Raw genomic sequence first — 141,795 nt, forward strand, 5'->3', positions numbered from 1 at the left:
CATCTGTTCATTGAAGTTACAATGTTCTCAATTTCTGTTACTGATCCTCCAGAGTGGACCCCAACAAGTGTCCCCCTGCCCAGTGTCATTGGAGCCAACAGATCGAGACTGAGTTTGGTTCAGAAGCAAAGGAAACTTTATATTTTGATCAGAGAATGCAGAGGTGAGAGCATGTGCTACCCCGTGGGCTGTGGGCTGGGCTGCTGTGTAGAGATCCTGTCAGAGTCAGTGGGAGGGAGGGGGCGGAGCTCTCGAGGGCCCGGTTGGCTGCAGCTCAGGCTCTATATCACGGAGTCTGCACTGTGCTCCAGGAGCTGAAGTGTCGACCCAGCCATTCTGCACTAGGAAATCTGGTCTGAAGTGCCGGCTGTTGAACCTCTGTATGCGGGACCCTAGGAGCACGTGAAATTAGACAAAGCACAAAGGATAAAAAAGGTTAGACTTTATTTTATTGCCCAGATTCTATTTTTATCTCCCAGGGATTTTTAAGGGGCTTTGCCTGGGACAAACCCCTCTTCTGCATTTTGTCCCCTTCCTCATTCTTAGAGTGCTGAGGGTGCAGACCCTTCATCTGTAACTGCTGAGTGCTGAGTTAGGAGCCCTCATACCTGTGGGAGAGGGTCTGAACTTCTCCCCAGCAGCCTCCAGGTGACGTTGATTGTCCGCAGGCCTCCTGCCTCCCTGCTCGTCCGCCTGAGCACAAGTATTGGTAGTGTTATAGATTCTAATGACCTTTAAGGGTCCAGGAAGGAGATGTGCAGTGACGCTGTGAGGTCCAGTTTCACCCCGCCGCACATTTGTTCAGCCACCGTAGGCTGACCGTTTCTGCCAGCCTAGATGCTCTGACCAGTAGTCTGTGCTTTCTTCAGTTAGGCCCCTGAATTAACGTAAAAACAGCACCAGGTGTCAGCACCCTGACTGCTCAACTCCCAGACAGTCCAGGGTCAGTGGTGATGAAGGACCATGATGGCCACTGAGTTAACAGCCTTTTGAAGTAAACAGGAGTCCAGCCGGTCTTATTGGCCACCATCATCACAGTGTCTGTAGGCTTTTCTATGGTGACAGCGTGATATACGGTTCCCCTGCCAAGATTATTACCTCCCCTCTGGGTGCAGTTAGTCCTGCAAGCAGTAGTCTACTCTTTTGGGACACACTCTTGTTGTTTTATGAGAGAAACTCCAGGTCAAGTGATGGTCATATGAGTCGTCATGGTGCCCCGTTGCTCCCGGTTATCTCTCTGGAGGTTGGAGTTGGAGGACCTCCTCACTCAAGGTCAGTGTGCCCACGGAGCAAACCCTGCAACTTCAGGGCATGGTTGGGGGTTAGGATCACCACGTGGGGTCCTTTTCCCTTAGGAGGGAGGTGGCCTTTTGGGCTGCTGATTTCCAGGTTTTCAGATACTGCCAGTATCTTGGCCAGATGTGGCGGTGGGCCAAGCCCCTTGGTGACCGTAGTTTATCCTACCTGGATGGCATTCTTGCATTGTTCCATTTCAAGTGGTCCCAGGTTTTGCACTAATACTCCAATGGCCATTCAAATTTCACTAGGAATGTAAAGGTCAAAGGGTTTAGCTAAATTAGGGAGTTCCAGGGCAAGGGTCTGAATTGACTGCTCTTTCCATTCTTGAAAGGCCACTTCTGGATTCTATTCAAAAGGATCATCATCTTTTTCTTTCAGTGTTTCATATAGAGGCCCAGCTAGTAGACTGTAGTTAGGGATCCAGAAGCAGCAAACCCTGGCCTCCCCAGGGACCCCTAAGCTGTCTTCTAGTTTTAGAAATGGGTAAGGCTGTAAATCGTTTCTTCCCTTTCCTGGGATGGGCTTCTCCGACCTTCTGTGAGAATGCAGCCCACGCAGGTCACCATAGTCTGTGATATTTGAGCTTTTTCTTGGACAACTTGTATCCTTTATTGGCTTGGTAGTTCAGAGGTCTCCTTAGTAGGGCTGGCGATCAGAATGTCGTCTGCATATTGAAGGAGTGTTTCCTTTTCCAGAGGTAGAACTTTTAGGTCTTTAGCTGAGCTTTCCCCAAAGATGGTGTGGGAATTTTTGAACCCTTGGGGCAAGACGGCCCGGAAGTATTGTTTTAGTTGTATGTTGAGTCCTGCCACTCACAAGCCAAAATTTCTTGTGACTCTGGGACTAATAGAATACAAAAGAAGGCTTCATTGAAGACTAATACAGAATACCATGTCCTGGTGGTTAGTAGAATGACCAGCAGGGTGTAGGGTTTAGGAACTACTGGAGGTATATCCTCGGTGGCTTCACTGACTGTCCTGACATCTTTTACCAGGACTCCAGCAGCCCATGGGGCTCTCAAGGTCAGGCCAATCCCAGGATATGGAGCTCACCTGGGCAGGTACCCCACCCCCACCCCAGCCCACGGGGCTCTCGTGTTCAGGCCCCTCCCAGGATATGGGGCTCCCTGGGCAGGTTCCCCTGCAGCCCATGGGGCTCTCGTGGTCAGGCCCCTCCCAGGATACAGAGCTACCCTTTCAGGTACCGTGGCAGGGCTGGGCACACAGGAGCCATGCACATCGCCCTCATTGCAGAGCACTCCCAGCTCACCTGTCACTCAGATCTGACACAGAGCACCTCAGAGCAGGACTTGAACTAACAAACAGCAGCTCCGACAGGTCTGTGACCCTGGGCATCACTCTGTGTGGCCTCCCTCCACCTGGTCTTCCAGAGATTTCCACTGCACCCGGGGCACCAGGCCTCTGTCTCCACCCACCACCCACCCCTGCTCTCCCTGACTCCTGGGTACTTCTCATTAGGAGATGGTTTTCTTGAAGTTGTCTCCCACTCATGGGCCAGATAATATAATTAGAAAACAAGCCAGAGCTGCAGCCCCTTGTCTATCCTGACTCTCAGGAGCCCACACCTGTTCCTTGGACCTGGCCGATTCAGCAAGTTCCAGTTTCTGCAACTGTGAGCCCCTGAGGGGTGATTATTGGCTGGCCTGGGAAGCCTGACCGTGCCGGCCATCCCTCCCCAGGTGTGCCTGAGTTGAGATCAATATAAACACCGCTCCAGGCAGCAAGAGCACCTGCAGCTGTGCCTGACGCCATTTTCTGCCCTGTCAGCAGTCTCGGGGCTGGACTGGTGGGAGGGAGTGAGAGGCCACGGCTTTGTGGGTTGCTCAGTGTGAGTGGGGCTCTGCTGGACTTTCTGCAGCAGTTGCCAAGATGCCACCTGCTAAAGAAGAGGATGTGCCACCCATACCTGCCGCTGGAATTTCTCCCTGGGCAGAGGTGAGTAAGGAAGAAAGCAGTGGGGGCCGGGACAGGAGGGGTATCTCAGGCAGGGAAATGGAAAGCTTCTAGAAGAGCACCCAGGGCCAGGACCATCCTGTCTGGCCTGCAGGCACCAAGTCGGCTGGCATGCTGTCGCTCATGTGGCTCCATGGCCCTTCCTCTAGGCTTTCAAGTCCTTGTACATATTCAGGTGTTTTACCTGGGAAGGGTGGGAACATTTCAGCAGCAGCTGGCCTGGGGCTCGGCCCACGTTTACTCACAGATGCCTCGGCACGGGCCCCCAGCTTTGCAATGAGGACGCTTGTTGTGTGGGGCATGCTGGCTGAATGGGAGATGATTCCCCACCACTGACCAACTTCAGAATTGTTTACAACTGGAGCAAGGGCCCTGATACAGTTTTCCTCTGTGTAACTGGTGGGTTCTGTTTTTTTTTCTTTTTTTCGTTTTTGGTTCAAGGTAGATTTTATTCCTCTTTTTTGTATTTACAGATATAAGCATGGAAATAATTTATTCATATAAATACATGTATATGAAGGGAAGAATATTTTTTCTGTTTTACTTTTTGTAATTTTGAATTTTATTTTATTTTTTTATACAGCAGGTTCTTTTTGGTTACCTATTTTATACATAGAAATGTATATATGTGAATCCCAATCTCTCAACTCCCACCACCACCCCCCTAACAGCTTTCCCCCCTTGGTGTCCATACGTTTGTTGTCTACATCTGTTGCTCTATTTCTGCCTTGCAAAACGCTTCATCTGTACAACTTTTCTAGGTTCCACATATATGCATTTATATACAGGATTTGTTTTTCTCTTTCTGACTTACTTCACTCTGTATGACAGTCTCTAGATCCATCAACGTCTCTACAAATGACCCAATTTCATTCCTTTTTATGGCTTAGTAATATTCCATTTTATATATGTACCTCATCTTTATGCATTCGTCTGTCTGTGGGCATTTAGGTTGCTTCCATTACCTGGATATTGTAAATAGTGATGCAATGAACATTGCGGTGAATGTCTCTTTTCGTTTTATGGTTTTGTCTGGGTATATGCCCAGTAGTGGGATTGCTGTATTATATGGTAATTCTATTCTTAGTTTTATAAGAAACTCCATAATGTTCTCCACAGTGACTGCATCAATTTACATTCCCAACAATAGTGGAAGAGGTTTCCTTATCTCCGCACCCTTTCCAGCATTTGTTGTTTGTAGATTTTCTGATGATGCCCATTCTAACAGGTGTGAGGTGATACACCATGGATTAGTCTATTTCGTTGAGCAAAGAGTAGGTCTTGTCTATTACATATTTGGCTTATGGAACGGTATGTGTGCTCATTTCAATCTCTGGTTTTATACAGCACCCCAACTCAACTTTCCCCTTAAGCAAGCATAAGTTTTTATCTAAATGTGAGACTCTGCTCGGTTTTGTAATTCAGTTTATGTGTAGCCAAGTTTACACTCCCTCTATTTGTGATATCTTATGATAATTATGTTTCTCTGTGTGACATATTTCTCTTAGAATCATCATACTTAAATCCACTCAATTTGCTGCTACAGGCCTGATGACATTGATTTCATTGCTGAGTGATATTTCGTTGTACGTAAGTAGGACAACTCCTTTATCCATTTTTTTCTTTCTGGGATATTTAATTTGTACTGGACTCAAGGTTCTTGTAAACACAGCAGCCCTGGATATTGTGTTGGCTGTGTCTTGTTGATTTTAATTTTCCTAAGCTATAGGGCCAAAAGTGGAAGTGCCCTAGGCTCTGTAGCTTTGTTTTTTAGATGTTTCAGCATACACTATAAACATCACCAGAGTGTCTGTTGGCAATTTACATCCCGTCCATCAGCATAACAAGGCTCCCTGTTCTCCATGGCCTGTCCTGTGTTTCTGGGTTTTACACTTTTTTCAGATGGCTCTTTTGACGAATGGGAAATGAGAGTTCATTGTAGTGCGGATTTCCATTGCTCGAATTCTTGGTTGGCCACAAAGGGCATATGCGTTTTTTCCTGAATATATTCAGGAAAAAATGTATACGCACTTTTTGTCCAAGTGCATCACTGTCAAAGATCTGCCGCTTTTCACATGCTTTAAATGCAATTCCAATCTACCTCCTGAAATATGATTCCTGCAATTCTGCCTCGTTTTCAAGTCCTCTGTGCAGACTTACTTCAATATATTTTTGCCAATAGCTGTCATTTATAACTCTGCAGGTTTGTGAATTACAGTGCCTGTGATTTCCTTTCTTAACTCGTTTCCTTGAAAGCTGGCCACAGAACCGCAGGTTTGCTTCAGGCCGTAATCAGGGTCCTGCACGGCACTCTGAGCCTTTGGTTAATTCCTCTTCCTGGTGGGAAATTAGAGTTAAATGTGCCCCTCCAGACACCTGCCTCACTCCCAGCCCCTTGGTGATGTGTGTCCTCTGGTTTGAGGCCACATGTGCTGGGTTCCTCACCTTTCGCAGATGTGGCCCCACTGGTGTGCGGACACTCCTGCCTGGTTCCCATCCCCTTGGTGATGTGAGCCCTCCAGTGAGAGTCTGATCCTGGTTGGGCTCCTCACACTTCTGTGAGGTGGGCCCTCTTCTCTGAGGTCACTCCTGCCTGGCTGACACACCCCGCCTTGGCGACGTCGGCCCTCTGGTGGCAGTTGGAGCCCGCTGGGAGCCTCCTCCCCTCAGTGATGAGGCCCTCTGGCATCAGGCCCTAACTGCTGGTTACCCACATTTTCTGATACGTGCTAAGTGGTGTGAGGGCACTCCTGCCAGGTTCCCATCCCCATGTGCCTTCTGCTCTATGGTCCCAACACCTGTGTTGTTCACAGTTTCAGGATGTTGGCTCTCTGGTGTTAGTTCACTCAGGCCTAGATCCCATAGACTCTGTGCTCTGAGCCGCCTGCTGGGAGGTTCCTACTGCTGGATTCCTTACCATTTTTATTCTTTGGGTCCTGTGTTTTCATGCTCCTCCTTCCTGACTCACTCCCAGCCCCTTTGTGATGTGGGTCCTCTGGTTTGAGGCCACATGTGCCGGTTTCCTCACCTTTATTGATGTGGCCCCACTGGTGTGAGGACACTCCTGCCTGGTTCCCATCCCCTTGGTGATGGGGGTCCTCTGGTGAGAGTCTGATCCTGGCTGGATTCCTCACCCTTCTGGGAGGTGGGCCCTCTGCTGTGAGGTCACTCCTGCCTGGCTGGCACACATCACCTTGGCGATGTGGGTCCTCAGTTGGGAGTTGGTGCCTGCTGGGAGTCTCCTCCCCTCGGTAATGAGGGCCCTCTGGCGTCAGGCCCTAACTCATGGGCTCCCAAAATTTTCTGATATGTGCCCTGTCGTGCGAGTACACTCCTGCCACGTTCCCATCCCCATGGGGATGTGGGCCTTCTGCTCTGAGGTCCCACCAGCTGGATTGCTCACAGTGTCATGATGTGAGCCCTCTGCTGTGAGTTCACTGTGGCCTGGATCCCATAGACTCCGTACTCTGGGCCACCTGCTGGGGGGTTCCAACTGCTGGATTCCTCACATTTTTTATACTGTGGGCCCTGTGCTGTTAGGCTACTCCTGCCTGCCTCACTCGGAGCACCTTGGAAATGTGGGTCCTCTGGTTTAGGCCACATGTGCTGGGTTCGTCACCTTTCTATAATGTGGCCACACTGGTGTGAGGACACTCCTGCCTTGTTCTGGTCACCTTGGTGATGTGGGCTCTCTGGTGAGAGTCTTATCCTGGCTGGTTTCCTCACCCTTCTGTGAGGTAGGCCCTCTGCTGTGAGGTCACTCCTGCCTGACTGGCACACGTCACCTTGGCGACGTGGGCCCTCAGGTGGGAGTTGGTGCCTGCTGGGAGTCTCCTTCCCTCGGTAATGAGGGCCCTCTGGCGTCAGGCTCTAACTCCTGGGCTCCCAAAATTTTCTGATGTGCGCCCTGTGGTGTGAGTACACTCCTGCCAGGTTTCCAACCCCATGGGAATATGGGCCTTCTGCTCTGAGGTCCCAACGGTGGGTGGCTCAGTTTCATGATGAGGGCCCTCTGGTGTGAGTTCACTCCGGCCTGGATCCCATAGCCTCGCTGCTCCTGACCGCCTGCGGGGAGGTTCCAACTGCGGGATTCCTCACCTTTTTTCTTCTATGAGCCCTCTGTTTGGAGACTCCTCCTGCCTGACTCACTCCCAGCCCCTTGGTGATGTGTGTCCTCTGGTTTGAGGCCACGTGTGCTGGGTCCCTCACCTTTCGATGATGTGGCCCCGCTGGTGTGAGGACACTCCTGCCTGGTTTCTATCCCCTTGGTGATGTGGGCCCTCTGGTGAGAGTCTGATCCTGGCTGGGTTCCTCACCCTTCTGTGAGGTGGGCCCTCTGCTGTGAGGTCACTACTGACTGGCTGGCACACCCCGCCTTGGCGACATCGGCCCTCTTGTGGCAGTTGGAGCCTGCTGGGAGCCACCTCCCCTCGGTGATGAGGGCTCTCTAGCGTCAGGCCGTAACTGCTGGGTACCCACTTTTTCTGATACGTGCTAAGTGGTGCGAGGACACTCTTGCCATGTTCCCAAACCCATGGGGATGTGGGCCTTCTGCTGTGAGGTCCCAATGGCTGGGTTGCTCACAGTTTCATGATATGGGCCCTCTGCTGTGAGTTCACTGCAGCCTGGATCGCATAGACTCGGTGCTCTGGGCCGCCTGCTGGGAGGTTCCCACTGCAGGATTCCTCAGCTTTTTTATTCTATGGGCCCTGTGTTGTGAGGCTACTCCTGCATGCCTCACTCCGAGCCCCTTGGAGATGTGGGTCTTCTGGTTTAGGCCACATGTGCTGGGTTCCTCACCTTTCTATGATGTGGTCACCCTGGTGTGAAGACAGTCCTGCCTGGTTCTGATCCTCTTGGTGATGTGGGCCCTCTGGTGAGAGTCTAATCCTCTTTGGGTTCCTCACACTTTTTTGAGGTTGGCCCTCTGCTCTGAGGTCACTCCTGCCTGGCTGGCACACCTCGCATTGGCGACGTTGGCCCTCTTGTAGCAGTTGGAGCCTGCTGGGAGCCTCCTCTCCTCGGTGATGAGGGCCCTCTGGCGTCAGGCTCTAACTGCTGGGCTCCCCACATTTTCTGATGTGTGCCCACTGGTGCGATGACACTCCTGCTTGGTTCGCTTCCCCATGGGGATGTGGGCCTTGTGCTTGAGGTCACAATGGCTAGGTTGCTCACAGTTTCATGATGAGGGCCCTCTGTTGTAAGTTCATCATTGCCTGGATCCCATAGCCTCGGTGCTCTGGGCCGCCTGCTGGGATGTTCCAACTGCTGGATTCCTCACCTTTTTTATACAATGGGCCACGTGTTTTGAGGTTCATCCTGCCTGCCTCGCTCCGAGACCCATGGAGATGTGGGTCCTCTGGTTTGAGGCCACATGTGCTGGGTACCTCAACTTGCGATGATGTGGCCCTACCGGTGTGAAGACACTCCTGCCTGGTTCCCAGCCCCTTGCTGATGTGGGCCCTCTGGTGAGAGTCTGATAATGGCTGGGTCCCTTACCCTTCTGTGAGGTGGGCCCTCTGATGTGAGGTCACTCCTGCCTGGCTGGCTCACGTCACCTTGGCGATGTGGGCCCTCTGTTGGCCACTGAAGCATGCTGGGTGCCCCCTACCCTCTTTAAGGAGGGCCTTGGAAAAAACGCATATGCACTTTTTGAACAAGTGCATCATTGTCGAGGTTCTGCCTCTTCTCCTATGCTTTCAGTGCACTTCCCGTCTACCTCCTGAAATCGTTTTCCTGGAATTCTGCCCCGCTTTCAAGTCCTCTTCGCAGCCTTCCTTCAATATATTTTTGGACGATAGCTGTCATTTATAACTCTGCAGGTTTGTGAATTACAGTGCCCCTGAGCTCCTTTGTTCAACTCGCTATCTTGTGAGCTGCCTGCACACCCGCAGTATTGCTTCAGGCCCTAATCTGGTTCCGGCACGGCATTCTGAGCCTTTGGTTAATTCCACTTCCTGGTGAGAAATGAGCATTAAATTGCCCGTGCAGACACCTACAGCTAGTCTCTCATTGGTTCTCCCTATTCCTGTTCATCTTGTGCAGAAATTGCAAACTGTGACAAACAGGAGGTTAAAGGCACTGACTCTCCAAGTGGGGAGAGTGTTAGTTAAGCGTCTGGAATGGTGAACCCGAGTATAAAGGGACGAAAACTGAGATGCATTTGAAAACGTTTCCCAATCACATGGTGGACCATACTCTGGGTTTCCCATACATGATGTAGCGGAAGGAAGAATCCCTTAAACCTGGAGAGTTGGGACCCTTGGAATGGGTACCATGCAGTATGACTTCAAAGGGTCTGCAATTGCTCACCGAACCTCAACAATGCTATCAGGGCGAAGTGTCCGGCCTTATGTCTCCCCAGCACTGGGTGTACATGTGGTAAATCCAGGTTGCATCAGAAGCCCTGAGTGAATTATTTAAGAATTGCTCTCTATTTCACTGTCATTGTGTTTTGTTTTTGAAATTTATTTTGATAATGTGATTTATCAGATTTTCACTGTTGCCTTTAGGCCACTGAACACACGCTGGATTCTCTTTTGGACACATATAAATCCATGGGTTTTAAGATTCTTGCTAGGCAGGTATATTTCTAGGCGTTGAATATGGGGTGTTGAGCCCATTTCGTTGAGCAAGCAGTAGGTCTTGTCTATTACATATTTGGCTTATGGAACTGTATCAGTGCGAATTTCAATCTCTGTTTTTATGCAGCACCCGAACTCACCTTTCCCAAAAAGCAAGCATAAGTTGGTTTTCTAAATTTGAGACACTGTTCTGTTTTGTAATTCAGTTCATGTGTAGCCAAGATTACATTCCGTGTATTAGTGATACCTTATGATGTTTCTTTTTCTGTGTGACCTATTGCACGTAGAATCATCGTACCTGAATCCACTCATTATGCCGCTACGGGCCTGATGACATAGATTTCATTGCTGAGTGGTATTCCATTGTACGTAAGAACCACAACTTCTTTATCCATTTTTCGCCCTGTGGGATATTTAACTTGTACCGTAGACGAGGTTCTTGTAAACAGAGCCGTTCCAAACTTTGGGGTGCCTGTGTGGTTTTGATTTTAATTTCCCTAAGCTATAGGACCATAAGTGGAAGTGCCATAGGCTGTGTTGCTTTGTTTCTTATGTGTTTCAGGAAATACCATACACTTCTCCAGAGTGGCTGTTGGCAATTCACATCCCGCCCATCAGGATAACAATGCTCCCTCTTCTCCATGGCCTGTCCTGCCTTTCTGGATTTTACACTTTTTTCAGATGGCCCTTTTGACCGGGGGGCAGAGAGACTTCATTGTAGTGCAGATTTCTTTACACGCTTGCTTGGTTGGCCAAAAAGGGCGTATGCGTTTTTTCCTGATTATATTCAGGAAAAAACGCATACACCCTTTTTGGCCAAGTGCATCATTGTCGCCGTTCTCCGTCTTTTCCTAGGCGTTAAGTGCAATTCCAGTCTACCCCCGAAATCGTTTTCCTGAATTTCTGCCCAAATTCTAAGTCCTCTTCCCAGACATACTTCAATATATTTTGGACGATAGCTGTCATTTATAACTCTGCAGGTTTGTGAATTACAGTGCCCCTGAGCTCCTTTCTTCAACACGCTTTCCTGTGAGTTGGCCGCAAAACCACAGGATTGCTTCAAGCCCTAATCTGGTTCCGGCAGGGCATGCTGGGCCTTTGGTTATTTCCTCTTCCTGGTGGGAAATGAGCGTTCCATTTGCCCGTGCAGACACCTACAGCTAGTCTCTCATTGGTTCTCCCTATTCCTGTTCATCTTGTGCAGAAATTGCAAACTGTGACCAACAGGAGGTTAAAGGCACCTACTCTCCAAGTGGTGAGAGTGTTAGTAAAGGGTCTGGAATGGTGAACCCAAGTAAAATGGTACAAAAACTGAGATGCATTTGAAAACGTTTGTCGGTCACACGGTGCACCATACTGTGGGTTTCCCATGCATGTTTTAGCTGAAGGAAGAATCCATTAAACCTGGAGAGTTGGGACTCATGGAATGGGTACCATGCAGTATGACTTCAAAGGGTCTGCATTTGCTCATTGAACCTCACCAATGCTATCAGCCCGAAGTGCCCAACCTTATGTCTCACTCAGCTCTGGGTGTAGATGTGGTAAATCCAGGTTGCATCACAAGCCCTGAATGAACTATTTAAGAATTGGTCTCTATTTCACTGTCCTTGGGTTTTGTTTTTGTAATTCATTTTGATAATGGGATTTATCGGATTTTCTCTGCTGCCTTCATGCAGCTGTACACACGCTTGATTCTCTTATGGAGACATATAAATCCATGGGTTTGAAGATTCTTACTAGTCAGGTGTATTCCTAGGCGTTGAATATGGGGTGTTTAGTCCATTTCGTTGAGCAAGGGGTAGGTCTTGACTATTACATATTTGACTTATGGAAAGGTATCTGTGCTAATTTCTATCTCTGGTTTTATGCAGCACCCCAACTCACCTTTCCCCTTAAGCAAGCATAAGTTGGTTTTCTAAATTTGAGACCCTGTTCTGTTTTGTAATTCAGTTCATGTGTAGCCAAGATTACATTCCGTGTATTAGAGATATCTTATGATGTTTCATTTTCTGTGTGACTTATTTCACTTAGAATCATCGTACCTGAATCCACTCATTATGCCGCGACGGGCCTGATGACATAGATTTCATTGCTGAGTGATATTCCATTGTACGTACGTACCACAAATTCTTTATCCATTTTTCACATTCTGGGATATTTAACTTGTACCGTAGACGAGGTTCTTGTAAACAGAGCCGTCCGACACTTTGGGGTGGCTGTGTGTTTTTGATTTTAATTTCCCTAAGCTATAGGACCATAAGTGGAAGTGCCGTAGGCTCCGTTGCTTTGTTTTTTAGGTGTTTCAGGAAACACCATACACTTCTCCAGAGTGGCTGTTGGCAATTTACATCCCGCCCATCAGCATAACAAGGCTCCCTGTTCTCCATGGCCTGTGCTGCCTTTCTGGATTTTACATTTTTTCAGATGGCCCTTTTGACCGGGGGGCAGTGAGACTTCATTGTAGTGCAGATTTCTTTAACATGCTTGCTTGGTTGGCCAAAAAGGGCGTATGCGTTTTTTCATGAATATATTCAGGAGAAAACGCATACGCCCTTTTTGGCCAAGAGCATCATTATCGACGTTCTGCCTCTTTTCCTGTGCTTTAAATGCAATTCCCGTCTACCCCCTGAAATCGTTTTCCTGCAATTCTGCCCCGCTTACAAGTCGTCTTCGCAGCCTTCCTTCAATATATTTTTGGACGATAGCTGTCATTTATAGGTCTGCAGGTTTGTGAGTTACAGTGCCCCTGAGCTCGTTTCTTCAACTCGCTATCTTGTGAGCTGCCCGCAAACCCGCTGCATTGCTTCAGGCCTTAATCTGGTTCCAGCACGGCATGCTGAGCCTTTGGTTAATTCCTCTTCCTGGTGCGAAATGAGCGTTAAATTTCCCCGTGCAGATACCTAGAGCTAGTATCTCATTCGTTCTCCCTATTCCTTTTCATCTTGTGCAGAAATTGCAAACTCTGCCCAACAGGAGGTTAAAGGCACTGACACTCCAAGTGGGGAGAGTGTTCGTAAAGGGTCTGGAATGGTGAACCCGAGTAAAAGGGGACGAAAACTGAGATGCATTTGAAAACGTTTGCCAGTCACACGGTGCACCATACTGTGGGTTTCCCATGCATGTTGTAGCTGAAGGAAGAATCCCTTAAACTTGGAGAGTTGGGACCCATGGAATGGGTACCATGCTGTATGACTTCAAAGGGTCTGCATTTGCTCATCGAACCTCACCAATGCTATCAGCCCGAAGTGCCCAACCTTATGTCTCACTCAGCTCTGGGTGTAGATGTGGTAAATCCAGGTTGCATCACAAGCCCTGAATGAATTATTTAAGAATTGCTCTCTATTTCACTGTCCTTGGGTTTTGTTTGTGTAATTCATTTTGATAATGGGATTTATCGGATTTTCTCTGCTGCATTCATGCCGCTGTACACACGCTTCATTCTCTTACGGAGACATATAAATCCATGGGTTTGAAGATTCTTACTAGTCAGGTGTATTCCTAGGCGTTGAATATGGGGTGTTTAGTCCATTTCGTTGAGCAAGGGGTAGGTCTTGACTATTACATATTTGGCTTATGGAAAGGTATCTGTGCTAATTTCTATCTCTGGTTTTATGCAGCACCCCAACTCACCTTTCCCCTTAAGCAAGCATAAGTTGGTTTTCTAAATTTGAGACCCTGTTCTGTTTTGTAATTCAGTTCATGTGTAGCAAGTTTACATTCCGTGTAGTAGTGATATCTTATGATGTTTCATTTTCTGTGTGACTTATTTCACTTAGAATCATCGTACCTGAATTCACTCATTATGCCGCGACGGGCCTGATGACATAGATTTCATTGCTGAGTGATATTCCATTGTTCGTACGTACCACAACTTCTTTATCCATTTTTCACATTCTGGGATATATAACTTGTACCGTAGACGAGGTTCTTGTAAACAGAGCCGTCCGACACTTTGGGGTGGCTGTGTGTTTTTGATTTTAATTTCCCTAAGCTATAGGACCATAAGTGGAAGTGCCGTAGGCTCCGTAGCTTTGTTTTTTCGGTGTTCCGGGAAACACCATACACTTCTCCAGAGTGGCTGTTGGCAATTTACATCCCGCCCATCAGCATAACAAGGCTCCCTGTTCTCCATGGCCTGTGTTGCCTTTTTGGATTTTACACTTTTTTCAGATGGCCCTTTTGACCGGGGGGCAGTGAGACTTCATTGTAGTGCAGATTTCTTTAACATGCTTGCTTGGTTGGCCAAAAAGGGCGTATGCGTTTTTTCCTGAATATATTCAGGAAAAAACGCATACGCCCTTTTTGGCCAAGAGCATCATTGTCGACGTTCTGCCTCTTTTCCTATGCTTTAAATGCAATTCCCGTCTACCCCCTGAAATCGTTTTCCTGCAAATCTGTCCCGCTTACAAGTCGTCTTCGCAGCCTTCCTTCAATATATTTTTGGACGATAGCTGCCATTCATAACTCTGCAGGTTTTTGAATTACAGTGCCCCTGAGCTCCTTTCTTCAACTCGCTTTTTGTGAGCTGGCCGCAAAACCGCACGATTGCTTCAGGCCCTAATCTGTTTCCGGAAGGGCACGCTGAGCCTTTGGTTAATTCCTCTTCCTGGTGGGAAATGAGCATCCCATTTGCCCGTGCAGGCACCTACAGCTAGTCTCTCAATGGTTCTCCCTATTCCTGTTCATCTTGCGCAGAAATTGCAAACTGTGCCCAACAGGAGGTTAAAGGCACTGACTCTCCAAGTGGGGAGAGTGTTAGTAAAGCGTCTGAAATGGTGAAACCGAGTACCTGGGGATGAAACATGAGATTCATTTTAAAACGTTTCCTGGTCACATGTTGGACCATACTCTGGGTTACCCATGCATATTTTAGATGAAAGAAGAATCCTTTAAACCTGGAGAGTTGCGATCATTCGAATGGGTACCATGCAGTATGACTTCAAAGTGTCTGCATTTGCTCAACGAACCTCACCAATGCTATCAGCCCGAAGTGTCCAGCCTTATGTCTCACCCAGCTCTGGGTGTAGATGTGGTAAATCCAGGTTGCATCACAAGCCCTGAATGAATTATTTAAGAATTGCTCTCTATTTCACTGTCATTGTGTTTTGTTTTTGAAATTTATTTTGATAATGGGATATATCTTATTTTCACTGCTGCATTCATGCCATTGTACACACACTTGATTCTCTTATGAAGACATATAAATCCATGGGTTTTAATATTCTTACTAGTCAGGTATATTCCTAGGCGTTGAATATGGGGTTCTGAGTCCATTTTGTTGAGCAAGCAGTAGATCTTGACTATTACATATTTGGCTTATGGAACAGTATCTGTGCTAATTTCAATCTCTGGTTTTATGCAGCACCCCAACTCACCTTTATCCTTAAGCAAGAATAAGTTGGTTTTCTATATTTGAGACCCTGTTCTGTTTTGTAATTCAGTTCATGTGTAGCCAAGCTTACATTCCATGTATTAGTGATATAGTATGTCTTTTTCTTTTTGAATTCTGTGACTTTGAATGATCATACGTAACTCCTCTGGAGTTGTTACAAGTGGCCATATTGCATTGATTTCCAGGCTGAGTCATATTCCACTCTACATAAGCACCACATCTGTATCCATTTTTTCCCTCCAGAGACATTTAAGTTATATCCTGGTCGAGGATCTTTTAAACAATTAGGCGGTATACATTGGGGTGCCTGTGTCCTCTCGATTTTTCTTTTTCCCAAGATATACGTCCATGAGTGCAAGTGCCCTGTGCTCTGTAGCTCATTTTTCAGATGCTTTATTAAACACAATACACTTCTCCAGAGTGACCGTTGGCAATATACATTTCCACTATAAGCCTCACAGGGCTCCCTTTTCTCCTTGCCCTGTCCTGCATTTCTGGTGTTTACACTTTATGAGGAAGGCTCTTCTGACTGATGCGAAGTGATATGTTTTGTAGTATTGATTTCCAGTGCCCACCTGTTTGGTTGGCTAAAAAAGTGTATGCCCTTTTCTTGAATATATACAGAAAAAGACGCATACACCCTCTTTGGCCAACTGCAATGTTGGCAATGTTCAGCCCCTTTTCTTGTGCTTAATGGCGAGTCCTTTCTACCTCTTCCAATCCCTTTCCTGCCATTCTCCGTTGCTTACAAGTCCTTTTCTCTGACTTTCCTCAAGACATTTTCAGTGATAGATATTTTCAACTCTGCAGTTTCGTGAATTTTAGTGCCACTGAGCTCCATTTTTCAACTTGTGTTTATGGGAACTGGCCACAAAGCAGCGGGATTTCCTCAAGCCCTATTCTGTTTCCATGGGCAACCCTAGCCTTTGGTCAATTCGTCTTCCTGATTGGAAATTAGAGTGACATGTGCCTGTCCGAACACCTAGGACTTGTCTCTCATTGTTCCTCCTCCTTCTGCTTCATCCTCTGGACAAATTCCAAACTGTATGCAACAGGATGTTGACAGTGCTGACATCTCCAAGTGGGGAGACTGTTAGTAAAGACGCTGGAAGGGTGAACCCGAGCACCAGGAAATGAGGAGATGAGATGCCTTTTCCAAACTCTTCCCGATCAGACGGTATACCATCCTCTGGGTGTGACAGGCATGCTTTAGCTGTAGGAAGGGTCCCATTCATGTGAGGAGAACACCAGGGCTTTTTCAAAATCACTGTCTCTCCGCAACCCAAACTGGGGAATTTTTTAAGCTACGGCTACACATATGTTCATTAAGGACCTTGGGAAGTAGACAGAGTCCAAACTTTAGATGATTGAAGTCTTCCTGGTCAGAAGCACTCACCACCGGCTTCCCTTAGGTTCCATTTTAACTGTCATTGAAAGATGATGTCAATAAAAATATCTATTCTTTTTCAGATTATTTCCCCTTATAGGTTATTGCAAAATATTGAGTGTAGTTCCCTGTGCTATACAGCAGTTCCTTGTTGATGATCGATTTTATACATAGCAGTGTGTATGTGTTAATCCCAAACTGTTAATTTATCCCTCCTCTCACCTTTCCCCTTTGGTAATAATAAATTATAAGACTTTATACTTCTCAGAAATGGGGGAGCTGAAAGAGAGGTATCATTTTCAATGGAAAAGCATTTAAAACAAGATTGAAGCCTTAACCAAGATTATTAGATGTACATCCTTGGAAAGAAATCACTTCATTTCTCTAATATTGACCTGACAAATAAGACAAACCTTTTCACTGAACTTGCTTATAATAAAGTGATGGAAATATCAAATGGAAGTGTTAGAAACATCTTATTTTACCCGAGCCTTATACACTGTTCTATGTTAATTACAGTTTGGCTCACACATCTGTTCATTGAAGTTACAATGTTCTCAATTTCTGTTATTGATCCTCCAGAGTGGACCCCAACAAGTGTCCCCCTGCCCAGTGTCATTGGAGCCAACAGATCGAGTCTGAGTTTGGTTCAGAAGCAAAGGAAACTTTATATTTTGATCAGAGAATGCAGAGGTGAGAGCATGTGCTACCCCGTGGGCTGTGGGCTGGGCTGCTGTGTAGAGATCCTGTCAGAGTCAGTCAGAGGGAGGGGGCGGAGCTCTTGAGGGCCCGGTTGGCTGCAGCTCAGGCTCTATATCACGGAGTGTGCACTGTGCCCCAGGAGCTGAGGTGTCGACCCAGCCATTCTGCACTAGAAAATCTGGTCTGAAGTGCCGGGTGTGGAACCTCTGTATGCGGGACCCTAGGAGCACGTGAAATTAGACAAAGCACAAAGGATAAAAAAGGTTAGACTTTATTTTATTGCCCAGATTCTATTTTTATCTCCCAGGGATTTTTAAGGGGCTTTGCCTGGGACAAGCCCCTCTTCTGCCTTTTGTCCCCTTCCTCATTCTTGGACTGCTGGGGGTGCAGACCCTTCTTCTGTAACTGCTGAGTGCTGAGTTAGGAGCCCTCATACCCGTGGGCGAGGGTCAGAACTTCTCCCCAGCAGCCTCCAGGTGACGTTGATTGTCCCCAGGCCTCCTGCCTTCCTGCTAGTCTGCCTGAGCACCAGTATTGGAAGTGTTATAGATTCTAATGACCTTTAAGGGTCCAGGAAGGAGATGTGCAGTGATGCTGTGAGGTCCAGTTTCACCCCGCCCCGCATTTGTTCGGCCACCTTAGGCTGACCGTTTCTGCCAGCCTAGATGCTCTGACCAGTAGTCTGCACTTTCTTCAATTAGGCCCCTGAATTAACGTAAAAAGAGCACCAGGTGTCAGGACCCTGTCCGCTCAACTCCCAGACAGTCCAGGGTCATGGGTGATGAAGGACCATGATGGCCACTGAGTCAACAGCCTTTTGAAGTAAACAGGAGTCCAGCCGGTCTTATTGGCCAACATTATCACAGTGTCTGTAGGCTTTTCTATGGTGACAGCGTGATATACGGTTCCCCCGCCAGGATTATTAGGTCCGCTCTGGGGGCAGTAAGTCCTGCAAGCAGTAGTCTACTCTTTTGGGACACACTCTTGTTGTTTTATGAGAGAAACTCCAGGTCAAGTGATGGTCACTTGAGTCGTCATGGTGCCCCGTTGCCCCCGGTTATCTCTCTGGAGTTTGGAGTTGGAAGGCCTCCTCACTCGAGGTCAGTGTGCCCACAGAGCAAACCCTGCAACTTCAGGGCATCATTGGGTGTTAGGAACACCACTTGGGGTCCTTTTCCCTTAGGAGGGAGGTGGCCTTTTGGGCTGCTGATTTCCAGGATTTTAGATACCGCCAGTATCTTGGCCAGATGTGGCAGTGGGCCAAGCCCCTTGGTGACCGTAGTTTATCCTACCTGGATGGCATTCTTGCATTGTTCCATTTCAAGTGGTCCCAGTTTTTGCACTAATACTCCAATGGCGATTCACCGTTCACCAGGAATGTAAAGGTCAAAGGGTTTAGCTAAATTAGGGAGTTCCAGGGCAAGGGTCTGAATTGACTGCTCTTTCCATTCTTGAAAGGCCACTTCTGGATTCTATTCAAAAGGATCATCATCTTTTCCTTTCAGTGTTTCATAAAGAGGCCCAGCTAGTAGACTGTAGTTAGGGATCCAGAAGCAGCAAACCGTGGCCTCCCCAGGAACCCCTAAGCTGTCTTCTAGTTTTAGAAAGGGGTAAGGCTGTAAATTGTTTCTTCCCTTTCCTGGGATGGGCTTCTCCGACCTTCTGTGAGAATGAAGCCCAGGCAGGTCACCGTAGTCTGTGATATTTGAGCTTTTTCTTGGACAACTTGTATCCTTTATTGGCTTGGTAGTTCAGAGGTCTCCTTAGTAGGGCTGGTGTTCAGAATGTCGTCTGCATATTGAAGGAGTGTTTCTTTTTCCAGTGGTAGGACTTTTAGGTCTTTAGCTGAGCTTTCCCCAAAGATGGTGTGGGAATTTTTGAACCCTTGGGGCAAGACGGCCCAGAAGTATTGTTTTAGTTGTATGTTGAGACCTGCCACTCACAAGCCAAAATTTCTTGTGACTCTGACACTAATGGAATACAAAAGAAGGCATCATTGAAGACTAATACAGAATACCATGTCCTGGTGGTTGGTAGAATGACCAGCAGGGTGTAGGATTTAGGAACTACTGGAGGTCTATCCTCGGTGGCTTCACTGACTGTCCTGACATCTTTTACCAGGATTCCAGCAGCCCATGGGGCTCTCGATATCAGGCCAATCCCAGGATATGGAGATCACCTGAGCAGGGAACCTATCCCCCACTCCAGACCACGGGGCTCTCGTGGTCAGGCCACTCTCAGGATACAGAGCTACCCTTGCAGTTACCGTGGCAGGGCTGGGCACACAGGAACCGTGCACATCGCCCTCATTGCAGAGCACTCCCAGTTCACCTGTCACTCAGATCTGACACAGAGCACCTCAGAGCAGGACTTGAACTAACAAACAGCAGCTCTGACAGGTCTGTGACCCTGGGCATCACTCTGTGTGGCCTCCCTCCACCTGGTCTTCCAGAGACTTCCACTGCACCCGGGGCACCAGGCCTCTGTCTCCACCCACCACACACCCCTCCTCTCCCTGACTCCTGGGTTCCTCTCATTAGGAGAGGGTTTTCTTGAAGTTGTCTCCCACTCATGGGCCAGATAATATAATTAGAAAACAAGCCAGAGCTGCAGTCCCTTGTCTATCCTGACTCTCAGGAGCCCACACCTGTTCCTTGGACCTGGCCGATTCAGCAAGTTCCAGTTTCTGCAACTGTGAGCCCCTGAGGGGTGATTATTGGCTGGCCTGGGAAGCCTGACCGTGCCGGCCAGTCCTCCCCAGGTGTGCCTGGGTTGAGATCAATATAAACACCGCTCCAGGCAGCAAGAGCCCCTGCAGCTGTGCCTGACGCCATTTTCTCTGCCCAGTCAGCAGTCTCGGGGCTGGGCTGGTGGGAGGGAGTGAGAGGCCACGGCTTTGTGGGTGGCCCAGTGTGAGTGGGGCTCTGCTGGACTTTCTGCAGCAGTTGCCAAGATGCCACCTGCTAAAGAAGAGGATGTGTCACCCATACCTGCTGCTGGAATTTCTCCCTGGGCAGAGGTGAGGAAGGAAGAAATCAGTGGGGGCCGGGACAGCAGGGGTATCTCAGGCAGGGAAATGGAAAGCTTCCAGAAGAGTACCCAGGGCCAGGACCATCCTGGCTGGCCTGCAGGCACCAAGTCGGCTGGCATGCTGTCGCTCATGTGGCTCCATGGCCCTTCCTCTAGGCTTTCAAATCCTTGTACATATTCAGGTGTTTTACCTGTGAAAGGTGGGAACATTTCTGCAGCAGCTGGCCTGGGGCTCGGCCCACGTTTACTCACAGATGCCTCGGCACGGTCCCCCAACTTTGCAATGAGGATGCTTGTTGCGTGGGGCCTGCTGGCTGAATGGGAGATGATTCCCCACCACTGACCAACTTCAGAATTGTTTACAACTGGAGCAAGTGCCCTGATACGGTTTTCCTCTGTGTAACTTGTGGGTTCTGTATTTTTTTTCTTTTTTTCATTTTTGGTTCAAGGTAGATTTTATTCCTCTTTTTTGTATTTACAGATATAAGCATGGAAATAATTTATTCATATAAATACATGTATGTGAAGGGAAGAATATTTTTTCTGTTTTACTTTTTTTAATTTTGAATTTTATTTTAATTTTTTATACAGCAGGTTCTTGTTGGTTATCTATTTTATACATAGAAATGTATACATGCCAATCCCAATCTCTCAACTCCTCCCACCACCACCCCCTAACAGCTTTCCCCCCTTGGTGTCCATACGTTTGTTGTCTACATCTGTTGCTCTATTTCTGCCTTGCAAAACGGTTCATCTGTACAATTTTTCTAGGTTCCACATATATGCATTAATATACAAGATTTGTTTTTCCATTTCTGACTTACTTCACTCTGTATGACAGTCTCTAGATCCATCAACGTCTCTACAAATGACCCAATTTCATTCCTTTTTATGGCTTAGTAATATTCCATTTTATATATGTACCTCATCTTTATGCATTCGTCTGTCTGTGGGCATTTAGGTTGCTTCCATTACCTGGATATTGTAAATAGTGATGCAATGAACATTGCAGTGAATGTCTCTTTTTGATTTATGGTTTTGTCTGGGTATATGCCCAGTAGTGGGATTGCTGTATCATATGGTAATTCTATTCTTAGTTTTATAAGAAACTCCATAATGTTCTCCACAGTGACTGTATCAATTTACATTCCCAACAATAGTGGAAGAGGGTTCCTTATCTCCACACCCTTTCCAGCATTTGTTGTTTGTAGATTTTCTGATGATGCCCATTCTAACAGGTGTGAGGTGATACATCTTGGATGAGTCTATTTCATTGAGCAAAGAGTAGGTCTTGTCTATTACATATTTGACTTATGGAACGGTATGTGTGCTCATTTCAATCTCTGGTTTTATACAGCACCCCAACTTAACTTTCCCCTTAAGCAAGCATAAGTTTTTATCTAAATGTGAGACTCTGTTCGGTTTTGTAATTCAGTTTATGTGTAGCCAAGTTTACACTCTCTCTATTAGTGATATCTTATGATAATTATCTTACTCTGTGTGACATATTTCTCTTAGAATCATCATACTTAAATCCACTCAATTTGCTGCTACAGTCCTGATGACATTGATTTCATTGCTGAGTGATATTCCGTTGTACGTAAGTAGTACAACTCCTTTATCCATTTTTTTCTTTCTGGGATATTTAATTTGTACTGGACTCAAGGTTCTTGTATACACAGCAGCCCTAAATTTTGTGTTGGCTGTGTCTTCTTGATTTTAATTTTCCAAAGCTATAGGGCCAAAAGTGGAAGTGCCCTAGGGTCTGTAGCTTTGTTTGTCAGATGTTCCAGGATACACCATAAACATCTCCAGAGTGTCTGTTGGCAATTTACATCCCACCCATCAGCATAACAAGGCTCCCTTTATTCCATGGCCTGTCCTGTGTTTCTGGTTTTTACACTTTTTTCAGATGGCCCTTTTGACGAATGGGAAATAAGACTTCATTGTAGTGCGGATTTCCATTGCTCGAGTGCTTGGTTGGCCAAAAAGGGCATATGCGTTTTTTCCTGAATATATTCAGGAAAAAATGTATATGCACTTTTGTCCAAGTGCATCATTGTCGAAGATCTGCCGCATTTCACATGCTTTAAATGCAATTCCAATCTACCTCCTGAAATATGATTCCTGCAATTCTGCCTCGTTTTCAAGTCCTCTTTGAAGACTTACTTCAATATATTTTTGCCAATAGCTGTCATTTATACCTCTGCAGGTTTGTGAATTACAGTGCCCGTGATTTCCTTTCTTAACTCGTTTCCTTGAAAGCTGGCCACAGAACCGCAGGTTTGCTTCAGGCCATAATCAGGGTCCGGCACGGCACTCTGAGCCTTTGGTTAATTCCTCTCCCTGGTGGGAAATTAGACTTAAATGTGCCCCTCCAGACACCTGCCTCACTCCCAGCCCCTTGGTGATGTGTGTCCTCTGGTTTGAGGCCACATGTGCTGGGTTCCTCATCTTTGGCTGATGTGGCCCCACTGGTGTGAGGACACTCCTGCTTGGTTCCCATCTCCTTGGTGATGTGGGCCCTCCGGTGAGAGTCTGATCCTGGTTGTGTTACTCACACTTCTGTGAGGTAGGCCCTCTTCTCTGAGGTCAGTCCTGCCTAGCTGGCACACCCCGCCTTGGTGACGTTGGCCATCTGGTGGGAGTTGGTGCCTGCTGGGAGTCTCCTCCCCTTGGTAATGAGGGCCCTCTGGCATCAGGCCCTAACTCCTGGGCTCCCAAAATTTTCTGATGTGCGCCCTGTGGTGCGAGTACATTCCTGCCAAGTTCACAACCCCATGGGAATGTGGGCCTTCTGCTCTGAGGTCCCAACGGTGGGTTGCTCAGTTTCATGATGAGGGCCCTCTGGTGTGAGTTCACTCCGGCCTGGATCCCATATCCATGCTGCTCCTGGCCACCTGCTGGGACGTTACAACTGCGGGATTCCTCACCTTTTTTCTTCTATGGGCCCTCTTTTTTGAGACTCCTCCTGCCTGCCTCACTCCCAGCCCATTGGTGATGTGTGTCCTCTGGTTTGAGGCCACGTGTGCTGGGTCCCTCACCTTTTGATGATGTGGCCCCAATGGTGTGAGGACACTCCTGCCTGGTTCCTATCCCCTTGATGATGTGGGCCCTCTGGTGAGAGTCTGATCCTGTTTGGGTTCCTCACCCTTCTGTGAGGTGGGTCCTCTGCTGTGAGGTCACTCCTGCCTGGTTGGCATACCCCGCCTGGGCAACATCGGCCCTCTTGTGGCAGTTGTAGCCTGCTGGGAGCTTCCTCCCCTCGGTGATGAGGGCCCTCTTGCGTCAGGCCCTAACTGCTGGGTACCCACATTTTCTGATACGTGCTAAGTGGTGCGAGGGCACTCCTGCGAGGTTCCCATCCCCATGGGGATGTGGGCCTTCTGCTGTGAGGTCCCAATGGCTGGGTTGCTCACAGTTTCATGATGTGGGCCCTCTGCTGTGAGTTCACTGCAGCCTGGATCGCATAGACTTGGTGCTCTGGGCCGCCTGCTGGGAGGTTCACACTGCAACTTTCCTCAGCTTTTTTATCCTATGGTCCCTGTGTTGTGAGGCTCCTCCTGCCTGCCTCACTCCGAGCCCCTTGGAGATGTGGGTCCTCTGGTTTAGGCCACATGTGCTGGGTTCCTCACCTTTCTATGATGTGGCCACACTGGTGTGAAGACAGTCCTGCCTGTTTCTGATCCCATTGGTGATGTGGGCCCTCTGGTGAGAGTCTTATCCTGGCTGGGTTCCTCACCCTTCTGTGAGGTAGGCCCTCTGCTGTGAGGTCACTCCTGCCTGGCTGTCACACGTCACCTTGGCGACATGGGCCCTCAGTTGGGAGTTGGTGCCTGCTTGGAGTCTCCTCCCCTTGGTAATGAGGGCCCTCTGGCGTCAGGCCCTAACTTCTGGGCTTCCAAAATTCTCTGATGTGTGCCCTGTGGTGCGAGTACACTTATGCCATGTTCCCAGCCACATGGGAATGTGGGCCTTCTGCTCTGAGGTCCCAACGGCTGGGTTGCTCACAGTTTCATGATGAGGGCACTCTGTTTTGAGTTCAGTCAGGTCTGGATCCCATAGCCTCGCTGCTCCTGGCCGCCTGCTAGGAGGTTCCAACTGCGGGATACCTCACCATTTTTATTCTATGGTCCCTATGTTTTGAGGCTCCTCCTGCCTGCCTCACTCCCAGCCCCTTGGTGATATGTGTCCTCTGGTTTGAAGCCACGTGTGCTGGGTCACTCACATTTCGGTGATGAGGCCCCACTGGTGTGAGGACACTCCAGCCTGGTTCCCATTCCCTTGGTGATGTGGGCCCTGTGGTGAGAGTCTGATCCTCTTTGGGTTCCTCACACTTTTGTGTGGTGGGCCCTCTGCTCTGAGGTCACTCCTGCCTGGCTGGCACATCCCGCATTGGCGATGGCGGCCCTCTGGTAGCAGTTGGAGCCTGCTGTGAGCCTCCTCTCCTCGGTGATGAGAGCCCTCTGGCGTCAGGCCCTAACTGCTGGGCTCCCCACATTTTCTGATGTGTGCCCACTGGTGTGATGACACTCCTGCTTGGTTCCCTTCCCCATGGGGATGTGGGCCTTGTGCTCTGAGGTCACAACGGCTGGTTTCCTCACAGTTTCATGATGAGGGACCTCTGTTGTGAGTTCATCACTGCCTGGATCCCATAGCCCTGGTGCTCTGGGACGCCTGCTGGGATGTTCCAACTGCTGGATTCCTCACCTTTTTTATACAATGGGCCATGTGTTGTGAGGTTAATCCTGCCTGCCTCGCTCTGAGACCCATGGTGATGTGGGTCCTCTGGTTTGAGGCCACATTTCCTGGGTAGCTCAACCTTTGATGATGTGGCCCCATGGGTGTGATGACACTCCTGTCTGGTTCACAGCCCCTTGCTGATGTGGGCACTCTGGTGAGAGTCTGATCCTGGCTGGGTTCCTTACCCTTCTGTGAGGTGGGCCCTCTGATGTGAGGTCACTCCTGCCTGGCTGGCTCACATCGCCTTGGCGATGTGGGCCCTCTGTTGGCCACGAAAGCATGCTGGGAGCCCCCTACCCTCTTTAATGAGGGCCCTGAAAAAACTCATATGCACTTTTTGACCAAGTGCATCATTGTCGAGAATCTGCCTCTTCTCCTATGCTTTCAGAGCACTTCCCGTCTACCTCCTGAAATCATATTACTGGAATTCTGCCCCACTTTCAAGTCCTCTTCGCAGCCTTACTTCAATATATTTTTGTTTGATACCTGCCATTTATAACTCTGCAGGTTTGTTAATTACAGTGTCCCTGAGCTCCTTTCTTCAACTAGCTTTCTTGTGAGCTGGCCGCAAAACCGCAGGATTGCTTCAGGCCCTAATCTGGTTTCCGCACAGCATGCTGAGCGTTTGGAAAATTCCTTTTTCTGGTGGGAAATGAGCGTTAAATTTGCCCGTGCAGACAACTACAGCTAGTCTCTCATTGGTTCTCCCTATTCCTGTTCATCTTGCGCAGATATTGCAAACTGTGCCCAACAGGAGGTTAAAGGCACTGACTCTCCAAGTGGGGAGAGAGTTAGTAAAGCGTCTGGAATGGTGAACCTGAGTACCAAAGGACGAAACCTGAGAGGCATTTAAAATCGCTTCCCAGTCACATGGTGGACCATACTCTGCGATTCAGGTGCATGATTTAGGTGAAGGAAGAATCCTGTAAACCTGGAAAGTTGGGACCCATGGAATGGGTACCATGCAGTATGACTTCAAAGGGTCTGTGTTTGCTCATCGAACCTCACCAATGCTATCAGCACGAAGTGTCCAACCTTATGTCTCACTCAGATCTGGGTGTAGATGTGGTAAATCCAGGGTGCATTACAAGCCCTGAATGAATTATTTAAGAATTGCTCTCTATTTCAGTGTCATTGTGTTTTGTTTTTGTAATTCATTTTGATAATGGGATTTATCGGATTTTCTCTGCTGCATTCGTGCAGTTGTACACACGCTTGATTCTCTTATGCAGACATATAAATCCATGGGTTTGAAGATTCTTACTAGTCAGGTGTATTCCTAGGCGTTGAATATGGGGTGTTTAGTCCATTTCGTTGAGCAAGGTGTAGGTTTTGACTATGACATATTTGGCTTATGGAAAGGTATCTGTGCTAATTTCTATCTCTGGTTTGATGCACCACCCCAACTCACCTTTCCCCTTAAGCAAGCATAAGTTGGTTTTCTAAATTTGAGACCCTGTTCTGTTTTGTAATTCAGTTCATGTGTAGCCAAGTTTACATTCCGTGTATTAGTGATATCTTATGATGTTTCATTTTCTGTGTGACTTATTTCACTTAGAATCATCGTACCTGAATCCACTCATTATGCCGCGACGGGCCTGAAGACATAGATTTCATTGCTGTGTGATATTCCATTGTACGTTCGTAGCACAACTTCTTTATCCATTTTCCGCTTTCTGGGATATTTAACTTGTACCATAGATGAGTATATTGTAAACAGAGCCATTCGAAAATTTGGGGTGGCTGCGTCTTTTTTATTTTAATTTCCCTAAACTATAGGACCATAAGTGGAAGTGCCGTAGGCTCCATTGCTTTTTTTTTTAGGTGTTTGAGGAAACACCATACACTTCTCCAGAGTGGCTGTTGGCAATTTACATCCCGCCCATCAGCATAAGAAGGCTTCCTGTTCTCCATGGCCTGTGCTGCCTTTCTGGATTTTACACTTTTTTCAGATGGCCCTTTTGACCATGGGGGAGATGAGACTTCATTGTAGTGCAGATTACTTTAACATGCTTGCTTGGTTGGCCAAAAAGGGCGTATGCGTTTTTTCCTGAATATATTCAGGAAAAAACGCACACGCTCTTTTTGCCCAAGAGCATCATTGTCGACGTCCTGCCTCTTTTCCTATGCTTTAAATGCAATTCCAGTCTACCCCCTGAAATCGTTTTCCTGCAATTCTGCCCCGCTTTCAAGTATCTTCGCAGCCTAACTTCAATATATTTTTGGACGATAGCTGTCAATTATAAGTCTGCAGGTTTGTGAATTATAGTGTCCCTGAGCTCCTTTCTTCAACTCGCTTTCTTGTGAGCTGGCCACAAACCCGGAGGATTGCTTCAGGCCCTAATCTGATTCCGGAACGGCATGCTGAGCCTTTGGTTAATTCCTCTTCCTGGTGGGAAATGAGCGTTAAATTTGCCCCTGCAGACACCTACAGCTAGTCTCTCATTGGTTCTCCCTATTCCTGTACATCTTGCGCAGAAATTGCAAACTGTGCCAAACAGGAGGTTAAAGGCACTGACTCTCCAAGTGGGGAGAGTGTTCGTAAAGGGTCTGGAATGGTGAACCCGAGTAAAAGGGGACGAAAACTGAGATTCATTTGAAAACGTTTTCCGGTCACACGGTGCACCATACTGTGGGTTTCCCATGCATGTTTTAGCTGAAGGAAGAATCCCTTAAACCTGGAGAGTTGGGACCCATGGAATGGGTACTATGCAGTATGACTACAAACGGTCTGCATTTGCTCATCGAACCTCATCCATGCTGTCAGCCCGAAGTCTCCAACCTTATGTCTCACTCAGCTCTGGGTGTAGATGAGGTAAATCCAGGTTGCATCACAAGCCCTGAATGAATTATTTAAGAATTGCTCTCTATTTCACTGTCATTTTTTTTGTTTTTGAAATTTATTTTGATAATGGGATTTAGCTGATTTTCACTGCTGCGTTTTTGTCACTGTACACACGCTTGATTCTCTTATGGAGACATATAAATCCATAGGTATTAAGACTCTTACTCATCCTGTATATTCCTAGGCACTGAATATGGGGTGTTGAGTCCATTTCGTTGACCAGGAAGTAGGTTTTTTCTATTACATATTTGGCTTATGGAACGGTATCTGTGCTAATTTCAATCTCTGGTTTTATGCAGCACCCCAACTCTCCTTGATCCTTAAGCAAGCATAAGTTGGTTTTCTAAATTTGAGACCCCGTTCTCTTTTGTAATTCAGTTCATTTGTAGCCACGTTTACATTCCATGTATTAGTAATATCGTATGTCTTTGTCTTTTTGAATTATGTGACTTCAAATGATCATACGTAACTCCTCTGGGGTTGTTACAACTGGCCATGTTTCATTGATTTTCAGGCTGAGTAATATTCCACTCTACATAAGTGCCACACCTCTGTCCATTTTTTCCCTCCAGAGACATATAAATTATATCCTAATCGAGGATATATTAAACAGAGAGGCGGTAAACATTGGGGTGCCTGTGTCCTCTCGATTTTTCTTTTTCCCAAGATATACGTCCATGAGTGCAAGTGCCCTGTGCTCTGTAGCTCATTTTTTAGATGCTTTAGTAATCACAATACACTTTTCCAGAGTGACCGTTGGCAATATACATTTCCACTATAAGCCTCACAGGGCTCCCTTTTCTCCTTGCCCTGTCCTGCATTTCTGGTGTTTACACTTTATGAGGAAGGCTCTTCTGACTGATGCGAAGTGATATGTTTTGTAGTATTGATTTCCAGTGCCCACCTGTTTGGTTGGCTAAAAAAGTGTATGCCCTTTTCTTGAATATATACAGAAAAAGACGCATACACCCTCTTTGGCCAACTGCAATGTTGGCAATGTTCAGCCCCTTTTCTTGTGCTTAATGGCGAGTCCTTTCTACCTCTTCCAATCCCTTTCCTGCCATTCTCCGTTGCTTACAAGTCCTTTTCTCTGACTTTCCTCAAGACATTTTCAGTGATAGATATTTTCAACTCTGCAGTTTCGTGAATTTTAGTGCCACTGAGCTCCATTTTTCAACTTGTGTTTATGGGAACTGGCCACAAAGCAGCGGGATTTCCTCAAGCCCTATTCTGTTTCCATGGGCAACCCTAGCCTTTGGTCAATTCGTCTTCCTGATTGGAAATTAGAGTGACATGTGCCTGTCCGAACACCTAGGACTTGTCTCTCATTGTTCCTCCTCCTTCTGCTTCATCCTCTGGACAAATTCCAAACTGTATGCAACAGGATGTTGACAGTGCTGACATCTCCAAGTGGGGAGACTGTTAGTAAAGACGCTGGAAGGGTGAACCCGAGCACCAGGAAATGAGGAGATGAGATGCCTTTTCCAAACTCTTCCCGATCAGACGGTATACCATCCTCTGGGTGTGACAGGCATGCTTTAGCTGTAGGAAGGGTCCCATTCATGTGAGGAGAACACCAGGGCTTTTTCAAAATCACTGTCTCTCCGCAACCCAAACTGGGGAATTTTTTAAGCTACGGCTACACATATGTTCATTAAGGACCTTGGGAAGTAGACAGAGTCCAAACTTTAGATGATTGAAGTCTTCCTGGTCAGAAGCACTCACCACCGGCTTCCCTTAGGTTCCATTTTAACTGTCATTGAAAGATGATGTCAATAAAAATATCTATTCTTTTTCAGATTATTTCCCCTTATAGGTTATTGCAAAATATTGAGTGTAGTTCCCTGTGCTATACAGCAGTTCCTTGTTGATGATCGATTTTATACATAGCAGTGTGTATGTGTTAATCCCAAACTGTTAATTTATCCCTCCTCTCACCTTTCCCCTTTGGTAATAATAAATTATAAGACTTTATACTTCTCAGAAATGGGGGAGCTGAAAGAGAGGTATCATTTTCAATGGAAAAGCATTTAAAACAAGATTGAAGCCTTAACCAAGATTATTAGATGTACATCCTTGGAAAGAAATCACTTCATTTCTCTAATATTGACCTGACAAATAAGACAAACCTTTTCACTGAACTTGCTTATAATAAAGTGATGGAAATATCAAATGGAAGTGTTAGAAACATCTTATTTTACCCGAGCCTTATACACTGTTCTATGTTAATTACAGTTTGGCTCACACATCTGTTCATTGAAGTTACAATGTTCTCAATTTCTGTTATTGATCCTCCAGAGTGGACCCCAACAAGTGTCCCCCTGCCCAGTGTCATTGGAGCCAACAGATCGAGTCTGAGTTTGGTTCAGAAGCAAAGGAAACTTTATATTTTGATCAGAGAATGCAGAGGTGAGAGCATGTGCTACCCCGTGGGCTGTGGGCTGGGCTGCTGTGTAGAGATCCTGTCAGAGTCAGTCAGAGGGAGGGGGCGGAGCTCTTGAGGGCCCGGTTGGCTGCAGCTCAGGCTCTATATCACGGAGTGTGCACTGTGCCCCAGGAGCTGAGGTGTCGACCCAGCCATTCTGCACTAGAAAATCTGGTCTGAAGTGCCGGGTGTGGAACCTCTGTATGCGGGACCCTAGGAGCACGTGAAATTAGACAAAGCACAAAGGATAAAAAAGGTTAGACTTTATTTTATTGCCCAGATTCTATTTTTATCTCCCAGGGATTTTTAAGGGGCTTTGCCTGGGACAAGCCCCTCTTCTGCCTTTTGTCCCCTTCCTCATTCTTGGACTGCTGGGGGTGCAGACCCTTCTTCTGTAACTGCTGAGTGCTGAGTTAGGAGCCCTCATACCCGTGGGCGAGGGTCAGAACTTCTCCCCAGCAGCCTCCAGGTGACGTTGATTGTCCCCAGGCCTCCTGCCTTCCTGCTAGTCTGCCTGAGCACCAGTATTGGAAGTGTTATAGATTCTAATGACCTTTAAGGGTCCAGGAAGGAGATGTGCAGTGATGCTGTGAGGTCCAGTTTCACCCCGCCCCGCATTTGTTCGGCCACCTTAGGCTGACCGTTTCTGCCAGCCTAGATGCTCTGACCAGTAGTCTGCACTTTCTTCAATTAGGCCCCTGAATTAACGTAAAAAGAGCACCAGGTGTCAGGACCCTGTCCGCTCAACTCCCAGACAGTCCAGGGTCATGGGTGATGAAGGACCATGATGGCCACTGAGTCAACAGCCTTTTGAAGTAAACAGGAGTCCAGCCGGTCTTATTGGCCAACATTATCACAGTGTCTGTAGGCTTTTCTATGGTGACAGCGTGATATACGGTTCCCCCGCCAGGATTATTAGGTCCGCTCTGGGGGCAGTAAGTCCTGCAAGCAGTAGTCTACTCTTTTGGGACACACTCTTGTTGTTTTATGAGAGAAACTCCAGGTCAAGTGATGGTCACTTGAGTCGTCATGGTGCCCCGTTGCCCCCGGTTATCTCTCTGGAGTTTGGAGTTGGAAGGCCTCCTCACTCGAGGTCAGTGTGCCCACAGAGCAAACCCTGCAACTTCAGGGCATCATTGGGTGTTAGGAACACCACTTGGGGTCCTTTTCCCTTAGGAGGGAGGTGGCCTTTTGGGCTGCTGATTTCCAGGATTTTAGATACCGCCAGTATCTTGGCCAGATGTGGCAGTGGGCCAAGCCCCTTGGTGACCGTAGTTTATCCTACCTGGATGGCATTCTTGCATTGTTCCATTTCAAGTGGTCCCAGTTTTTGCACTAATACTCCAATGGCGATTCACCGTTCACCAGGAATGTAAAGGTCAAAGGGTTTAGCTAAATTAGGGAGTTCCAGGGCAAGGGTCTGAATTGACTGCTCTTTCCATTCTTGAAAGGCCACTTCTGGATTCTATTCAAAAGGATCATCATCTTTTCCTTTCAGTGTTTCATAAAGAGGCCCAGCTAGTAGACTGTAGTTAGGGATCCAGAAGCAGCAAACCCTGGCCTCCCCAGGAACCCCTAAGCTGTCTTCTAGTTTTAGAAAGGGGTAAGGCTGTAAATTGTTTCTTCCCTTTCCTGGGATGGGCTTCTCCGACCTTCTGTGAGAATGAAGCCCAGGCAGGTCACCGTAGTCTGTGATATTTGAGCTTTTTCTTGGACAACTTGTATCCTTTATTGGCTTGGTAGTTCAGAGGTCTCCTTAGTAGGGCTGGTGTTCAGAATGTCGTCTGCATATTGAAGGAGTGTTTCTTTTTCCAGTGGTAGGACTTTTAGGTCTTTAGCTGAGCTTTCCCCAAAGATGGTGTGGGAATTTTTGAACCCTTGGGGCAAGACGGCCCAGAAGTATTGTTTTAGTTGTATGTTGAGACCTGCCACTCACAAGCCAAAATTTCTTGTGACTCTGACACTAATGGAATACAAAAGAAGGCATCATTGAAGACTAATACAGAATACCATGTCCTGGTGGTTGGTAGAATGACCAGCAGGGTGTAGGATTTAGGAACTACTGGAGGTCTATCCTCGGTGGCTTCACTGACTGTCCTGACATCTTTTACCAGGATTCCAGCAGCCCATGGGGCTCTCGATATCAGGCCAATCCCAGGATATGGAGATCACCTGAGCAGGGAACCTATCCCCCACTCCAGACCACGGGGCTCTCGTGGTCAGGCCACTCTCAGGATACAGAGCTACCCTTGCAGTTACCGTGGCAGGGCTGGGCACACAGGAACCGTGCACATCGCCCTCATTGCAGAGCACTCCCAGTTCACCTGTCACTCAGATCTGACACAGAGCACCTCAGAGCAGGACTTGAACTAACAAACAGCAGCTCTGACAGGTCTGTGACCCTGGGCATCACTCTGTGTGGCCTCCCTCCACCTGGTCTTCCAGAGACTTCCACTGCACCCGGGGCACCAGGCCTCTGTCTCCACCCACCACACACCCCTCCTCTCCCTGACTCCTGGGTTCCTCTCATTAGGAGAGGGTTTTCTTGAAGTTGTCTCCCACTCATGGGCCAGATAATATAATTAGAAAACAAGCCAGAGCTGCAGTCCCTTGTCTATCCTGACTCTCAGGAGCCCACACCTGTTCCTTGGACCTGGCCGATTCAGCAAGTTCCAGTTTCTGCAACTGTGAGCCCCTGAGGGGTGATTATTGGCTGGCCTGGGAAGCCTGACCGTGCCGGCCAGTCCTCCCCAGGTGTGCCTGGGTTGAGATCAATATAAACACCGCTCCAGGCAGCAAGAGCCCCTGCAGCTGTGCCTGACGCCATTTTCTCTGCCCAGTCAGCAGTCTCGGGGCTGGGCTGGTGGGAGGGAGTGAGAGGCCACGGCTTTGTGGGTGGCCCAGTGTGAGTGGGGCTCTGCTGGACTTTCTGCAGCAGTTGCCAAGATGCCACCTGCTAAAGAAGAGGATGTGTCACCCATACCTGCTGCTGGAATTTCTCCCTGGGCAGAGGTGAGGAAGGAAGAAATCAGTGGGGGCCGGGACAGCAGGGGTATCTCAGGCAGGGAAATGGAAAGCTTCCAGAAGAGTACCCAGGGCCAGGACCATCCTGGCTGGCCTGCAGGCACCAAGTCGGCTGGCATGCTGTCGCTCATGTGGCTCCATGGCCCTTCCTCTAGGCTTTCAAATCCTTGTACATATTCAGGTGTTTTACCTGTGAAAGGTGGGAACATTTCTGCAGCAGCTGGCCTGGGGCTCGGCCCACGTTTACTCACAGATGCCTCGGCACGGTCCCCCAACTTTGCAATGAGGATGCTTGTTGCGTGGGGCCTGCTGGCTGAATGGGAGATGATTCCCCACCACTGACCAACTTCAGAATTGTTTACAACTGGAGCAAGTGCCCTGATACGGTTTTCCTCTGTGTAACTTGTGGGTTCTGTATTTTTTTTCTTTTTTTCATTTTTGGTTCAAGGTAGATTTTATTCCTCTTTTTTGTATTTACAGATATAAGCATGGAAATAATTTATTCATATAAATACATGTATGTGAAGGGAAGAATATTTTTTCTGTTTTACTTTTTTTAATTTTGAATTTTATTTTAATTTTTTATACAGCAGGTTCTTGTTGGTTATCTATTTTATACATAGAAATGTATACATGCCAATCCCAATCTCTCAACTCCTCCCACCACCACCCCCTAACAGCTTTCCCCCCTTGGTGTCCATACGTTTGTTGTCTACATCTGTTGCTCTATTTCTGCCTTGCAAAACGGTTCATCTGTACAATTTTTCTAGGTTCCACATATATGCATTAATATACAAGATTTGTTTTTCCATTTCTGACTTACTTCACTCTGTATGACAGTCTCTAGATCCATCAACGTCTCTACAAATGACCCAATTTCATTCCTTTTTATGGCTTAGTAATATTCCATTTTATATATGTACCTCATCTTTATGCATTCGTCTGTCTGTGGGCATTTAGGTTGCTTCCATTACCTGGATATTGTAAATAGTGATGCAATGAACATTGCAGTGAATGTCTCTTTTTGATTTATGGTTTTGTCTGGGTATATGCCCAGTAGTGGGATTGCTGTATCATATGGTAATTCTATTCTTAGTTTTATAAGAAACTCCATAATGTTCTCCACAGTGACTGTATCAATTTACATTCCCAACAATAGTGGAAGAGGGTTCCTTATCTCCACACCCTTTCCAGCATTTGTTGTTTGTAGATTTTCTGATGATGCCCATTCTAACAGGTGTGAGGTGATACATCTTGGATGAGTCTATTTCATTGAGCAAAGAGTAGGTCTTGTCTATTACATATTTGACTTATGGAACGGTATGTGTGCTCATTTCAATCTCTGGTTTTATACAGCACCCCAACTTAACTTTCCCCTTAAGCAAGCATAAGTTTTTATCTAAATGTGAGACTCTGTTCGGTTTTGTAATTCAGTTTATGTGTAGCCAAGTTTACACTCTCTCTATTAGTGATATCTTATGATAATTATCTTACTCTGTGTGACATATTTCTCTTAGAATCATCATACTTAAATCCACTCAATTTGCTGCTACAGTCCTGATGACATTGATTTCATTGCTGAGTGATATTCCGTTGTACGTAAGTAGTACAACTCCTTTATCCATTTTTTTCTTTCTGGGATATTTAATTTGTACTGGACTCAAGGTTCTTGTATACACAGCAGCCCTAAATTTTGTGTTGGCTGTGTCTTCTTGATTTTAATTTTCCAAAGCTATAGGGCCAAAAGTGGAAGTGCCCTAGGGTCTGTAGCTTTGTTTGTCAGATGTTCCAGGATACACCATAAACATCTCCAGAGTGTCTGTTGGCAATTTACATCCCACCCATCAGCATAACAAGGCTCCCTTTATTCCATGGCCTGTCCTGTGTTTCTGGTTTTTACACTTTTTTCAGATGGCCCTTTTGACGAATGGGAAATAAGACTTCATTGTAGTGCGGATTTCCATTGCTCGAGTGCTTGGTTGGCCAAAAAGGGCATATGCGTTTTTTCCTGAATATATTCAGGAAAAAATGTATATGCACTTTTGTCCAAGTGCATCATTGTCGAAGATCTGCCGCATTTCACATGCTTTAAATGCAATTCCAATCTACCTCCTGAAATATGATTCCTGCAATTCTGCCTCGTTTTCAAGTCCTCTTTGAAGACTTACTTCAATATATTTTTGCCAATAGCTGTCATTTATACCTCTGCAGGTTTGTGAATTACAGTGCCCGTGATTTCCTTTCTTAACTCGTTTCCTTGAAAGCTGGCCACAGAACCGCAGGTTTGCTTCAGGCCATAATCAGGGTCCGGCACGGCACTCTGAGCCTTTGGTTAATTCCTCTCCCTGGTGGGAAATTAGACTTAAATGTGCCCCTCCAGACACCTGCCTCACTCCCAGCCCCTTGGTGATGTGTGTCCTCTGGTTTGAGGCCACATGTGCTGGGTTCCTCATCTTTGGCTGATGTGGCCCCACTGGTGTGAGGACACTCCTGCTTGGTTCCCATCTCCTTGGTGATGTGGGCCCTCCGGTGAGAGTCTGATCCTGGTTGTGTTACTCACACTTCTGTGAGGTAGGCCCTCTTCTCTGAGGTCAGTCCTGCCTAGCTGGCACACCCCGCCTTGGTGACGTTGGCCATCTGGTGGGAGTTGGTGCCTGCTGGGAGTCTCCTCCCCTTGGTAATGAGGGCCCTCTGGCATCAGGCCCTAACTCCTGGGCTCCCAAAATTTTCTGATGTGCGCCCTGTGGTGCGAGTACATTCCTGCCAAGTTCACAACCCCATGGGAATGTGGGCCTTCTGCTCTGAGGTCCCAACGGTGGGTTGCTCAGTTTCATGATGAGGGCCCTCTGGTGTGAGTTCACTCCGGCCTGGATCCCATAGCCATGCTGCTCCTGGCCACCTGCTGGGACGTTACAACTGCGGGATTCCTCACCTTTTTTCTTCTATGGGCCCTCTTTTTTGAGACTCCTCCTGCCTGCCTCACTCCCAGCCCATTGGTGATGTGTGTCCTCTGGTTTGAGGCCACGTGTGCTGGGTCCCTCACCTTTTGATGATGTGGCCCCAATGGTGTGAGGACACTCCTGCCTGGTTCCTATCCCCTTGATGATGTGGGCCCTCTGGTGAGAGTCTGATCCTGTTTGGGTTCCTCACCCTTCTGTGAGGTGGGTCCTCTGCTGTGAGGTCACTCCTGCCTGGTTGGCATACCCCGCCTGGGCAACATCGGCCCTCTTGTGGCAGTTGTAGCCTGCTGGGAGCTTCCTCCCCTCGGTGATGAGGGCCCTCTTGCGTCAGGCCCTAACTGCTGGGTACCCACATTTTCTGATACGTGCTAAGTGGTGCGAGGGCACTCCTGCGAGGTTCCCATCCCCATGGGGATGTGGGCCTTCTGCTGTGAGGTCCCAATGGCTGGGTTGCTCACAGTTTCATGATGTGGGCCCTCTGCTGTGAGTTCACTGCAGCCTGGATCGCATAGACTTGGTGCTCTGGGCCGCCTGCTGGGAGGTTCACACTGCAACTTTCCTCAGCTTTTTTATCCTATGGTCCCTGTGTTGTGAGGCTCCTCCTGCCTGCCTCACTCCGAGCCCCTTGGAGATGTGGGTCCTCTGGTTTAGGCCACATGTGCTGGGTTCCTCACCTTTCTATGATGTGGCCACACTGGTGTGAAGACAGTCCTGCCTGTTTCTGATCCCATTGGTGATGTGGGCCCTCTGGTGAGAGTCTTATCCTGGCTGGGTTCCTCACCCTTCTGTGAGGTAGGCCCTCTGCTGTGAGGTCACTCCTGCCTGGCTGTCACACGTCACCTTGGCGACATGGGCCCTCAGTTGGGAGTTGGTGCCTGCTTGGAGTCTCCTCCCCTTGGTAATGAGGGCCCTCTGGCGTCAGGCCCTAACTTCTGGGCTTCCAAAATTCTCTGATGTGTGCCCTGTGGTGCGAGTACACTTATGCCATGTTCCCAGCCACATGGGAATGTGGGCCTTCTGCTCTGAGGTCCCAACGGCTGGGTTGCTCACAGTTTCATGATGAGGGCACTCTGTTTTGAGTTCAGTCAGGTCTGGATCCCATAGCCTCGCTGCTCCTGGCCGCCTGCTAGGAGGTTCCAACTGCGGGATACCTCACCATTTTTATTCTATGGTCCCTATGTTTTGAGGCTCCTCCTGCCTGCCTCACTCCCAGCCCCTTGGTGATATGTGTCCTCTGGTTTGAAGCCACGTGTGCTGGGTCACTCACATTTCGGTGATGAGGCCCCACTGGTGTGAGGACACTCCAGCCTGGTTCCCATTCCCTTGGTGATGTGGGCCCTGTGGTGAGAGTCTGATCCTCTTTGGGTTCCTCACACTTTTGTGTGGTGGGCCCTCTGCTCTGAGGTCACTCCTGCCTGGCTGGCACATCCCGCATTGGCGATGGCGGCCCTCTGGTAGCAGTTGGAGCCTGCTGTGAGCCTCCTCTCCTCGGTGATGAGAGCCCTCTGGCGTCAGGCCCTAACTGCTGGGCTCCCCACATTTTCTGATGTGTGCCCACTGGTGTGATGACACTCCTGCTTGGTTCCCTTCCCCATGGGGATGTGGGCCTTGTGCTCTGAGGTCACAACGGCTGGTTTCCTCACAGTTTCATGATGAGGGACCTCTGTTGTGAGTTCATCACTGCCTGGATCCCATAGCCCTGGTGCTCTGGGACGCCTGCTGGGATGTTCCAACTGCTGGATTCCTCACCTTTTTTATACAATGGGCCATGTGTTGTGAGGTTAATCCTGCCTGCCTCGCTCTGAGACCCATGGTGATGTGGGTCCTCTGGTTTGAGGCCACATTTCCTGGGTACCTCAACCTTTGATGATGTGGCCCCATGGGTGTGATGACACTCCTGTCTGGTTCACAGCCCCTTGCTGATGTGGGCACTCTGGTGAGAGTCTGATCCTGGCTGGGTTCCTTACCCTTCTGTGAGGTGGGCCCTCTGATGTGAGGTCACTCCTGCCTGGCTGGCTCACATCGCCTTGGCGATGTGGGCCCTCTGTTGGCCACGAAAGCATGCTGGGAGCCCCCTACCCTCTTTAATGAGGGCCCTGAAAAAACTCATATGCACTTTTTGACCAAGTGCATCATTGTCGAGAATCTGCCTCTTCTCCTATGCTTTCAGAGCACTTCCCGTCTACCTCCTGAAATCATATTACTGGAATTCTGCCCCACTTTCAAGTCCTCTTCGCAGCCTTACTTCAATATATTTTTGTTTGATACCTGCCATTTATAACTCTGCAGGTTTGTTAATTACAGTGTCCCTGAGCTCCTTTCTTCAACTAGCTTTCTTGTGAGCTGGCCGCAAAACCGCAGGATTGCTTCAGGCCCTAATCTGGTTTCCGCACAGCATGCTGAGCGTTTGGAAAATTCCTTTTTCTGGTGGGAAATGAGCGTTAAATTTGCCCGTGCAGACAACTACAGCTAGTCTCTCATTGGTTCTCCCTATTCCTGTTCATCTTGCGCAGATATTGCAAACTGTGCCCAACAGGAGGTTAAAGGCACTGACTCTCCAAGTGGGGAGAGAGTTAGTAAAGCGTCTGGAATGGTGAACCTGAGTACCAAAGGACGAAACCTGAGAGGCATTTAAAATCGCTTCCCAGTCACATGGTGGACCATACTCTGCGATTCAGGTGCATGATTTAGGTGAAGGAAGAATCCTGTAAACCTGGAAAGTTGGGACCCATGGAATGGGTACCATGCAGTATGACTTCAAAGGGTCTGTGTTTGCTCATCGAACCTCACCAATGCTATCAGCACGAAGTGTCCAACCTTATGTCTCACTCAGATCTGGGTGTAGATGTGGTAAATCCAGGGTGCATTACAAGCCCTGAATGAATTATTTAAGAATTGCTCTCTATTTCAGTGTCATTGTGTTTTGTTTTTGTAATTCATTTTGATAATGGGATTTATCGGATTTTCTCTGCTGCATTCGTGCAGTTGTACACACGCTTGATTCTCTTATGCAGACATATAAATCCATGGGTTTGAAGATTCTTACTAGTCAGGTGTATTCCTAGGCGTTGAATATGGGGTGTTTAGTCCATTTCGTTGAGCAAGGTGTAGGTTTTGACTATGACATATTTGGCTTATGGAAAGGTATCTGTGCTAATTTCTATCTCTGGTTTGATGCACCACCCCAACTCACCTTTCCCCTTAAGCAAGCATAAGTTGGTTTTCTAAATTTGAGACCCTGTTCTGTTTTGTAATTCAGTTCATGTGTAGCCAAGTTTACATTCCGTGTATTAGTGATATCTTATGATGTTTCATTTTCTGTGTGACTTATTTCACTTAGAATCATCGTACCTGAATCCACTCATTATGCCGCGACGGGCCTGAAGACATAGATTTCATTGCTGTGTGATATTCCATTGTACGTTCGTAGCACAACTTCTTTATCCATTTTCCGCTTTCTGGGATATTTAACTTGTACCATAGATGAGTATATTGTAAACAGAGCCATTCGAAAATTTGGGGTGGCTGCGTCTTTTTTATTTTAATTTCCCTAAACTATAGGACCATAAGTGGAAGTGCCGTAGGCTCCGTTGCTTTTTTTTTTAGGTGTTTGAGGAAACACCATACACTTCTCCAGAGTGGCTGTTGGCAATTTACATCCCGCCCATCAGCATAAGAAGGCTTCCTGTTCTCCATGGCCTGTGCTGCCTTTCTGGATTTTACACTTTTTTCAGATGGCCCTTTTGACCATGGGGGAGATGAGACTTCATTGTAGTGCAGATTACTTTAACATGCTTGCTTGGTTGGCCAAAAAGGGCGTATGCGTTTTTTCCTGAATATATTCAGGAAAAAACGCACACGCTCTTTTTGCCCAAGAGCATCATTGTCGACGTCCTGCCTCTTTTCCTATGCTTTAAATGCAATTCCAGTCTACCCCCTGAAATCGTTTTCCTGCAATTCTGCCCCGCTTTCAAGTATCTTCGCAGCCTAACTTCAATATATTTTTGGACGATAGCTGTCAATTATAAGTCTGCAGGTTTGTGAATTATAGTGTCCCTGAGCTCCTTTCTTCAACTCGCTTTCTTGTGAGCTGGCCACAAACCCGGAGGATTGCTTCAGGCCCTAATCTGATTCCGGAACGGCATGCTGAGCCTTTGGTTAATTCCTCTTCCTGGTGGGAAATGAGCGTTAAATTTGCCCCTGCAGACACCTACAGCTAGTCTCTCATTGGTTCTCCCTATTCCTGTACATCTTGCGCAGAAATTGCAAACTGTGCCAAACAGGAGGTTAAAGGCACTGACTCTCCAAGTGGGGAGAGTGTTCGTAAAGGGTCTGGAATGGTGAACCCGAGTAAAAGGGGACGAAAACTGAGATTCATTTGAAAACGTTTTCCGGTCACACGGTGCACCATACTGTGGGTTTCCCATGCATGTTTTAGCTGAAGGAAGAATCCCTTAAACCTGGAGAGTTGGGACCCATGGAATGGGTACTATGCAGTATGACTACAAACGGTCTGCATTTGCTCATCGAACCTCATCCATGCTGTCAGCCCGAAGTCTCCAACCTTATGTCTCACTCAGCTCTGGGTGTAGATGAGGTAAATCCAGGTTGCATCACAAGCCCTGAATGAATTATTTAAGAATTGCTCTCTATTTCACTGTCATTTTTTTTGTTTTTGAAATTTATTTTGATAATGGGATTTAGCTGATTTTCACTGCTGCGTTTTTGTCACTGTACACACGCTTGATTCTCTTATGGAGACATATAAATCCATAGGTATTAAGACTCTTACTCATCCTGTATATTCCTAGGCACTGAATATGGGGTGTTGAGTCCATTTCGTTGACCAGGAAGTAGGTTTTTTCTATTACATATTTGGCTTATGGAACGGTATCTGTGCTAATTTCAATCTCTGGTTTTATGCAGCACCCCAACTCTCCTTGATCCTTAAGCAAGCATAAGTTGGTTTTCTAAATTTGAGACCCCGTTCTCTTTTGTAATTCAGTTCATTTGTAGCCACGTTTACATTCCATGTATTAGTAATATCGTATGTCTTTGTCTTTTTGAATTATGTGACTTCAAATGATCATACGTAACTCCTCTGGGGTTGTTACAACTGGCCATGTTTCATTGATTTTCAGGCTGAGTAATATTCCACTCTACATAAGTGCCACACCTCTGTCCATTTTTTCCCTCCAGAGACATATAAATTATATCCTAATCGAGGATATATTAAACAGAGAGGCGGTAAACATTGGGGTGCCTGTGTCCTCTCGATTTTTCTTTTTCCCAAGATATACGTCCATGAGTGCAAGTGCCCTGTGCTCTGTAGCTCATTTTTTAGATGCTTTAGTAATCACAATACACTTTTCCAGAGTGACCGTTGGCAATATACATTTCCACTATAAGCCTCACAGGGCTCCCTTTTCTCCTTGCCCTGTCCTGCATTTCTGGTGTTTACACTTTATGAGGAAGGCTCTTCTGACTGATGCGAAGTGATATGTTTTGTAGTATTGATTTCCAGTGCCCACCTGTTTGGTTGGCTAAAAAAGTGTATGCCCTTTTCTTGAATATATACAGAAAAAGATGCATACACCCTTTTTGGCCAACTGCAATGTTGGCAATGTTCAGCCCCTTTTCTTGTGCTTAATGGCGAGTCCTTTCTACCTCATCCAATCCCTTTCCTGCCATTCTCCGTTGCTTACAAGTCCTTTTCTCTGACTTTCCTCAAGACATTTTTCAGTGATAGATATTTTCAACTCTGCAGTTTCGTGAATTTTAGTGTCCCTGAGTTCCATTTTTCAACTTGTGTTTATGGGAACTGGCCACAAAGCAGCGGGATTTCCTCAAGCCCTATTCTGTTTCCATGGGCAACCCTAGCCTTTGGTCAATTCGTCTTCCTGATTGGAAATTAGAGTGACATATGTCTGTCCGAAAACCTAGGACTTGTCTCTCATTGTTCCTCCTCCTTCTGCTTCATCCTTGGACAAATTCCAAACTGTGTGCAACAGGATGTTGACAGTGCTGACATCTCCAAGTGGGGAGACTGTTAGTAAAGACGCCGGAGTGGTGAACCCGAGCACCAGGAGATGAGGAGATGAGATGCCTTTTCCAAACTCTTCCCGATCAGACGATATACCATCCTCTGGGTGTGACAGGCATGTTTTAGCTGTAGGAAGTGTCCCGTTCATGTGAGGAGAACACCAGGGCTTTTTCAAAATCAGTGTCTCTCCGCTACACAAACTGGGGAATTTTTTAAGCTACGGCTACACATATGTTCATTAAGGGCCTTGGGAAGTAGGCAGAGTCCAAACTTTAGATGATTGAAGTCTTCAGGGTCAGAAGCACTGACCACCGGCTTCCCTTAGGTTCCATTTTAACTGTCATTGATAGATGATGTCAATAAAAATATCTATTCTTTTTCAGATTATTTCCCCTTATAGGTTATTGCAAAATATTGAGTGTAGTTCCCTGTGCTATAGAGTAGTTCCTTGTTGACGATCTATTTTATACATAGCAGTGTGTATGTGTTAATCCCAAACTGTTAATTTATCCCTCCTCCCACCTTTCCACTTTGGTAATAATAAATTATAAGATTTTATACTTCTCAGAAATGGGGGAGCTGAATGAGAGGTATCATTTTCAATGGAAAAGCATTTAAAACAAGATTGAAGCTTTAACCAAGATTATTAGATGTACATCCTTGGAAAGAAATCACTTCGCTTCTCTAATATTGACCTGACAAATAAGACAAACCTTTTCACTGAACTTGCTTATAATAAAGTGATGGAAATATCAAATGGAAGTGTTAGAAACATCTTATTTTACCCGAGCCTTATACACTGTTCTATGTTAATTATAGTTTGGCTCACACATCTGTTCATTGAAGTTACAACGTTCTCAATTTCTGTTACTGATCCTCCAGAGTGGACCCCAACAAGTGTCCCCATGCCCAGTGTCATTGGAGCCAACAGATCGAGACTGAGTTTGGTTCAGAAGCAAAGGAAACTTTATATTTTGATCAGAGAATGGAGAGGTGAGAGCATGTGCTACCCCGTGGGCTGTGGGCTGGGCTGCTGTGTAGAGATCCTGTCAGATTCAGTGGGAGGGAGGGGGCAGAGCTCTCGAGGGCCCTGTTGGCTGCAGCTCAGGCTCTATATCGCGGAGTCTGCACTGGGCCCCAGGACCTGATGTGTCGACCCAGCCATTCTGTACTAGGAAATCTGGTCTGAAGTGCCGGGTGTGGAACCTCTGTATGCGGGACCCTAGGAGCACATGAAATTAGACAAAGCACAAAGGATAAAAAAGGTTAGACTTTATTTTATTGCCCAGATTCTATTTTTATCTCCCAGGGATTTTTAATGGGCTTTGCCTGGGACAAACCCCTCTTCTGCCTTTTGTCCTCTTCCTCATTCTTGGAGTGCTGAGGGTGCAGACCCTTCTTCTGTAACTGCTGAGTGCTGAGTTAGGAGCCCTTATACCCGTGGGCGAGGTTCAGAACTTCTCCCCAGCAGCCTCTAGGTGACGTTGATTGTCCCCAGGCCTCCAGCCTCCCTGTTCCTCTGCCTGAGCATGAGCATTGGAAGTGTTATAGATTCTAATGACCTTTAAGGGTCCGGGAAGGAAATGCGCAGTGACGCTGTGAGGTCCACTTTCACCCCGCCACACATTTGTTCAGAAACTTTAGGCTGACCGTTTCTGCCAGCCTAGATGCTCTGACTAGTAGTCTGCACTTTCTTCAATTAGGCCTCTGAATTAACGTAAAAACAGCACCAGGTGTCAGGACCCTGCCTGCTCAACTCCCGGACAGTCCAGGGTCAGTTGTGATGAAGGACCATGATGGCCACTGAGTCAACAGCCTTTTGAAGTAAACAGGAGTCCAGCCGGTCTTACTGGTCACCATCATCACGGTGTCTGTAGGCTTTTCTATGGTGACAGCGTGATATACGGTTCCCCTGCCAAGATTATTACCTCCCCTCTGGGTGCAGTAAGTCCTGCAAGCAGTAGTCTACTCTTTTGGGACACACTCTTGTTGTTTTATGAGAGAAACTCCAGGTCAAGTGATGGTCACATGTGTCGTCATGGTGCCCCGTTGCCCCCGGATATCTCTCTGGATGTTGGAGTAGGAGGGCTTCCTCACTGGAGGTCAGTGTGCCCACGGAGCAAACCCTGCAACTTCAGGGCATGGTTGGGGGTTAGGAACACCACGTGGGGTCCTTTTCCCTTAGGAGGGAGGTGGCCTTTTGAGCTGCTGATTTCCAGGTTTTTAGATACCGCCAGTATGTTGGCCAGATGTTGCAGTGGGCCAAGCCCCTTGGTGACTATAGTTTATCCTACCTGGATGGCATTCTTGCATTGTTCCATTTCAAGTGGTCCCAGGTTTTGCACTAATACTCCAATGGCAATTCACCTTTCACCAGGAATGTAAAGGTCAAAGGGTTTAGCTAAATTAGGGAGTTCCAGGGCAAGGGTCTGAATTGACTGCTCTTTCCATTCTTGAAAGGCCACTTCTGGATTCTATTCAAAAGGATCATCATCTTTTCCTTTCAGTGTTTCATATAGAGGCCCAGCTAGTAGACTGTAGTTAGGGATCCAGAAGCAGCAAACTCTGGCCTCCCCAGGAACCCCTAAGCTGTCTTCTAGTTTTAGAAAGGGGTAAGGCTGTAAATTGTTTCTTCCCTTTCCTGGGATGAGCTTCTCCGTCCTTCTGTGGGAATGAAGCCCAGGCAGGTCACCGTAGTCTGTGATATTTGAGCTTTTTCTTGGACAACTTCTATCCTTTATTGGCTTGGTAGTTCAGAGGCCTCCTTAGTAGGGCTGGTGATCAGAATGTCGTCAGCATATTGAAGGAGTGTTTCCTTTTCCAGAGGTAGAACTTTTACGTCTTTAGCTAAGCTTTCCCCAAAGATGGTGTGGGAATTTTTGAACACTTGGGGCAAGACGGCCTGGATGTATTGTTTTAGTTGTATGTTGAGTCCTGCCACTTACAAGCCAAAATTTCTTGTGACTCTGGGACTAATGGCATACAAAAGAAGGCATCATTGAAGACTAATACAGAATACCGTCTCCTGGTGGTTGGTAGAATGACCAGCAGGGTGTAGGAATTAGGAACTACTGGAGGTATATACTCGGTGGCTTCACTGACGATCCTGACATCTTTACCAGGCCCCTGGCAGCCCATGGGGCTCTCGTGGTCAGGCCAATCTCAGGATATGGAGCTCACCTGGGCAGGTACCCCACCTCCACACCAGCCCATGGGGCTCTCATGGTCAGGCCCATCCCAGGATATGGGGTTCCCTGGGCAGGTCCCCTGCAGCCCATGGGGCTCTCGTGGTCAGCTCCCTCCCAGGATACAGAGCTACACTTGCAGGTACTGTGGCAGGGCAGGGCACACAGGAACCGTGCACATTGCCCTCATTGCAGAGCACTCTCAGCTCACCTGTCACTCAGATCTGACACAGAGCACCTCAGAGCAGGACTTGAACTAACAAATAGCAACTCCGACAGGTCTGTGACCCTGGGCATCACTCTGTACGGCCTGCCACCACCTGGTCTTCCAGAGACTTCCACTGCACCCGGGGCACCAGGCCTCTGTCTCCACCCACCACCCACCACCCACCCCTCCTCTCCCTGACTCCTGGGGTCCTCTTATTAGGCCAGGGTTTTCTTGAAGCTGTCTCCCACTCATGGGCCAGATAAAATGATTAGAATACAAGCCAGAGCTGCAGCCCATTGTCTATCCTGACTCTCAAGAGCCCACACCTGTTCCTTGGACCTGGCCGATTCAGCAAGTTCCATTTTCTGCAACTGTGAGACCCTGAGGGGTGATGATTGGCTGACCTGGGCAGCCTGACCATGCCGGCCAGCCCTCCCCAGGTGTGCCTGTTTTGAGATCAATATAAACACCGCTCCAGGCAGCAAGAACCCCTGCAGCTGTGCCTGACGCCATTTTCTCTGCCCTGTCAGCAGTCTCGGGGCTGGGCTGGTGGGAGGGAGTGACAGGTCACGGCGTTGTGGGTGGCCCAGTGTGAGTGGGGCTCTGCTGGACTTTCTGCAGCAGTTGTCAAGATGACACCTGCTAAAGAAGAGGATGTGTCACCCATACCTGGCGCTGGAATTTCTCCCTGGGCAGACGTGAGGAAGGAAGAAATCAGTGGGGGCCGGGACAGGAGGGGTATCTCAGGCAGGGAAATGGAAAGCTTCCAGAAGAGCACCCAGGGCCAGGACCATCCTGGCTGGCCTGCAGGCACCAAGTTGGCTGGCATGCAATCACTCGTGTGGCTCCATTGCCCTTCCTCTAGGCTTTCAAGTCCTTGAACATATTCAGGTGTTTTATCTGGGAAGGGTGGGAACATTTCAGCAGCAGCTGGCCTGGGGCTCGGACCACGTTTACTCACAGATGCCTCAGCACGGTCCCCCAGCTTTGCAATGAGGACGCTTGTTGCGTGGGGCCTGCTGGCTGTATGGGAGATGATTCCCCACCACTGACCAACTTCAGAATTGTTTACAACTGGAGCAAGTGTCCTGATACGGTTTTCCTCTGTGTAACTTGTGGATTCTGTTTGTTTTTTCTATTTTTCGTTTTTGGTTCAAGGTAGATTTCATTCCTCTTTTTTGCATTTACAAATATAAGCATAGAAATAATTTATTCATATAAATACATGTATGTGGAGGGAAGAATATTTTTTCTGTTTTACTTTTTAATTTTATTTTTTTTAATTTTTAATCTTATTTTTTATACAGCAGGTTCTTATTGGTTATCTATTTTATACATATAAATGTATACATGTCAATCCCAATCTCTCAACTCTTCACACCACCATCCCCCCAACAGCTTTCTGCCCTTGGTGCAGATTTCCTTTACAGGCTTGCTTGGTTGGCCATCAAGGGTGTATGCGTTTTTTCCTGAATATATTCAGGAAAAAATGCATACGCCCTTTTTGGCAAAGTGCATCATTGTCGACATTCTGCCTCATTTCCTATGCTTTAAGTGCAATTCTAGTCTACCCCCTGAAATAGTTTTCCTCAAATGCTGCCCCCCTTTCCAGTCCTCTTCGCAGACTTACTTCAATATATTTTTGGACGATAGCTGTCATTCATAACTCTGCAGTTTTGTGAATTAGAGTGCCCCTGAGCTCCTTTCTTCAACTCGCTTTCTTGTGAGCTGGCCGAAAACCGCAGGAATGCTTCAGGCGCTAATCTGTTTCTGGCAGGGCACGCTGACCCTTTGGTTAATTCCTCTTCCTGGTGGGAAATGGCCGTTACACTTGCCCGTGCAGGCACCTACAGCTAGTCTCTCATTGGTTCTCCCTATTCCTGTTCATCTTGCTCAGAAATTGCAAACTGTGCTGAACAGGATGTTAAAGGCATTGACTCTCCAAGTGGGGAGAGTGTTAGTAAAGCGTCTGGAATGGTGAACCCGAGTACCAGGGCACAAAAACAGATGCATTTGAAAACGTTTCGCAATCATATGGTGGAATATACTCTGCGTTTCTCATGCATGTTTTATCTGAAGGAAGAATCGCTTAAACCTGGAGAGTAAGGACCCATGGAATGGGTACCATGCACTATGACTTCAAATGGTCTGCATTTCCTCATCGAACCTCACCAACGCTATCAGCCCGAAGTATCCAACCTTATGTCTCACTCAGCTCTGGGTGTAGATGAGGTAAATCCAGGTTGCATCACAAGACCTGAATGAATTATTTAAGAATTGCTCTCTATTTCACTGTCATTGTGTTTTGTTTTTGTAATTCATTTTGATAATGGGATTTATCGGATTTTCTCTGCTGCCTTCATGCAGCTGTACACACGCTTGATTCTCTTATGGAGACATATAAATCCATGGGTTTGAAGATTCTTACTAGTCAGGTGTATTCCTAGGCGTTGAATATAGGGTGTTTAGCCCATTTCGTTGAGCAAGGGGTAGGTCTTGACTATTACATATTTGACGTATGGAATGGTATCTGTGCTAATTTCTATCTCTGGTTTTATGCAGCACCCCAACTCACCTTTCCCCTTAAGCAAACATAAGTTGGTTTTCTAAATTTGAGACCCTGTTCTGTTTTGTAATTCAGTTCATGTGTAGCCAAGATTACATTCGGTGTATTAGAGATAACTTATGATGTTTCATTTTCTGTGTGACTTATTTCTCTTAGAATCATCGTACCTGAATCCACTCATTATGCCACGACGGGCCAGATGACATAGATTTCATTGGTGAGTGATATTCCATTGTACGTACGTACCACAACTTCTTTATCCATTTTTCGCTTTCTGGGATATTTAACTTGTACCGTAGACGAGGTTCTTGTAAACAGCGCCATCTGAAACTTTGGGGTGGCTGTGTGTTTTTGATTTTAATTTCCCTAAGCTATAGGACCATAAGTGGAAGTGCCGTAGGCTCCGTTGCTTTGTTTTTTAGGTGTTTCAGGAAACACAATACACTTCTCCAGAGTGGCTCTTGGCAATTTACATCCCACCCATGAGCATAACAAGGCTCCCTGTTCTCCATGGCCTGTGCTGCCTTTCTGGATTTTACACTTTTTTCAGATGGCCCTTTTGACAGGGGGGCAGTGAGACTTCATTGTAGTGCAGATTTCTTTAACATGCTTGCTTGGTTGGCCAAAAAGGGCGTATGCGTTTTTTCCTGAATATATTCAGAAAAAAACGCATACGCCCTTTTTGGCCAAGTGCAACATTATCGACGTTCTGCCTCTTTTCCTATGCTTTAAATGCAATTCCAGTCTACCCCCTGAAATCGTTTTCCTGCAATTTTGCCCCGCTTTCAAGTCCTCTTCCCAGCCTTCTTTCAATATATTTTTGGACGATAGCTGTCATTTATAACTCTGCAGGTTTGTGAATTACAGTGCCCCTGAGTTCCTTTCTTCAAATCGCTTTCTTTTGAGCTGGCCGCAAACCCGCAGGATTGCTTCAGGCCCTAATCTGGTTCCGGCACGGCATGCTGAGCGTTTGGTTAATTCCTCTTCCTGGATGGAAATGAGCATTAAATTTGCCTGTGCAGACACCTACAGCTAGTCTCTCATTGGTTCTCCCTATTCCTGTTCATCTTGCGCAGAAATTGCAAACTGTGCCAAACAGCAGGTTAAAGGCACTGACTCTCCAAGTGGGGAGAGTGTTAGTAAAGGGTCTGGAATTGTGAACCCGAGTAAAAGGGGACGAAAACTGAGATGCATTTGAAAACGTTTCCCGGTCACACGGTGCACCATACTGTGGGTTTCCCATGCATGTTTTAGCTGAAGGAAGAATCGCTTAAACCTGGAGAGTTGGGACCCATGGAATGGGTACCATGCAGTATGACTTCAAATGGTCTGCATTTGCTCTTCGAACCTCACCAATGCTATCAGCCCGAAGTGTCCAACGTTATGTCTCACTCAGCTCTGGGTGTAGATGAGGTAAATCCAGGTTGCATCACAAGCCCTGAATGAATTATTTAAGAATTGCTCTCTATTTCACTCTCATTGTGTTTTGTTTTTGTAATTCATTTTGATAATAGGATTTATCGGATTTTCTCTGCTACCTTCATGCAGCTGTACACACGCTTGATTCTCTTATGGAGACATATAAATCCATGGGTTTTAAGATTCTTACTAGTCAGGTGTATTCCTAGGCGTTGAATATAGGGTGTTTAGTCCATCTCGTTGAGCAAGGGGTTGGTCTTGACTATTACATATTTGACTTATGGAATGGTATCTGTGCTAATTTCTATCTCTGGTTTTATGCAGCACCCCAACTCACCTTTCCCCTTAAGCAAACATAAATTGGTTTTCTAAATTTGAGACCCTGTTCTGTTTTGTAATTCAGTTCATGTGTAGCCAAGATTACATTCCGTGTATTAGTGATATCTCATGATGTTTCATTTTCTGTGTGACTTATTTCCCTTAGAATCATCATACCTGAATCCACTCATTATGCCACGACGGGCCTGATGACATAGATTTCATTGGTGAATGATATTGCTTTGTACGTATGTACCACAACTTCTTTATCCATTTTTCGCTTTCTGGGATATTTAACTTGTACCGTAGACGAGGTTCTTGTGAAGAGAGCCGTCTGAAATTTTGGGGTGGCTGTGTGTTTTTGATTTTAATTTCCCTAATCTATAGGACCAAAAGTGGAAGTGCCGTAGGCTCCGTTGCTTTGTTTTTTAGGTGTTTCAGGAAACACCATACACTTCTCCAGAGTGGCTGTTTGCAATTTACATCCCAACCATCAGCATAACAAGGTTCCCTGTTCTCCATGGCCTGTGCTGCCTTTCTGGATTTTACACTTTTTTCAGATGGCCCTTTTGACCGGGGGGCCGTGAGACTTCATTGTAGTACAGATTTCTTTAACATGCTTGCTTGGTTGTCCAAAAAGCGTGTATGAGTTTTTTCCTGAATATATTCAGGAAAAAACGCATATGCCCTTTTTGGCCAAGTGCATCATTGTCGACGTTCTGCCTCTTTTCCTATGCTTTAAATGCAATTCCAGTCTACCCCCTGAAATCGTTTTCCTGCAATTCTGCCCCGCTTTCAAGTCCTCTTCGCAGCCTTCCTTCAATATATTATTGGACGATAGCTGTCATTTATAACTCTGCAGGTTTGTGAATTACAGTGCCCCTGAGCTCCTTTCTTCAAATCGCTTTCTTGAGAGCTGGCCGCAAACGCGCAGGGTTGCTTCAGGCCCTAATCTGTTTCTGGCACGGCATGGTGAGCGTTTGGTTAATTCCTCTTCCTGGTGGGAAATGATCGTTAAATTTGCCCGTGCAGACACCTACAGCTAGTCTCTCATTGGTTCTCCTTATTCCTGTTCATCTTGCCCAGAAATTGCAAACTGTGCGAAACAGCAGGTTAAAGGCACTGACTACCCAAGTGGGGAGAGTTTTAGTAAAGTGTCTGGAATTGTGAACCCGAGTAAAAGGGGATGGAAACTGAGATGCATTTGAAAACGTTTCCCAGTCACACGGCGCACCATACTGTGGATTTCCCATGCATGTTTTAGCTGAAGGAAGAATCCCTTAAACCTGGAGAGTTGGGACCCATGGAATGGGTCCCATGCAGTATGAATTCAAAGGGTCTGCATTTTCTCATCGAACCTCACCAATGCTATCAGCCCGGAGTGTCCAACCTTATGTGTCATTCAGCTTTGGGTGTAGATGAGGTAAATCCAGGTTGCATCACAAGCCCTGAATGAATTCTTTAAGAATTGCTCTCTATTTCACTGTCATTGTGTTTTGTTTTTGTAATTCATTTTTATAATCGGATTTATCGGATTTTCTCTGCTGCCTTCATGCAGCTGTACACACGCTTGATTCTCTTATGGAGACATATAAATCCATGGGTTTGAAGATCCTTACTAGTCAGGTGTATTCCTAGGCGTTGAATATAGTGTGTTTAGCCCATTTCGTTGAGCAAGGGGTAGGTCTTGACTATTACGTATTTGACTTATGGAATGGTATCTGTGCTAATTTCTAACTCTGGTTTTATGCAGCACCCCAACTCACCTTTCCCCTTAAGCAAACATAAGTTGGTTTTCTAAATATGAGTCACTGTTCTGTTTTGTAATTCAGTTCATGTGTAGCCAAGATTACAATCCGTGTATTAGTGATATCTTATGTTGTTTCATTTTCTGTGTGAGTTATTTCACTGAGAATCATCGTACCTGAATCCACTCATTATGCCACGACGGGCCTGATGACATGGATTTCATTGGTGAGTGATATTCCATTATACGTACGTACCACAAGTTCTTTATCCATTTTTCGCTTTCTGGGATATTTAACTTGTACCGTAGACGAGGTTCTTGTAAACAGAGCCGTCTGAAACTTTGGGGTGGATGTGTGTGTTTTTGATTTTAATTTCCCTAAGCTCTAGGACCATAAGTGGAAGTGCCGTAGGCTCCGTTGCTTTGTTTTTTAGGTGTTTCAGGAAACACCATACACTTCTCCAGAGTGGCTGTTGGCAATTTACATCCCACAAATCAGCATAACCAGGCTCCCTGTTCTCCATGGCCTGTGCTGCCTTTCTGGATTTTACACTTTTTTCAGATGGCCCTTTTGACCGGGGGGCAGTGAGACTTCATTGTAGTGCAGATTTCTTTAACATGCTTGCTTGGTTGGCCAAAAAGTGCGTATGCGTTTTTTCCTGAATATATTCAGGAAAAAACGCATACGCCCTTTTTGGCCAAGTGCATCATTGTCGACGTTCTGCCTCTTTTCCTATGCTTTTAATGCAATTCCAGTCTACCCCCTGAAATCGTTTTCCTGCAATTCTGCCCCGCTTTCAAGTCCTCTTCGCAGCCTTCCTTCAATATATTTTTGGACGATAGCTGTCATTTATAACTCTGCAGGTTTGTGAATTACAGTGCCCCTGAGCTCCTTTCTTCAAATCGCTTTCTTCTGAGCTGGCCGGAAACCCGCATGATTGCTTCAGGCCCTAATCTGGTTCCGGCACGGCATGCTGAGCGTTTGGTTAATTCCTCTTCCTGGTTGGAAATGAGCGTTAAATTTGCCCCTGCAGACACCTACAGCTAGTCTCTCATTGGTTCTCCCTATTCCTGTTCATCTTGCGCAGAAATTGCAAACTGTGCCAAACAGCAGGTTAAAGGCACTGACTCTCCAAGTGGGGAGAGTTTTAGTAAAGGGTCTGGAATTGTGAACCCGAGTAAAAGGGGACAAAAACTGAGATGCATTTGAAAATGTTTCCCGGTCACACGGTGCACCATACTGTGGGTTTCCCATGCATGCTTTAGCTGAAGGAAGAATGGCTTAAACCTGGAGAGTTGGGAACCATGGAATGGGTACCATGTAGTATGACTTCAAATGGTCTGCATTTTCTCATCGAACCTCACCAATGCTATCAGCCCGAAGTGTCCAACTTTATGTCTCACTCAGTTCTGGGTGTAGATGAGGTAAATCCAGGTTGCATCACAAGCCCTGAATGAATTATTTAAGAATTGCTCTCTATTTCACTGTCATTGTGTTTTGTTTTTGTAATTCATTTTGATAAGGGGATTTATCGGATTTTCTCTGCTGCCTTCACGCAGCTGTACACACGCTTGATTCTCTTATGGAGACATATAAATCCATGGGTTTGAAGATTCTTACTAGTCAGGTGTATTCCTAGGCGTTGAATATAGGGTGTTTAGCCCATTTCGTTGAGCAAGGTGTAGTTCTTGACTATTACATATTTGACGTATGGAATGGTATCTGTGCTAATTTCTATCTCTGGTTTTATGCAGCAGCCCAACTCACCTTTCCCCTTAAGCAAACATAAGTTGGTTTTCTAAATTTGAGACCCTGTTCTGTTTTGTAATTCAGTTCATGTGTAGCCAAGATTACATTCGGTGTATTAGAGATATCTTATGATGTTTCATTTTCTGTGTGACTTATTTCTCTTAGAATCATCGTACCTGAATCCACTCATTATGCCACGACGGGCCAGATGACATAGATTACATTGGTGAGTGATATTCCATTGTACGTACGTACCACAACTTCTTTATCCATTTTTCGCTTTCTGGGATATTTAACTTGTACCGTAGACGAGGTTCTTGTAAACAGAGCCGTCTGAAACTTTGGGGTGGCTGTGTGTTTTTGAGTTTAATTTCCCTAAGCCATAGGACCATAAGTGGAAGTGCTATAGGCTCCGTTGCTTTGTTTTTTAGGTGTTTCAGGAAACACCACACATTTCTCCAGAGTGGCTGTTGGCAATTTACATCCCACCCATCAGCATAACAAGGCTCCCTACTCTGCATGGCCTGTGCTGCCTTTCTGGATTTTACAATTTTTTCAGATGGCTCTTTTGACCACGGGGCAGTGAGACTTCATTGTAGTGCAGATATCTTTAATAGGCTTGCTTGGTTGGCCAAAAAGGGCGTATGCGTTTTTTCCTGAATATATTCAGGAAAAAACGCATACGCCCTTTTTGGCCAAGTGCATCATTTTCGACGTTCTGCCTCTTTTCCTATGCTTTAAATGCAATTCCAGTCTACCCCCTGAAATCGTTTTCCTGCAATTCTGCCCCGCTTTCAAGTCCTCTTCGCAGCCTTCCTTCAATATATTTTTGGACGATAGCTGTCATTTATAACTCTGCAGGTTTGTGAATTACAGTGCCCCTGAGCTCCTTTCTTCAAATCGCTTTCTTGTTAGCTGGCCGCAAACCCGGAGGATTGCTTCAGGCCCTAATCTGGTTCCGGCATGGCATGATGAGCGTTTGGTTAATTCCTCTTCCTGGTTGGAAATGAGCGTTAAATTTGCCCGTGCAGACACCTACAGCTACTCTCTTATTGGTTCTCCCTATTCCTGTTCATCTTGCGCAGAAATTGCAAACTGTGCCAAACAGCAGGTTAAAGGCACTGACTCTCCAAGTGGGGAGAGTGTTAGTAAAGGCTCTGGAATTGTGAACCCGAGTAAAAGGGTACGAGATCTGAGATGCATTTGAAAACGTTTCCCGGTCACACGGTGCACCATACTCTGGGTTCCCCATGCATGTTTTAGCTGAAGGAAGAATCCCTTAAACCTGGAGAGTTGGGACCCATGGAATGGGTCCCATGCAGTATGACTTCAAAGCGTCTCTATTTGCTCATCGAACCTCACCAATGCTATCAGCCCGAAGTGTCCAACGTTATGTCTCACTCAGCTCTGGGTGTAGATGAGGTAAATGCAGGTTGCATCACAAGCCCTGAATGAATTATTTAAGAATTGCTCTCTATTTCACTCTCATTGTGTTTTGTTTTTGTAATTCATTTTGATAAGGGGATTTATCGGATTTATTCTGCTGAATACATGCAGCTGTACACACGCTTGATTCTCTTATGGAGACATATAAATCCATGGGTTTGAAGATTCTTACTAGTCAGGTGTATTCCTAGGCGTTGAATATAGGGTGTTTAGTCCATCTCGTTGAGCAAGGGGTTGGTCTTGACTATTACATATTAGACTTATGGAATGGTATCTGTGCTAATTTCTATCTCTGATTTTATGCAGCACCCCAACTCACCTTTCCCCTTAACTAAACATAAATTGGTTGTCTAAATTTGAGACCCTGTTCTGTTTTGTAATTCAGTTCATGTGTAGCCAAGATTACATTCCGTGTATTAGTGATATCTCATGATGTTTCATTTTCTGTGTGACGTATTTCACTTAGAATCATCGTACCTGAATCCACTCATTATGCCACGACGGGCTAGATGACATAGATTTCATTGGTGACTGATATTCCATTGTACGTACCTACCACAACTTCTTTATCCATTTTTCGCTTTCTGGGATATTTAACTTGTACCGTAGACGAGGTTCTTGTAAACAGAGCCGTCTGAAACTTTGCGGTGGCTGTGTGTTTTTGATTTTAATTTCCCTAAGCTATAGGACCATAAGTGGAAGTGCCGTAGGCTCCGTTGCTTTGTTTTTTATGTGTTTCAGGAAACACCATACACTTCTCCAGAGTGGCTGTTGGCAATTTACATCCCACCCATCAGCATAACAAGGCTCCCTGTTCTCCATGGCCTGTGCTGCATTTCTGGATTTTACACTTTTTTCAGATGGCCCTTTTGACCGGGGGGCAGTGAGACTTCATTGTAGTGCAGATTTCTTTAACATGCTTGCTTGGTTGGCCAAAAAGGGCGTATGCGTTTTTTCCTGAATATATTCAGGAAAAAACGCATACGCCCTTTTTGGCCAAGTGCATCATTGTCGACGTTCTGCCTCTTTTCCTATGCTTTTAATGCAATTCCAGTCTACCCCCTGAAATCGTTTTCCTGCAATTCTGCCCCGCTTTCAAGTCCTCTTCGCAGCCTTCCTTCAATATATTTTTGGACGATAGCTGTCGTTTATAACTCTGCAGGTTTGTGAATTACAGTGCCCCTGAGCTCCTTTCTTCAAATCGCTTTCTTCTGAGCTGGCTGCAAACCCGTAGGATTGCTTCAGGCCCTAATCTGGTTCCGGTACGGCATGCTGAGCCTTTGGTTAATTCCTCTTCCTGGTGGGAAATGAGCATTAAATTTGCCCCTGCAGACACCTACACCAATCTCTCATTGGTTCTCCCTATTCCTGTTCATCTTGCACAGAAATTGCAAACTGTGCCAAACAGGAGGTTAAAGGCACTGACTCTCCAAGTGGGGAGAGTGTTAATAAATGGTCTGGAATTGTGAACCCGAGTAAAATGGGACAAACCCTGAGATGCATTTGAAAAGGTTTCCCGGTCACACGGTGCACCATACTGTGGGTTTCCCATGCATGTTTTAGCTGAAGGAAGAATCGCTTAAACCTGGAGAGTTGGGACCCATGGAATGGGTACCATGTAGTATGACTTCAAATGGTCTGCATTTGCTCATCGAACCTCACCAATGCTATTAGCCCGAAGTGTCCAACCTTATGTCTCACTCAGCTCTGGGTTTAGATGAGGTAAATCCAGGTTGCATCACAAGCCCTGAATGAATTATTTAAGAATTGCTCTCTATTTCACTGGCATTGTGTTTTGTTTTTGTAATTCATTTTGATAATAGGATTTATCGGATTCTCTCTGCTGCCTTCATGCAGCTGTACACACGCTTGATTCTCTTATGGAGACATATAAATCCATGGGTTTGAAGATTCTTTCTAGTCAGGTGTATTCCTAGGCGTTGAATATAGGGTGTTTAGCCCATTTCGTTGAGCAAGGGGTAGGTCTTGACTATTACATATTTGACGTATGGAATGGTATCTGTGCTAATTTCTATCTCTGGTTTTATGCAGCACCCCAACTCACCTTTCCCCTTAAGCAAACATAAGTTGGTTTTCTAAATTTGAGACCCTGTTCTGTTTTGTAGTTCAGTTCATGTGTAGCCAAGATTACATTCGGTGTATTAGTGATATCTTATGATGTTTCATTTTCTGTGTGACTTATTTCTCTTAGAATCATCGTATCTGAATCCACTCATTATGCCACGACGGGCCAGATGACATAGATTTCATTGGTGAGTGATATTCCATTGTACGTACGTACCACAACTTCTTTATCCATTTTTCGCTTTCTGGGATATTTAACTTGTACCGTAGACGAGGTTCTTGTTAACAGAGCCGTCTGAAACATTGGGGTGGCTGTGTGTTTTTGATTTTAATTTCCCTACGCTATAGGACCATAAGTGGAAGTGCCGTAGGCTCCGTTGCTTTGTTTTTTAGGTGTTTCAGGAAACACAATACACTTCTCCAGAGTGGCTGTTGGCAATTTACATCCCACCCATCAGCATAACAAGGCTACCTGTCCTCCATGGCCTGTGCTGCATTTCTGGATTTTACACTATTTTCAGATGGCCCTTTTGACCGGGGGGCAGTGAGACTTCATTGTAGCGCAGATTTCTTTAACATGCTTGCTTGGTTGGCCAAAAAGGGCGTATGCGTTTTTTCCTCAATATATTCAGGAAAAAACGCATACGCCCTTTTTGGCCAAGTGCATCATTGTCGACGTTCTGCCTCTTTTCCTATGCTTTAAATGCAATTCCAGTCTACCCCCTGAAATCGTTTTCCTGCAATTCTGCCCCGCTTTCAAGTCCTCTTCGCAGCCTTCCTTCAATATATTTTTGGACGATAGCTGTCATTTATAACTCTGCAGGTTTGTGAATTACAGTGCCCCTGAGCTCCTTTCTTCAAATCGCTTTCTTCTGAGCTGGCCGCAAACCCGCATGATTGGTTCAGGCCCTAATCTGAATCCGGCACGGCATGCTGAGCGTTTGGTTAATTCCTCTTCCTGGTTGGAAATGAGCGTTAAATTTGCCCGTGCAGACACCTACAGCTAGTCTCTCATTGGTTCTCCCTATTCCTGTTCATCTTGCGCAGAAATTGCAAACTGTGCCAAACAGCAGGTTAAAGGCACTGACTCTCCAAGTGGGGAGAGTGTTAGTAAAGGGTCTGGAATTGTGAACCCGAGTAAAAGGGGGCGAAAACTGAGATGCATTTGAAAAAGGTTCCCGGTCACACAGTGCACCATACTGTGGGTTTCCCATGCATGTTTTAGCTGAAGGAAGAATCGCTTAAACCTGGAGAGTTGGGACCCATGGAATGGGTACCATGCAGTATGACTTCAAATGGTCTGCATTTGCTCATCGAACCTCACCAATGCTATCAGCCCGAAGTGTCAAACCTTATGTCTCACTCAGCTCTGGGTGTAGATGAGGTAAATCCAGGTTGCATCACAAGCCCTGAATGAATTATTTAAGAATTGCTCTCTCTTTCACTGTCATTGTGTTTTGTTTTTGTAATTCATTTTGATAATGGGATTTATCGGATTTTCTCTCTTGCCTTCATGCAGCTGTACACACGCTTGATTCTCTTATGGAGACATATAAATCCATGGGTTTGAAGATTCTTACTAGTCAGGTGTATTCCTAGGCGTTGAATATAGGGTGTTTAGCCCATTTCGTTGAGCAAGGTGTAGGTCTTGACTATTACGTATTTGACTTATGGAATGGTATCTGTGCTAATTTCTAACTCTGGTTTTATGCAGCACCCCAACTCACCTTTCCCCTTACGCAAACATAAGTTGGTTTTCTAAATTTGAGACCCTGTTCTGTTTTGTAATTCAGTTCATGTGTAGCCAAGATTACATTCGGTGTAATAGTGATATCTTATACTGTTTCATTTTCTGTGTGACTTATTTCACTTAGAATCATCGTACCTGAATCCACTCATTATGCCACGACGGGCCAGATGACATAGATTTCATTGGTGAGTGATATTCCATTGTACGTACCTAGCACATCTTCTTTATCCATTTTTCGCTTTCTGGGACATTTAAGTTGTACCTTAGACGAGTTTCTTGTAAACAGAGCCGTCTGAAACTTTGGGGTGGCTGTGTGTTTTTGATTTTAATTTCCCCAAGCTATAGGACCATATGTGGAAGTGCCGGAGGCTGCATTGCTTTGTTTTTTAGGTGTTTCAGGAAACACCATACACTTCTCCAGAGTGGCTGTTGGCAATTTACATCCCACCCATCAGCATAACAAGGCTCCCTGTTCTCCATGGCCTGTGCTGCATTTCTGGATTTTACACTTTTTTCAGATGGCCCTTTTGATCGGGGGGCAGTGAGACTTCATTGTAGTGCAGATTTCTTTAACATGCTTGCTTGGTTGGCCAAAAAGGGCGTATGCGTTTTTTCCTGAATATATTCAGGAAAAAACGCATACGCCCTTTTTGGCCAAGTGCATCATTGTCGACGTTCTGCCTCTTTTCCTATGCTTTAAATGCAATTCCAGTCCACCACCTGAAATCGTTTTCCTGCAATTCTGCCCCGCTTTCAAGTCCTCTTCGCAGCCTTCCTTCAATATATTTTTGGACGATAGCTGTCATTTATAACTCTGCAGGTTTGTGAATTACAGTGCCCCTGAGCTCCTTTCTTCAAATCGCTTTCTTTTGAGCTGTCCACGAACCCGAAGGATTGCTTCAGGCCCTAATCTGGTTCCGGCATGGCATGCTGAGCCTTTGGTTAATTCCTCTTCCTGGTGGGAAGTGAGCGTTAAATTTGCCCGTGCAGACACCTACAGCTAGTCTCTCATTGGTTCTCACTATTCCTGTTCATCTTGCGCAGAAATTGCAAACTGTGCCAAACAGCAGGTTAAAGGCACTGACTCTCCAAGTGGGGAGAGTGTTAGTAAAGTGTCTGGAATTGTGAACCTGAGTAAAAGGGGACAAAAACTGAGATGCATTTGAAAATGTTTCCCGGTCACACGGTGCACCATACTGTGGGTTTCCCATGCATGCTTTAGCTGAAGGAAGAATCGCTTAAACCTGGAGAGTTGGGACCCATGGAATGGTTACCATGTAGTATGACTTCAAATGGTCTGCATTTGCTCATCGAACCTCACCAATGCTATCAGCCCGAAGTGTCCAACCTTATGTCTCACTCAGCTCTGGGTTTAGATGAGGTAAATCCAGGTTGTATCACAAGCCCTGAATGAATTATTTAAGAATTGCTCTCTATTTCACTGTCATTCTTTTTTGTTTTTGTAATTCATTTTGATAATAGGATTTATCGGATTTTCTCTGCTGCCTTCATGCAGCTGTACACACGCTTGATTCTCTTATGGAGACATATAAATCCATGGGTTTGAAGATTCTTACTAGTCAGGTGTATTCCTAGGCGTTGAATATAGGGTGTTTAGCCCATTTCGTTGAGTAAGGGGTAGGTCTTGACTATTACATATTTGACTTATGGAATGGTATCTGTGCTAATTTCTGTCTCTGGTTTTATGCAGCACCACAACTCACCTTTCCCCTTAAGCAAACATAAGTTGGTTTTCTAAATTTGAGACCCTGTTCTGTTTTGTAATTCAGTTCATGTGTAGCCAAGATTACATTCGGTGTATTAGTGATATCTTATGATGTTTCATTTTCTGTGTGACTTATTTCACTTAGAATCATCGTACCTGAATCCACTCATTATGCCACGACGGGCCAGATGACATAGATTTCATTGGTGAGTGATATTCCATTGTACGTACGTACCACAACTTCTTTATCCATTTTTCGCTTTCTGGGATATTTAACTTGTACCGTAGACGAGGTTCTTGTAAACAGAGCCGTCTGAAACTTTGGGGTGGCTGTGTGTTTTTGATTTTAATTTCCCTAAGCTATAGGACCATAAGTGGAAGTGCCGTAGGCTCCGTTGCTTTGTTTTTTAGGTGTTTCAGGAAACACAATACACTTCTCCAGAGTGGCTGTTGGCAATTTACATACCAGCCATCAGCATAACAAGGCTCCCTGTTCTCCATGGCCTGTGCTGCCTTTCTGGATTTTACACTTTTTTCAGATGGCCCTTTTGACCAGGGGGCAGTGAGACTTCATTGTAGTGCAGATTTCTTTAACAGGGGACTGGGACCGTTTAGAGTACAGGTTAGCATACGACAACGTTTTAGGGAGAGCGTACGTGTTAGGATACTGGTTAGTGTTATCGTACGGGTTAGGATTAGGGGACGGGCTAGGGTAAGGCTTCGGGTAAGGGTTAGGGTTAGGGTTGGTGTTAGGGTTAGGGTTAGGTAACGGGGACGTTTTAGGGTACAGCTTAGGTTACAACAACTGTTTACGGTGAGCCTACGTGTTAGGGTACGTGTTAGTGTTAGCGTACGGGTTAGGTTTAGGGGACGTGTTAGGGTAATTCTTCGGGTAAGGGTTAGGGTTAGGGTTAGTGTTAGGGGACGTGGATGGTTTAGGGTAAAGGTTAGGGTACGACAACGGTTTAGCGTGAGCATACGTGTTAGGGTACAGGTTAGTTTTAGCGTACGTTTTAGGATAAGGGGACGGGTTAGGGTAAGGCTTCGGGTAAATTTTAAGGTTAGGGTTAGTGGTAGGGTTAGGGTTAGGGTACGGGGATGGTTTAGGGTACAGGTTAGGGTACGACAATGGTTTAGCTAGAGCGTACGTGTTATGGTACCTGTTGGTGTTAGCGTACGGGTTAGGATTAGAAGACCAGTTAGGGTAAGGCTTCGGGTAAGGGTTAGGTTTAGGGTTAGGGATAGGGTTAGGGGATGGGAACGGTTTAGGGTACAGGTTAGTGTACGACAATGGTTTAGGGTGAGCGTACATGTTAGGGTACAGGTTAGTGTTAGCATACGGTTTAGGATTAGGGGAAGGTTAGGGTAAGGCTTCGGGTAAAGTTTAGGGTTAAGGTTAGTGTTAGGGTTAGGGTTAGAGGACGGGGACGGTTTGGGGTGCAGGTTAGGCTATGACAACTGCTTAGGGTGAGCGTACGTGTTAGGGTAGGTGTTAGTGTTTGCGTAAGGGTTAGGATTAAGGTACGGGTTAGTGTAAGGCTTCAGGTAAGGGATAGGTTTAGGGTTAGGGTTAGGGGACGGGCACGGGGACGGGGACAGTTTAGGGTACTGGTTAGGGTACGACAACTGTTTAGGGTGAGCATACGTGTTAGGGTACGGGTTAGTGGTAGCATACGTGTTAGGATTATAGGATGTATTAGTGTAAGGCTTCGGGTAACGGTTAGGGTTAGGGTTAGGGTTAGGGGACGTGGATGGGGACGGGGATGGTTTAGGGTACAGGTTAGTGTACGACAATGGTTTAGGGTGAGCGTACGTGTTAGGGTACGTGTTAGTGTTAGCGTACGGGTTAGGATTAAGGGACGGGTTAGTGTAAGGCTTCGGGTAAGGGTTAGGGTTAAGGTTAGGGTTAGGGGACGGGGACGGTTTAGGGTACAGATTAGTGTACGACAACGTTTTAGGGTGAGCGTATGTGTTAGGGTACAGGTTAGTGTTAGCGTACGGTTTAGGATTAGGGGACGGATTAGGGTAAGGCTTCGGCTAAGGGTTAGGGTTAGGATTAGGGTTAGGGTTAGGGTTAGGGTTAGTTGACGGCGACGGTTTAGGGTACAGGTTAGGGTACGACAACGGTTTAGGGAGAGCGTACGTGTTAGGGTATGGGTTACTGTTAGCGTACGGGTTAGGATTAGTGGATGGGTTAGGGTAAGGCTTCGGGTAAGGGTTAGGGTTAGGGTTAGGGTTAGGGGACGGGGAAGGGGACGGGGACGGTTTAGGTTACAGGTAAGTGTACAAGAACGGTTTAGGGTGAGCGTACGTGTTAAGGTACAGGTTAGTGTTAGTGTACGGGTTAGGATTAGGGGACGGGTTAAGGTAAGGCTTCGGGTAAGGGTTAGGGTTAGGGTTAGGGTTAGGGGACGTTTGAGTGTACAGGTAAGTGTATGACAACGGTTTAGGGTGAGTGTACGTTTTAGAGTACAGGTTAATGTTAGCGTACGGGTTAGGATTAGGGGACAGGTTAGGGTAAGGCTTCGAGTAAGGGTTAGGGTTAGGGTTAGGGTTAGGGGACGGGCACGGGGACGGGGACTGTTTAGGGTACATGTTAGGTACGACAACGGTTTAGGGTGAACGTACGTGTTAGGGTAAGTGTTCGTGTTAGCGTGCAGTTTAGGATTAGGGGAAGGGTTAGGGTAAGGCTTTGGGTAAGGGTTAGGGTTAGGGTTACGGTTAGGGTTAGGGTCAGGGGACGGGTATGGGGACGGTATAGGGTACAGTTTAGCGTACGACAATGGTTTAGGGTGAGCGTACGTGTTAGGGTACGTGTTAGTGTTAGCGTACGGGTTAGGATTGGGGGACGGGTTAGGGTAAGGCTTCGGGTAAGGGTTAGGGTTAGGGTTAGGTTAAGGGGACGGGGACGGTTTAGGGTACAGGTTAGGGTACGACAACGGTTTAGGGTGAGCGTATGTGTTAGGGTACAGGTTAGTGTTAGGGTACGGGTTAGGATTAGGGGACGGGTTACGGTAAGGCTTCAGGTAAGGGTTAGGGTTAGGGTTAGTGTTAGAGTTAGGGTTAGGGGACATGGACGGTTTAGGGTACAGGTTAGGGTACGACAACTGTTTAGGGAGAGCGTACGTGTTAGGGTACGGGTTAGTGTTAGCGTACGGGTTAGGATTGGGGACGGGTGAGGGTAAGGCTTCAGGTAAGGGTTAGGGTTAGGGTTAGGGTTAGGGATAGGGGACGGGGACGGTTTAGCGTACAGATTAGTGTACGACAACGGTTTAGGGTGAGCGTACGTGTTAGGGTACGGGTTAGTGTTTGCGTACGGGTTAGGATTAGGGGAAGGGTGAGGGTAAGGCTTCGGGTAAGGGTGAGGGTTAGGGTTAGGCTTAGGGTTAGGGGTTGGGCACGGGGACCGTTTATACTACAGGTTAGTGTACGACAACGGTTTAGGGTGAGCGTACGTGTTAGGGTACGCGTTAGTGTTAGCGTACGTGTTAGGATTAGGGGACGGGTGAGGGTAAGGCTTCGGGTAAGGATTAGGGTTAGTGTTAGGGTTAGGGTTAGGGGACGGGGACGGTTTAGGGTACAGGTTAGGGTATGACAACGGTTTAGGGTGAGCGTACGTGTTAGGGTACGGGTTAGTGTTAGTGTACGGGTTAGGATAAGGGGACGGGTGAGGGTAAGGCTTCGGGTAAGGGTTAGGGTTAGGGTTATGGTTAGGGTTACGGTTAGGGGACGGGGACGGTTTAGGGTACAGGTTAGGGTACGACAACGGTTTAGGGTGAGCGTACGTGTTACGGTACGGGTTAGTGTTAGCGTACGGGTTAGGATTAGGTGACGGATGAGGTTAAGGCTTCGGGAAAGGGTTAGGTTTAGGGTTAGGGGACGGGGACGGTTTAGGGAACAGGTTAGGGTACGACAACGGTTTAGGGTGAGCGTACGTGTTAGGGTACGGGTTAGTGTTAGCTTACGGGTTAGGATTAGGGGACGGGTGAGGGTAAGGGTTAGGGTTAGGGTTAGGTTTAGGGTTAGGGTTAGGGGACGGGGACGGTTTAGGGTACAGGTTATGGTACGAAAAAGGTTTAGGGTGAGCGTACGTGTTAGGGTACGGGTTAGTGTTAGCGTACGCGTGAGGATTATGGGACGGGTGAGTGTAAGGCTTCGGGTAAGGGTTAGGGTTAGGGTTAGGGTTAGGGTTAGGGCACGGGGACGGTTTAGGGTGCAGGTTAGGGTACGACAACGGTTTAGGGTGAGCGTACGTGTTAGGGTACGGGTTAGTGTTAGCGTACGGGTTAGGATTAGGGGACGGGTGAGGGTAAGGCTTCGGGTAAAGATTAGGGTTAGGGTTAGGGGACGGGGACGGGGACGGTTTAGGGTACAGATAAGGGTACGACAACGGTTTAGGGTGAGCGTACGTGTTAGGGTACGGTTTAGTGTTGGGGTACGGGTTAGGATTAGGGGACGGGTGAGGGTAAGGCTTCGGGTAAGGGTTAGGGTTAAGGTTAGGGGACGGGGACGGGGACGGGGACGGTTTAGGGTACAGGTTAGGGTACAACAACGGTTTAGGGTGAGCTTACGTGTTAGGGTACGGTTAGTGTTTGCGTACAGGTTAGGATTAGGGGACGGGTGAGGGTAAGGGTTAGGGTTAGGGTTAGGGTTAGGGTTAGGGGACGGGGACAGTTTAGGGTACAGGTTAGGGTACGACAACGATTTAGGGTGACCGTACGTGTTAGGGTACGGGTTAGTGTTAGCGTAAGGGTTAGGATTAGGGGACGGGTGAGGGTAAGGCTTCGGGTAAGGGTTAGGGTTAGGTTTAGGGCACGGGGAAGGGGACGGGGACGCTTTAGGGTACAGGTTAGTGTACGACAACGGTTTAGGGTGAGCGTACGTGTTAGGGTACGGGTTAGTGTTAGCGTACGGGTTAGGATTAGGGGACGGGTGAGGGTAAGGCTTCGGGTAAGGGTTAGGGTTAGGGTTAGGGTTAGGGTTAGGGGACGGGGATGGTTTAGGGTACAGGTGAGGCTACGACAACGGTTTAGGGTGAGCGTACGTGTTAGGGTACGGGTTAGTTTTAGCGTACGGGTTAGGATTAGGGGACGGGTGAGGGTAAGGCTTCGGGTAAGGGTTAAGGTTAGGGTTAGGGTTAGGGTTAGGGTTAGGGGACGGGGACAGGGACGGTTTAGGGTACAGGTTAGGGTACGACAACGGTTTAGGGTGACCGTACATGTTAGGGTATGGGTTAGTGTTAGCGTACGGGTTAGGATTAGAGGACGGGTGAGGGTAAGGCTTCGGGTAAGGGTTAGGTTTAGGGTTAGGGGACGTGGACGGGGACAGGGACGGTTTAGGGTACAGGTTAGGGTACGACAACAGTTTAGGGTGAGCGTACGTGTTAGGGTACGGGTTAGTGTTAGCGTACGGGTTAGGATTAGGGGACGGGTGAGGGTAAGGCTTCGGGTAAAGGTTAGGGTTAGGGTTTGGGTTAGGGGACGGGTACGGGGACGGTTTAGGGTACAGATTAGGGTACGACAACGTTTTAGGGTGAGCGTACGTGTTAGGGTACGGTTTAGTGTTGGGGTACGGGTTAGGATTAGGGGACGGGTGAGGGTAAGGCTTCGGGTAAGGGTTAGGGTTAGGGTTAGGGGACGGGGACGGGGACGGTTTAGGGTACAGGTTAGGGTACAACAACGGTTTAGGGTGAGCTTACGTGTTAGGGTACGGGTTAGTGTTGGCGTACAGGTTAGGATTAGGGGACGGGTGAGGGTAAGGGTTAGGGTTAGGGTTAGGGTTAGGGTTAGGGGACGGGGACAGTTTAGGGTACAGGTTAGGGTACGACAACGGTTTAGGGTGAGCGTAGGTGTTAGGGTACGGGTTAGTGTTAGCGTAAGGGTTAGGATTAGGGGACGGGTAGGGTAAGGCTTCGGGTAAGGGTTAGGGTTAGGTTTAGGGGACGGGGAAGGGGACGGGGACGGTTTAGGGTACAGGTTAGTGTACGACAACGGTTTAGGGTGAGCGTACGTGTTAGGGTACGGGTTAGTGTTAGCGTACGGGTTAGGATTAGGGGACGGGTGAGGGTAAGGCTTCGGGTAAGGGTTAGGGATAGGGTTAGGGTTAGGGTTAGGGGACGGGGATGGTTTAGGGTACAGGTTAGGGTACGACAATGGTTTAGGGTGAGAGTACGTGTTAGGGTACGGGTTAGTGTTAGCATACGGGTTAGGGTTAGGAGACGGGTTAGGGTAAGGCTTCAGGTAAGGGTTAAGGTTAGGGTTAGTGTTAGGGTTAGGGTTAGGGGACGGGGACGGGGACGGTTTAGGGTACAGGTTAGGGTACGACAGCGGTTTAGGGTGACCGTACATGTTAGGGTATGGGTTAGTGTTAGCGTACGGGTTAGGATTAGAGGACGGGTGAGGGTAAGGCTTCGGGTAAGGGTTAGGTTTAGGGTTAGGGGACGTGGACGGGGACGGGGACGGTTTAGGGTACAGGTTAGGGTACGACAAAGGTTTAGGGTGAGCGTACGTGTTAGGGTACGGGTTAGTGTTAGCGTACGGGTTAGGATTAGGGGACGGGTGAGGGTAAGGCTTCGGGTAAAGGTTAGGGTTAGGGTTTGGGTTAGGGGACGGGGACGGGGACGGTTTAGGGTACAGATTAGGGTACGACAACGGTTTAGGGTGAGCGTACGTGTTAGGGTACGGTTTAGTGTTGGGGTACGGGTTAGGATTAGGGGACGGGTGAGGGTAAGGCTTCGGGTCAGGGTTAGGGTTAGGGTTAGGGGACGGGGACGGGGACGGGGACGGTTTAGGGTACAGGTTAGGGTACAACAACGGTTTAGGGTGAGCTTACGTGTTAGGGTACGGGTTAGTGTTAGCGTACAGGTTAGGATTAGGGGACGGGTGAGGGTAAGGGTTAGTGTTAGGGTTAGGGTTAGGGTTAGGGTTAGGGTTTGGGGACGGGGACGGTTTAGGGTACAGGTTAAGGTACGACAACGGTTTAGGGTGAGCGTACGTGTTAGGGTATGGGTTAGTGTTAGCGTACGGTTGAGGATTAGGGGACGGGTGAGTGTAAGGCTTCGGGTAAGGGTTAGGGTTAGGGTTAGGTTAGGGTTAGGGTTAGGGAACGGGGACGGTTTAGGGTACAGGTTAGGGTACGACAACGGTTTAGGGTGAGCGTACGTGTTAAGGTACGGGTTAGTGTTAGCGTACGGGTTAGGATTAGGGGACGGGTGAGGGTAAGGCTTCGGGTAAGGGTTAGGTTTAGGGTTAGGGTTAGGGTTAGGGGACGGGGACGGTTTAGGATACAGGTTAGGGTACGACAACGGTTTAGGATGAGCGTACGTGTTAGGGTACGGGTTAGTGTTAGCGTACGGGTTAGGATAAGGGGACGGGTGAGGGTAAGGCTTCGGGTAAGGGTTAGGGATAGGGTTAGGGTTAGGGTTAGGGGACGGGGATGGTTTAGGGTACAGGTTAGGGTAGGACAACAGTTTAGGGTGAGCGTACGTGTTAGGGTACGGGTTAGTGTTAGCGTACGGGTTAGGATTAGGGGACGGGTGAGGGTAAGGCTTCGGGTAAGTGTTAGGGTTAGGGTTAGGGTTAGGGTTAGGGTACGGGGACGGTTTAGGGTACAGGTTAGGGTACGACAATGATTTAGGGTGAGCGTACCTGTAAGGGTACGGGTTAGTGTTAGCGTACGGGTTAGGATTAGGGGACGGGTGAGGGTAAGGCTTCGGGTAAGGGTTAGGGTTAGGGTTAGGGTTAGGCGACGGGGACGGTTTAGGGTACAGGTTAGGCTACGACAACGGTTTAGGGTGAGCGTACGTGTTAGGGTAGGTGTTAGTGTTAGCGTACGGGTTAGGATTAGCGTACGGGTGAGGGTAACGCTTCGGGTAAGGGTTAGGGTTAGGGTTAGGGTTAGGGTTAGGGGACGGGGACAGGGACGGTTTAGGGTACAGGTTAGGGTACGACAACGGTTTAGCGTGAGCGTACATGTTAGGGTATGGGTTAGTGTTAGCGTACGGTTTAGTATTAGGGGACGGGTGAGGGTAAGGCTTCGGGTAAGGGTTAGGGTTAGGGGACGGGGACGGGGACGGGGACGGGGACTGTTTAGGGTACAGGTTAGGGTACGACAACGTTTTAGGGTGAGCGTACGTGTTAGGGTACGGGTTAGTGTTAGCGTACGGGTTAGGATTAGGGGACGGGTGAGGGTAAGGCTTCGGGTAAAGGTTAGGGTTAGGGTTAGGGTTAGGGTTGGGGATGGGGACGTGGACGGTTTAGGGTACTTGTTAGGGTACGACAACAGTTTAGGGTGAGCGTACGTGTTAGGGTACGGGTTAGTTTTAGCTTACGGGTTAGGATTAGGGGACGGGTGAGTGTAAGGCTTCGGGTAAGGGTTAGGGTTAGGGTTAGGGTTAGGGTTAGGGGACGGGGACGGTTTAGGGTACAGGTTAGTGTACGTCAACGGTTTAGGGTGAGCGTACGTGTTAGGGTACGGGTTAGTGTTAGCGTACGGGTTAGGATTAGGGGACGGGTGAGGGTAAGGCTTCGGGTAAGGGTTAGGGTTAGGGTTAGGGTTAGGGTTAGGGGACGGGGACGGTTTAGGGTACAGGTTAGGGTACGACAACGGTTTAGGGTGAGCGTACGTGTTAGGTTACTGGTTACTGTTAGCGATCGGGTGAGGATTATGGGACGGGTGAGTGTAAGGCTTCGGGTAAGGGTTAGGGTTAGGGTTAGGGTTAGGGTTAGGGAACGGGGACGGTTTAGGGTACAGGTTAGGGTACGACAACGGTTTAGGGTGAGCGTACGTGTTAGGGTACGGGTTAGTGTTAGCGTATGGTTTAGGATTAGGGGACGGGTGAGGGTAAGGCTTCGGGTAAGGGTTAGGGTTAGGGTTAGGGTTAGGGGACGGGGACGGTTTAGGGTACAGGTTAGGGTACGACAACGGTTTAGGGTGAGCGTACGTGTTAGGGTACGGGTTAGGATTAGGGGACGGGTGAGGGTAAGGCTTCGGGTAAGTGTTAGGGTTAGGGTTAAGGTTAGGGTACGGGGACAGTTTAGGGTACAGTTTAGAGTACGACAATGATTTAGGGTGAGTGTACGTGTTAGGGTACGGGTTAGTGTTAGCGTACGGGTTAGGATTAGGGGACGGGTGAGGGTAAGGCTTCGGGTAAGGGTTAGGTTTAGGGTCAGGGTTAGGGTTAGGGGACGGGGATGGTTTAGGGTACAGGTTAGGCTACGACAGCGGTTCAGGGTGAGCGTACGTTTTAGGGTACGGGTTAGTGTTAGCGTACGGGTTAGGATTAGGGGACGGGTGAGGGTAAGGCTTCGGGTAAGGGTTAGGGTTAGGGTTAGGGTTAGGGTTAGGGTTAGGGGAAGGGGATAGGGACGGGGACGGGGACGGGGACGGTTTAGGGTCCAGGTTAGGGTACGACAAGGGTTTAGGGTGAGCGTACGTGTTAGGGTACGGGTTAGTGTTAGCGTACGGGTTAGGATTAGGGGACGGGTGAGGGTAAAGCTTCGGGTAAAGGTTAGGGTTAGGGCTTGGGTTAGGGGACGGGGACGGGGACGGTTTAGGGTACAGGTTAGGGTACGACAATGGTTTAGGGTGAGCGTACGTGTTAGGATACGTGTTAGTGTTAGTGTACGGGTTAGGATTAGGGGACGGGTGAGTGTAAGGCTTCGGGTAAGGGTTAGGGTTAGGGTTAGGGTTAGGGGACGGGGACTGTTTAGGGTACAGGTTAGGGTACGACAACGGTTTAGGGTGACCGTACGTGTTAGGGTACGGGTTAGTGTTAGCGTACGGGTGAGGATTAGGTGACGGGTGAGTGTAAGGCTTCGGGTAAGGGTTAGGGTTAGGGTTAGGTTAGGGTTAGGGTTAGGGAACGGGGCCGGTTTAGGATACAGGTTAGGGTACGACAACGGTTTAGGGTGAGCGTACGTGTTAGGGTACGGGTTAGTGTTAGCGTATGGGTTAGGATTAGGTGACGGGTGAGGGTAAGGCTTCGGGTAAGGGTTAGGTTTAGGGTTAGGGTTAGGGTTAGGGACGGGGACGGTTTAGGGTACAGGTTAGGGTACGACAACGGTTTAGGGTGAGCGTACGTGTTACGGTACGGGTTAGTGTTAGCGTACGGATTAGGATATGGGGACGGGTGAGGGTAAGGCTTCGGGTAAGGGTTAGGGATAGGGTTAGGGTTAGGGTTAGGGGACGGGGACGGTTTAGGGTACAGGTTAAGGTACGACAACGGTTTTGGGTGAGCGTACGTGTTAGGGTACGGGTTAGTGTTAGCGTACGGGTTAGGATTAGGGGACGGGTGAGGGTAAGGCTTCGGGTAAGGGTTAGGGTTAGGGTTAGGGTTACGGTTAGGGTTAGGGGACGGGGACAGGGACGGTTTAGGGTACAGGTTAGGGTAGGACAACGGTTTAGCGTGAGCGTACATGTTAGGGTATGGGTTAGTGTTAGCGTACGGGTTAGTATTAGGGGACGTGTGAGGGTAAGGCCTCGGATAAGGGTTAGGGTTAGGGTTAGGGTTAGGGTTAGGGGACGGGGACGGGGACGGTTTAGGGTACAGGTTAGGGTACGACAACGGTTTAGGGTGAGCGTACATGTTAGGGTACGGGTTAGTGTTAGCGTACGGGTTAGGATTAGGGGACGGGTGAGGGTAAGGCTTCGGGTAAAGGTTAGGGTTAGGTTTAGGGTTAGGGTTGGGGACGGGGACGTGGACGGTTTAGGATACAGGTTAGGGTACGACAACAGTTTAGGGTGAGCGTACGTGTTAGGGTACGTGTTAGTGTTAGTTTAAGCGTTAGGATTAGTGGACGGGTGAGTGTAAGACTTCCGGTAAGGGTTAGGGTTAGGGTTAGGGTTAGGGTTAGGGTTAGGGGACGAGGACGGTTTAGGGTACAGGTTAGTGTACGTCAACGGTTTAGGGTGAGCGTACGTGTTAGGGTACGGGTTAGTGTTAGCGTACGGGTCAGGATTAGGGGACGGGTGAGGGTAAGGCTTCGGGAAAGGGTTAGGGTTAGGGTTAGGGTTAGGGAATGGGGACGGTTTAGGGTACAGGTTAGGGTACGACAACGGTTTAGGGTGAGCATACGTGTTAGGGTATGGTTTAGTGTTAGCGTACGGGTGAGGATTAGGGGACGGCTGAGTGTAAGGCTTCGGGTAAGGGTTAGGGTTAGGGTTAGGGTTAGGGTTAGGGGACGGGGACGGTTTAGGGTACAGTTTAGGGTACGACAACGGTTTAGGGTGAGCGTACGTGTTAGGGTACTGGTTAGTGTTAGCGTACGGGTTAGGATTAGGGGACGGGTGAGGGTAAGGCTTCGGGTAAGGGTTAGTGTTAGGGTTAGGGTTAGGGTTAGTTGACGGGGACGGTTTTGGGTACAGGTTAGGGTACGACAACGGTTTAGGGTGAGCGTAAGTGTTAGGGTACGGGTTAGTGTTAGCGTACGGGTTAGGATGAGGGGACGGGAGAGGGTAAGGTTTCGGGTAAGTGTTAGGGTTAGGGTTAAGGTTAGGGTTAGGGTTAGGGTACGGGGACGGTTTAGGGTACAGGTTAGGGTACGACAACGATTTAGGGTGAGCGTACGTGTTAGGGTACGGGTTAGTGTTAGCGTACGGGTTAGGATTAGGGGACGGGTGAGGGTAAGGCTTCGGGTAAGGGTTAGGGTTAGTGTTAGGGTTAGGGTTAGGGGACGGGGATGGTTTAGGGAACAGGTTAGGCTACGACAACGGTTTAGGGTGAGCGTACGTGTTAGGGTACGGGTTAGTGTTAGCGTACGGGTTAGGATTAGGGGACGGGTGAGGGTAAGGCTTCAGGTAAGGGTTAGGGTTAGGGTTAGTGGACGGGGATGGGGACGGGGACGGGGACGGTTTAGGGTACAGGTGAGGGTACGACAACGATTTAGGGTAAGCGTACGTGTTAGGGTACGGGTTAGTGTTAGCGTACGGGTTAGGATTAGGGGACGGGTGAGGGTAAGGCTTCGGGTAAATGTTAGGGTTAGGGTTAGGGTTAGGGTTAGGGGACGGTGACGGGGACGGTTTAGGGTACAGGTTAGGGTACGACAACAGTTTAGGGTGAGCGTTCGTGTTAGGGTACGTGTTAGTGTTAGCGTACGGGTTAGGATTAGGGGACGGGTGAGCGTAAGGCTTCGGGTAAGGGTTAGGGTTAAGGTTAGGGGACGGGGACGGGGACGGGGACGGTTTAGGGTACAGGTTAGGGTACGACAACAGTTTAGGGTGAGCGTTCGTGTTAGGGTACGTGTTAGTGTTAGCGTACGGGTTAGGATTAGGGGACGGGTGAGCGTAAGGCTTCGGGTAAGGGTTAGGGTTAGGGTTAGGGGACGGGGACGGTTTAGGGTGCAGGTTAGGGTACGACAACGGTTTAGGGTGAGCGTACGTGTTAGGGTACGGGTTAGTGTTAGCGTACGGGTTAGGATTAGGGGACGGGTGAGGGTAAGGCTTCGGGTAAAGATTAGGGTTAGGGTTAGGGGACGGGGACGGTTTAGGGTACAGATAAGGGTACGACAACGGTTTAGGGTGAGCGTACGTGTTAGGGTACGGTTTAGTGTTGGGGTACGGGTTAGGATTAGGGGACGGGTGAGGGTAAGGCTTCGGGTAAGGGTTAGGGTTAAGGTTAGGGGACGGGGACGGGGACGGGGACGGTTTAGGGTACAGGTTAGGGTACAACAACGGTTTAGGGTGAGCTTACGTGTTAGGGTACGGTTAGTGTTTGCGTACAGGTTAGGATTAGGGGACGGGTGAGGGTAAGGGTTAGGGTTAGGGTTAGGGTTAGGGTTAGGGGACGGGGACAGTTTAGGTTACAGGTTAGGGTACGACAACGATTTAGGGTGACCGTACGTGTTAGGGTACGGGTTAGTGTTAGCGTAAGGGTTAGGATTAGGGGACGGGTGAGGGTAAGGCTTCGGGTAACGGTTAGGGTTAGGTTTAGGGCACGGGGAAGGGGACGGGGACGCTTTAGGGTACAGGTTAGTGTACGACAACGGTTTAGGGTGAGCGTACGTGTTAGGGTACGGGTTAGTGTTAGCGTACGGGTTAGGATTAGGGGACGGGTGAGGGTAAGGCTTCGGGTAAGGGTTAGGGTTAGGGTTAGGGTTAGGGTTAGGGGACGGGGATGGTTTAGGGTACAGGTGAGGCTACGACAACGGTTTAGGGTGAGCGTACGTGTTAGGGTACGGGTTAGTGTTAGCGTACGGGTTAGGATTAGGGGACGGGTGAGGGTAAGGCTTCGGGTAAGGGTTAAGGTTAGGGTTAGGGTTAGGGTTAGGGTTAGGGGACGGGGACAGGGACGGTTTAGGGTACAGGTTAGGGTACGACAACGGTTTAGGGTGACCGTACATGTTAGGGTATGGGTTAGTGTTAGCGTATGGGTTAGGATTAGAGGACGGGTGAGGGTAAGGCTTCGGGTAAGGGTTAGGTTTAGGGTTAGGGGACGTGGACGGGGACGGGGACGGTTTAGGGTACAGGTTAGGGTACGACAACAGTTTAGGGTGAGCGTACGTGTTAGGGTACGGGTTAGTGTTAGTGTACGGGTTAGGATTAGGGGACGGGTGAGGGTAAGGCTTCGGGTAAAGGTTAGGGTTAGGGTTTGGGTTAGGGGACGGGTACGGGGACGGTTTAGGGTACAGATTAGGGTACGACAACGTTTTAGGGTGAGCGTACGTGTTAGGGTACGGTTTAGTGTTGGGGTACGGGTTAGGATTAGGGGACGGGTGAGGGTAAGGCTTCGGGTAAGGGTTAGGGTTAGGGTTAGGGGACGGGGACGGGGACGGTTTAGGGTACAGGTTAGGGTACAACAACGGTTTAGGGTGAGCTTACGTGTTAGGGTACGGGTTAGTGTTAGCGTACAGGTTAGGATTAGGGGACGGGTGAGGGTAAGGGTTAGTGTTAGGGTTAGGGTTAGGGTTAGGGTTAGGGTTTGGGGACGGGGACGGTTTAGGGTACAGGTTAAGGTACGACAACGGTTTAGGGTGAGCGTACGTGTTAGGGTATGGGTTAGTGTTAGCGTACGGTTGAGGATTAGGGGACGGGTGAGTGTAAGGCTTCGGGTAAGGGTTAGGGTTAGGGTTAGGTTAGGGTTAGGGTTAGGGAACGGGGACGGTTTAGGGTACAGGTTAGGGTACGACAACGGTTTAGGGTGAGCGTACGTGTTAGGGTACGGGTTAGTGTTAGCGTACGGGTTAGGATTAGGGGACGGGTGAGGGTAAGGCTTCGGGTAAGGGTTAGGTTTAGGGTTAGGGTTAGGGTTAGGGGACGGGGACGGTTTAGGATACAGGTTAGGGTACGACAACGGTTTAGGGTGAGCGTACGTGTTAGGGTACGGGTTAGTGTTAGCGTACGGGTTAGGATAAGGGGACGGGTGAGGGTAAGGCTTCGGGTAAGGGTTAGGGATAGGGTTAGGGTTAGGGTTAGGGGACGGGGATGGTTTAGGGTACAGGTTAGGGTAGGACAACAGTTTAGGGTGAGCGTACGTGTTAGGGTACGGGTTAGTGTTAGCGTACGGGTTAGGATTAGGGGACGGGTGAGGGTAAGGCTTCGGGTAAGTGTTAGGGTTAGGGTTAGGGTTAGGGTTAGGGTACGGGGACGGTTTAGGGTACAGGTTAGGGTACGACAATGATTTAGGGTGAGCGTACCTGTAAGGGTACGGGTTAGTGTTAGCGTACGGGTTAGGATTAGGGGACGGGTGAGGGTAAGGCTTCGGGTAAGGGTTAGGGTTAGGGTTAGGGTTAGGCGACGGGGACGGTTTAGGGTACAGGTTAGGCTACGACAACGGTTTAGGGTGAGCGTACGTGTTAGGGTAGGTGTTAGTGTTAGCGTACGGGTTAGGATTAGCGGACGGGTGAGGGTAACGCTTCGGGTAAGGGTTAGGGTTAGGGTTAGGGTTAGGGTTAGGGGACGGGGACAGGGACGGTTTAGGGTACAGGTTAGGGTACGACAACGGTTTAGCGTGAGCGTACATGTTAGGGTATGGGTTAGTGTTAGCGTACGGTTTAGTATTAGGGGACGGGTGAGGGTAAGGCTTCGGGTAAGGGTTAGGGTTAGGGGACGGGGACGGGGACGGGGACGGGGACTGTTTAGGGTACAGGTTAGGGTACGACAACGGTTTAGGGTGAGCGTACGTGTTAGGGTACGGGTTAGTGTTAGCGTACGGGTTAGGATTAGGGGACGGGTGAGGGTAAGGCTTCGGGTAAAGGTTAGGGTTAGGGTTAGGGTTAGGGTTGGGGATGGGGACGTGGACGGTTTAGGGTACTTGTTAGGGTACGACAACAGTTTAGGGTGAGCGTACGTGTTAGGGTACGGGTTAGTTTTAGCTTACGGGTTAGGATTAGGGGACGGGTGAGTGTAAGGCTTCGGGTAAGGGTTAGGGTTAGGGTTAGGGTTAGGGTTAGGGGACGGGGACGGTTTAGGGTACAGGTTAGTGTACGTCAACGGTTTAGGGTGAGCGTACGTGTTAGGGTACGGGTTAGTGTTAGCGTACGGGTTAGGATTAGGGGACGGGTGAGGGTAAGGCTTCGGGTAAGGGTTAGGGTTAGGGTTAGGGTTAGGGTTAGGGGACGGGGACGGTTTAGGGTACAGTTTAGGGTACGACAACGGTTTAGGGTGAGCGTACGTGTTAGGGTAAGGGTTAGTGTTAGCGTACGGTTTAGGATTAGGGGACGGGTGAGGGTAAGGCTTCGGGTAAGGGTTAGGGTTAGGGTTAGTGTTAGGGGACGGGGACGGGGACGGTTTAGGGTACAGGTTAGGGTACGACAACAGTTTAGGGTGAGCGTACATGTTAGGGTACGGGTTAGTGTTAGCGTACGGGTTAGGATTAGTGGACGGGTGAGGGTAAGGCTTCGGGTAAGGGTTAGGGTTAGGGTTAGGGTTAGGGTTAGGGGACGGGGACGATTTAGGGTACAGGTTAGGGTACGACAACGGTTTAGGGTGAGCGTACGTGTTAGGGTACGGGCTAGTGTTAGCGTACAGGTTAGGATTAGGGGAAGTGTGAGGGTAAGGCTTCGGGTAAGGGTTAGGGTTAGGGTTAGGGTTAGGGGACGGGCACGGGGACGGTTTAGGGTACAGTTTAGGGTATGACAACGGTTTAGGGTGAGCGTATGTGTTAGGGTACGGGTTAGTGTTAGCGTACGGGTTAGGATTAGGGGACGGGTGAGGGTAAGGCTTCGGGTAAGGGTTAGGGTTAGGGTTAGGTTTAGGGTTAGGGGATGGGGACGGTTTAGGGTACAGGTTAGGGTACGACAACGGTTTAGGGTGAGCGTACGTGTTAGGTTACTGGTTACTGTTAGCGATCGGGTGAGGATTATGGGACGGGTGAGTGTAAGGCTTCGGGTAAGGGTTAGGGTTAGGGTTAGGGTTAGGGTTAGGGAACGGGGACGGTTTAGGGTACAGGTTAGGGTACGACAACGGTTTAGGGTGAGCGTACGTGTTAGGGTACGGGTTATTGTTAGCGTATGGTTTAGGATTAGGGGACGGGTGAGGGTAAGGCTTCGGGTAAGGGTTAGGGTTAGGGTTAGGGTTAGGGGACGGGGACGGTTTAGGGTAGAGGTTAGGGTACGACAACGGTTTAGGGTGAGCGTACGTGTTAGGGTACGGGTTAGGATTAGGGGACGGGTGAGGGTAAGGCTTCGGGTAAGTGTTAGGGTTAGGGTTAAGGTTAGGGTACGGGGACAGTTTAGGGTACAGTTTAGAGTACGACAATGATTTAGGGTGAGTGTACGTGTTAGGGTACGGGTTAGTGTTAGCGTACGGGTTAGGATTAGGGGACGGGTGAGGGTAAGGCTTCGGGTAAGGGTTAGGTTTAGGGTCAGGTTTAGGGTTAGGGGACGGGGATGGTTTAGGGTACAGGTTAGGCTACGACAGCGGTTCAGGGTGAGCGTACGTTTTAGGGTACGGGTTAGTGTTAGCGTACGGGTTAGGATTAGGGGACGGGTGAGGGTAAGGCTTCGGGTAAGGGTTAGGGTTAGGGTTAGGGTTAGGGTTAGGGTTAGGGGAAGGGGATAGGGACGGGGACGGGGACGGGGACGGTTTAGGGTCCAGGTTAGGGTACGACAAGGGTTTAGGGTGAGCGTACGTGTTAGGGTACGGGTTAGTGTTAGCGTACGGGTTACGATTAGGGGACGGGTGAGGGTAAAGCTTCGGGTAAAGGTTAGGGTTAGGGCTTGGGTTAGGGGACGGGGACGGGGACGGTTTAGGGTACAGGTTAGGGTACGACAATGGTTTAGGGTGAGCGTAAGTGTTAGGATACGGGTTAGTGTTAGGGTACGGGTTAGGATTAGGGGACGGGTGAGTGTAAGGCTTCGGGTAAGGGTTAGGGTTAGGGTTAGGGTTAGGATTAGGGTTAGGGGACGGGGACGGTTTAGGGTACAGTTTAGGGTACGTCAACGGTTTAGGGTGAGCGTACGTGTTAGGGTACGGGTTAGTGTTAGTGTACGGGTTAGGATTAGGGGACGTGTGAGGGTAAGGCTTCGGGTAAGGGTTAGGGTTAGGGTTAGGGTTAGGGGACTGGGACTGTTTAGGGTACAGGTTAGGGTACGACAACGGTTTAGGGTGACCGTACGTGTTAGGGTACGGGTTAGTGTTAGCGTACGGGTGAGGATTAGGTGACGGGTGAGTGTAAGGCTTCGGGTAAGGGTTAGGGTTAGGGTTAGGTTAGGGTTAGGGTTAGGGAACGGGGCCGGTTTAGGATACAGGTTAGGGTACGACAACGGTTTAGGGTGAGCGTACGTGTTAGGGTACGGGTTAGTGTTAGCGTATGGGTTAGGATTAGGGGACGGGTGAGGGTAAGGCTTCGGGTAAGGGTTAGGTTTAGGGTTAGGGTTAGGGTTAGGGACGGGGACGGTTTAGGGTACAGGTTAGGGTACGACAACGGTTTAGGGTGAGCGTACGTGTTACGGTACGGGTTAGTGTTAGCGTACGGATTAGGATATGGGGACGGGTGAGGGTAAGGCTTCGGGTAAGGGTTAGGGATAGGGTTAGGGTTAGGGTTAGGGGACGGGGACGGTTTAGGGTACAGGTTAAGGTACGACAACGGTTTTGGGTGAGCGTACGTGTTAGGGTACGGGTTAGTGTTAGCGTACGGGTTAGGATTAGGGGACGGGTGAGGGTAAGGCTTCGGGTAAGGGTTAGGGTTAGGGTTAGGGTTACGGTTAGGGTTAGGGGACGGGGACAGGGACGGTTTAGGGTACAGGTTAGGGTAGGACAACGGTTTAGCGTGAGCGTACATGTTAGGGTATGGGTTAGTGTTAGCGTACGGGTTAGTATTAGGGGACGTGTGAGGGTAAGGCCTCGGATAAGGGTTAGGGTTAGGGTTAGGGTTAGGGTTAGGGGACGGGGACGGGGACGGTTTAGGGTACAGGTTAGGGTACGACAACGGTTTAGGGTGAGCGTACATGTTAGGGTACGGGTTAGTGTTAGCGTACGGGTTAGGATTAGGGGACGGGTGAGGGTAAGGCTTCGGGTAAAGGTTAGGGTTAGGGTTAGGGTTAGGGTTGGGGACGGGGACGTGGACGGTTTAGGATACAGGTTAGGGTACGACAACAGTTTAGGGTGAGCGTACGTGTTAGGGTACGTGTTAGTGTTAGCTTACGCGTTAGGATTAGTGGACGGGTGAGTGTAAGACTTCGGGTAAGTGTTAGGGTTAGGGTTAGGGTTAGGGTTAGGGTTAGGGGACGAGGACGGTTTAGGGTACAGGTTAGTGTACGTCAACGGTTTAGGGTGAGCGTACGTGTTAGGGTACGGGTTAGTGTTAGCGTACGGGTCAGGATTAGGGGACGGGTGAGGGTAAGGCTTCGGGAAAGGGTTAGGGTTAGGGTTAGGGTTAGGGAATGGGGACGGTTTAGGGTACAGGTTAGGGTACGACAACGGTTTAGGGTGAGCATACGTGTTAGGGTATGGTTTAGTGTTAGCGTACGGGTGAGGATTAGGGGACGGCTGAGTGTAAGGCTTCGGGTAAGTGTTAGGGTTAGGGTTAGGGTTAGGGTTAGGGGACGGGGACGGTTTAGGGTACAGTTTAGGGTACGACAACGGTTTAGGGTGAGCGTACGTGTTAGGGTACTGGTTAGTGTTAGCGTACGGGTTAGGATTAGGGGACGGGTGAGGGTAAGGCTTCGGGTAAGGGTTAGTGTTAGGGTTAGGGTTAGGGTTAGTTGACGGGGACGGTTTTGGGTACAGGTTAGGGTACGACAACGGTTTAGGGTGAGCGTAAGTGTTAGGGTACGGGTTAGTGTTAGCGTACGGGTTAGGATGAGGGGACGGGAGAGGGTAAGGTTTCGGGTAAGTGTTAGGGTTAGGGTTAAGGTTAGGGTTAGGGTTAGGGTACGGGGACGGTTTAGGGTACAGGTTAGGGTACGACAACGATTTAGGGTGAGCGTACGTGTTAGGGTACGGGTTAGTGTTAGCGTACGGGTTAGGATTAAGGGACGGGTGAGGGTAAGGCTTCCGGTAAGGGTTAGGGTTAGTGTTAGGATTAGGGTTAGGGGACGGGGACGGTTTAGGGTACAGGTTAGGCTACGACAACGGTTTAGGGTGAGCGTACGTGTTAGGTTACGGGTTAGTGTTAGCGTACGGGTTAGGATTAGGGGACGGGTGAGGGTAAGGCTTCGGGTAAGTGTTAGGGTTAGGGTTAGGGTTAGGGTACGGGGACGGTTTAGGGTACAGGTTAGGGTACGACAACGATTTAGGGTGAGCGTACGTGTTAGGGTACGGGTTAGTGTTAGCGTACGGGTTAGGATTAGGGGACGGGTGAGGGTAAGGCTTCGGGTAAGGGTTAGGGTTAGTGTTAGGGTTAGGGTTAGGGGACGGGGATGGTTTAGGGTACAGGTTAGGCTACGACAACGGTTTAGGGTGAGCGTACGTGTTAGGGTACGGGTTAGTGTTAGCGTACGGGTTAGGATTAGGGGACGGGTGAGGGTAAGGCTTCAGGTAAGGGTTAGGGTTAGGGTTAGTGGACGGGGATGGGGACGGGGACGGGGACGGTTTAGGGTACAGGTGAGGGTACGACAACGATTTAGGGTAAGCGTACGTGTTAGGGTACGGGTAAGTGTTAGCGTACGGGTTAGGATTAGGGGACGGGTGAGGGTAAGGCTTCGGGTAAATGTTAGGGTTAGGGTTAGGGTTAGGGTTAGGGGACGGTGACGGGGACGGTTTAGGGTACAGGTTAGGGTACGTCAACAGTTTAGGGTGAGCGTTCGTGTTAGGGTACGTGTTAGTGTTAGCGTACGGGTTAGGATTAGGGGACGGGTGAGCGTAAGGCTTCGGGTAAGGGTTAGGGTTAAGGTTAGGGGACGGGGACGGGGACGGGGACGGTTTAGGGTACAGGTTAGGGTACGACAACAGTTTAGGGTGAGCGTTCGTGTTAGGGTACGTGTTAGTGTTAGCGTACGGGTTAGGATTAGGGGACGGGTGAGCGTAAGGCTTCGGGTAAGGGTTAGGGTTAGGGTTAGGGGATGGGGACGGTTTAGGGTACAGGTTAGGGTACGACAACGGTTTAGGGTGAGCGTACGTGTTAGGGTACGGGTTAGTGTTATCGTACGGGTGAGGATTAGGGGACGGGTGAGGGTAAGGCTTCGGGTAAGGGTTAGGGTTAGGGTTAGGGTTAGGGGACGGGGATGGTTTAGGGTACAGGTTAGGGTACGACAACGGTTTAGGGTGAGCGTACGTGTTAGGGTATGGGTTAGTGTTAGCGTACGGGTTAGGATTAGGGGACGGGTGAGGGTAAGGCTTCGGGTAAGTGTTAGGGTTAGGGTTAGGGTTAGGGTTAGGGTTAGGGTACGGGGACGGTTTAGGGTACAGGTTAGTGTACGACAACGATTTAGGGTGAGAGTACGTGTTAGGGTACGGGTTAGTGTTAGCGTACGGGTTAGGATTAGGGGACGGGTGAGGGTAAGGCTTCGGGTCAGGGATAGGGTTAGGGTTAGGGTTAGGGGACGGGGACGGTTTAGGGTACAGGTTAGGGTATGACAACGGTTTAGGGTGAGCGTACGTGTTAGCGTACGCGTTAGTGTTAGCGTACGGTTTAGGATTAGGGGACGGGTAAGAGTAAGGCTTCGGGTAAGGGTTAGGGTTAGGGTTAGGGTTAGGGGATGGGGACGGTTTAGGGTACAGGTTAGTGTACGACAACGGTTTAGGGTGAGCGTACGTGTTAGGGTATGGGTTAGTGTTGGCGTACGGGTTAGGATTATGGGACGGGTGAGGGTAAGGCTTCTGGTAAGGGTTAGGGTTAGGGTTAGGGGACAGGGACGGTTTAGGGTACAGGTTAGGGTACGACAACAGTTTAGGGTGAGCGTACGTGTTAGGGTACGGGTTAGTGTTAGCGTACGGGTTAGGATTAGGGGACGGGTGAGGGTAAGGCTTCGGGTAAGGGTTAGGGTTAGGGTTAGGGTTAGGGGACGGGGACGGGGACGGCGCCGGTTTAGGGTACAGGTTAGTGTACGACAACAGTTTAGGGTGAGCGTACGTGTTAGGGTACGGGTTAGTGTTAGCGTACGGGTTAGGATTAGGGGACGGGTGAGGGTAAGGCTTCGGGTAAGCGTTAGGGTTAGGGTTAGGGTTAGGGTTAGGGTTAGGGAACGGGGACGGTTTAGGGTACAGGTTAGGGTAAGACAACGGTTTAGGGTGAGCGTACGTTTTAGGGTACGGGTTAGTGTTAGCGTACGGGTAAGGATTAGGGGACGGGTGAGGGTAAGGCTTCTGGTAAGGGTAAGGGTTAGGGTTAGGGTTAGGGGACGGGGACGGTTTAGGGTACAAGTTAGGGTACGACAACGGTTTAGGGTGAGCGTACGTGTTAGGTTACGGGTTAGTGTTAGCGTACGGGTTAGGATTAGGGAACGGGTGAGGGTAAGGCTTCGGGTAAGGGTTAGGGTTAGGGTTAGGGGACGGGGACGGTTTAGGGTACAGGTTAGGGTACGACAACGGTTTAGGGTGAGCGTACGTCTTAGGGTACGGTATAGTGTTAGCGTACGGGTTAGAATTATGGGACGGGTGAGGGTAAGGCTTCGGGTAAGGGTTAGGGTTAGGGTTAGGGTTAGGGTTAGGGGACGCGGACGGTTTAGGGTACAGGTTAGGGTACGACAAAGGTTTAGGGTGAGCGTACGTGTTAGGGTACAGGTTAGTGTTAGCGTACGGGTTAGGATTAGGGGACGGGTGAGGGTAAGGCTTCGGGTAAGGGTTAGGGTTAGGGTTAGGGTTAGGGTTAGGGGATGGGGACGGTTTAGGGTACAGGTTAGGGTACGAAAACGGTTTAGGGTGAGCGTACGTGTTAGGGTACGAGTTAGTGTTACCGTACGGGTTCGGATTAGGGGACGGGTGAGGGTAAGGCTTCGGGTAAGTGTTAGGGTTAGGGTTAGGGTTAGGGTTAGGGTTAGGGTACGGGGACGGTTTAGGGTACAGGTTAGGGTACGACAACGATTTAGGGTGAGCGTACGTGTTAGGGTACGGGTTAGTGTTAGCGTACGGGTTAGGATTAGGGGACGGGTGAGGGTAAGACTTCGGGTAAGGGTTAGGGTTAGGGTTACGGTTAGGGGACGGGACGGTTTAGGGTACAGGTTAGGCTACGACAACGGTTTAGGGTGAGCGTACGTGTTAGGTTACGGGTTAGTGTTAGCGTACGGGTTAGGATTAGGAGACGGGTGAGGGTAAGGCTTCGGGTAAGGGTTAGGGTTAGGATTAGGGTTAGGTTTAGGGGACGGGGACGGTTTAGGGTACACGTTAGGGTACGACAACGGTTTAGGGTGAGCGTACGTGTTAGGGTACGGGTTAGTGTTAGCGTACGGGTTAGGATTAGGGGACGGGTGAGGGTAAGTCTTCGGGTAAGTGTTAGGGTTAGGGTTAGGGTTAGGGTTAGTGTTCGGGGACGGTTTAGGGTACAGGTTAGGGTACGAAAACGATTTAGTGTGAGCGTACGTGTTAGGGTACGGGTTAGTGTTAGCGTACGAGTTAGGATTAGGGGACGGGTGAGGGTAAGGCTTCGGGTATGGGTTAGGGATAGGGTTAGGGTTAGGGTTAGGGGACGGGGATGGTTTAGGGTACAGGTTAGGCTGCGACAACGTTTTAGGGTGAGCGTACGTGTTAGGGTACGGGTTAGTGTTAGCGTACGGTTTAGGATTAGGGGACGGGTGAGGGTAAGGCTTTGGGTAAGGGTTAGGGTTAGGGTTAGGGCTAGGGTTAGGGTTAGGGGACGGGGACAGGGACGGTTTAGGGTACAGGTTAGGGTATGGGTTAGTGTTAGCGTACGGGTTAGGATTAGGGGACGGGTGAGGGTAAGGCTTCGGGTAAGGGTTAGGGTTAGGGTTAGGGGACGGGGACGGGGACGGGGACGGGTTAGGGTTAGGGTTAGGGTTAGGGGACGGGGACGGGGACGGTTTAGGGTCCAGGTTAGGGTACGACAACGGTTTAGGGTGAGCGTACGTGTTAGGGTACGGGTTAGTGTTAGCGTACGGGTTAGGATTAGGGGACGGGTGAGGGTAAGGCTTCGGGTAAGGGTTAGGGTTAGGGTTAGGGGACGGGGACGGGTACTGGGACGGTTTAGGGTACAGGTTAGGGTACAACAACGGTTTAGGGTGAGCTTACGTGTTAGGGTACGGGTTAGTGTTAGCGTACAGGTTAGGATTAGGGGACGGGTGAGGGTAAGGGTTAGGGTTGGGGTTAGGGTTAGGGTTAGGGTTAGGGTTAAGGGACGGGGACGGTTTAGGGTACAGGTTAGGGTACGACAACGGTTTAGGGTGAGCGTACGTGTTAGGGTACGGGTTAGTGTTAGCGTACGGGTTAGGATTAGGGGACGGGTGAGGGTAAGGCTTCGGGTAAGGGTTAGGGTTAGGGTTAGGGTTAGGTTTAGGGGACGGGGACGGGGACGGGGACGGTTTTGGGTACAGGTTAGTGTAGGACTACGGTTTAGGGTGAGCGTACGTGTTAGGGTACGGGTTAGTGTTAGCGTACGGGTTAGGATTAGGGGACGGGTGAGGGTAAGGCTTCGGGTAAGGGTTAGGGTTAGGGTTAGGTTTAGGGGACGGGGACGGGGACGGGGATGGTTTAGGGTACAGGTTAGTGTATGACAACGGTTTAGGGTGAGCGTACGTGCTAGGGTACGGGTTAGTGTTAGCGTACGGGTTAGGATTAGGGGACGGGTGAGGGTAAGGCTTCGGGTAAGCGTTAGGGTTAGGGTTAGGGGCGGGGACGGTTTAGGGTACAGGTTAGGGTACGACAACGGTTTAGGGTGAGCGTACGTGTTAGGGTACGCGTTAGTGTTAGCGTACGGGTTAGGATTAGGGGACGGGTGAGGGTAAGGCTTCGGGTAAGGGTTAGGGTTAGGGTTAGGGTTAGGGTTAGGGGACGGGGACGGTTTAGGGTACAGGTTAGGGTACGACAACGGTTTAGGGTGAGCGTACGTGTTAGGGTACAGGCTAGTGTTAGCGTACGGGTTAGGATTAGTGGACGGGTGAGGGTAAGGCTTCGGGTAAGGGTTAGGGTTAGGGTTAGGGTTAGGGTTAGGGTTAGGGGACGGGGACGGTTTAGGGTACAGGTTAGGGTACGACAACGATTTAGGGTGAGCGTACGTGTTAGGGTACAGGCTAGTGTTAGCGTACGGGTTAGGATTAGGGGACGGGTGAGGGTAAGGCTTCGGGTAAGGGTTAGGTTTAGGGTTAGGGTTAGGGTTAGGGGACGGGCACGGGGACGGTTTAGGGTACAGGTTAGGGTACGACAACGGTTTAGGGTGAGCGTATGTGTTAGGGTACGGGTTAGTGTTAGCGTACGGGTTAGGATTAGGGGACGGGTGAGGGTAAGGCTTCGGGTAAGGGTTAGGGTTAGGGTTAGGTTTAGGGTTAGGGTTAGGGGACGGGGACGGTTTAGGGTACAGGTTAGGGTACGACAACGGTTTAGGGTGAGCGTACGTGTTAGGGTACGGGTTAGTGTTAGCGTACGGGTTAGGATTATGGGACGGGTGAGGGTAAGGCTTCGGGTAAGGGTTAGGGTTAGGGTTAGGTTTAGGGTTAGGGTTAGGGGACGGGGACGGTTTAGGGTAGAGGTTAGGGTACGACAACGATTTAGGGTGAGCGTACGTGTTAGGGTACGGGTTAGTGTTAGCGTACGGGTTAGGATTAGGGGACGGGTGAGGGTAAGGCTTCGGGTAAGGGTTAGGGTTAGGGTTAGGGTTAGGGTTAGGGGATGGGGATGGTTTAGGGTACAGGTTAGGGTACGACAACGGTTTAGGGTGAGCGTACGTGTTAGGGTACTGGTTAGAGTTAGCGTACGGGTTAGGATTAGGGGACGGGTGAGGGTAAGGCTTCGGGTAAGGGTTAGGGTAAGGGTTAGGGTTAGGGTTAGGATTAGGGTTAGGGGACGGGGACGGTTTAGGGTACAGGTTAGGGTACGACAACGGTTTAGGGTGAGCGTACGTGTTAGGGTACGGGTTAGTGTTAGCGTACGGGTTAGGATTAGGGGACGGGTGAGGGTAAGGCTTCGGGTAAGGTGGGTTAGGGTTAGGGTTAGGGTTAGGGTTAGGGGACGGGGACGGTTTAGGGTACAGGTTAGGGTACGACAACGGTTTAGGGTGAGCGTACGTGTTAGGGTACGGGTTAGTGTTAGCGTACGGGTTAGGATTAGGGGACGGGTGAGGGTAAGGCTTCGGGTAAGGGTTAGGGTTAGGGTTAGGGTTAGGGTTAGGGTTAGGGTACGGGGACGGTTTAGGGTACAGGTTAGGGTACGACAATGTTTTAGGGTGAGCGTACGTGTTAGGGTACAGGTTAGTGTTAGCGTACGGGTTAGGATTAGGGGACGGGTGAGGGTAAGGCTTCGGGTGGTAGGTTAGGGTTAGGGTTAGGGTTAGGGTTAGGGGACGGGGACGGTTTAGGGTACAGGTTAGGGTACGACAACGGTTTAGGGTGAGCGTACGTGTTAGGGTACGGGTTAGTGTTAGCGTACGGGTTAGGATTAGGGGACGGGTGAGGGTAAGGCTTCGGGTAAGGGTTAGGGTTAGGGTTAGGGGACGGGGACGGTTTAGGGTACAGGTTAGGGTACGACAACGGTTTAGGGTGAGCGTACGTGTTAGGGTACGGTTTAGTGTTAGCGTACGGGTTAGGATTATGGGACGGGTGAGGGTAAGGCTTCGGGTAAGGGTTAGGGTTAGGGTTAGGGTTAGGGTTAGGGTTAGGGGACGGGGACGGTTTAGGGTACAGGTTAGGGTACGACAACGGTTTAGGGTGAGCGTACGTGTTAGGGTACGGGTTAGTGTTAGCGTACGGGTTAGGATTAGGGGACGGGTGAGGGTAAGGCTTCGGGTAAGGGTTAGGGTTAGGGTTAGGGTTAGGGTTAGGGGACGGGGACGGTTTAGGGTACAGGTTAGGGTACGACAACGGTTTAGGGTGAGCGTACGTGTTAGGGTACGAGTTAGTGTTAGCGTACGGGTTAGGATTAGGGGACGGGTGAGGGTAAGGCTTCGGGTAAGTGTTAGGGTTAGGGTTAGGGTTAGGGTTAGGGTTAGGGTACGGGGACGGTTTAGGGTACAGGTTAGGGTACGACAACGATTTAGGGTGAGCGTACGTGTTAGGGTACGGGTTAGTGTTAGCGTACGGGTTAGGATTAGGGGACGGGTGAGGGTAAGGCTTCGGGTAAGGGTTAGGGTTAGGGTTAGGGTTAGGGGACCGGACGGTTTAGGGTACAGGTTAGGCTACGACAACGGTTTAGGGTGAGCGTACGTGTTAGGGTAGGGGTTAGTGTTAGCGTACGGGTTAGGATTAGGGGACGGGTGAGGGTAAGGCTTCGGGAAAGGGTTAGGGTAAGGTTTAGGGTTAGGGTTAGGATTAGGGTTAGGGGACGGGGACGGTTTAGGGTACAGGTTAGTGTACGTCAACGGTTTAGGGTGAGCGTACGTGTTAGGGTACGGGTTAGTGTTAGTGTACGGGTTAGGATTAGGGGACGGGTGAGGGTAAGGCTTCGGGTGGGTAAGGTTTAGGGTTAGGGTTAGGGTTAGGGTTAGGGGACGGGGACGGTTTAGGGTACAGGTTAGGGTACGACAACGGTTTAGGGTGAGCGTACGTGTTAGGGTACGGGTTAGTGTTAGCATACGGGTGAGGATTAGGGGACGGGTGAGTGTAAGGCTTCGGGTAAGGGTTAGGGTTAGGGTTAGGGGTTAGGGTTAGGTTAGGTTTAGGACGGGGACGGTTTAGGGTACAGGTTAGGGTACGACAACGGTTTATGGTGAGCGTACGTGTTAGGGTACGGGTTAGTGTTAGCGTACGGGTTAGGATTAGGGGACGGGTGAGGGTAAGGCTTCGGGTAAGGGTTAGGGTTAGGGTTAGGGTTAGGATTAGGGGACGGGGACGGTTTAGGGTACAGGTTAGGGTACGACAACGGTTTAGGGTGAGCGTACGTGTTAGGGTACGGGTTAGTATTAGCGTACGGGTTAGGATAAGGGGACGGGTGAGGGTAAGGCTTCGGGTAAGGGTTAGGGTTAGGGTTAGGGTTAGGGTTAGGGGACGGGGACGGTTTAGGGTACCGGTTAGGGTACGTCAACGGTTTAGGGTGAGCGTACGTGTTAGGGTACGGGTTAGTGTTAGCGTACGGGTTAGGATTAGGGGACGGGTGAGGGTAAGGCTTCGGGTAAGTGTTAGGGTTAGGGTTAGGGTTAGGGTTAGGGTTAGGATACGGGGACGGTTTAGGGTACAGGTTAGGGTACGACAATGTTTTAGGGTGAGCGTACGTGTTAGGGTACGGGTTAGTGTTAGCGTACGGGTTAGGATTAGGGGACGGGTGAGGGTAAGGCTTCGGGTAAGGGTTAGGGTTAGGGTTAGGGTTAGGGTTAGGGTTAGGATACGGGGACGGTTGAGGGTACAGGTTAGGGTACGACAATGGTTTAGGGTGAGCGTACGTGTTAGGGTACGGGTTAGTGTTAGCGTACGGGTTAGGATTAGGGGACGGGTGAGGGTAAGGCTTCGGGTAAGGGTTAGGGTTAGGGTTAGGGTTAGGGTTAGGGGACGGGGACGGGGACGGTTTAGGGTACAGGTTAGGCTACGACAACGGTTTAGGGTGAGCGTACGTGTTAGGGTAGGGGTTAGTGTTAGCGTACGGGTTAGGATTAGGGGACGGGTGAGGGTAAGGCTTCGGGTAAGGGTTAGGGTTAGGGTTAGGGGACGGGGACGGGACGGGGACGGTTTAGTGTACAGGTTAGGGTACGACAACGGTTTAGGGTGAGCGTACGTGTTAGGGTACGGGTTAGTGTTAGCGTACGGGTTAGGATTATGGGACGGGTGAGGGTAAGGTTTCGGGTAAAGGATAGGGTTAGGGTTAGGGTTAGGGTTGGGGACGGGGACGGGGACGGTTTAGGGTACAGGTTAGGGTATGACAACCGTTTAGGGTGAGCGTACGTGTTAGGGTACGGGTTAGTGTTAGCTTACGGGTTAGAATTAGGGGACGGGTGAGTGTAAGGCTTCGGGTAAGGGTTAGGGTTAGGGTTAGGGTTAGGGTTAGGGGACGGGGACGGTTTAGCGTACAGGTTAGTGTACGACAACTGTTTAGGGTGAGCGTACGTGTTAGGGTACGGGTTAGCGTTAGCGTACGGGTTAGGATTAGGGGACGGGTGAGGGTAAGGCTTTGGGTAAGGGTTAGGGTTAGGGTTAGGGTTCGGGTTACGTTTAGGGGACGGGGACGGTTTAGGGTACAGGTTAGTGTACGACAACGGTTTAGGGTGAGCGTACGTGTTAGGGTACGGTTTAGTGTTAGCGTACGGGTTAGGATTAGAGGACGGGTGAGGGTAAGGCTTCGGGTTAGGGTTAGGGTTAGGGAACGGGGACGGTTTAGGGTACAGGTTAGGGTACGACAACGGTTTAGTGTGAGCGTACGTGTTAGGGTATGGTTTAGTGTTAGCGTACGGGTGAGGATTAGGGGACGGGTGAGTGTAAGGATTCGGGTAAGGGTTAGGGTTAGGTTTAGGGTTAGGGTTAGGGGACGGGGACGGTTTAGGGTACAGTTTAGGGTACGACAACGGTTTAGGGTGAGCGTACGTGTTAGGGTACGGGTTAGTGTTAGCGTACGGGTTAGGATTAGGGGACGGGTGAGGGTAAGGCTTCGGGAAAGGGTTAAGGTTAGGGTTAGGGTTAGGGTTAATGTTAGGGGACGGGGACGGATTAGTGTACAGGTTAGGGTACGACAACGGTTTAGGGTGAGCGTACGTGTTAGGGTACGGATTAGTGTTAGCGTACGGGTTAGGATAAGGGGATGGGTGAGGCTAAGGCTTCGGGTAAGGGTTAGGGTTAGGGTTAGGGTTAGGGTTAGGGGACGGGGACGGTTTAGGGTACAGGTTAGGGTACGACAACGGTTTAGGGTGAGCGTACGTGTTAGGGTACGGGTTAGTGTTAGCGTACAGGTTAGGATTAGGGGACGGGTGAGGGTAAGGCTTCGGGTAAGTGTTAGGATTAGGGTTAGGGTTAGGGTTAGGGTTAGGGTACGGGGACGGTTTAGGGTACAGGTTAGAGTACGACAATGATTTAGGGTCAGCGTACGTGTTAGGGTACGGTTTAGTGTTAGCGTACGGGTTAGGATTAGGGGACGGGGGAGGGTAAGGCTTCGGGTAAGGGTTAGGGTTAGGGTTAGGGTTAGGGTTAGGGGACGGGGATGGTTGAGGGTACAGGTTAGGCTACGACAACGGTTTAGGGTGAGCGTACGTGTTAGGGTACGGGTTAGAGTTAGCGTACGGGTTAGGATTAGGGGACGGGTGAGGGTAAGGCTTCGGGAAAGGGTTAAGGTAAGGGTTAGGGTTAGGGTTAGGGTTAGGGGACGGGGACAGGGACGGTTTAGGGTACAGGTTAGGGTACGACAACGGTTTAAGGTGACCGTACATGTTAGGGTATGGGTTAGTGTTAGCGTACGGTTCAGGATTATGGGACGGGTGAGGGTAAGGCTTCGGGTAAGGGTTAAGTTTAGGGTTAGGGGACGGGGACGGGGACGGGGACGGTTTATGGTACAGGTTAGGGTACGACAACGGTTTAGGGTGAGCGTACGTGTTAGGGTACGGGTTAGTGTTAGCGTACGGGTTAGGATTAGGGGACGGGTGAGTGTAAGGCTTCGGGTAAGGGTTAGGGTTAGGGTTAGGATTAGGGTTAGGGGACGGGGATGGTTTAGGGTACAGGTTAGTGTATGTCAACGGTTTAGGGTGAGCGTACGTGTTAGGGTACGGGTTAGTGTTAGTGTACGGGTTAGGATTAGGGGACGGGTGAGGGTAAGGCTTCGGGTAAGGGTTAGGGTTAGGGTTAGGGTTAGGGTTAGGGGACGGGGACGGTTTAGGGTACAGGTTAGGGTACGACAACGGTTTAGGGTGAGCGTACGTGTTAGGGTACGGGTTAGTGTTAGCGTACGGGTGAGGATTAGGGGACGGGTGAGTGTAAGGCTTCGGGTAAGGGCTAGGGCTAGGGTTAGGTTAGGGTTAGGGTTAGGGAACGGGGACGGTTTAGGGTACAGTTTAGGGTACGACAACGGTTTAGGGTGAGCGTACGTGTTAGGGTACGGGTTAGTGTTAGCGTACGGGTTAGGATTAGGGGACGGGTGAGGGTAAGGCTTCGGGTAAGAGTTAGGTTTAGGGTTAGGGTTAGGATTAGGGGACGGGGTTGGTTTAGGGTACAGGTTAGGGTACGACAACGGTTTAGGGTGAGCATACGTGTTAGGGTACGGGTTAGTGTTAGCGTACGGGTTAGGATAAGGGGACGGGTGAGGGTAAGGCTTCGGGTAAGGGTTAGGGTTAGGGTTAGGGTTAGGGTTAGTTGACGGGGACGGTTTAGGGTACCGGTTAGGGTACGTCAACGGTTTAGGGTGAGCGTACGTGTTAGGGTACGGGTTAGTGTTAGCGTACGGGTTAGGATTAGGGGACGGGTGAGGGTAAGGCTTCGGGTAAGTGTTAGGGTTAGGGTTAGCGTTACGGTTAGGGTTAGGGTACGGGGACGGTTTAGGGTACAGGTTAGGGTACGACAATGTTTTAGGGTGAGCGTACGTGTTAGGGTACGGGTTAGTGTTAGCGTACGGGTTAGGATTAGGGGACGGGTGAGGGTAAGGCTTCGGGTAAGGGTTAGGGTTAGGGTTAGGGTTAGGGTTAGGGGACGGGGACGGTTTAGGGTACAGCTTAGGCTACGACAACTGTTTAGGGTGAGCGTACGTGTTAGGGTAGGGGTTACTGTTAGCGTACGGGTTAGGATTAGGGGACGGGTGAGGGTAAGGCTTCGGGTAAGGGTTAGGGTTAGGGTTAGGGTTAGGGTTAGGGTTAGGGGACGGGGACAGGGACGGTTTAGGGTACAGGTTAGGGTACGACAACGGTTTAGCGTGAGCGTACATGTTAGGGTATGGGTTAGTGTTAGCGTACGGGTTAGGATTAGGGGACGGGTGAGGGTAAGGCTTCGGGTAAGGGTTAGGGTTAGGGTTAGGGGACGGGGACGGGGACGGGGACGGTTTAGGGTACAGGTTAGGGTACGACAACGGTTTAGGGTGAGCGTACGTGTTAGGGTACGGGTTAGTGTTAGCGTACGGGTTAGGATTAGGGGACGGGTGAGGGTAAGGCTTCGGGTAAAGGATAGGGTTAGGGTTAGGGTTAGGGTTGGGGACGGGGACGGGGACGGTTTAGGGTACAGGTTAGGGTACGACAACAGTTTAGGGTGAGCGTACTTGTTAGGGTACGGGTTAGTGTTAGCTTACGGGTTAGGATTAGGGGACGGGTGAGTGTAAGGCTTCGGGTAAGGGTTAGGGTTAGGGTTAGGGTTAGGGTTAGTGTTAGGGGACGGGGACGGTTTAGGGTACAGGTTAGTGTACGTCAACGGTTTAGGGTGAGCGTACGTGTTAGGGTACGGGGTAGTGTTAGCGTACGGGTTAGGATTAGGGGACGGGTGAGGGTAAGACTTCGGGTAAGGGTTAGGGTTAGGGTTACGATTAGGGGACCGGACGGTTTAGGGTACAGGTTAGGCTACGACAACGGTTTAGGCTGAGCGTACGTGTTAGGGTACGGGTTAGTGTTAGCGTACGGGTTAGGATAAGGGGACGGGTGAGGGTAAGGCTTCGGGTAAGGGTTAGGGTTAGGGTTAGGGTTAGGGTTAGGGGACGGGGACGGTTTAGGGTACAGGTTAGGGTACGACAACGGTTTAGGGTGAGCGTACGTGTTAGGGTACGGGTTAGTGTTAGCGTACGGGTTAGGATTAGGGGACGGGTGAGAGTAAGGCTTCGGGTAAGTGTTAGGGTTAGGGTTAGGGTTACGGTTAGGGTTAGGGTACGGGGACGGTTTAGGGTACAGGTTAGGGTACGACAACGGTTTAGGGTGAGCGTACGTGTTAGGGTACGGGTTAGTGTTAGCGTACGGGTTAGGATTAGGGGACGGGTGAGGGTAAGGCTTCGGGTAGGGGTTAGTGTTAGGGTTAGGGTTAGGGTTAGGGGACGGGGACGGTTTAGGGTACAGGTTAGGGTACGACAACGGTTTAGGGTGAGCGTACGTGTTAGGGTACGGGTTAGTGTTAGCGTACGGGTTAGGATTAGGGGACGGGTGAGGGTAAGGCTTCGGGTAAGGGTTAGGGTTAAGGTTACGGTTAGGGTTAGGGTTAGGGGACGGGGACAGGGACGGTTTAGGGTACAGGTTAGGGTACGACAACGGTTTAGGGTGAGCGTACATGTTAGGGTATGGGTTAGTGTTAGCGTACGGGTTAGGATTAGGGGACGGGTGAGGGTAAGGCTTCGGGTAAGGGTTAGGGTTAGGGTTAGGGTTAGGGTTAGTGTTAGGGGACGGGGACGGTTTAGGGTACAGGTTAGGGTACGACAACGATTTAGGGTGAGCGTACGTGTTAGGGTACGGGGTAGTGTTAGCGTACGGGTTAGGATTAGGGGACGGGTGAGGGTAAGGCTTCGGGTAAGGGTTAGGGTTAGGGTTAGGGTTAGGGTTAGGGGACGGGGACGGGGACGGTTTAGGGTACAGGTTAGGGTACGACAACGGTTTAGGGTGAGCGTACATGTTAGGGTACGGGTTAGTGTTAGCGTACGGGTTAGGATTAGGGGACGGGTGAGGGTAAGGCTTCGGGTAGGTTAGAGGGTTAGGGTTAGGGTTAGGGGACGGGGATGGTTTAGGGTACAGGTTAGGGTACGACAACGGTTTAGGGTGAGCGTACGTGTTAGGGTACGGGTTAGTGTTAGCGTACGGGTTAGGATTAGGGGACGGGTGAGGGTAAGGCTTCGGGTAAGGGTTAGGGTTAGGGTTAGGGTTAGGGTTAGGGGACGGGGACGGTTTAGGGTACAGGTTAGGGTACGACAACGGTTTAGGGTGAGCGTACGTGTTAGGGTACGGGTTAGTGTTAGCGTACGGGTTAGGATTAGGGGACGGGTTAGGGTAAGGCTTCGGGTAAGGGTTAGGGTTAGGGTTAGGGTTAGGGTTAGGGGACGGGGACGGTTTAGGGTACAGGTTAGGGTACGACAACGGTTTATGGTGAGCGTACGTGTTAGGGTACGGGTTAGTGTTAGCGTACGGGTTAGGATTAAGGGACGGGTGAGGGTAAGGCTTCGGGAGGGTTAGGGTTAGGGTTAGGGTTAGGGTTAGGGGACGGGGACGGGGACGGTTTAGGGTACAGGTTAGGGTACGAAAACGGTTTAGGGTGAGCTTACGTGTTAGGGTACGGGTTAGTGTTAGCGTAAGGGTTAGGATTAGGGGACGGGTGAGGGTAAGGCTTCGGGTAAGGGTTAGGGTTAGGGTTAGGGTTAGGGTTAGGGTTAGGGGACGGGGACGGTTTAGGGTACAGGTTAGGGTACGACAACGGTTTAGGGTGAGCGTACGTGTTAGGGTACGGGTTAGTGTTAGCGTACGGGTTAGGATTAGGGGACGGGTGAGGGTAAGGCTTCGGGTAAGGGTTAGGGTTAGGGTTAGGGTGGTTAGGGTTAGGGGACGGGGACGGTTTAGGGTACAGGTTAGGGTACGACAACGATTTAGGGTGAGCGTACGTGTTAGGGTACGGGTTAGTGTTAAAGTACAGGTTAGGATTAGAGGACGCATGAGGGTAAGGCTTCGGGTAAGGGATAGGGTTAGGGTTAGGGGACGGGGACAGTTTAGGGTACAGGTTAGGGTACGACAAAGGTTTAGGGTGAGCGTACGTGTTAGGGTACGGGTTAGTGTTAGCGTACAGGTTAGGATTAGGGGACGGGTGAGGGTAAGGCTTCGCGTAAGGATTAGGGTTAGGGTTAGGGTTAGGGGACGGGGACGGTTTAGGGTACAGGTTAGGGTACGACAACGGTTTAGGGTGAGCGTACGTGTTAGGGTACGGGTTAGTGTTAGCGTACGAGTTAGGATTAGGGGACGGGTGAGGGTAAGGCTTCGGGTAAGGGTTAGGGTTAGGGTTAGGGTTAGGTTTAGGATTAGGGTTAGGGGACGGTTTAGGGTACAGGTTAGGGTACGACAACGGTTTAGGGTGAGCGTACGTGTTAGGGTACGGGTTAGTGTTAGCGTACGGGTTAGGATTAGAGGACGGCTGAGGGTAAGGCTTCGGGTAAAGGTTAGGGTTAGGGTTAGGGTTAGGGTTAGGGGACGGGGACGGGGACGGTTTAGGGTACAGGTTAGGGTACGACAACGGTTTAGGGTGAGCGTACGTGTTAGGGTACGGGTTAGTGTTAGCGTACGGGTTAGGATTAGGGGACGGGTGAGTGCAAGGCTTCGGGTAAGGGTTAGGGTTAGGGTTAGGGTTAGGGTTAGGGTTAGGGGACGGGGACGGTATAGGGTACAGGTTAGGGTACGTCAACGGTTTAGGGTGAGCGTACGTGTTAGGGTACGGGTTAGTGTTATTGTACGGGTTAGGATTAGGGGACGGGTGAGTGTAAGGCTTCGGGTAAGGGTTAGGGTTAGGGTTAGGGTTAGGGTTAGGGTTAGGGGACGGGGACGGTTTAGGGTACAAGTTAGTGTACGACAACGGTTTAGGGTGAGCGTACGTGTTAGGGTATGGGTTAGTGTTAGCGTACGGGTTAGGATTAGGGGACGGGTGAGGGTAAGGCTTCGGGAAAGGGTTAGGGTTAGGGTTAGAGTTAGGGTTAGGGGACGCGCACGGGGACGGTTTAGGGTACAAGTTAGGGTACGACAACGTTTTAGGGTGAGGGTACGTGTTAGGGTACGGGTTAGTGTTAACGTACGGGTTAGGATTAGGGGAGGGTTAGGGTAAGGCTTCGGGTAAGGGTTAGGGTTAGGGTTAGGGGACGGGGACGGTTTAGGGTACAGGTTAGTGTACGACAACGGTTTAGGGTGAGCGTACGAGTTAGGGTACGGGTTAGTGTTAGCGCACGGGTTAGGATAAGGGGACGGGTGAGGGTAAGGTTTCGGGTAAGGGTTAGGGTTAGGGTTAGGGTTAGGGTTAGAGGACGGGGATGGTTTAGGGTACAGGTTAGGATACGACAACGGTTTAGGGTGAGCGTACGTGTTAGGGTACGTGTTAGTGTTAGCGTACGGCTTAGGATTAGGGGACGGGTGAGGGTAAGGCTTCGGGTAAGTGTTAGGGTTAGGGTTAGGGTTAGGGTTAGGGTTAGGGTACGGGGACGGTTTAGGGTACAGGTTAGGGTACGACAACGATTTAGGGTGAGCGTACGTGTTAGGGTACGGGTTAGTGTTAGCGTACAGGTTAGGATTAGGTGACGGGTGAGGGTAAGGCTTCGGGTAAGGGTTAGGGTTAGGGTTAGGGTTAGGGTTTGGGGACAGGGACGGTTTAGGGTACAGATTAGGGTATGACAACGGTTTAGGGTGAGCGTAAGTGTTAGGGTACGGGTTAGTGTTAGCGTACGGATTAGGATTAGGGGACGGGTGAGGGTAAGGATTCGGGTAAGGGTTAGTGTTAGGGTTAGGGTTAGGGTTAGGGGACGGGGACGGGGACGGTTTAGGGTACAGGTTAGGGTACGACAACGGTTTAGGGTGAGCATACGTGTTAGGGTACGGGTTAGTGTTAGCGTACGGTTTAGGTTTCGGGGACGGGTGAGGGTTAGGCTTCGGGTAAGGGTTAGGGTTAGTGTTAGGGTTACGGTTAGGGGATGGGGACGGTTTAGGGTACAGGTTAGTGTACGACAACGGTTTAGGGTGAGCGTACGTGTTAGGGTACGGGTTAGTGTTGGCGTACGGGTTAGGATTAGGGGACGGTTGAGGGTAAGGCTTCGGGTAAGGGTTAGGGTTAGGGTTAGGGTTAGGGGATCGGGACGGGGACGGTTTAGGGTACAGGTTAGGGTACGACAACGGTTTAGGGTGAGCTTACGTGTTAGGGTACGGGTTAGTGTTAGCGTAAGGGTTAGGATTAGGGGACGGGTGAGGGTAAGTCTTCGGGTAAGGGTTAGTGTTAGGGTTAGGGTTAGGGTTAGCGTTAGGGGACGGGGACGCTTTAGGGTACAGGTTAGGTTACGACAACCCTTTAGGGTGAGCGTACGTGTTAGGGTACGGGATAGTGTTAGCGTACGGGTTAGGATTAGGGGACGGGTGAGGGTAAGGCTTCGGGTAAGGGTTAGGGATAGTGTTAGGGTTAGGGTTAGGGTTACGGGACGGGGACAGGGACGGTTTAGGGTAGAGGTTAGGGTACGACAACAGTTTAGGGTGAGCGTACGTGTTAGGGTACGGGTTAGTGTTAGCATACGGGTTAGGATTAGAGGACGGGTGAGGGTAAGGCTTCGGGTAAGCGTTAGGGTTAAGGTTAGGGTTAGGGTTAGGGTTAGGGGACGGGGACGGTTTAGGGTACAGGTTAGGGTACGACAACGGTTTAGGGTGAGCGTACGTTTTAGGGTACGGGTTAGTGTTAGCGTACGGGTTAGGATTAGGGGACGGGTGAGGGTAAGGCTTCAGGTAAGGGTTAGGGTTAGGATTAGGATTTGGGGACGGGGACGGTTTAGGGTACAAGTTAGGGTACGACAACGGTTTAGGGTGAGCGTACGTGTTAGGGTACTGGTTAGTGTTAGCGTACGGGTTAGGATTAGGGAACGGGTGAGGGTAAGGCTTCGGGTAAGGGTTAGGGTTAGGGTTAGGGGACGGGGACGGTTTAGGGTACAGGTTAGGGTACGACAAATGTTTAGGGTGAGCGTACGTGTTAGGGTACGGGTTAGTGTTAGCGTACGGGTTAGGATTAGGGGACGGGTGTGGGTAAGGCTTCGCGTAAGGGTTAGGGTTAGGGTTAGGGTTAGGGTTAGGGTTAGGGGACGGGGACGGTTTAGGGTACAGGTTAGTGTACGACAACGGTTTAGGGTGATCGTACGTGTTAGGGTACGGGTTAGTGTTAGCGTACGGGTTAGGATTAGGGGACGGGTGAGGGTAAGGCTTCGGGTAAGGGTAAGGGTTAGGGTTAGGGTTAGGGTTAGGTTTAGGGTTAGGCTTAGGGGACGGTTTAGGGTACAGGTTAGGGTACGACAACGGTTTAGGGTGAGCGTACGTGTTAGGGTACGGGTTAGTGTTAGCGTACGGGTGAGGATTAGGTGACGGGTGAGTGTAAGGCTTCGGGTAAGGGTTAGGGTTAGGGTTAGGGTTAGGGTTAGGGTTAGGGGACCCGGACGGTTTAGGGTAAAGGTTAGGGTACGACAAAGGTTTAGGGTGAGCGTACGTGTTAAGGTACGGGTTAGTGTTAGCGTACGGGTTAGGATTAAGGGACGGGTGAGGGTAAGGCTTCGGGTAAGGGATAGGGTTACGGTTAGGGTTAGGGTTAGGGGACGGGGACGGTTTAGGGTACAGGTTCGGCTGCGACAATGGTTTAGGGTGAGCGTACGTGTTAGGGTACGGGTTAGTGTTAGCTTACGGGTTAGGATTAGCGGACGGGTGAGGGTAAGGCTTCGGGTAAGGGTTAGGGTTAGGGTTAGGGCTAGGGTTAGGGTTAGGGGACGGGGACAGGGACGGTTTAGGGTACAGGTTAGGGTACGACAACGGTTTAGGGTGAGCGTACATGTTAGGGTATGGGTTAGTGTTAGCTTATGGGTTAGGATTAGGGGACAGGTGATGTTAAGGCTTCGGGTAAGGGTTAGGATTAGGGTTAGGGTACGGGGACGGGGACGGGGATGGGGATGGTTTAGGGTACAGGTTAGGGTACGACAAAGATTTAGGGTGAGCGTACGTGTTAGGGTACGGGTTAGTGTTAGCGTACGGGTTAGGATTAGAGGACGGCTGAGGGTAAGGCTTCGGGTAAAGGTTAGGGTTAGGGTTAGGGTTAGGGTTAGGGGACGGGGACGGGGACGGTTTAGGGTACAGGTTAGGGTACGTCAACGGTTTAGGGTGAGCGTACGTGTTAGGGTACGGGTTAGTGTTAGTGTACGGGTTAGGATTAGGGGACGGGTCAGGGTAAGACTTCGGGTAAGGGTTAGGGTTAGGGTTAGGGTTAGGGTTAGGGGACGGGGACGGTTTAGGGTACAAGTTAGGGTACGACAACGGTTTAGGGTGAGCGTACGTGTTAGGGTATGGGTTAGTGTTAGCGTACGGGTTAGGATTAGGGGACGGGTGAGGGTAAGGCTTCGGGAAAGGGTTAGGGTTAGGGTTAGAGTTACGGTTAGGGGACCGGCACGGGGACGGTTTAGGGTACAAGTTAGGGTACGACAACGGTTTAGGGTGAGCGTACGTGTTAGGGTACGGGTTAGTGTTAACGTACGGGTTAGGATTAGGGGACGGGTGAGGGTAAGGCTTCGGGTAAGAGTTAGGGTTAGGGTTAGGGTTAAGGTTAGGGGACGTGGACGGTTTAGGGTACAGGTTAGGGTACGACAACCGTTTAGGGGGAGCGTACGTGTTAGGGTACGGGTTAGTGTTAGCGTACGGGTTAGGATTATGGGACGGGTGAGGGTAAGGCTTCGGGTAAGGGTTAGTGTTAGGGTCAGGGTTAGGGGACGGGGACGGGGACGGTTTAGGGTACAGGTTAGGGTACGACAACGGTTTAGGGTGAGCGTACGTGTTAGGGTACGGGTTAGTGTTAGCGTAGGGGTGAGGATTAGGGGACGGGTGAGCGTAAGGCTTCGGGTAAGGGTTAGGGTTAGGGTTAGGGTTAGGGTTAGGGTTAGGGGACGGGGACGGTTTAGGGTACAGGTTATGGTACGACAATGTTTTAGGGTGAGCGTACGTGTTAGGGTACGGGTTAGTGTTAGCGTACGGGTGAGGATTAGGGGACGGGTGAGGGTAAGGCTTCGGGTAAGGGTTTGGGTTAGGGTTAGGGGACGGGGACGGTTTAGGGTTCAGGTTAGGGTACGACAACGGTTTAGGGTGAGCGTACGAGTTAGGGTACGGGTTAGTGTTAGCACACGGTTTAGGATAAGGGAACGGGTGAGAGTAAGGCTTCGGGTAAGGGTTAGGGTTAGGGTTAGGGTTAGGGTTAGGGGACGGGGACGGTTTAGGGTACAGATTAGGGTATGACAATGGTTTAGGGTGAGCGTACGTGTTAGGGTACGGGTTAGTGTTAGCGTACGGATTAGGATTAGGGGACGGGTGAGGGTAAGGCTTCGGGTAAGGGTTAGTGTTAGGGTTAGGGTTAGGGTTAGGGGACGGGGACGGGGACGGTTTAGGTTACAGGTTAGTGTACGACAACGGTTTAGGGTGAGCGTACGTGTTAGGGTATGGGTTAGTGTTGGCGTACGTGTTAGGATTAGGGGACGGGTGAGGGTAAGGCTTCGGGTAAGGGTTAGGGTTAGGGTTAGGGTTAGGGGATCGGGACGGGGACGGTTTAGGGTACAGGTTAGGGTACGACAACGGTTTAGGGTGAGCTTACGTGTTAGGGTACGGGTTAGTGTTAGCGTAAGTGTTAGGATTAGGGGACGGGTGAGGGTAAGTCTTCGGGTAAGGGTTAGGGTTAGGGTTAGCGTTAGGGGACGGGGACGCTTTAGGGTACAGGTTAGGGTACGACAACGGTTTAGGGTGAGCGTACGTGTTAGGGTACGGGTTAGTGTTAGCGTACGGGTTAGGATTAGGGGACGGGTGAGGGTAAGGCTTCGGGTAAGGGTTAGGGGTAGGGTTAGGGTTAGGGGACGGGGACGGGGACGGCGACGATTTAGGGTACAGTTTACTGTACGACAACGGTTTAGGGTGAGCGTACGTGTTAGGGTACGGGTTACTGTTAGCGTACGGGTTAGGATTAGGGGACGGGTGAGGGTAAGGCTTCGGGTAAGCGTTAGGGTTAGGGTTAGGGTTAGGGTTAGGGTTAGGGGACGGGGACGGGGACGGTTTAGGGTACAGTTTAGGGTACGTCAACGGTTTAGGTTGAGCGTACGTGTTAGGGTACGGGTTAGTGTTAACGTACGGGTTAGGATTAGGGGACGGGTGAGGGTAAGGCTTCGGGTAAGTGTTAGGGTTAGGGTTAGGGTTAAGGTTAGGGGACGTGGACAGTTTAGGGTACAGGTTAGGGTACGACAACCGTTTAGGGGGAGCGTACGTGTTAGGGTACGGGTTAGTGTTAGCGTACGGGTTAGGATTAGGGGACGGGTGAGTGTAAGGCTTCGGGTAAGGGTTAGTGTTAGGGTTAGGGTTAGGGGACGGGGACGGGGACGGTTTAGGGTACAGGTTAGGGTACGACAACGGTTTAGGGTGAGCGTACGTGTTAGGGTACGGGTTAGTGTTAGCATACGGGTTAGGATTAGGGGACGGGTGAGGGGAAGGCTTCGGGTAAGGGTTAGGGTTAGGGTTAGGGTTAGGGGTAGGGTTAGGGGACAGGGACGTTTTAGGGTACAGGTTAGTGTACGTCAACGGTTTAGGGTGAGCGTACATGTTAGGGTATGGGTTAGTGTTAGTGTAGGGCTTAGGATTAGGGGACGGGTGAGGGTAAGGCTTCGGGTAAGGGTTAGGGTTAGGGGTAGGGTTAGGGTTAGGGTTAGGGGACGGGGACGGATTAGGGTACAGGTTAGGGTACGACAACGATTTAGGGTGAGCGTACGTGTTAGGGTACGGGTTAGTGTTAGCGAACGGGTGAGGATTAGGGGACGGGTGAGTGTAAGGCTTCGGGTAAGGGTTACGGTTAGGATTAGGGTTAGGGTTAGGGTTAGGGGACGGGGACGGTTTAGGGTAGAGGTTAGGGTACGACCACGGTTTAGGGTGAGCGTACGTGTTAGGTTACGGGTTAGTGTTAGCGTACGGGTTAGGATTAGGGGACGGGTGAGGGTAAGGCTTCGGGAAAGGGTTAGGGTTAGGGTTAGGTTTAGGGTTAGGGGACGGGCACGGGGACGGTTTAGGGTACAGGTTAGCGTACGACAACGGTTTAGGGTGAGCGTACGTGTTAGGGTACGGGTTAGTGTTAGCGTACGGGTTAGGATTAGAGGACGGGTGAGGGTAAGGCTTCGGGTAAGGGTTAGGGTTAGGGTTAGGGTTAGGGTTAGGGGACGGGGACGGCTTAGGGTACAGGTTAGGGTACGACAACGGTTTAGAGTGAGCGTAAGTGTTAGGGTACGGATTAGTGTTAGAGTACGGGTTAGGATTAGGGGACGGGTGAGTGTAAGGCTTCGGGTAAGGGTTAGGGTTAGGGTTAGGGTTAGGGTTAGGGGACGGGGACGGTTTAGGGTACAGTTTAGGGTACGACAACGGTTTAGGGTGAGCGTACGTGTTAGGGTACGGGTTAGTGTTAGCATACGGGTTAGGATTAGGGTACGGGTGAGGGTAAGGCTACAGGTAAGGGTTAGGGTTAGGGTTAGGGTTAGGGTTAGGGTTAGGGTTAGGGGACGGGGACGGGGACGGTTTAGGGTACAGGTTAGGGTACGACAACGGTTTAGGGTGAGCGTACGTGTTAGGGTACGGGTTAGTGTTAGCGTACGGGTTAGGATTAGGTGACGGGTGAAGGTAAGGCTTCGAGTAAGGGTTAGGGTTAGGGTTAGGGTTAGGGTTAGGCTTAGGGGACGGGGACGGTTTAGGGTACAGGTTAGTGTACGACAACGGTTTAGGGTGAGCGTACGTGTTAAGGTACGGGTTAGTGTTAGCGTACGGGTTAGGTTTAGGGTACGGGTGAGGGTAAGGCTTCGGGTAAGGGTTAGGGTTAGGGTTAGGGTTAGTGTTAGGGTTAGGGGACGGGGACGGTTTAGGTTACAGGTTAGGGTATGACAACGGTTTCGGGTGAGCGTACGTGTTAGGGTATGGGTTAGTGTTAGCGTACGGGTTCGGATTAGGGGACGGGTGATGTTAAGGCTTCGGGTAAGGGTTAGGGTTTGGGTTAGAGTTAGGTTTAAGGTTATGGATAGGGGATGGGGACGGTTTAGGGTACAGGTTAGGGTACGACAACGGTTTAGGATGAGCGTACGTGTTAGGGTGCGGGTTAGTGTTAGCGTACGGGTTAGGATTAGGGGACGGGTGAGGGTAAGGCTTCGGGAAAGGGTTAGGGTTAGGGTTAGGGTTAGGGTTAGGGGACGGGGACGGTTTAGGGTACAGGTTAGGGTACGACAATGGTTTAGGGTGAGCATACGTGTTAGGGTACGTGTTAGTGTTAGCGTACGGGTTAGGATTAGGGGACGGGTGAGGGTAAGGCTTCGGGTAAGGGTTAGGGTTAAGGTGAGGGTTAGGGTTTGGGGACGGGGACGGTTTAGGGTACAGGTTAGGGTACGACAACGGTTTAGGGTGAGCGTACGTGTTAGGGTACGGTATAGTGTTAGCGTACGGTTTAGGATTAGGTGACGGGTGAGGGTAAGGCTTCGGGTAAGGGTTAGGGTTAGGGTTAGAGTTAGGGGACGGGGACGGTTTAGGGTACAAGTTAGGGTACGACAACGGTTTAGGGTGAGCGTACGTGTTAGGGTATGGGTTAGAGTTAGCGTACGGGTTAGGATTAGGGGACGGGTGAGGGTAAGGCTTCGGGTAAGGGTTAGGGTTAGGGTTAGGTTTAGGGTTAGGGGACGGGGACGGTTTAGGGTACAGGTTAGTGTACGACAACGTTTTACGGTGAGCGTACGTGTTAGGGTACGGGTTAGTGTTAGCGTACGGGTTAGGATTAGGGGACGGGTGAGGGTAAGGCTTCGGGTAAGGGTTATGGTTAGGGTTAGGGTTAGGGGACGGGGACAGGGACGGTTTAGGGTACAGGTTAGGGTACGACAACGGTTTAGGGTGAGCGTACATGTTAGGGTATGTGTTAGTGTTAGCGTACGGGTTAGGATTAGAGGACGGGTGAGGGTAAGGCTTTGGGTAAGGGTTAGGTTTAGGGTTAGGGTTAGGGGACGGGGACGGGGACGGGGACGGTTTAGGGTACAGGTAAGGGTACGACAATGGTTTAGGGTGAGCGTACGTGTTAGGGTACTGGTTAGTGTTAGCGTACGGGTTAGGATTAGGGGATGGGTGAGGGTAAGGCTTCGGGTAAAGGTTAGGGTTAGGGTTAGGGTTAGGGTTAGTGTTAGGGGACGGGGACGGTTTAGGGTACAGGTTAGTGTACGACAACGGTTTAGGGTGAGCGTACGTGTTAGGGTACGGATTAGTGTTAGCGTACGGGTTAGGATTAGGGGACGGGTGAGGGTAAGGCTTCGGGCAAGGGTTAGGGTTAGGGTTAGGGTTAGGGTTAGGGGACAGGGACGTTTTAGGGTACAGGTTACTGTACGTCAACGGTTTAGGGTGAGCCTACGTGTTAGGGTACGGGTTAGTGTTAGTGTACGGGTTAGGATTAGGGGACGGGTGAGTGTAAGGCTTCGGGTAAGGGTTAGGGTTAGGGTTAGGGTTAGGGTTAGGGGACGGGGACGGGGACGGTTTAGGGTACAGGTTAGGGTACGACGACGGTTTAGGGTGAGCGTACGTGTTAGGGTACGGGTTAGTGTTAGCGTACGGTTGAGGATTAGGGGACGGGTGAGTGTAAGGCTTCGGGTAAGGGTTACGGTTAGGATTAGGGTTAGGGTTAGTGTTAGTGGACGGGGACGGTTTAGGGTACAGGTTAGGGTACGACAATGGTTTATGGTGAGCGTACGTGTTAGGGTACGGGTTAGTGTTAGCGTACGGGTTAGGATTAGGGGACGGGTGAGGGTAAGGCTTCGGGAAAGGGTTAGGGTTAGGGTTAGGTTTAGGGTTAGGGGACGGGCATGGGGACGGTTTAGGGTACAGGTTAGGGTACGACAACGGTTTAGGGTGAGGGTACGTGTTAGGGTACGGGTTAGTGTTAGCGTACGGGTTAGGATTAGGGGACGTGTGAGGGTAAGGCTTCGGGTAAGGGTTAGGGTTAGGGTTAGGGTTAGGGTTAGGGTTAGGGGACGGGGACAGCTTAGGGTACAGGTTAGGGTACGACAACGGTTTAAAGTGAGCGTACGTGTTAGGGTATGGGTTAGTGTTAGCGTACGGGTTAGGATTAGGGGACGGGTGAGGTTAAGCCTTCGGGTAAGGGTTAGGGTTTGGGTTAGAGTTAGGTTTAGGGTTAGGGTACGGGGACGGGGACGGTTTAGGGTACAGGTTAGGGTACGACAACGGTTTAGGGTGAGCGTACGTGTTAGGGTACGGGTTAGTGTTAGCGTACGGGTTAGTATTAGGGGACGGGTGAGGGTAAGACTTCGCGTAAGGTTTAGGGTTAGGGTTAGGGTTAGGGGCCGGGGACAGTTATGATTTAGGGTACAGGTTAGGGTACGACCATTGTTTAGGGTGAGCGTACGTGTTAGGGTACGGGTTAGTGTTAGCGTACGGGTTAGGATTAGGGGACGTTTGAGGGTAAGGCTTCGGGTAAGGGTTAGGGTTAGGGTTAGGGTTAGGGTTAGGGGACGGGGACGGTTTAGGGTAAAGGTTAGGGTACGACAACGGTTTAGGGTGAGCGTAAGTGTTATGGTGTGGGTTAGTGTTTGCGTACGGGTTAGGAATAGGGGACGGGTGAGGGTAAGGCTTCAGGTAAGGGTTAGGGTTAGGGTTAGGGTTAGGGGACGGGGACGGGGACGGGGACGGTTTAGGGTACAGGTTAGGGTACGACAACGGTTTAGGGTGAGAGTACGTGTTAGGGTACGGGTTAGTGTTAGCGTACGGGATAGGATTAGGGGACGGGTGAGGGTAAGGCTTCGGGTAAGGTTTAGGGTTAGGGTTAGGGTTAGGGTTAGGGTTAGGGGACGGGGACGCTTTAGGGTACAGGTTAGGGTACGACAACGGTTTAGGGTGAGCGTACGTGTTAGGGTACGGGTTAGTGTTAGCGTACGGGTTAGGATTAGGGGACGGGTGAGGGTAAGACTTCGGGTAAGGGTTAGGGTTAGCGATAGGGTTAGGGGACGGGGACGGTTTAGGGTACACGTTAGAGTACGACAACGGTTTAGGGTGAGCGTACGTGTTAGGGTACGTTTTAGTGTTAGCGTACGGGTTAGGATTAGGGGACGTGTGAGGGTAAGGCTTCGGGTAAGGGTTAGGGTTAGGGTTAGAGTTAGGGTTAGGGGACGGGGACGGTTTAGGGTACAGGTTAGGGTACGACAATGGTTTAGGGTGAGCGTACGTGTTAGGGTACGGTTTAGTGTTAGCGTACGGGTTAGGTTTAGGGGACGTGTGAGGGTAAGGCTTCTGGTAAGGGTTAGGTTTACGGTTAGGGTTAGGGTTAGGGTTAGGGGACGGGGACGTTTTAGGGTACAGGTTAGGGTACGACAACGGTTTAGGGTGAGCTTACGTGTTAGGGTACGGGTTAGTGTTCACGAACGGGTTAGGATTAAGGGACGGGTGAGGGTAAGGCTTCGGGTAAGGGTTAGGGTTAAGGTTAGTATTAGGGTTAGGGTTAGGGGACGGGGACGGTTTAGGGTACATGTTAGGGTACGACAACGGTTTAGGGTGAGCGTACGTGTTAGGGTACGGGTTATTGTTAGCGTACGGGTTAGGATTAGGGGACGGGTTGGGTAAGGCTTCGGGTAAGGGTTAGGGTTAGGGTTATGGTTAGGGTTAGGGTTAGGGGACGGGGACGGTTTAGGGTACAGGTTAGGGTACGACAACGGTTTAGGGTGAGCGTACGTGTTAGGTTACGGGTTAGTGTTAGCGTACGGGTTAGGATTAGGGGACGGGTGAGGGTAAGGCTTCGGGAAAGGGTTAGGGTTAGGGTTAGGTTTAGGGTTAGGGGACGGGCACGGGGACGGTTTAGGGTACAGGTTAGGGTACGACAACGGTTTAGGGTGAGGGTACGTGTTAGGGTACGGTTTAGTGTTAGCGTACGGGTTAGGATTAGAGGACGGGTGAGGGTAAGGCTGCGGGTAAGGGTTAGGGTTAGGTTTAGGGTTAGGGTTAGGGTTAGGGGACGGGGACGGTTTAGGGTACAGGTTAGGGTACGACAACGGTTTAGAGTGAGCGTAAGTGTTAGGGTACGGATTAGTGTTAGCGTACGGGTTAGGATTAAGGGACGGGTGAGTGTAAGGCTTCGGGTAAGGGTTAGGGTTAGGGTTAGGGTTAGGGTTAGGGTTAGGGGACGGGGACAGTTTAGGGTACAGTTTAGGGTACGACAACGGTTTAGGGTGAGCGTACGTGTTAGGGTACGGATTAGTGTTAGCATACGGGTTAGGATTAGGGTACGGGTGAGGGTAAGGCTACAGGTAAGGGTTAGGGTTAGGGTTAGGGTTAGGGTTAGGGTTAGGGGACGGGGACGGGGACGGTTTAGGGTACAGGTTAGGGTACGACAACGATTTAGGGTGAGCGTACGTGTTAGGTTATGGGTTAGTGTTAGCGTACGGGTTTGGATTAGGGAACGGGTGAGGGTAAGGCTTCGGGTAAGGGTTACGGTTAGGGTTAGGGTTAGGGTTAGGGGACGGGGACAGTTTAGGGTACAGGTTAGGCTACGACAACGGTTTAGGGTGAGCGTACGTGTTAGGGTACGGGTTAGTGTTAGCGTATGGGTTAGAATTAGGGGATGGGTGAGGGTAAGGCTTCGGGTAAGGGTTAGGGTTAGTGTTAGGGTTAGGGGACGGGGACGGTTTAGGGTACAGGTTAGGGTACGACAACGGTTTAGGGTGAGCGTACGTGTTAGGGTACGGGTTAGTGTTAGCGTACGGGTTAGGATTAGGTGACGGGTGAAGGTAAGGCTTCGAGTAAGGGTTAGGGTTAGGGTTAGGGTTAGGGTTAGGCTTAGGGGACGGGGACGGTTTAGGGTACAGGTTAGTGTACGACAACGGTTTAGGGTGAGCGTACGTGTTAAGGTACGGGTTACTGTTAGCGTACGGGTTAGGATTAGGGTACGGGTGAGGGTAAGGCTTCGGGTAAGGGTTAGGGTTAGGGTTAGGGTTAGTGTTAGGGTTAGGAGACGGGGACGGTTTAGGGTACAGGTTAGGGTACGACAACGGTTTAGGGTGAGCGTACGTGTTAGGGTATGGGTTAGTGTTAGCGTACGGGTTCGGATTAGGGGACGGGTGATGTTAAGGCTTCGGGTAAGGGTTAGGGTTTGGGTTAGAGTTAGGTTTAGGGTTATGGTTAGGGGACGGGGACGGTTTAGGGTACAGGTTAGGGTACGACAACGGTTTAGGGTGAGCGTACGTGTTAGGGTACGGGTTAGTGTTAGCGTACGGGTTAGGATTAGGGGACGGTTGAGGGTAAGACTTCGGGTAAGGTTTAGGGTTAGGGTTAGGGTTAGGGTTAGGGTTAGGGGCCGGGAACAGTTATGATTTAGGGTACAGGTTAGGGTACGACCACTGTATAGGGTGAGCGTACGTTTTAGGGTATGCGTTAGTGTTAGCGTACGGGTTAGGATTAGGGGACGGTTGAGGGTAAGGCTTCGGGCAAGGGTTAGGGTTAGGGTTAGGGTTAGGGTTAGGGGACGGGGACGGTTTAGGGTACAGGTTAGTGTACGACAACGGTTTAGGGTGAGCGTACGTGTTAGGGTACGGGTTAGTATTAGCGTACGGGTTAGGATTAGGGGACGGGTGAGGGTAAGGCTTCGGGTAAGGGTTATGGTTAGGGTTAGGGTTAGGGTTAGGGGACGGGGACAGGGAAGGTTTAGGGTACAGGTTAGGGTACGACAACGGTTTAGGGTGAGCGTACATGTTAGGGTATGTGTTAGTGTTAGCGTACGGGTTAGGATTAGAGGACGGGTGTGGGTAAGGCTTTGGGTAAGGGTTAGGTTTAGGGTTAGGGTTAGGGGACGGGGACGGGGACGGGGACGGTTTAGGGTACAGGTAAGGGTACGACAATGGTTTAGGGGAGTGTACGTGTTAGGGTACTGGTTAGTGTTAGCGTACAGGTTAGGATTAGGGGATGGGTGAGGGTAAGGCTTCGGGTAAAGGTTAGGGTTAGGGTTAGGGTTAGGGTTAGGGTTAGGGTTAGGGGACGGGGACGGTTTAGGGTACAGGTTAGTGTACGACAACGGTTTAGGGTGAGCGTACGTGTTAGGGTACGGATTAGTGTTAGCGTACGGGTTAGGATTAGGTGACGGGTGAGGGTAAGGCTTCGGGTAAGGGTTAGGGTTAGGTTTAGGGTTAGGGTTAGGGGACAGGGACGTTTTAGGGTACAGGTTACTGTACGTCAACGGTTTAGGGTGAGCCTACGTGTTAGGGTACGGGTTAGTGTTAGTGTACGGGTTAGGATTAGGGGACGGGTGAGGGTAAGGCTTCGGGTAAGGGTTAGGGTTAGGGTTAGGGTTAGGGTTAGGGGACGGGGACGGGGACGGTTTAGGGTACAGGTTAGGGTACGACAACGGTTTATGGTGAGCGTACGTGTTAGGGTACGGGTTAGTGTTAGCGTACGGGTTAGGATTAGGGGACGGGTGAGGGTAAGGATTCGGGAAAGGGTTAGGGTTAGGGTTAGGTTTAGGGTTAGGGGACGGGCATGGGGACGGTTTAGGGTACAGGTTAGGGTACGACAACGGTTTAGCGTGAGGGTACGTGTTAGGGTACGGGTTAGTGTTAGCGTACGGGTTAGGATTAGGGGACGTGTGAGGGTAAGGCTTCGGGTAAGGGTTAGGGTTAGGGTTAGGGTTAGGGTTAGGGTTAGGGGACGGGGACGGCTTAGGGTACAAGTTAGGGTACGACAACGGTTTAGAGTGATCGTATGTGTTAGGGTACGGATTAGTGTTAGCGTACGGGTTAGGATTAGGGGACGGGTGAGTGTAAGGCTTCGGGTAAGGGATAGGGTTAGCGTTAGGGTTAGGGTTAGGGTTAGGGGGCGGGGACGGTTTAGGGTACAGGTTAGGGTACGACAACGGTTTAGGGTGAGCGTACGTGTTAGGGTACGGGTTAGTGTTAGCGTACGGGTTAGTATTAGGGGACGGGTGAGGGTAAGACTTCGCGTAAGGTTTAGGGTTAGGGTTAGGGTTAGGGGCCGGGGTCAGTTATGATTTAGGGTACAGGTTAGGGTACGACCACTGTTTAGGGTGAGCGTACGTGTTAGGGTACGGGTTAGTGTTAGCGTACGGGTTAGGATTAGGGGACGTTTGAGGGTAAGGCTTCGGGTAAGGGTTAGGGTTAGGGTTAGGGTTAGGGTTAGGGTTAGGGTTAGGGGACGGGGACGGTTTAGGGTAAAGGTTAGGGTACGACAACGGTTTAGGGTGAGCGTAAGTGTTATGGTGTGGGTTAGTGTTTGCGTACGGGTTAGGAATAGGGGACGGGTGAGGGTAAGGCTTCGGGTAAGGGTTAGGGTTAGGGTAAGGGTTAGGGGACGGGGACAGGAACGGGGACGGTTTAGGGTACAGGTTAGGGTACGACAACGGTTTAGGGTGAGCGTACGTGTTAGGGTACGGGTTAGTGTTAGCGTACGGGTTAGGATTAGGGGACGGGTGAGGGTAAGGCTTCGGGTAAGCTTTAGGGTTAGAGTTAGGGTTAGGGTTAGGGTTAAGGGACGGGGACGGGGACGGTTTAGGGTACAGGTTAGGATACGACAACGGTTTAGGGTGAGCGTACGTGTTAGGGTACGGGTTAGTGTTAGTGTACGGGTTAGGATTAGGGGACGGGTGAGGGTAAGACTTCGGGTAAGGGTTAGGGTTAGCGATAGGGTTAGGGGACGGGGACGGTTTAGGGTACACGTTAGAGTACGACAACGGTTTAGGGTGAGCGTACGTGTTAGGGTACATTTTAGTGTTAGCGTACGGGTTAGGATTAGGGGACGGGTGAGGGTAAGGCTTCGGGTAAGGGTTAGGGTTAGGGTTAGAGTTAGGGTTAGGGGACGGGGACGGTTTAGGGTACAGGTTAGGGTACGACAATGGTTTAGGGTGAGCGTACGTGTTAGGGTACGGTTTAGTGTTAGCGTACGGGTTAGGTTTAGGGGACGGGTGAGGGTAAGGCTTCTGGTAAGGGTTAGGTTTACGGTTAGGGTTAGGGTTAGGGGACGGGGACGGGGACGGTTTAGGGTACAGGTTAGGGTACGACAACGGTTTAGGGTGAGCTTACGTGTTAGGGTACGGGTTAGTGTTCGCGTACGGGTTAGGATTAAGGGACGGGTGAGGGTAAGGCTTCGGGTAAGGGTTAGGGTTAAGGTTAGTATTAGGGTTAGTGTTAGGGGACGGGGACGGTTTAGGGTACATGTTAGGGTACGACAACGGTTTAGGGTGAGCGTACGTGTTAGGGTACGGGTTATTGTTAGCGTACGGGTTAGGATTAAGGGACGGGTTGGGTATGGCTTCGGGTAAGGGTTAGGGTTAGGTTTAGGGTTAGGGGACGGGGACGGGGACGGTTTAGGGTACAGGTTAGGTTACGACAACGGTTTAGGGTGGGGTACGTGTTAGGGTTCGGGTTAGTGTTAGCATACGGGTGAGGATTAGGGGACGGGTGAGTGTAAGGCTTCGGGTAAGGGTTAGGGTTAGGGTTAGGGTTCGGGTTAGGGGACGGGGACGGTTTAGGGTACAGGTTAGGGTACGACAACGGTTTAGGGTGAGCGTACGTGTTAGGGTACGGGTTAGTGTTAGCGTACGGGTTAGGATTAGGGGACGGGTGAGGGTAAGGCTTCGGGAAAGGGTTAGGGTTAGGGTTAGGGTTAGGGTTAGGGGACGGGCACGGGGACGGTTTAGGGTACAAGTTAGGGTACGACACCGGTTTAGGGTGAGGGTACGTGTTAGGGTACGTGTTAGTGTTAGCGTACGAGTTAGGATTTGGGGACGGGTTAGGGTAAGGCTTCGGGTAAGGTTTAGGGTTAGGGTTAGGGTTAGGGTTAGGGTTAGGGGACGGGGACGGTTTAGGGTACAGGTTAGGGTACGACAACGGTTTAGGGTGAGCGTACGTGTTAGGGTACGGGTTAGTGTTAGCGTACGGGTTACGATTAGGGGACGGTTGAGGGTAAGGCTTCGGGTAAGGGTTAGGGTTAGGGTTAGGGTTAGGGTTAGGGGACGGGGACGGTTTAGGGTACAGGTTAGTGTACGACAACGGTTTAGGGTGAGCGTACGTGTTAGGGTACGGGTTAGTGTTAGCATACGGGTTAGGATTAGGGGACGGGTGAGGGTAAGGCTTCGGGTAAGGGTTAGGGTTAGGGTTAGGGTTAGGGTTAGGGTTAGGGGACGGGGATGGTTTAGGGTAAAGGTTAGGGTACGACAATGGTTTAGGGTGAGCGTACGTGTTAGGGTACGGGTTAGTGTTAGCGTACGGGTTAGGATTATGGGACGGGTGAGTGTAAGGCTTCGGGTAAGGGTTAGGGTTAGGGTTAGGGTTAGGGTTAGGGTTAGGGGACGGGGACGGTTTAGGGTACAGGTTAGGGTACGACAACGGTTTAGGGTGAGCGTACGTGTTAGGGTACGGGTTAGTGTTAGCGTACGGATTAGGATTAGGGGACGGGTGAGGGTAAGGCTTCGGGTAAGGGTTAATGTTAGGGTTAGGGTTAGGGTTAGGGGACGGGGACGGTTTAGGGTACAGGTTAGGGTACGACAACGGTTTAGGGTGAGCGTACGTGTTAGGGTACTTGTTAGTGTTAGCGTACGGGTTAGGATTAGGGGACGGGTGAGGGTAAGGCTTCGGGTAAGGGTTAGGCTTAGGCTTAGGGTTAGGGTTAGGGTTAGGGGACGGGGACGGTTTAGGGTACAGGTTAGGGTACGACAACGGTTTAGGATGAGCGTAAGTGTTAGGGTACGGTTTAGTGTTAGCGTACGGGTTAGGATTAGGAGACGGGTGAGGGCAATGCTTCGGGTAAGGGTTAGTGTTAGGGTTAGATTTAGGGTTAGGGTACGGGACGGGGACGGTTTAGGGTACAGGTTAGGGTACGACAACGGTTTAGGGTGAGCGTACGTTTTAGGGTACGGGTTAGTGTTAGCGTACGGGTTAGGATTAGGGGACGGGTGAGGGTAAGGCTTTGGGTAAGTGTTAGGGTTAGGGTTAGGGTTAGGGTTAGGGGACGGGGACGGTTTAGGGTACAGGTTAGGGTACGACAACGGTTTAGTGTGAGCGTACGTGTTAGGGTACGGGTTAGTGTTAGCGTACGGTTTAGGATTAGGGGACGGGTGAGGTTAAGGCTTCGGGTAAGGGTTAGGGTTAGGGTTAGGGTTAGGGTTAGGGGACGGGGACGGTTTAGGGTACAGGTTAGTGTACGACAACGGTTTAGGGTGAGCGTACGTGTTAGGGTACGGGTTAGTGTTAGCGTACGGGTTAGGATTAGGTTACGGGTGAGGGTAAGGCTTCGGGTAAGGTTAGGGTTAGGGTTAGGGTTAGGATTAGGGGAAGGGGACGGTTTAGGGTACAGGTAAGGGTACGACAACGGTTTAGGGTGAGCGTACGTGTTAGGGTATGGGTTAGTGTTAGCGTACGGGTTAGGCTTAGGGGACGGGTGAGGTTAAGGCTTCGGGTAAGGGTTAGGGTTTGGGTTAGAGTTAGGTTTAGGGTTAGGGTTAGGGGACGGGGACGGTTTAGGGTACAGGTTAGGGTACGACAATGGTTTAGGCTGAGCGTACGTGTTAGGGTACGTGTTAGTGTTAGCGTACGGTTTAGGATTAGGGGACGGGTGAGGGTAAGGCTTCGGGTAAGGGTTAGGGTTAGGGTTAGGGTTAGGGTTAGGGTTAGGGGATGTGGACGGTTTAGGGTACAGGTTAGGGTACGACAATGGTTTAGGGTGAGCGTACGTGTTAGGGTACGTGTTAGTGTTAGCGTACGGGTTAGGAATATGGGACGGGTGAGGGTAAGGCTTCGGGTAAGGGTTAGGGTTAACGTTAGGGTTAGGGGACGGGTACTGGGACGCTTTAGGGTACAGGTTAGGGTACGACAACGGTTTAGGGTGAGCGTACGTGTTAGGGTACGGGTTAGTGTTAGCGTACGGGTTAGGTTTAGGGGACGGGTGAGGGTAAGGCTTCGGGTAAGGTTTAGTGTTAGTGTTAGGGTTAGGGTTAGGGTTAAGGGACGGGGACGGGGACGGTTTAGGGTACAGGTTAGGGTACGACAACGGTTTAGGGTGAGCGTACGTGTTAGGGTACGGGTTAGTGTTAGCGTACGGGTTAGGATTAGGGGACGGATGAGGGTAAGACTTCGGGTAAGGGTTAGGGTTAGGAATAGGGTTAGGGGACGGGGACGGTTTAGGGTACACGTTAGAGTACGACAAAGGTTTAGGGTGAGCGTACGTGTTAGGGTACGGGTTAGTGTTAGCGTACGGGTTAGGATTAGGGGACGGGTGAGGGTAAGGCTTCGGGTAAGGGTTAGGGTTAGGGTTAGGGTTAGGTTTAGGGTTAGGGGACGGGGACAGTGACGGTTTAGGGTACAGGTTAGGGTACGACAACGGTTTAGGGTGAGCGTACGTTTAGGGTACGAGTTAGTGTTAGCGTACGGTTTAGGATTAGGGGACGGGTGAGGTTAAGGCTTCGGGTAAGGGTTAGGGTTAGGGTTAGGGTTAGGGTTAGGGGACAGGGACGGGGACGGTTTAGGGTACAGGTTAGGGTACGACAACGGTTTAAGGTGAGGGTACGTGTTAGGGTACGGGTTAGTGTTAGCATACGGGTGAGGATTAGGGGACGGGTGAGTGTAAGGCTTCGGGTAAGGGTTAGGGTTAGGGATAGGGTTAGGGTTAGCGTTAGGGGACGGGGAAGGTTTAGGGTACAGGTTAGGGTACGACAACGGTTTAGGGTGAGCGTACGTGTTAGGGTACGGGTTAGTGTTAGCGTACGTGTTAGGATTAGGGGACGGGTGCGGGTAAGGCTTCGGGAAAGGGTTAGGATTAGGGTTAGGGTTAGGGTTAGGGGACGGGCACGGGGACGGTTTAGGCTACAGGTTAGGGAACGACACCGGTTTAGGGTGAGGGTACGTGTTAGGGTACGGGTTAGTGTTAGCGTACGAGTTAGGATTAGGGGACGGGTTATGGTAAGGCTTCGGGTAAGGGTTAGGGTTAGGGTTAGGGTTAGAGTTAGGGTTAGGGGACGGGGACGGTTTAGGGTACAGGTTAGGGTACGACAACGGTTTAGGGTGAGCGTACGTGTTAGGGTACGGGTTACTGTTAGCGTACGGGTTAGGATTAGGGGACGGGTGAGGGTAAGGCTTCGGGTAAGGGTTAGGCTTAGGCTTAGGGTTAGGGTTAGGGTTAGGGGACGGGGACGGTTTAGGGTACAGGTTAGGGTACGACAACGATTTAGGATGAGCGTAAGTGTTAGGGTACGGTTTAGTGTTAGCGTACGGGTAAGGATTAGGGGACGGGTGAGGGTAAGGCTTCGGGTAAGGGTTAGTGTTAGGGTTAGAGTTAGGGTTAGGGTTAGGGGACGGGGACGGTTTAGGGTACAGGCTAGGGTACGGCAACGGTTTAGGGTTAGCGTACGTGTTAGGGTACGGGTTAGTGTTAGCGTACGGGTTAGGATTACGGGAAGGGTGAGGGTAAGGCTTCGGGTAACGGTTAGGGTTAGGGTTAGGGTTAGGGTTAGGGGACGGGCACGGGGACGGTTTAGGGTACAGGTTAGTGTACGACAACAGTTTAGGGTGAGCGTACGTGTTAGGGTACGGGTTAGTGTTAGCGTACGGGTTAGGATTAGGGGACGGGTGAGGGTAAGGCTTCGGGTAAGGGTTAGGGTTAGGTTTAGGGTTAGGGGACGGGGACGGGGACGGTTTAGGGTACAGGTTAGGGTACAAAAACCGTTTAGGGTGAGCGTACGTGTTAGGGTACGGGTTAGTGTTAGCGTACGGGTTAGGGTTAGGGGACGGGTGAGGGTAAGGCTTCGGGTAAGATTTAGGGTTAGGGTTAGGGTTAGGGGACGGGGATGGTTTAGGGTAAAGGTTAGGGTACGACAACGGTTTAGGGTGAGCGTACGTGTTAGAGTACGGGTTAGTGTTAGCGTACGGGTTAGGATTAGGGGACGGGTTAGGGTAAGGCTTCGGGTAAGGGTTAGGGATAGGGTTAGGGTTAGGGTTAGTGTTAGGAGACGGGGACGGTTTAGGGTACATGTTAGGGTACGACAACGATTTAGGGTGAGCGTAGGTGTTAGGGTATGGATTAGTGTTAGCGTACGGGTTAGGATTAGGGGACGGGTGAGGGTAAGGCTTCGGGTAAGGGTTAGGGTTAGGGTTAGGGTTAGGGTTAGGGGACGGGGACGGGGACGGTTTAGGGTACAGGTTAGGTTACGACAACAGTTTAGGTTGAGCGTACGTGTTAGGGTATGGGTTAGTGTTAGCGTACGGGTTAGGTTTAGGGGATGGGTGAGGGTAAGGCTTCGGGTAAAGGTTAGGGTTAGGGTTAGGGTTAGAGTTAGGGTTAGGGGACGGGGACGGTTTAGGATACAGGTTAGGGTACGAAAACGGTTTAGGGTGAGCGTACGTGTTAGGGTACGGGTTAGTGTTAGCGTACGGGTTAGGATTAGGGGACGGTTGAGGGTAAGGCTTCGGGTAAGGGTTAGGGTTAGGGTTAGGGTTAGGGGACAGGGACGGTTTAGGGTACAGGTTAGGGTACGTCAACGGTTTAGGGTGAGCGTACGTCTTAGGGTACGGGTTAGTGTTAGTGTACGGGTTAGGATTAGGGGACGGGTGAGGTTAAGGCTTCGGGTAAGGGTTAGGGTTAGGGTTAGGGTTAGGGTTAGGGTTAGGGGACGGGAACGGTTTAGGGTACAGGTTAGGGTACGACAACGGTTTAGGGTGAGCGTACGTGTTAGGGTACGGTTTAGTGTTAGCGTACGGGTTAGGATTAGGGGACGGGTGAGGGTAAGGCTTCGGGAAAGGGTTAGGGTTAGGGTTAGGTTTAGGGTTAGGGGACGGGCACGGGGACGGTTTAGGGTACAGGTTATGGTACGACAACGGTTTAGGGTGAGGGTACGTGTTAGGGTACAGGTTAGTGTTAGCGTACGGGTTAGGATTAGGGGACGGGTGAGTGTAAGGCTTCGAGTAAGGGTTAAGGTTAGGGTTAGGCTTAGGGTTAGGGGACGGGGACGGTTTAGGTTACAGGTTAGGGTACGACAACGGTTTACGGTGAGCGTACGTGTTAGGGTACGGGTTAGTGTTAGCGTACGGGTTAGGATTAGGGGACGGGTGAGGGTAAGGCTACAGGTAAGGGTTAGGGTTAGGGTTAGGGTTAGGGTTACGGTTGGGGACGGGGACGGTTTAGGGTACAGGTTAGGGTACGACAACGATTTAGGGTGAGCGTACGTGTTAGGTTACGGGTTAGTATTAGCGTACGGGTTAGGATTAGGGAACGGGTGAGTGTAAGACTTCGGGTAATGGTTAGGGTTAGGGTTAGGGTTAGGTGACGGTGACGGGGACGATTTAGGGTACAGTTTAGGGTACGACAACGGTTTAGGGTGAGCGTACGTGTTAGGGTACGGGTTAGCGTTAGCGTACGGGTTAGGATTAGGGGACGGGTGAGGGTAAGGATTCGGGTAAGGGTTAGGGTTAGGGTTTGGGTTAGGGTTAAGGGACGGAGACGGTTTAGGATACAGGTTAGGGTACGACAACGGTTTAGGGTGAGCGTACGTGTTAGGGTACGGGTTAGTGTTAGCGTACGGGTTAGGATTAGGGGACGGGTGAGGGTAAGGCTTCGGGTAAGGGTTAGGGTTAGGGTTAGGGTTAGGGTTAGGGGGCGGGGACGGTTTAGGGTACAGGTTAGGGTACGACAACGATTTAGGGTGAGCGTACGTGTTAGGTTACGGGTTAGTGTTAGCGTACGGGTTAGGATTAGGGAACGGGTGAGGGTAAGGCTTCGGGTAAGGGTTACGGTTAGGGTTAGGGTTAGGGTTAGGGGACGGGGACAGTTTAGGGTACAGGTTAAGCTACGACAACGGTTTAGGGTGAGCGTACGTGTTAGGGTACGGGTTAGTGTTAGCGTACGGGTTAGAATTAGGGGACGGGTGAGGGTAAGGCTTCGGGTAAGGGTTAGGGTTAGTGTTAGGGTTAGGGGACGGGGACGGTTTAGGGTACAGGTTAGGGTACGACAACGGTTTAGGGTGAGCGTACGTGTTAGGGTACGGGTTAGTGTTAGCGTACGGGTTAGGATTAGGTGACGGGTGAAGGTAAGGCTTCGAGTAAGGGTTAGGGTTAGGCTTAGGGTTAGGGTTAGGCTTAGGGGACGGGGACGGTTTAGGGTACAGGTTAGTGTACGACAACGGTTTAGGGTGAGCGTACGTGTTAAGGTACTGGTTACTGTTAGCGTACGGGTTAGGATTAGGGTACGGGTGAGGGTAAGGCTTCGGGTAAGGGTTAGGGTTAGGGTTAGGGTTAGTGTTAGGGTTAGGGGACGGGGACGGTTTAGGGTACAGGTTAGGGTACGACAACGGTTTAGGGTGAGCGTACGTGTTAGGGTATGGGTTAGTGTTAGCGTACGGGTTCGGATTAGGGGACGGGTGATGTTAAGGCTTCGGGTAAGGGTTAGGGTTTGGGTTAGAGTTAGGTTTAGGGTTATGGTTAGGGGACGGGGACGGTTTAGGGTACAGGTTAGGGTACGACAACGGTTTAGGGTGAGCGTACGTGTTAGGGTACGGGTTAGTGTTAGCGTACGGGTTAGGATTAGGGGACGGTTGAGGGTAAGACTTCGGGTAAGGTTTAGGGTTAGGGTTAGGGTTAGGGTTAGGGTTAGGGGCCGGGAACAGTTATGATTTAGGGTACAGGTTAGGGTACGACCACTGTATATGGTGAGCGTACGTTTTAGGGTATGCGTTAGTGTTAGCGTACGGGTTAGGATTAGGGGACGGTTGAGGGTAAGGCTTCGGGCAAGGGTTAGGGTTAGGGTTAGGGTTAGGGTTAGGGGACGGGGACAGTTTAGGGTACAGGTTAGGGTACGACAATAGTTTAGGGTGAGCATACGTGTTAGGGTACGTGTTAGTGTTAGCGTACGGGTTAGGATTAGGGGACGGGTGAGGGTAAGGCTTCGGGTAAGGGTTAGGGTTAAGGTGAGGGTTAGGGTTTGGGGACGGGGACGGTTTAGGGTACAGGTTAGGGTACGACAACGGTTTAGGGTGAGCGTACGTGTTAGGGTACGTGTTAGTGTTAGCGTACGGTTTAGGATTAGGTGACGGGTGAGGGTAAGGCTTCGGGTAAGCTTTAGGGTTAGGGTTAGAGTTAGGGGACGGGGACGGTTTAGGGTACAAGTTAGGGTACGACAACGGTTTAGGGTGAGCGTACGTGTTAGGGTATGGGTTAGAGTTAGCGTACGGGTTAGGATTAGGGGACGGGTGAGGGTAAGGCTTCGGGTAAGGGTTAGGGTTAGGGTTAGGTTTAGGGTTAGGGGACGGGGACGGTTTAGGGTACAGGTTAGTGTACGACAACGGTTTACGGTGAGCGTACGTGTTAGGGTACGGGTTAGTGTTAGCGTACGGGTTAGGATTAGGGGACGTGTGAGGGTAAGGCTTCGGGTAAGGGTTAGGGTTAGGGTTAGGGTTAGGGTTAGGGTTAGGGGACGGGGACGGCTTAGGGTACAGGTTAGGGTACGACAACGGTTTAGAGTGATCGTAAGTGTTAGGGTACGGATTAGTGTTAGCGTACGGGTTAGGATTAGGGGACGGGTGAGTGTAAGGCTTCGGGTAAGGGTTAGGGTTAGGGTTAGGGTTAGGGTTAGGGTTAGGGTTAGGGGACTGGGACGGTTTAGGGTACAGGTTAGGGTACGACAACGGTTTAGGTTGAGCGTACGTGTTAGGGTACGGGTTAGTGTTAGCGTACGGATTAGGATTAGGGGACGGGTGAGGGTAAGGCTACAGGTAAGGGTTAGGGTTAGGGTTAGGGTTAGGGTTAGGGGATGGGGACGGGGACGGTTTAGGGTACAGGTTTGGATACGACAACGGTTTAGGGTGAGCGTACGTGTTAGGGTATTGGTTAGTGTTAGCGTACGGGTTAGGATTAGGGGACGGGTGAGGTTAAGGCTTCGGGTAAGGGTTAGGGTTTGGGTTAGAGTTAGGTTTAGGGTTAGGGGACGGGGACGGGGACGGTTTAGGGTACAGGTTAGGGTACGACAACGGTTTAGGGTGAGCGTACGTGTTAGGGTACGGGTTAGTGTTAGCGTACGGGTTAGTATTAGGGGACGGGTGAGGGTAAGACTTCGCGTAAGGTTTAGGGTTAGGGTTAGGGGCCGGGGCCGGGGTCAGTTATGATTTAGGGTACAGGTTAGGGTACGACCACTGTTTAGGGTGAGCGTACGTGTTAGGGTACGGGTTAGTGTTAGCGTACGGGTTAGGATTAGGGGACGTTTGAGGGTAAGGCTTCGGGTAAGGGTTAGGGTTAGGGTTAGGGTTAGGGTTAGGGTTAGGGTTAGGGGACGGGGACGGTTTAGGGTAAAGGTTAGGGTACGACAATGGTTTAGGGTGAGCGTACGTGTTAGAGTACGGGTTAGTGTTAGCGTACGGGTTAGGATTAGGGGACGAGTGAGTGTAAGGCTTTGGGTAAGGGTTAGGGTTAGGGTTAGGGTTAGGGTTAGGGTTAGGGGACGGGGACGGTTTAGGGTACAGGTTAGGGTACGACAACGGTTTAGGGTGAGCGTACGTGTTAGGGTACGTGTTAGTGTTAGCGTACGGGTTAGGATTAGGGGACGGGTGAGGGTAAGGCTTCGGGTAAGGGTTAGGGTTAGGGTTAGGGTTAGGGTTAGGGGACGGGGACGGTTTAGGGTACAGGTTAGGGTACGACAACGGTTTAGGGTGAGCGTACGTGTTAGGGTACGGGTTAGTGTTAGCGTACGGGTTAGGATTAGGGGACGGGTGAGGGTAAGGCTTCGGGTAAGGGTTAGGCTTAGGCTTAGGGTTAGGGTTAGGGTTAGGGGACGGGGACGGTTTAGGGTACAGGTTAGGGTACGACAACGGTTTAGGATGAGCGTAAGTGTTAGGGTACGGTTTAGTGTTAGTGTACGGGTTAGGATTAGGGGACGGGTGAAGGCAATGCTTCGGGTAAGGGTTAGTGTTAGGGTTAGAGTTAGGGTTAGGGTACGGGACGGGGACGGTTTAGGGTACAGGTTAGGGTACGACAACGGTTTAGGGTGAGCGTACGTTTTAGGGTACGGGTTAGTGTTAGCGTACGGGTTAGGATTACGGGAAGGGTGAGGGTAAGGCTTCGGGTAACGGTTAGGGTTAGGGTTAGGGTTAGGGGACGGGCACGGGGACGGTTTAGGGTACAGGTTAGTGTACGACAACGGTTTAGGTTGAGCGTACGTGTTAGGGTACGGGTTAGTGTTAGCGTACGGGTTAGGATTAGGGGACGGTTGAGGGTAAGGCTTCGGGTAAGGGTTAGGGTTAGGTTTAGGGTTAGGGGACGGGGACGGGGACGGATTAGGGTACAGGTTAGGGTACAAAAACGGTTTAGGGTGAGCGTACGTGTTAGGGTACGGGTTAGTGTTAGCGTACGGGTTAGGATTAGGGGACCGGTGAGTGTAAGGCTTCGGGTAAGTATTAGGGTTAGGGTTAGTGTTAGGGTTAGGGTTAGGGGACGGGGACGGTTTAGCGTACAGGTTAGGGTACGACAACGGTTTAGGGTGAGCGTACGTGTTAGGGTACAGGTTAGTGTTAGCGTACGGGTTAGGATTAGGGGACGGGTGTGGGTAAGGCTTCGGGTAATAGTTAGGGTTAGGGTTATGGTTAGGGTTAGGGGACGGGGACTGTTTAGGGTACAGGTTAGGGTACGACAACGGTTTAGGGTGAGCGTACGTGTTAGGGTACGGGTTAGTGTTAGCATACGGGTTAGGATTAGGGGACGGGTGAGGGTAAGGCTTCGGGTAAGGGTTAGGGTTAGGGTTAGGGTTAGGGTTAGGGTTAGGGGACGGGGATGGTTTAGGGTAAAGGTTAGGGTACGACAACGGTTTAGGGTGAGCGTACGTGTTAGAGTACGGGTTAGTGTTAGCGTACGGGTTAGGATTAGGGGACGGGTGAGGGTAAGGCTTCGGGTAAGGGTTAGGGTTAGGGTTAGGGTTAGGGTTAGGGTTAGGGGACGGGGACGGTTTAGGGTACAGGTTAGGGTACGACAACGGTTTAGTGTGAGCGTACGTGTTAGGGTACGGGTTAGTGTTAGCGTACGGTTTAGGATTAGGGGACGGGTGAGGTTAAGGCTTCGGGTAAGGGTTAGGGTTAGTGTTAGGGTTAGGGTTAGGGGACGGGGACGGTTTACGGTACAGGTTAGTGTACGACAACGGTTTAGGGTGAGCGTACGTGTTAGGGTACGGGTTAGTGTTAGCGTACGGGTTAGGATTAGGGGACGGGTGAGGGCAATGCTTCGGGTAAGGGTTAGTGTTAGGGTTAGTGTTAGGGTTAGGGTTCGGGACGGGGACGGTTTAGGGTACAGGTTAGGGTACGACAACGGTTTAGGGTGAGCGTACGTTTTAGGGTACGGGTTAGTGTTAGCGTACGGGTTAGGATTACGGGAAGGGTGAGGGTAAGGCTTCGGGTAACGGTTAGGGTTAGGGTTAGGGGACGGGCACGGGGACGGTTTAGGGTACAGGTTAGTGTACGACAACGGTTTAGGTTGAGCGTACGTGTTAGGGTACGGGTTAGTGTTAGCGTACGGGTTAGGATTAGGGGACGGTTGAGGGTAAGGCTTCGGGTAAGGGTTAGGGTTAGGTTTAGGGTTAGGGGACGGGGACGGGGACGGTTTAGGGTACAGGTTAGGGTACAAAAACGGTTTAGGGTGAGCGTACGTGTTAGGGTACGGGTTAGTGTTAGCGTACGGGTTAGGATTAGGGGACGGGTGAGTGTAAGGCTTCGGGTAAGGATTAGGGTTAGGGTTAGTGTTAGGGTTAGGGTTAGGGGACGGGGACGGTTTAGCGTACAGGTTAGGGTATGAGAACGGTTTAGGGTGAGCGTACGTGTTAGGGTACGGGTTAGTGTTAGCGTACGCGTTAGGATTAGGTGACGGGTGAGGGTAAGGCTTCGGGTAAGGGTTAGGGTTAGGGTTAGGGTTAGGGTTAGGGGACGGGGACGGTTTAGGGTACAGGTTAGTGTACGACAACGGTTTAGGGTGAGCGTACGTGTTAGGGTACGGGTTAGTGTTAGCGTACGGGTTAGGATTAGGTTACGGGTGAGGGTAAGGCTTCGGGTAAGGTTAGGGTTAGGGTTAGGGTTAGGATTAGGGGAAGGGGACGGTTTAGGGTACAGGTAAGGGTACGACAACGGTTTAGGGTGAGCGTACGTGTTAGGGTATGGGTTAGTGTTAGCGTACGGGTTAGGCTTAGGGGACGGGTGAGGTTAAGGCTTCGGGTAAGGGTTAGGGTTTGGGTTAGAGTTAGGTTTAGGGTTAGGGTTAGGGGACGGGGACGGTTTAGGGTACAGGTTAGGGTACGACAATGGTTTAGGCTGAGCGTACGTGTTAGGGTACGTGTTAGTGTTAGCGTACGGGTTAGGATTAGGGGACGGGTGAGGGTAAGGCTTCGGGTAAGGGTTAGGGTTAGGGTTAGGGTTAGGGTTAGGGTTAGGGGATGTGGACGGTTTAGGGTACAGGTTAGTGTACGACAATGGTTTAGGGTGAGCGTACGTGTTAGGGTACGTGTTAGTGTTAGCGTACGGGTTAGGAATAGGGGACGGGTGAGGGTAAGGCTTCGGGTAAGGGTTAGGGTTAAGGTTAGGGTTAGGGGACGGGGACGGGGACGCTTTAGGGTACAGGTTAGGGTACGACAACGGTTTAGGGTGAGCGTACGTGTTAGGGTACGGGTTAGTGTTAGCGTACGGGTTAGGATTAGGGGACGGGTGAGGGTAAGGCTTCGGGTAAGGTTTAGTGTTAGTGTTAGGGTTAGGGTTAGGGTTAGAGGACGGGGACGGTTTAGCGTACATGTTAGGGTACGACAATGGTTTAGGGTGATCGTACATGTTAGGGTACGGGTTAGTGTTAGCGTACGGGTTAGGATTAGGGGACGGGTGAGGGTAAGGCTTCGGGTAAGGGTTAGGGTTAGGGTTAGGGTTAGGGTTAAGGGACGGGGACGGGTACGGTTTAGGGTACAGGTTAGGGTACGACAACGGTTTAGGGTGAGCGTACGTGTTAGGGTACGGGTTAGTGTTAGCGTACGGGTTAGGATTAGGGGACGGGTGAGGGTAAGACTTCGGGTAAGGGTTAGGGTTAGGAATAGGGTTAGGGGACGGGGACGGTTTAGGGTACACGTTAGAGTACGACAAAGTTTTAGGGTGAGCGTACGTGTTAGGGTACGGGTTAGTGTTAGCGTACGGGTTAGGATTAGGGGACGGGTGAGGGTAAGGCTTCGGGTAAGGGTTAGGGTTAGGGTTAGGGTTAGGTTTAGGGTTAGGGGACGGGGACGGTGACGGTTTAGGGTACAGGTTAGGGTACGACAACGGTTTAGGGTGAGCGTACGTGTTAGGGTACGGGTTAGTGTTAGCGTACGGGTTAGGAATAGGGGACGGGTGAGGGTACGGCTTCGGGTAAGGTTTAGGGTTAGGGTTAGGGTTAGGGTTAGGGTTAGGTGACGGGGAAAGGGACGATTTAAGGTACAGTTTAGGGTACGACAACGGTTTAGGGTGAGCGTACGTGTTAGGGTACGGGTTAGTGTTAGCGTACGGGTTAGGATTAGGGGACGTGTGTGGGTAAGGATTCGGGTAAGGGTTAGGGTTAGGCTTAGGGTTAGGTTTAAGGGACGGAGACGGTTTAGGATACAGGTTAGGGTACGACAATGGTTTAGTGTGAGCGTACGTGTTAGGGCATGGGTTAGTGTTAGAGTACGGGTTAGGATTAGGGGACGGGTGAGGGTAAGGCTTCGGGTAAGTGTTACGGTTAGGGTTAGGTTTAGGATTAGGGTTAGGGGCTGGTGATGGTTTAGGGTACAGGTTAGGGTACGACAACGGTTTAGGGTGAGCGTACGTGTTAGGGTACGGATTAGTGTTAGCATACGGGTTAGGATTAGGGTACGGGTGAGGGTAAGGCTACAGGTAAGGGTTAGGGTTAGGGTTAGGGTTAGGGTTAGGGTTAGGGTTAGGGGACGGGGACGGTTTAGGGTACAGGTTAGGGTACGACAACGATTTAGGGTGAGCGTACGTGTTAGGTTACGGGTTAGTGTTAGCGTACGGGTTAGGATTAGGGAACGGGTGAGGGTAAGGCTTCGGGTAAGGGTTACGGTTAGGGTTAGGGTTAGGGTTAGGGGACGGGGACAGTTTAGGGTACAGGTTAAGCTACGACAACGGTTTAGGGTGAGCGTACGTGTTAGGGTACGGGTTAGTGTTAGCGTATGGGTTAGAATTAGGGGATGGGTGAGGGTAAGGCTTCGGGTAAGGGTTAGGGTTAGTGTTAGGGTTAGGGGACGGGGACGGTTTAGGGTACAGGTTAGGGTACGACAACGGTTTAGGGTGAGCGTACGTGTTAGGGTACGGGTTAGTGTTAGCGTACGGGTTAGGATTAGGTGACGGGTGAAGGTAAGGCTTCGAGTAAGGGTTAGGGTTAGGGTTAGGGTTAGGGTTAGGCTTAGGGGACGGGGACGGTTTAGGGTACAGGTTAGTGTACGACAACGGTTTAGGGTGAGCGTACGTGTTAAGGTACGGGTTACTGTTAGCGTACGGGTTAGGATTAGGGTACGGGTGAGGGTAAGGCTTCGGGTAAGGGTTAGGGTTAGGGTTAGGGTTAGTGTTAGGGTTAGGAGACGGGGACGGTTTAGGGTACAGGTTAGGGTACGACAACGGTTTAGGGTGAGCGTACGTGTTAGGGTATGGGTTAGTGTTAGCGTACGGGTTCGGATTAGGGGACGGGTGATGTTAAGGCTTCGGGTAAGGGTTAGGGTTTGGGTTAGAGTTAGGTTTAGGGTTATGGTTAGGGGACGGGGACGGTTTAGGGTACAGGTTAGGGTACGACAACGGTTTAGGGTGAGCGTACGTGTTAGGGTACGGGTTAGTGTTAGCGTACGGGTTAGGATTAGGGGACGGTTGAGGGTAAGACTTCGGGTAAGGTTTAGGGTTAGGGTTAGGGTTAGGGTTAGGGTTAGGGGCCGGGAACAGTTATGATTTAGGGTACAGGTTAGGGGACGACCACTGTATAGGGTGAGCGTACGTTTTAGGGTATGCGTTAGTGTTAGCGTACGGGTTAGGATTAGGGGACGGTTGAGGGTAAGGCTTCGGGCAAGGGTTAGGGTTAGGGTTAGTGTTAGGGTTAGGGGACGGGGACGGTTTAGGGTACAGGTTAGGGTACGACAATAGTTTAGGGTGAGCATACGTGTTAGGGTACGTGTTAGTGTTAGCGTACGGGTTAGGATTAGGGGACGGGTGAGGGTAAGGCTTCGGGTAAGGGTTTGGGTTAAGGTGAGGGTTAGGGTTTGGGGACGGGGACGGTTTAGGGTACAGGTTAGGGTACGACAACGGTTTACGGTGAGCGTACGTGTTAGGGTACGGGTTAGTGTTAGCGTACGGTTTAGGATTAGGTGACGGGTGAGGGTAAGGCTTCGGGTAAGGGTTAGGGTTAGGGTTAGAGTTAGGGGACGGGGACGGTTTAGGGTACAAGTTAGGGTACGACAACGGTTTAGGGTGAGCGTACGTGTTAGGGTATGTGTTAGAGTTAGCGTACGGGTTAGGATTAGGGGACGGGTGAGGGTAAGGCTTCGGGTAAGTGTTAGGGTTAGGGTTAGGTTTAGGGTTAGGGGACGGGGACGGTTTAGGGTACAGGTTAGTGTACGACAACGGTTTACGGTGAGCGTACGTGTTAGGGTACGGGTTAGTATTAGCGTACGGGTTAGGATTAGGGGACGGGTGAGGGTAAGGCTTCGGGTAAGGGTTATGGTTAGGGTTAGGGTTAGGGTTAGGGGACGGGGACAGGGAAGGTTTAGGGTACAGGTTAGGGTACGACAACGGTTTAGGGTGAGCGTACATGTTAGGGTATGTGTTAGTGTTAGCGTACGGGTTAGGATTAGAGGACGGGTGTGGGTAAGGCTTTGGGTAAGGGTTAGGTTTAGGGTTAGGGTTAGGGGACGGGGACGGGGACGGGGACGGTTTAGGGTACAGGTAAGGGTACGACAATGGTTTAGGGGAGTGTACGTGTTAGGGTACTGGTTAGTGTTAGCGTACAGGTTAGGATTAGGGGATGGGTGAGGGTAAGGCTTCGGGTAAAGGTTAGGGTTAGGGTTAGGGTTAGGGTTAGGGTTAGGGTTAGGGGACGGGGACGGTTTAGGGTACAGGTTAGTGTACGACAACGGTTTAGGGTGAGCGTACGTGTTAGGGTACGGATTAGTGTTAGCGTACGGGATAGGATTAGGTGACGGGTGAGGGTAAGGCTTCGGGTAAGGGTTAGGGTTAGGTTTAGGGTTAGGGTTAGGGGACAGGGACGTTTTAGGGTACAGGTTACTGTACGTCAACGGTTTAGGGTGAGCCTACGTGTTAGGGTACGGGTTAGTGTTAGTGTACGGGTTAGGATTAGGGGACGGGTGAGGGTAAGGCTTCGGGTAAGGGTTAGGGTTAGGGTTAGGGTTAGGGTTAGGGGACGGGGACGGGGACGGTTTAGGGTACAGGTTAGGGTACGACAACGGTTTAGCGTGAGGGTACGTGTTAGGGTACGGGTTAGTGTTAGCGTACGGGTTAGGATTAGGGGACGTGTGAGGGTAAGGCTTCGGGTAAGGGTTAGGGTTAGGGTTAGGGTTAGGGTTAGGGTTAGGGGACGGGGACGGCTTAGGGTACAAGTTAGGGTACGACAACGGTTTAGAGTGATCGTATGTGTTAGGGTACGGATTAGTGTTAGCGTACGGGTTAGGATTAGGGGACGGGTGAGTGTAAGGCTTCGGGTAAGGGATAGGGTTAGCGTTAGGTTTAGGGTTAGGGTTAGGGGACGGGGACGGTTTAGGGTACAGGTTAGGGTACGACAACGGTTTAGGGTGAGCGTACGTGTTAGGGTACGGGTTAGTGTTAGCGTACGGGTTAGTATTAGGGGACGGGTGAGGGTAAGACTTCGCGTAAGGTTTAGGGTTAGGGTTAGGGTTAGGGGCCGGGGTCAGTTATGATTTAGGGTACAGGTTAGGGTACGACCACTGTTTAGGGTGAGCGTACGTGTTAGGGTACGTGTTAGTGTTAGCGTACGGGTTAGGATTAGGGGACGTTTGAGGGTAAGGCTTCGGGTAAGGGTTAGGGTTAGGGTTAGGGTTAGGGTTAGGGTTAGGGTTAGGGGACGGGGACGGTTTAGGGTAAAGGTTAGGGTACGACAACGGTTTATGGTGAGCGTAAGTGTTATGGTGTGGGTTAGTGTTTGCGTACGGTTTAGGAATAGGGGACGGGTGAGGGTAAGGCTTCGGGTAAGGGTTAGGGTTAGGGTAAGGGTTAGGGGACGGGGACAGGAACGGGGACGGTTTAGGGTACAGGTTAGGGTACGACAACGGTTTAGGGTGAGCGTACGTGTTAGGGTACGGGTTAGTGTTAGCGTACGGGTTAGGATTAGGGGACGGGTGAGGGTAAGGCTTCGGGTAAGCTTTAGGGTTAGGGTTAGGGTTAGGGTTAGGGTTAAGGGACGGGGACGGGGACGGTTTAGGGTACAGGTTAGGATACGACAACGGTTTAGGGTGAGCGTACGTGTTAGGGTACGGGTTAGTGTTAGCGTACGGGTTAGGATTAGGGGACGGGTGAGGGTAAGACTTCGGGTAAGGGTTAGGGTTAGCGATAGGGTTAGGGGACGGGGACGGTTTAGGGTACACGTTAGAGTACGACAACGGTTTAGGGTGAGCGTACGTGTTAGGGTACATTTTAGTGTTAGCGTACGGGTTAGGATTAGGGGACGGGTGAGGGTAAGGCTTCGGGTAAGGGTTAGGGTTAGGGTTAGAGTTAGGGTTAGGGGACGGGGACGGTTTAGGGTACAGGTTAGGGTACGACAATGGTTTAGGGTGAGCGTACGTGTTAGGGTACGGTTTAGTGTTAGCGTACGGGTTAGGTTTAGGGGACGGGTGAGGGTAAGGCTTCTGGTAAGGGTTAGGTTTACGGTTAGGGTTAGGGTTAGGGGACGGGGACGGGGACGGTTTAGGGTACAGGTTAGGGTACGACAACGGTTTAGGGTGAGCTTACGTGTTAGGGTACGGGTTAGTGTTCGCGTACGGGTTAGGATTAAGGGACGGGTGAGGGTAAGGCTTCGGGTAAGGGTTAGGGTTAAGGTTAGTATTAGGGTTAGTGTTAGGGGACGGGGACGGTTTAGGGTACATGTTAGGGTACGACAACGGTTTAGGGTGAGCGTACGTGTTAGGGTACGGGTTATTGTTAGCGTACGGGTTAGGATTAAGGGACGGGTTGGGTATGGCTTCGGGTAAGGGTTAGGGTTAGGTTTAGGGTTAGGGGACGGGGACGGGGACGGTTTAGGGTACAGGTTAGGTTACGACAACGGTATAGGGTGGGGTACGTGTTAGGGTTCGGGTTAGTGTTAGCATACGGGTGAGGATTAGGGGACGGGTGAGTGTAAGGCTTCGGGTAAGGGTTAGGGTTAGGGTTAGGGTTCGGGTTAGGGGACGGGGACGGTTTAGGGTACAGGTTAGGGTACGACAACGGTTTAGGGTGAGCGTACGTGTTAGGGTACGGGTTAGTGTTAGCGTACGGGTTAGGATTAGGGGACGGGTGAGGGTAAGGCTTCGGGAAAGGGTTAGGGTTAGGGTTAGGGTTAGGGTTAGGGGACGGGCACGGGGACGGTTTAGGGTACAAGTTAGGGTACGACACCGGTTTAGAGTGAGGGTACGTGTTAGGGTACGTGTTAGTGTTAGCGTACGAGTTAGGATTTGGGGACGGGTTAGGGTAAGGCTTCGGGTAAGGTTTAGGGTTAGGGTTAGGGTTAGGGTTAGGGTTAGGGGACGGGGACGGTTTAGGGTACAGGTTAGGGTACGACAACGGTTTAGGGTGAGCGTACGTGTTAGGGTACGGGTTAGTGTTAGCGTACGGGTTACGATTAGGGGACGGTTGAGGGTAAGGCTTCGGGTAAGGGTTAGGGTTAGGGTTAGGGTTAGGGTTAGGGGACGGGGACGGTTTAGGGTACAGGTTAGTGTACGACAACGGTTTAGGGTGAGCGTACGTGTTAGGGTACGGGTTAGTGTTAGCATACGGGTTAGGATTAGGGGACGGGTGAGGGTAAGGCTTCGGGTAAGGGTTAGGGTTAGGGTTAGGGTTAGGGTTAGGGTTAGGGGACGGGGATGGTTTAGGGTAAAGGTTAGGGTACGACAATGGTTTAGGGTGAGCGTACGTGTTAGGGTACGGGTTAGTGTTAGCGTACGGGTTAGGATTATGGGACGGGTGAGTGTAAGGCTTCGGGTAAGGGTTAGGGTTAGGGTTAGGGTTAGGGTTAGGGTTAGGGGACGGGGACGGTTTAGGGTACAGGTTAGGGTACGACAACGGTTTAGGGTGAGCGTACGTGTTAGGGTACGGGTTAGTGTTAGCGTACGGATTAGGATTAGGGGACGGGTGAGGGTAAGGCTTCGGGTAAGGGTTAATGTTAGGGTTAGGGTTAGGGTTAGGGGACGGGGACGGTTTAGGGTACAGGTTAGGGTACGACAACGGTTTAGGGTGAGCGTACGTGTTAGGGTACTTGTTAGTGTTAGCGTACGGGTTAGGATTAGGGGACGGGTGAGGGTAAGGCTTCGGGTAAGGGTTAGGCTTAGGCTTAGGGTTAGGGTTAGGGTTAGGGGACGGGGACGGTTTAGGGTACAGGTTAGGGTACGACAACGGTTTAGGATGAGCGTAAGTGTTAGGGTACGGTTTAGTGTTAGCGTACGGGTTAGGATTAGGAGACGGGTGAGGGCAATGCTTCGGGTAAGGGTTAGTGTTAGGGTTAGATTTAGGGTTAGGGTTCAGGACGGGGACGGTTTAGGGTACAGGTTAGGGTACGACAACGGTTTAGGGTGAGCGTACGTTTTAGGGTACGGGTTAGTGTTAGCGTACGGGTTAGGATTACGGGAAGGGTGAGGGTAAGGCTTCGGGTAACGGTTAGGGTTAGGGTTAGGGTTAGGGTTAGGGGACGGGCACGGGGACGGTTTAGGGTACAGGTTAGTGTACGACAACGGTTTAGGTTGAGCGTACGTGTTAGGGTACGGGTTAGTGTTAGCGTACGGGTTAGGATTAGGGGACGGTTGAGGGTAAGGCTTCGGGTAAGGGTTAGGGTTAGGTTTAGGGTTAGGGGACGGGGACGGGGACGGTTTAGGGTACAGGTTAGGGTACGACAACGGTTTAGTGTGAGCGTACGTGTTAGGGTACGGGTTAGTGTTAGCGTACGGTTTAGGATTAGGGGACGGGTGAGTGTAAGGCTTCGGGTAAGGATTAGGGTTAGGGTTAGTGTTAGGGTTAGGGTTAGGGGACGGGGACGGTTTAGCGTACAGGTTAGGGTACGACAAAGGTTTAGGGTGAGCGTACGTGTTAGGGTACGGGTTAGTGTTAGCGTACGGGTTAGGATTAGGGGACGGGTGAGGGTAAGGCTTCGGGTAATAGTTAGGGTTAGGGTTATGGTTAGGGTTAGGGGACGGGGACGGTTTAGGGTACAGGTTAGGGTATGACAACGGTTTAGGGTGAGCGTACGTGTTAGGGTACGGGTTAGTGTTAGCATACGGGTTAGGATTAGGGGACGGGTGAGGGTAAGGCTTCGGGTAAGGGTTAGGGTTAGGGTTAGGGTTAGGGTTAGGGTTAGGGGACGGGGATGGTTTAGGGTAAAGGTTAGGGTACGACAACAGTTTAGGGTGAGCGTACGTGTTAGAGTATTGGTTAGTGTTAGCGTACGGGTTAGGATTAGGGGACGGGTGAGGGTAAGGCTTTGGGTAAGTGTTAGGGTTAGGGTTAGGGTTAGGGTTAGGGGACGGGGACGGTTTAGGGTACAGGTTAGGGTACGACAACGGTTTAGTGTGAGCGTACGTGTTAGGGTACGGGTTAGTGTTAGCGTACGGTTTAGGATTAGGGGACGGGTGAGGTTAAGGCTTCGGGTAAGGGTTAGGGTTAGGGTTAGGGTTAGGGTTAGGGGACGGGGACGGTTTAGGGTACAGGTTAGTGTACGACAACGGTTTAGGGTGAGCGTACGTGTTAGGGTACGGGTTAGTGTTAGCGTACGGGTTAGGATTAGGTTACGGGTGAGGGTAAGGCTTCGGGTAAGGTTAGGGTTAGGGTTAGGGTTAGGATTAGGGGAAGGGGACGGTTTAGGGTACAGGTAAGGGTACGACAACGGTTTAGGGTGAGCGTACGTGTTAGGGTATGGGTTAGTGTTAGCGTACGGGTTAGGCTTAGGGGACGGGTGAGGTTAAGGCTTCGGGTAAGGGTTAGGGTTTGGGTTAGAGTTAGGTTTAGGGTTAGGGTTAGGGGACGGGGACGGTTTAGGGTACAGGTTAGGGTACGACAATGGTTTAGGCTGAGCGTACGTGTTAGGGTACGTGTTAGTGTTAGCGTACGGTTTAGGATTAGGGGACGGGTGAGGGTAAGGCTTCGGGTAAGGGTTAGGGTTAGGGTTAGGGTTAGGGTTAGGGTTAGGGGATGTGGACGGTTTAGGGTACAGGTTAGGGTACGACAATGGTTTAGGGTGAGCGTACGTGTTAGGGTACGTGTTAGTGTTAGCGTACGGGTTAGGAATATGGGACGGGTGAGGGTAAGGCTTCGGGTAAGGGTTAGGGTTAACGTTAGGGTTAGGGGACGGGTACTGGGACGCTTTAGGGTACAGGTTAGGGTACGACAACGGTTTAGGGTGAGCGTACGTGTTAGGGTACGGGTTAGTGTTAGCGTACGGGTTAGGTTTAGGGGACGGGTGAGGGTAAGGCTTCGGGTAAGGTTTAGTGTTAGTGTTAGGGTTAGGGTTAGGGTTAAGGGACGGGGACGGGGACGGTTTAGGGTACAGGTTAGGGTACGACAACGGTTTAGGGTGAGCGTACGTGTTAGGGTACGGGTTAGTGTTAGCGTACGGGTTAGGATTAGGGGACAGATGAGGGTAAGACTTCGGGTAAGGGTTAGGGTTAGGAATAGGGTTAGGGGACGGGGACGGTTTAGGGTACACGTTAGAGTACGACAAAGGTTTAGGGTGAGCGTACGTGTTAGGGTACGGGTTAGTGTTAGCGTACGGGTTAGGATTAGGGGACGGGTGAGGGTAAGGCTTCGGGTAAGGGTTAGGGTTAGGGTTAGGGTTAGGTTTAGGGTTAGGGGACGGGGACAGTGACGGTTTAGGGTACAGGTTAGGGTACGACAACGGTTTAGGGTGAGCGTACGTTTAGGGTACGAGTTAGTGTTAGCGTACGGTTTAGGATTAGGGGACGGGTGAGGTTAAGGCTTCGGGTAAGGGTTAGGGTTAGGGTTAGGGTTAGGGTTAGGGGACAGGGACGGGGACGGTTTAGGGTACAGGTTAGGGTACGACAACGGTTTAAGGTGAGGGTACGTGTTAGGGTACGGGTTAGTGTTAGCATACGGGTGAGGATTAGGGGACGGGTGAGTGTAAGGCTTCGGGTAAGGGTTAGGGTTAGGGATAGGGTTAGGGTTAGCGTTAGGGGACGGGGAAGGTTTAGGGTACAGGTTAGGGTACGACAACGGTTTAGGGTGAGCGTACGTGTTAGGGTACGGGTTAGTGTTAGCGTACGTGTTAGGATTAGGGGACGGGTGCGGGTAAGGCTTCGGGAAAGGGTTAGGATTAGGGTTAGGGTTAGGGTTAGGGGACGGGCACGGGGACGGTTTAGGCTACAGGTTAGGGAACGACACCGGTTTAGGGTGAGGGTACGTGTTAGGGTACGGGTTAGTGTTAGCGTACGAGTTAGGATTAGGGGACGGGTTATGGTAAGGCTTCGGGTAAGGGTTAGGGTTAGGGTTAGGGTTAGAGTTAGGGTTAGGGGACGGGGACGGTTTAGGGTACAGGTTAGGGTACGACAACGGTTTAGGGTGAGCGTACGTGTTAGGGTACGGGTTACTGTTAGCGTACGGGTTAGGATTAGGGGACGGGTGAGGGTAAGGCTTCGGGTAAGGGTTAGGCTTAGGCTTAGGGTTAGGGTTAGGGTTAGGGGACGGGGACGGTTTAGGGTACAGGTTAGGGTACGACAACGATTTAGGATGAGCGTAAGTGTTAGGGTACGGTTTAGTGTTAGCGTACGGGTAAGGATTAGGGGACGGGTGAGGGTAAGGCTTCGGGTAAGGGTTAGTGTTAGGGTTAGAGTTAGGGTTAGGGTTAGGGGACGGGGACGGTTTAGGGTACAGGTTCGGGTACGGCAACGGTTTAGGGTTAGCGTACGTGTTAGGGTACGGGTTAGTGTTAGCGTACGGGTTAGGATTACGGGAAGGGTGAGGGTAAGGCTTCGGGTAACGGTTAGGGTTAGGGTTAGGGTTAGGGTTAGGGGACGGGCACGGGGACGGTTTAGGGTACAGGTTAGTGTACGACAACAGTTTAGGGTGAGCGTACGTGTTAGGGTACGGGTTAGTGTTAGCGTACGGGTTAGGATTAGGGGACGGGTGAGGGTAAGGCTTCGGGTAAGGGTTAGGGTTAGGTTTAGGGTTAGGGGACGGGGACGGGGACGGTTTAGGGTACAGGTTAGGGTACAAAAACCGTTTAGGGTGAGCGTACGTGTTAGGGTACGGGTTAGTGTTAGCGTACGGGTTAGGGTTAGGGGACGGGTGAGGGTAAGGCTTCGGGTAAGATTTAGGGTTAGGGTTAGGGTTAGGGGACGGGGATGGTTTAGGGTAAAGGTTAGGGTACGACAACGGTTTAGGGTGAGCGTACGTGTTAGAGTACGGGTTAGTGTTAGCGTACGGGTTAGGATTAGGGGACGGGTTAGGGTAAGGCTTCGGGTAAGGGTTAGGGATAGGGTTAGGGTTAGGGTTAGTGTTAGGAGACGGGGACGGTTTAGGGTACATGTTAGGGTACGACAACGATTTAGGGTGAGCGTAGGTGTTAGGGTATGGATTAGTGTTAGCGTACGGGTTAGGATTAGGGGACGGGTGAGGGTAAGGCTTCGGGTAAGGGTTAGGGTTAGGGTTAGGGTTAGGGTTAGGGGACGGGGACGGGGACGGTTTAGGGTACAGGTTAGGTTACGACAACAGTTTAGGTTGACCGTACGTGTTAGGGTATGGGTTAGTGTTAGCGTACGGGTTAGGTTTAGGGGATGGGTGAGGGTAAGGCTTCGGGTAAAGGTTAGGGTTAGGGTTAGGGTTAGAGTTAGGGTTAGGGGACGGGGACGGTTTAGGATACAGGTTAGGGTACGAAAACGGTTTAGGGTGAGCGTACGTGTTAGGGTACGGGTTAGTGTTAGCGTACGGGTTAGGATTAGGGGACGGTTGAGGGTAAGGCTTCGGGTAAGGGTTAGGGTTAGGGTTAGGGTTAGGGGACAGGGACGGTTTAGGGTACAGGTTAGGGTACGTCAACGGTTTAGGGTGAGCGTACGTCTTAGGGTACGGGTTAGTGTTAGTGTACGGGTTAGGATTAGGGGACGGGTGAGGTTAAGGCTTCGGGTAAGGGTTAGGGTTAGGGTTAGGGTTAGGGTTAGGGTTAGGGGACGGGAACGGTTTAGGGTACAGGTTAGGGTACGACAACGGTTTAGGGTGAGCGTACGTGTTAGGGTACGGTTTAGTGTTAGCGTACGGGTTAGGATTAGGGGACGGGTGAGGGTAAGGCTTCGGGAAAGGGTTAGGGTTAGGGTTAGGTTTAGGGTTAGGGGACGGGCACGGGGACGGTTTAGGGTACAGGTTATGGTACGACAACGGTTTAGGGTGAGGGTACGTGTTAGGGTACAGGTTAGTGTTAGCGTACGGGTTAGGATTAGGGGACGGGTGAGTGTAAGGCTTCGAGTAAGGGTTAAGGTTAGGGTTAGGCTTAGGGTTAGGGGACGGGGACGGTTTAGGGTACAGGTTAGGGTACGACAACGGTTTACGGTGAGCGTACGTGTTAGGGTACGGGTTAGTGTTAGCGTACGGGTTAGGATTAGGGGACGGGTGAGGGTAAGGCTACAGGTAAGGGTTAGGGTTAGGGTTAGGGTTAGGGTTACGGTTGGGGACGGGGACGGTTTAGGGTACAGGTTAGGGTACGACAACGATTTAGGGTGAGCGTACGTGTTAGGTTACGGGTTAGTATTAGCGTACGGGTTAGGATTAGGGAACGGGTGAGTGTAAGACTTCGGGTAATGGTTAGGGTTAGGGTTAGGGTTAGGTGACGGTGACGGGGACGATTTAGGGTACAGTTTAGGGTACGACAACGGTTTAGGGTGAGCGTACGTGTTAGGGTACGGGTTAGCGTTAGCGTACGGGTTAGGATTAGGGGACGGGTGAGGGTAAGGATTCGGGTAAGGGTTAGGGTTAGGGTTTGGGTTAGGGTTAAGGGACGGAGACGGTTTAGGATACAGGTTAGGGTACGACAACGGTTTAGGGTGAGCGTACGTGTTAGGGTACGGGTTAGTGTTAGCGTACGGGTTAGGATTAGGGGACGGGTGAGGGTAAGGCTTCGGGTAAGGGTTAGGGTTAGGGTTAGGGTTAGGGTTAGGGGGCGGGGACGGTTTAGGGTACAGGTTAGGGTACGACAACGATTTAGGGTGAGCGTACGTGTTAGGTTACGGGTTAGTGTTAGCGTACGGGTTAGGATTAGGGAACGGGTGAGGGTAAGGCTTCGGGTAAGGGTTACGGTTAGGGTTAGGGTTAGGGTTAGGGGACGGGGACAGTTTAGGGTACAGGTTAAGCTACGACAACGGTTTAGGGTGAGCGTACGTGTTAGGGTACGGGTTAGTGTTAGCGTACGGGTTAGAATTAGGGCACGGGTGAGGGTAAGGCTTCGGGTAAGGGTTAGGGTTAGTGTTAGGGTTAGGGGACGGGGACGGTTTAGGGTACAGGTTAGGGTACGACAACGGTTTAGGGTGAGCGTACGTGTTAGGGTACGGGTTAGTGTTAGCGTACGGGTTAGGATTAGGTGACGGGTGAAGGTAAGGCTTCGAGTAAGGGTTAGGGTTAGGGTTAGGGTTAGGGTTAGGCTTAGGGGACGGGGACGGTTTAGGGTACAGGTTAGTGTACGACAACGGTTTAGGGTGAGCGTACGTGTTAAGGTACTGGTTACTGTTAGCGTACGGGTTAGGATTAGGGTACGGGTGAGGGTAAGGCTTCGGGTAAGGGTTAGGGTTAGGGTTAGGGTTAGTGTTAGGGTTAGGGGACGGGGACGGTTTAGGGTACAGGTTAGGGTACGACAACGGTTTAGGGTGAGCGTACGTGTTAGGGTATGGGTTAGTGTTAGCGTACGGGTTCGGATTAGGGGACGGGTGATGTTAAGGCTTCGGGTAAGGGTTAGGGTTTGGGTTAGAGTTAGGTTTAGGGTTATGGTTAGTGGACGGGGACGGTTTAGGGTACAGGTTAGGGTACGACAACGGTTTAGGGTGAGCGTACGTGTTAGGGTACGGGTTAGTGTTAGCGTACGGGTTAGGATTAGGGGACGGTTGAGGGTAAGACTTCGGGTAAGGTTTAGGGTTAGGGTTAGGGTTAGGGTTAGGGTTAGGGGCCGGGAACAGTTATGATTTAGGGTACAGGTTAGGGTACGACCACTGTATAGGGTGAGCGTACGTTTTAGGGTATGCGTTAGTGTTAGCGTACGGGTTAGGATTAGGGGACGGTTGAGGGTAAGGCTTCGGGCAAGGGTTAGGGTTAGGGTTAGGGTTAGGGGACGGGGACGGGGACAGTTTAGGGTACAGGTTAGGGTACGACAATAGTTTAGGGTGAGCATACGTGTTAGGGTACGTGTTAGTGTTAGCGTACGGGTTAGGATTAGGGGACGGGTGAGGGTAAGGCTTCGGGTAAGGGTTAGGGTTAAGGTGAGGGTTAGGGTTTGGGGACGGGGACGGTTTAGGGTACAGGTTAGGGTACGACAACGGTTTAGGGTGAGCGTACGTGTTAGGGTACGTGTTAGTGTTAGCGTACGGTTTAGGATTAGGTGACGGGTGAGGGTAAGGCTTCGGGTAAGCTTTAGGGTTAGGGTTAGAGTTAGGGGACGGGGACGGTTTAGGGTACAAGTTAGGGTACGACAACGGTTTAGGGTGAGCGTACGTGTTAGGGTATGGGTTAGAGTTAGCGTACGGGTTAGGATTAGGGGACGGGTGAGGGTAAGGCTTCGGGTAAGGGTTAGGGTTAGGGTTAGGTTTAGGGTTAGGGGACGGGGACGGTTTAGGGTACAGGTTAGTGTACGACAACGGTTTACGGTGAGCGTACGTGTTAGGGTACGGGTTAGTGTTAGCGTACGGGTTAGGATTAGGGGACGTGTGAGGGTAAGGCTTCGGGTAAGGGTTAGGGTTAGGGTTAGGGTTAGGGTTAGGGTTAGGGGACGGGGACGGCTTAGGGTACAGGTTAGGGTACGACAACGGTTTAGAGTGATCGTAAGTGTTAGGGTACGGATTAGTGTTAGCGTACGGGTTAGGATTAGGGGACGGGTGAGTGTAAGGCTTCGGGTAAGGGTTAGGGTTAGGGTTAGGGTTAGGGTTAGGGTTAGGGGACTTGGACGGTTTAGGGTACAGGTTAGGGTACGACAACGGTTTAGGTTGAGCGTACGTGTTAGGGTACGGGTTAGTGTTAGCGTACGGATTAGGATTAGGGGACGGGTGAGGGTAAGGCTACAGGTAAGGGTTAGGGTTAGGGTTAGGGTTAGGGTTAGGGGATGGGGACGGGGACGGTTTAGGGTACAGGTTTGGATACGACAACGGTTTAGGGTGAGCGTACGTGTTAGGGTATTGGTTAGTGTTAGCGTACGGGTTAGGATTAGGGGACGGGTGAGGTTAAGGCTTCGGGTAAGGGTTAGGGTTTGGGTTAGAGTTAGGTTTAGGGTTAGGGGACGGGGACGGGGACGGTTTAGGGTACAGGTTAGGGTACGACAACGGTTTAGGGTGAGCGTACGTGTTAGGGTACGGGTTAGTGTTAGCGTACGGGTTAGTATTAGGGGACGGGTGAGGGTAAGACTTCGCGTAAGGTTTAGGGTTAGGGTTAGGGTTAGGGGCCGGGGTCAGTTATGATTTAGGGTACAGGTTAGGGTACGACCACTGTTTAGGGTGAGCGTACGTGTTAGGGTACGGGTTAGTGTTAGCGTACGGGTTAGGATTAGGGGACGTTTGAGGGTAAGGCTTCGGGTAAGGGTTAGGGTTAGGGTTAGGGTTAGGGTTAGGGTTAGGGTTAGGGGACGGGGACGGTTTAGGGTAAAGGTTAGGGTACGACAATGGTTTAGGGTGAGCGTACGTGTTAGAGTACGGGTTAGTGTTAGCGTACGGGTTAGGATTAGGGGACGAGTGAGTGTAAGGCTTTGGGTAAGGGTTAGGGTTAGGGTTAGGGTTAGGGTTAGGGTTAGGGGACGGGGACGGTTTAGGGTACAGGTTAGGGTACGACAACGGTTTAGGGTGAGCGTACGTGTTAGGGTACGTGTTAGTGTTAGCGTACGGGTTAGGATTAGGGGACGGGTGAGGGTAAGGCTTCGGGTAAGGGTTAGGGTTAGGGTTAGGGTTAGGGTTAGGGGACGGGGACGGTTTAGGGTACAGGTTAGGGTACGACAACGGTTTAGGGTGAGCGTACGTGTTAGGGTACGGGTTAGTGTTAGCGTACGGGTTAGGATTAGGGGACGGGTGAGGGTAAGGCTTCGGGTAAGGGTTAGGCTTAGGCTTAGGGTTAGGGTTAGGGTTAGGGGACGGGGACGGTTTAGGGTACAGGTTAGGGTACGACAACGGTTTAGGATGAGCGTAAGTGTTAGGGTACGGTTTAGTGTTAGTGTACGGGTTAGGATTAGGGGACGGGTGAAGGCAATGCTTCGGGTAAGGGTTAGTGTTAGGGTTAGAGTTAGGGTTAGGGTACGGGACGGGGACGGTTTAGGGTACAGGTTAGGGTACGACAACGGTTTAGGGTGAGCGTACGTTTTAGGGTACGGGTTAGTGTTAGCGTACGGGTTAGGATTACGGGAAGGGTGAGGGTAAGGCTTCGGGTAACGGTTAGGGTTAGGGTTAGGGTTAGGGGACGGGCACGGGGACGGTTTAGGGTACAGGTTAGTGTACGACAACGGTTTAGGTTGAGCGTACGTGTTAGGGTACGGGTTAGTGTTAGCGTACGGGTTAGGATTAGGGGACGGTTGAGGGTAAGGCTTCGGGTAAGGGTTAGGGTTAGGTTTAGGGTTAGGGGACGGGGACGGGGACGGATTAGGGTACAGGTTAGGGTACAAAAACGGTTTAGGGTGAGCGTACGTGTTAGGGTACGGGTTAGTGTTAGCGTACGGGTTAGGATTAGGGGACCGGTGAGTGTAAGGCTTCGGGTAAGTATTAGGGTTAGGGTTAGTGTTAGGGTTAGGGTTAGGGGACGGGGACGGTTTAGCGTACAGGTTAGGGTACGACAACGGTTTAGGGTGAGCGTACGTGTTAGGGTACAGGTTAGTGTTAGCGTACGGGTTAGCATTAGGGGACGGGTGTGGGTAAGGCTTCGGGTAATAGTTAGGGTTAGGGTTATGGTTAGGGTTAGGGGACGGGGACTGTTTAGGGTACAGGTTAGGGTACGACAACGGTTTAGGGTGAGCGTACGTGTTAGGGTACGGGTTAGTGTTAGCATACGGGTTAGGATTAGGGGACGGGTGAGGGTAAGGCTTCGGGTAAGGGTTAGGGTTAGGGTTAGGGTTAGGGTTAGGGTTAGGGGACGGGGATGGTTTAGGGTAAAGGTTAGGGTACGACAACGGTTTAGGGTGAGCGTACGTGTTAGAGTACGGGTTAGTGTTAGCGTACGGGTTAGGATTAGGGGACGGGTGAGGGTAAGGCTTCGGGTAAGGGTTAGGGTTAGGGTTAGGGTTAGGGTTAGGGTTAGGGGACGGGGACGGTTTAGGGTACAGGTTAGGGTACGACAACGGTTTAGTGTGAGCGTACGTGTTAGGGTACGGGTTAGTGTTAGCGTACGGTTTAGGATTAGGGGACGGGTGAGGTTAAGGCTTCGGGTAAGGGTTAGGGTTAGTGTTAGGGTTAGGGTTAGGGGACGGGGACGGTTTACGGTACAGGTTAGTGTACGACAACGGTTTAGGGTGAGCGTACGTGTTAGGGTACGGGTTAGTGTTAGCGTACGGGTTAGGATTAGGGGACGGGTGAGGGCAATGCTTCGGGTAAGGGTTAGTGTTAGGGTTAGTGTTAGGGTTAGGGTTCGGGACGGGGACGGTTTAGGGTACAGGTTAGGGTACGACAACGGTTTAGGGTGAGCGTACGTTTTAGGGTACGGGTTAGTGTTAGCGTACGGGTTAGGATTACGGGAAGGGTGAGGGTAAGGCTTCGGGTAACGGTTAGGGTTAGGGTTAGGGGACGGGCACGGGGACGGTTTAGGGTACAGGTTAGTGTACGACAACGGTTTAGGTTGAGCGTACGTGTTAGGGTACGGGTTAGTGTTAGCGTACGGGTTAGGATTAGGGGACGGTTGAGGGTAAGGCTTCGGGTAAGGGTTAGGGTTAGGTTTAGGGTTAGGGTTAGGGGACGGGGACGGTTTAGGGTACAGGTTAGGGTACAAAAACGGTTTAGGGTGAGCGTACGTGTTAGGGTACGGGTTAGTGTTAGCGTACGGGTTAGGATTAGGGGACGGGTGAGTGTAAGGCTTCAGGTAAGGATTAGGGTTAGGGTTAGTGTTAGGGTTAGGGTTAGGGGACGGGGACGGTTTAGCGTACAGGTTAGGGTATGAGAACGGTTTAGGGTGAGCGTACGTGTTAGGGTACGGGTTAGTGTTAGCGTACGCGTTAGGATTAGGTGACGGGTGAGGGTAAGGCTTCGGGTAAGGGTTAGGGTTAGGGTTAGGGTTAGGGTTAGGGGACGGGGACGGTTTAGGGTACAGGTTAGTGTACGACAACGGTTTAGGGTGAGCGTACGTGTTAGGGTACGGGTTAGTGTTAGCGTACGGGTTAGGATTAGGTTACGGGTGAGGGTAAGGCTTCGGGTAAGGTTAGGGTTAGGGTTAGGGTTAGGATTAGGGGAAGGGGACGGTTTAGGGTACAGGTAAGGGTACGACAACGGTTTAGGGTGAGCGTACGTGTTAGGGTATGGGTTAGTGTTAGCGTACGGGTTAGGCTTAGGGGACGGGTGAGGTTAAGGCTTCGGGTAAGGGTTAGGGTTTGGGTTAGAGTTAGGTTTAGGGTTAGGGTTAGGGGACGGGGACGGTTTAGGGTACAGGTTAGGGTACGACAATGGTTTAGGCTGAGCGTACGTGTTAGGGTACGTGTTAGTGTTAGCGTACGGGTTAGGATTAGGGGACGGG

The sequence above is a fragment of the Delphinapterus leucas genome, chromosome 7, assembly GCF_059928025.1.
Source record: "Delphinapterus leucas isolate spDelLeu-1000000601 "Yukka" chromosome 7, BTC_Dleu_Yukka2, whole genome shotgun sequence".
Taxonomy (NCBI): domain Eukaryota; kingdom Metazoa; phylum Chordata; class Mammalia; order Artiodactyla; family Monodontidae; genus Delphinapterus; species Delphinapterus leucas.